The 119060-nt window shown below is 49.8% G+C and overlaps 5 protein-coding genes across 8 annotated transcripts; 3 read left to right on the plus strand and 2 right to left on the minus strand.

Annotated features, from left to right (window-relative positions):
• The first annotated feature begins 2081 nt into the window (after positions 1–2081).
• klhl24a (kelch-like family member 24a) lies at positions 2082–19217 on the plus strand. Of its 3 annotated transcripts, none has more exons than XM_084707289.1 (8): positions 2082–2298; positions 3794–3902; positions 4103–4947; positions 6628–6812; positions 11004–11122; positions 15865–16053; positions 17023–17211; positions 17379–19217. In XM_084707289.1, exons 2-8 carry the CDS (start codon positions 3828–3830, stop codon positions 17577–17579), a joined length of 1803 nt encoding a protein of 600 aa, XP_084563415.1. In that variant the 5' UTR covers positions 2082–2298; positions 3794–3827; the 3' UTR covers positions 17580–19217. The 3 variants fall into 3 exon arrangements, with proteins under 3 accessions (XP_084563415.1, XP_084563416.1, XP_084563417.1); XM_084707290.1 differs by lacking the exon at positions 2082–2298 and adding an exon at positions 2552–2625; XM_084707291.1 differs by lacking the exon at positions 2082–2298 and adding an exon at positions 2675–2797.
• Positions 19218–21806: 2589 nt separating this feature from the next.
• yeats2 (YEATS domain containing 2) lies at positions 21807–46703 on the plus strand. Its single transcript, XM_084707292.1, is given in 32 exon segments — positions 21807–22076; positions 22745–22850; positions 23197–23294; positions 23436–23528; positions 23739–23972; positions 24080–24198; positions 24916–25077; positions 27207–27318; positions 27436–27480; positions 27556–27748; positions 28246–28287; positions 28290–28490; positions 29042–29206; positions 30862–30953; positions 33548–33745; positions 33875–34112; positions 34232–34393; positions 34645–34763; positions 35624–35773; positions 38847–39032; positions 39129–39501; positions 39658–39792; positions 40631–40777; positions 40952–41111; positions 41307–41380; positions 41714–41793; positions 42466–42541; positions 42544–42672; positions 43597–43832; positions 44293–44367; positions 44492–44565; positions 44748–46703. Coding segments are annotated over 31 exon segments (4389 nt in total). The 5' UTR covers positions 21807–22076; positions 22745–22750; the 3' UTR covers positions 44869–46703.
• Positions 46704–47034: 331 nt separating this feature from the next.
• Positions 47035–53464, minus strand: map6d1 (MAP6 domain containing 1). 2 transcript variants are annotated; one of them, XM_084707295.1, is made up of 3 exons: positions 52780–53464; positions 51396–51726; positions 47035–47781 (listed from the first exon to the last, which is right to left on the minus strand). In XM_084707295.1, the coding sequence occupies exons 1-3, from the start codon at positions 53319–53321 to the stop codon at positions 47704–47706; spliced, it is 951 nt and encodes a 316-aa protein (XP_084563421.1). In that variant the 5' UTR covers positions 53322–53464; the 3' UTR covers positions 47035–47703. The 2 variants fall into 2 exon arrangements, with proteins under 2 accessions (XP_084563421.1, XP_084563420.1); XM_084707294.1 differs by having other exon boundaries at positions 51378–51726.
• Positions 53465–54547: 1083 nt separating this feature from the next.
• acsm3 (acyl-CoA synthetase medium chain family member 3) lies at positions 54548–59611 on the minus strand. Its single transcript, XM_084708288.1, has 15 exons — positions 59473–59611; positions 59324–59366; positions 58948–59154; positions 58650–58860; positions 58203–58410; positions 57915–58058; positions 57154–57310; positions 56814–56893; positions 56592–56715; positions 55993–56073; positions 55807–55908; positions 55490–55617; positions 55179–55278; positions 54976–55095; positions 54548–54864 (listed from the first exon to the last, which is right to left on the minus strand). The coding sequence occupies exons 3-15, from the start codon at positions 59152–59154 to the stop codon at positions 54778–54780; spliced, it is 1749 nt and encodes a 582-aa protein (XP_084564414.1). The 5' UTR covers positions 59324–59366; positions 59473–59611; the 3' UTR covers positions 54548–54777.
• ece2a (endothelin converting enzyme 2a) lies at positions 59541–114779 on the plus strand. The gene is made up of 4 exons (XM_084708289.1): positions 59541–59669; positions 60142–60320; positions 84264–84547; positions 114268–114779. The coding sequence occupies exons 2-4, from the start codon at positions 60161–60163 to the stop codon at positions 114553–114555; spliced, it is 732 nt and encodes a 243-aa protein (XP_084564415.1). The 5' UTR covers positions 59541–59669; positions 60142–60160; the 3' UTR covers positions 114556–114779.
• Positions 114780–119060: the final 4281 nt, after the last annotated feature.

Consider the following 119060-nt stretch of genomic DNA (forward strand, 5'->3'; position numbering starts at 1 on the left):
ACAAACGGCTCTGGCTCTTCCTCTTCCAGCTCCTCAGCTCTCTCAATACCTTGATATGTTTCTCTCACTTTTTTATTTACTGGGGCGGGCAAAAAAGGCTGCAATGTCCCTTCCTCATTTCAAGATGACTACTAGAAGAAGAAAAACAAAGTGTAAAAAAAAATATATATATTCAGTCAGCTCAGGGGGGCCACATGGAGGACCAGTGACATTTTTACAGGGGCACTGTCCCCTGTAGACCCCCGTGTAGAACCGCCCCTGCCAGCCGGCCAATCAGCCTGTCACCTCATCGGCCAAATAAATTGATCGGTCGATCAGGAAAACCAGTGATTTACAACCCTGTTTCTGGAGAGCTGGCCTCCTGCAGAGTTTTTGCTCCAACCCCCAACTGATTCTTATCAAACAGCTAATTAGAGAGCTTGATTAGAGTTGGAGCGAAACCAAGGAAGGACGGCTGTCCAGAAACGGGTTGGGAGGGTTCTGAAAATGCAAGGCAAGATAATTATTGCCATAATTCCAACGGCAGGTGCATGTTATTAACAAGAGCTCATTCAGATCCAAGGTGTTGTCTGATTCTTCGACTTGTGTGTGTACTTTGTAACAATCTTCACCCGACACTTACCTATTTATATTACAGCACTTTGGTTAACATTGTAAACACTTGAAACGTGATTCATACTCAAAGGTGATCACTGGATTGTTATATTCCTCACTCCTGTGGTCTGGTCATGTGACCAGGCCTCCATGCTCCTGACAGTGACCATCATCTTGCTGATCCTGTTCCTGGCCTTCTCTGGATACCTGGCCCTCTACTGCCGCACGCACATGTCTGGGGTCTGGAAGGGGGAGCGCTCCAGCCGGGCCAAGGGCACCTTCCTCATCCACTACCTCCACCTCTTCCTCTCCTTCTGCCCGATGCTGGTGCTGGTCATCGAGCTGCTCATCTACTCCTTCCACAGCCCCCTGGACCTGCAGGCTGATCTCTGGGTGTCCCTGGTGGTGTGTAACGTGCTGCTGGTTCTGCCCAAAGCCCTGGCGCCGTACCTGTATGGCCTGCGCTACAGAGACCTGCGGGCCCCGCTGCACGCTTTCTATAGCCTGAGGAGGCCCACCAGCATCACCCCCGTCCTGTGAGCGGGAAGGACATGGAACCACACCATCAAGGACCTATCATTTTATAAAGAACTTAACTGTGGATCGTCATCATGGAAAGGACAGTAGTGTGTATGTCTGTGTGTGTGTATGTGTGGTTCAAGTGTACATAATTGAATTGCTTGGGTGTACTAATGTTTCCACTAGAGGGTACTGTTGATTAAAGCAGGCCTAAGCTTATATTATGTTTTGAAACTTGGCTCCACTAACTTGGAAATTCACAACAAACAGTGGAAAAGGGTCAAAGAGGATGTGGCAAGGCAGTTCATAGAATTAAGGAAGTTGGTTACCCGTAAATTGTGACGTCGTTGTACCTCCTCCCTCACCTGAAAGAGGACCGTGTGCAGAATGTTATATTTCCACCCACGTGCTCCATATCAAATTACGTTCCCTTTGTTTACCACTTTTAAAGCGGAATATTACATTTTTATTATTATTGGAGTATTGCGCTGCCAAGTGTCTCGATAAACAATATTCACTGACCGATGGGTGATAGAAGGAACGATTGTGCTATGAAGTTGTTTAACGATGTTTTGTAAATAATGTAACTTTTCCATCATTAATTGGACATGTGGACCATGGCAAAGTTAAAAAAATATATATTTAAACTATACACTCACACTCACTCAAAAATACGTTGCCCTATTAGGCAACATTTTACTTTACGGCAAATATCCAGATTATTACACAATCTGACTTGGCAGCTTAATGGTTGACCGTTTTTTGTCCTAAAAGCTGTTTTGTTTGCAAACAAAGAATAGCCACGTGGAGGACAGGCGTATCTTGGGACGTGCTGTTTTTCCCCATCCAGAAATAAGGACTTCCCTCTCACACGAAATACACTACCCATGATCCCCCTACGTCTCCAGCTGACTTGGAACAGTATGTTTTTTAAGGATGTGACATATAGCCCAACTCTGTTCTATGTTTACAGCTCAGTACTGTTTCTTTGTCTCCATCATAACAAGTCACAATGTCTGGTGCATGATTTATATAATTTAGTTCCCTTCGTTAAGAAATTTAACTTGTAGCCTACAGGATAGTCGTTATTCTCAGGAAAAACTTTTCTTTTCTTTTTTTTGTGTGCTTTTTCTCCTATACAAACTAGCCTACTTGGATTGTTTTGTTCGGGAACTTCTGTATAAGGTATGATTCTGTTAATATTTTTTAACTGTCTATAGACTCTGGAGAAATGTATTAGACGTTCACATGCAAGTTCATTTCAATTAAATATTGATTACTTCTCAAATGTATTTATATACATTTTATATCTACATTATTTGCATAAATCTGCAAGTCGTTGTCTGCATGCTATTACTGCTGCAGCGTTGCTACCTCATATTAAAATAAACACAAATAGAAACGAACGTTTACTCCAAAAATTGCCATGGGAACATCTGTTTATTATCGTGCGCTTGGTTAAAATCTCTTCTAACTGTGAGCTACCCGATTACAAGATTGCATCAAATAATGGTATTATAGAGGCAGTAAAATGCATAAAGTAATATAAATTTAAATGTAGGATATGATGGGGTAAATTGCGTGTCAGGGAGCACTGGCAAAACCTGTCCTCATTATTTCTGCTTGAGTCCACCGACGCACTGACACAAAAACACAAATAGGTGTGTTTTGTTTGCGATAATGGGTACGTTTTTCCGAGGTGCACGCTATTAATAACTCGACTGAATATGACTTCACGTCATCTTTTTAGCACTGCAGACTGGTGCAAGTAGGATTCTGTTCCGTGACCATTGTCCACAAGAAGCCAGGCTACTTCCATGTGTATGATACGCGCGCAAACAGTTATTCACGTAACGCTAGTCATGTTTTATAAACACGTCGCAAATTGTCAGACTGATACTTAAAAAAACTAAAGGTGATATTGTGTTGTTTTAGTGTCTTTGCCTGTAATTTTATTCTCTCTCAAATTTCTCTCAAGTCATAAAACAATAGGCCTAAATGTATCATATAAAAATAGTCTCTATTTTATGGAGAGTAACAAAATAACTTGAGAAAGAGGGACCCTGCTGTAATGTGAATCAATCTGTTTGGCAGTCAAACGCAATCATTGTTGTTCAGTCTTCAAACATCACGGTTGAAAACATTATTATTGCTCATTCTTTACAGTCCTAACTTGGCTTTCCCAAAACAAACCTGATTGACATGTGGGTTGTCCTTGCCAATGTTGCCTAACCCTCCCCTCTGGTTTTTGTGAAATGAATATGTAGGCCTACCATGTCACCTACAGAACTTGAAGGAAAACTGTTACATAGCCCCAGGAGGTCTTCCGAAGTATTTCTTCTAGCTTAAAATTCAATACTCAAAACTACCAGTCTCTCGTAGCAGTGATGCAAAACACTGTAACTTTATCCTAGGGCTCAGGGCTCTGGAATTGTTTGTGTTACGTCTTTTTTTTGTGTCTTGTTCTGTTTCACATACTTCCCTTGTGACTTATTTGCCTCTGTAGCCTGCAGTTCCTCTATTGCTCCATCTAACCACCCCACCCCCACCCTCAACAACACATGATGTTATTAAGTGAAACATTTGTCACACACTTATTTTGCGATATTAAATAATTAATGTACAGTACACAATGCATTTAAACACTCTGTCTCTTTGTCCCTCTCCATTTCCCCCTCAGGACTAGAGCAGATCTCTACGGTGAGGCAGCAGCCATGGTGTTGATCTTGGGCAGAAGGCTAAACAGAGAGGACTCGGGGACCCGGGACTCCCCTGCCGTCAAACGCAAGGTGAGTTTCTACAAACACCGCCAGACAAGTCGTTTTCTATGCTCGTGGCACAATTGTCAGTTTTTGTAATGGTGAAGATACATGTCTGTGCGTTTGAAGTATCTTGACTGACCAACCGGGACAGTCAACTGCGACATGATCCGTTTCCAGACCCTCAACTTTGAAACGCAACAACGTTGTCGTTTGCTATAACTCCCAAGGTGTTCGAGGTGGACTCCAAGAATCTGACGAGTCAGGACATCTTGGACTTCTCCTCCGGCTCGTCCCACTCCGAGACCATCCTCCAGGTTTTCAACGAGTTCCGCGACAGCCGCCTGTTCACCGACGTGGTCATCAGCGTGCAGGGCCGCGAGTTCCCCTGCCACCGAGCCGTGCTCTCCGCTTGCTCCTCCTACTTCCGGGCCATGTTCTGCAACGACCACCGCGAGAGCCGCGAAATGCTGGTGGAGATCAACGGCATCCTGGCCGAGGCCATGGACTCCTTCCTCAGCTACGTGTACACGGGCCGGGCCAAGATCACCACCGACAACGTCCAGTTCCTGTTCGAGACCTCCAGCCTCTTCCAGATCTCCACGCTGCGTGACGCCTGCGCCAAGTTTCTAGAGGACCAGCTGGACCCCTGCAACTGCCTGGGTATCCAGCGCTTCGCCGACGCCCACGCCCTCAAGCAGCTGGCCAGCCGCTGCCGCAGCTACGCCCTGGCCAACTTCCCCGACGTGGCCCAGCACGAGGAGTTCCTGGACCTGAGGATGGACGAGCTGGAGGAGTACATCGGGAGCGACGAGCTGGCCATCGGGAAAGAGGAGATGGTGTTTGAGGCGGTGATGCGCTGGGTGTACCACACGGTGGAGAACAGGAGGCCCCTGCTGAAGGAGCTGCTCCACCACGTGCGCCTGCCCCTGCTGCACCCAAACTACTTTGTGCAGACAGTGGAGGGAGACCAGCTGATTCAGAATGCTCCGGAGTGTTACCAGCTGCTGCATGAGGCCCGGCGCTACCACGTGCTGGGGAACGAGATGATGTCACCCAGGACACGGCCACGCAGGTAACCATGAATAGGAAGTGTTGTCATTTACGACGACACAAGCTCACAGGCATGCTCAGCTCTTTTTACTGTGAGTTGGTGTGTTGGTATTTTCTACTAAGACCTGCTGTTTAAATGTGCTTTGCATAAGGAGCGTTCAAATTCCAACCACCTTCGTCTTTGGTTAAAAGACAGGTGACAGACGTGATGAGAGGGAGAGAAAGAGGAAGAGAGAGACATACAGAGATGGATAGACATTCCACTGTGTTTTCCTATATGGTTGGGGTTTCAACATACTCACGCACTCAATTACCCTTTGAGGTTGTATGTGTGTTTGCGTGTGTGGATACTCATTCTCTCTCTCTATACACAGTTTGTTGTGCTTAGCTAAGCACACAGAGCCTTCATTGAGTGAGAATAGATTCATAAGCCCAATTTCTAATATAAATGTGTCATGACAAGGCATAACTTGTCCATACGCATTCGACTTCTCCTGAAAACAAGGGGAATGTTGCAAGGAGCTGCTATCACTGAAGGAACATACATTGTTTCATCTTGTCATACGAGAATGGAAGTAGAGTCACTGATAAAGGCAAACATGCATGTATTTGGAGGCGTTAAGCTAGCCTTTTATGACCAGATAGGGTTAACTCTTTGTACCCCATTTACCCAATCTTTTGTGATCCAATTTTCGTTACACGTTTAGGCGGACTGTACCCGTTGAAAGTTTGGTTGCAACTGTTGTAGAAATACAACCTTGACTGGAGCCAGACTTCCCTAAGTTGTTGATCGTGATGACAGATCAACTCTTTGTGCTGCCCTACCACTTGCTGCTTATCTTCTAAGGGTTAATCCGTATATGTATCTACTGGTTCAGTGGCAGTTAGCAAAGGTGTTTGAGTTCAATCGTGTCAGTATCCAGGCAGATAAAACAAGATCAGCCAGGTAGCTGCTCTCGTGTGGGTGTCTGTTTGTGTCTGTCTGACTGAGTTTGCATAGCCCTGGGGCCCTCCAAACCTGAGATATAGAGAAAGACCTGTGGCTGTCGACAGATTCATGAGTTCTCCTCTCCTCCTACTCCGCCCACCTTACCAACACCCCAGATCTACAGGGACACCCCCAGGGCCTCGCGGTCCTCCGTTAGCTCTCCTCAGAACTGTCTGTGCTTTGTTACTGGGTAGCACACACGTGAGAACTGCCTCCCCCCCCACTTCCACACACCTCGAAACGGCCAACATGAAGGAAGACATTAGAATGTGGGGGAAAGTGCACAGACATCCTGCTGGTGCTGAGAGGGTAATGGTGAGGATTCGAGCAGCATGCTGATTCTGATGGTGGGATGTCTATGATAGGGTACACAGACGGTATTTCCAAACTGTTGCCTGAGGGCCAGCAGTGGATCACCGTTGCTAGTCTAAAGGAAATGAAATGTATTCAGCGTGTGAGTTTCGCTTATGGCAAGGAAATCAGATAGTCAGTTTCGCCCCTAGTGTGATATTTTATTCTCTTCTTTTTGTCTCAAAAAATAATTGGATGCCACATACAAGCCAACAGAAACAATATCCCCATTCCATTCTCCACCTGTCCCGGCATATGAAATCATCCTCTCTCTGAGGTCCACCATCATCATATTAATGCTGCTGTTCCTGTCTAAGGTCCGGCCTTCTCTAACCCCCTCTCGTTCTCTCCCTGTCTCCACAGGTCGACAGGCTTCTCTGAGGTGATCGTGGTGGTGGGAGGCTGTGAGAGAGTGGGAGGCTTCAACCTGCCCTACACCGAGTGTTACGACCCGGTGACGGGCGAGTGGAAGTCCCTGGCCAAGCTTCCTGAGTTCACAAAGTCAGAGTATGCCGTCTGTGCCCTGCGCAACGACATCCTGGTGTCAGGTAAGAGCCGCCACGCTGATGTTGCATGGAGCCGTTAGACTTGATTGATTTTGGACAACAAGGTTTAACCTGGTTTACACGGGGGCGCCGTATAGGGGGGAAAAGTTAGGACAATTCCAAGGGCCCCTGACTGAGGGGGGCCCCCAAAAAATAGAACAACTATTAATTTTTTATGGGGCCCAAAATTCCTGGCGGCGCCCCTGCGTTTACACAAGATGTAGTTTGCTTATACCCTACATCCTACCTGGCTATGTCTGAATCCTATTTCAAATATCTGTAACCAATGTGCCTGTCTCATGTTGCTGGTCCTCAGTGAGCCCAGTTTCAGTATTAAGGACTGGCACAGTGGACAAGGAAGACAAGCTGGGAGGCGGTGGCTGTTAGCCTTGGGTGTTTTATTTAGCCACAGGCCGTTTGAGTCAGAGGAAAATGTGAGAACAACATCTGGGCTCACACTCCAGGCTCACTGCACAGGGAGGCCCTCTTTGGACAGCTTCCTCTTCACTTTCTTTCCCCAATTGGCCCGTGCTTAGGGTCACACAACTTGTTGTTGATGTCTTTCAAGGAACTCTGTAGGGGACTGATCACAGGTCAGTTGTGTAGCTGGTGAGAAGTTGCTGAACAGGATTGCAGGCTGATTGTAGATCAGTCTTTTCATGGCCGCTGTGACTTGTAGCCTTCTGACCTGCCTGATGCATGCTGGGAAGAGAGTACCAGCCAAGTATGGTGCAACCCTCTCTTTTACTAACCTCAGCAGGGCCTTGATTTAACAGGGCAGAAGCCTCACGTCATACACTGTTCCTAATGAAAGCAACATGAGCTTTATTAACTGCATTTCATTCTTTTTTACTCGTATGCACTACGAAGCCTTTGTCTGAAGCTATTGCTTATCAGTGGTTTTGTTGATTAACTGTTCACCGGTTAAGGTATAATAGGAAGGATTTGTAAAACTGCAATGTGTTTTTTTACATCAACTACATCAGTGTTTGTATGAAAACATGGATGCTTGATTTACTCCAAGATTCTATTTATGACCTAAAAAGATAGTGAGAGATAGACAGAGCTCTGGTAGAGAGCTTTAGGAGAGAGTCATGTTTATATTCCTTGCTGCCTTTTTGCCAAGTCCTCACGTGCCTGCTCTCAATCATCCCAGAAGCAGTGCCTGGAAAAGTAAACATCTATCTCTCTCTCTCTCTCTCTCTCTATCTCTATCTCTATCTCTTTATCTCTCTCTCTCTTTGTTTCTCCCTATCTCGTCCTTGCTCTCTATCTCACTTCCCCAGTCCTCCCCCACCTCACTGTACTGGCTTCTTTTTTAAATGTTTTCCCCAAAACAGAGACTTCTGTCTCAGTTCAGATCTTCCACGTTTTTCCTTTGAACCCCCTTTACTCCTGGTCTGTTCCTCTCTATCCCCCCCCCCCTCCCTTCTCTTCCTCTGGGACACATACTTTGGAGGGCCTCCAGTCTCCGGCACAGCTGCAGTAAGCTGTGGTCTGAAATAGACTAGGCAGCATCAAAAGGGCACCGGGGGCCTCTGTCTTGTCTGGACCTGACTGGAGCCGGTCTTTTACCACAGACCCCTTGTTCTCACAACACTGTACTGTCAACCACCAGAACACTTGACCTAGAAGTATTGTTGAAGAATGGTGGGCTGGAATCCTAAGTGTTGGGGGTTTATGAAAATACAGAACTGTGACGACAGCCAATGGCTAGAGAGTCAGATTTGCATGCCTGGTGGAGAGGTCTACAGGGAATGTAAGCATGTGACCCAATGATTGGAATTTCTCAAATAATTACCATAATGACAGGTACCGTACGCAAATAGATGTTTGCAAATGTACAGTATTTCTGCCACCAAAATCATCCATGAGCTCTTTCCCACTCAAGAGAACTTAAGAAAGAATTCTGTTCAACAGGTCAGTCCATAGATGTAGTCCATAAGTTTCTCTCCTCTTTGTTAACTGATTTAGCTGAAGCAGCCAGAATAAGCCTGGTTCCTCTGCCACCCAGCTATGTCAGTTCAGTCAAGACACTCACGTGATTGATTTCACCATTTATTCATACACATGACAAATGGTTTTACATTGGCGGAATAGTTGTCCATAGGGAAGCGCTCCCTGCCTTCACTGCAGCATGCCTGACATGAGGCAGGGAGCAACAAGTTAAATCCCCCGCGGGGAGCACAGACAGAAAACATGGGGGAGAAGGGGACGGTGGTGGGCGGCAGCAACGCAGACAGCAGGTTCGACAATGCGTCTGTGTGCATGAGCGACTTGGTAGCTCCGCCTATCGAGATAAGCCTATGGTCTGAGCGCACGGCGATGGGTGATCTGACCTTACGCTGCCCGAGTGCCATGCCTGAACCTGCTTCGCTCATACTAGAGGCCAGGGAGAAAGGACAAAGTTCATATGGACTGGATCACATCACAAGCCTGTTTCTTTCCCCAGTGAACACAAGTCTGTTAATGACCATGGCTGACAATGTGAAGAAAGAAGCCAATGCTCATATGAATGTAACCAATGAGCCAAACCATTTGTTTTGTTTGCTGTGGTAGATAAAAGGGATATATTATTTGTTGCCTACTACCAAACAGGATATCACCACCCTCTTCACTAAAGAAAACCACTCTTCCGAGACAGACAAAATTGCACCACAGTGGTTGTAGACCATACTGGATTATAATGATGTGTCATTATGGAGGGTTGAGCCCATGAGTTATTGTACCAGGTATGGAGACCCATTGTTCAGTTGGAAGCTCCTGCCCTGAGAAAAACACAGGGCTAAGCAATGGAGGCGTTAAGCAGAGTCTTGTTGTCATCCAAAACAACGAGCACAATTGATATGTTTACTATGGGATTCTCATTCAGGGGGTGGCAAACAACACAGTTGTTGTTTGTGTACGTTAGTGCAGAAATGTCCGATTGCCCTCTCAGCACCTTTAACCAAGCTCCATGCTGTCTCACGACAAGTCCTGTTTGAAGCCCCTCCTGTGTGCATGATCACAGGGTAGTTAGGCCCTAGCCTTCTGCTGGACCTTTATCAAGTACTCTTTGATTTTCATAGCTCACAGCCTCAGCCTCATCGTTAATCAGCCTTTTGTCTGCTCTGCTTCCGCCTCATGCCAGAGGGACGATGTTGCTCTTGTGTGGTTTTGACCTATATTCTACTCTTAGTCTATATCAAGTTCTGTTGGTTCAGTGCTTCTCATGTGTTGTCGCAGGGATCAACTAGGCCTTTTGATTCAGACTGTGGAGAATCAACACGCAGGTGTGGAAAATGTGAGAAAAAGTATGAGAGAGAAAGAGAGAGAGAGAGAGAGAGATAGGGATAAAGGCAAAGAGAGAGGGAGGGAGGTAGAGATTGGTGTTGCGTTGTGACTTGTTCTACACGTGTCTGGGACACGCAGTGTTGAATGTTGTTTTTCTTGCCTGTGGAGGAAGAGAAAGGAAAAAAACGATTCCTTTGAGTACGGGTTTGCCCAGAGACAGAGGAAGAAACCAATCAACTGCTGCTCTGTCATTTACAAAGGATCCACACTGTGTGTGTGTGTATGCACATACATGCACGTGTGTTTATACATGTGTGTGTGTGTGTACAAATATGTGTGCAAATGTGTGTATGTTTAAAAGCTCATTAAAAATCGTTGATGTTTGAACTCTAAATACAAAGACATGTTGGAGTCAAAGCTGTGTAAAGAGGTGGCAGGTGTGTGAAAGTGTTGACTGTGTTTGGTTAGTGAGGGCCTGGACTTTGATTACTGGGTTTACACATGGAGCCTGCTCTTGATGAGATAAGCCATCAGCTGTGCCCTCGTGAACAATGGCCTTGACATTTTAGTCCCAAAAAATAATATTTTTATGGATTATCTGTGGGGTTTTTTTCTGATTGTGAAGACAGCTTTATTTTTAGAGTCGTCGTTTCTATCAGACCCGATAAGTTTACAGTTGAGTCTATGGCTATTCTTAGAAATGCATCAGTAGCCGATAGATTAGATCATATTTTTGTATTTTCTTCTATTGTTTGTGCACATTGGCATACTGTCAATACTGTGTTTCACATCGATCGTATTAAAATGCTTGATGTAGACATGGAGACAATACACGCGTGTATTCTACACGTGTGCACTGTTGAAAAGCATCTGCTAAAATGAATACAATCTCAAAACGTGCTTGTGTTTGTGTTATTCAAGGGGGTCGCATCAACAGCCGTGACGTGTGGATGTACAACTCCCAGCTCAACTTGTGGATCCGAGTGGCCTCCCTCAACAAGGGCCGCTGGAGGCACAAGATGGCCGTCCTCCTGGGCAAGGTGAGCGCCCCTTCGGCTCCAGCCCTGTACACCTAGCTCACACTGCCCCAACAGACGCCAACAAACACCAGATGACATTGTCACATTGCCCCAACAAACGCCAACAGGCATATCACCTCAAACCAACCAAACTGTTGTTGGTGTTTGATGTCATTTGTTTGGGCAGTGTGAACAGATCACGACGTGCCTACAGGAAGGTCTGTAGAGACAAAAATCTAGACGTCATGACGACACACAGGCGTCAATGGAGGAAATGCATCAGCATTGTAATGTAAAGCTGAGAAACTGCCGGCAGTTCTGGTCAGGTGAGCTAACAGGAAGTGCTTGGCAACGGGTGTCTGATGTGTCGTCGAAAGAAATAGGAAAAGCGCCCTTAACAGATCACTTCAACTAGCAGAGCATAACCTGAGCGTCTGTTTGATTTGCTTGACAAATGGAGATATGAGGAAAAGTGCTTGACGGACGTCATTTTAAAAGAATGCAACCTACAGGGAACTTTAAAGTGACTGATAAAAGATAAAAGACTGCTCACCGTGTATCATTGCACACAAATTCTTGTAATGGCCAGAGAACTGACAGGTAGTTCAGTACCATAGGACACGTCTTCAATTTACATTTTATTCATTTAGCAGATGCTTTTATCCAAAGCGACGTACAAATTGAACATGCAGTAAGTACAGCATGTAATCAGAGACCAGCAGTATTACTATGTTCTCTGGGCAGGCCTCACAAATCTACTGTCCTCCTCGCAGATCATCTTTGCAACATGGCTGAATCACCCAGGCACGTTTTTCCATCTTCACTCTTTTAGAGAATGACAGGAGAGGTATGGCAGGCAGCCCCAAGGCTTATAAACCGTCAGCTCAACTCAGGCCCACGCGGAGGCAGCAGGCGGGTAGCCCCCTGTTATTAAACAAGTGCATCAACTTTCACAGTTGGTGGAACCGTTGGCTCAGGATCTGGTATCTGATCTGAAAACACGTGACATAGCATTGTTCAAAGCTGCTCAATGGAACGTTTTGTTTCAGATCAACCTGTATTCTTCCCCTTTTTTCTCAGTCATGTTCTCTGGTCAGTGTATTTCTTCATTTTCACCCCCTAAATGTGAAGTTTATGTTTTAAACATGTTCATCATCATCATCATCACAGCCATTCTTGCCAAGCATTAGAGACCTCACTAGCTTCCTCTAATGTGCTATAACTGAATGAAGAGGGCCTTGCTGTATTTCAACCTGGGTGGATGTGAGCTGTTTCACCACATGTCCAGTGTGTTTTCTAGCTGTGTCGTGCCAGGGTATCTTGTGACCTCACTGTGCTATGGCACACAGGTCCCCTGGGCGCTTTGTAAAAGAGCCAGCCAGACCCACGCAGTCTGGCCAGGGAGAGGCCTGCCAGAGCCAGATGGTTTGCGCAATCGCTGCAGATCACAACAAACCACTGAGGCATTACTGAATTAAAGCATGTAATCATGTGGGACTGTATTTGAGTGTGTGTCTGCATGCTTGCACCTGTGTGTGTAGGCCTGTGTGTGTGTGTGTGCATTGACTAATGTGTGAAGTTCACAGTCCACTAATTATTGAGTAAGGCAGTAAGTACTTACAACGGTGTGTACATAATGTCAATTACAGGCTCTCACGTAAAGAGCTATGTAAGACAATGTGCAATACAAGCACCTAGACCGGTGGTCAACTACAGTATTGTTTTGGTTATAAGGAAGAATGTGTGTGATTTAGACAGCATAGACCTGTTGAGCTAGTTTAAGAACAATACAGGAAAAGCAGAGGAAGGTTCGTACAGAACATTGCATGTGCTTCTGGCGTCCCTGTCTGCATGTTTACAGTACAGCATGTGCAAACATAGTTCAGAGGTTAAAGCACATGACTGCAGGTCAAAGTTCAAATCCCACCCCCTGTACTATACGCTGCTTTGGATACAAGTGTCTGCTAAATGGGGGGAGGGAAGAAGACATCGTGTACAGGGTTATCCGAGAGCTGCTGTACACTGACCCTACGGAGACACTTTCCAAGAAGAGCAGGGACATTCCGTAGTTTACATTTACTACTATGTATTTTAGCAGAGGCTCTTATACAGAGTGACTTACAGTAAGTACAGGGACATTCCCCCCCGAGGCAAGTAGGACACAACGTCATTTGGCACAGCCGGGAATCGAACTAGCGACCTTCTGATTACTAGCCCAATTCCCTAACCGCTCAGCCAACTACATTAGTTCACAAACCTAGTCATTATATATTATGTCTGTAACATTGCCTTAGGGCCTGAGAGACATAGCACATTTCCAATGTCACTACAGAGGCAATCTGAAAGGCACAGGCATACAGCCGATAGGGAACCGATAAGACTTTTAGTGTTGGGAAGTCTAGGAAAAACTGCTATAAATCCTTGCAGAGATTATTTTGCCCGACCACTTCCTGTGTGTCTGCACCACACTTTCTTTATTGTGTCTTTTCTTTCATCTGCTTTCTTTTCACCCTTTTCTCAGTTCTCTAAAAAGCGTTGTTTTGATCCCCGAGTGATGATGTTGGACTCTGCCTTCTTCTTACACTCTCATCTCACAGACCTCTCTCCTCTTTGGAGATAAGGTTTGATTCAATCTGAGATTAACAAAAGTCTGTCAACCCTGTTTTTAAATCTCGTTATCCCCTTATCTCCTCTCCCCTCTGTAACTGTTGCTGTTTTTCCATATGTTAGGGACTGTAGGGTTTTGGCATGCAGAAGATTATTGTTTATAAATACATTGACTTCCTCTCTAGAGTAGGTCATTTCCTCTCCAGGTCACTGCTGCTGATTCTTGGAGAGCTGAAGCCAGAACTTCTTCCCATGTTTTCATGTGTTAGATGGACACTCACATTTCCTAATTTCACATCTCATATACCCTCCACTCCCCCGACGAAACACTTCTCACCACAAACACACACAGTAACTCACACACACACACACACACACACTCCTTTAGGCTGTCCGTGATACTTACTTCCTCTGATGTCCATCTGGTATGGCTCTCTGTCAGAGAAAGCAGAGTAATCTAGGTCACCGCTGTTTTCCTCTCCAAAAGTAGCTCTCCTGTTCGGTCACGTGGCGGAGCGCGCGCGTGTGAGTGGGGTTCTAAAGTCTTTGGATCAAATAAGTTTGGAATGTTGCATGTGTGGGTACCTATGTCTGTCTCGCTGGAGATGCATTTGATATAACCGTGCTTGGACAAGTGCCGTTATTTACAACTCAATAACATTTCGCAAGTGTGTGCAGAGTATCTATTGTCCTTATCAAGCCTATGAGGAATGCGCTTATATAGAGTGTTTGTGGAGAGTGTGTTCAGGGCCTGGAGGCTGAGAGCAACAGCCATTAGACCCTTTCCTTCCTTCCACTCCCCTGTGGGTCAATGTGTCCACATGAGAAGGAGCGTCTGTCCTTACAGAGAGTGGCGGGGGGGGGGGAGTGAGCGGTGGTTCTGCCCCTTTGTGACCTGTGGTTGCTCTCACTTACACGCTATACACACACACTTACACAGACGCACGCATTCATCCACACGCGTGTTCATACCCACACACTTACACACACTGTCTTTGTCCCTCTGTGAACTGGTGGCTTGTTATCGACATGTGGGTGTCTTCTGACTCTTGTGGAAAAGCTTGACAATGCTCTTGGTTTTCTATCTCTTGCTCTCTCTCAATTTCATGTCTCTCCCTCTCTCTCTCTGTACTCTGTGTTGTGGTTGGGTTAGTGCCAGCTGTGGGAGACTGCATGAGTAGTTGGAGGGAGTGTCAATTGGTTGGTCTGTTTTGCAGTTTGAAAAGTCGGTAGAGCTGACACCGTTGCTATACAGATATGTCCTGTGGGTTTCCCTCTATTTCTTTACATGTTCCTATATTTTCCATCTCCATTCTCCTGTCTTTCTCTATGTTAATCTTTTTCTGTGTTCACCCCCCATCTCTATTCTCCCCTTTTCTCTGTTTCTCTCTCCCCCCCCCCTCTCTGTCTGTTTCCTCCCCCTCTCTGTCTCCCTCTCCCACTTCTTCCTTGCTCTCGTGTTTATGGCAAGTTTTCTGTATATAAGACAGGAACAGCAGGCACTAAGTTACACAAGAACGTCTTTTGTTTGCCTAACCTGTCAGACTGTCTGATCTCTGTCTCCATCACAGAATGCAAACATACACACACACACACACACGCACACACGCATACATCGCTAGCAAACATGGTAAATGTCCTCACATCAGAAAAGACTGTCATGCGTAAACACCTGCAACCACCCCCTGTTTTGCCTCCACACCGTGATCTCAAATGACCGAAACAAAAAGCTGGACACAGGCGGTTACATTTAGTCATTTTTAGTCATTTTTAGTCAGGTTAATCTGGTTAATCAGTCAGGTAATACATCAGGTTAATCTGTGACGTCCCTCTGAACAATGTGGCGATAAGAGACAGTTGTGTGTGCGTGTCATACCTGGCCAAACCGGGCTACAGCATGAGTTCGGAGAACACAGAGGAGCTGGACTCCTGCCAGTCATGAGGCATCACCTCACTTTTACCGTTTACCTGATTCACCGGTTCTTTCTCTGTCGTCCGGGTGAGGGGAACACACGTGGCTCTGGCCTCAATAAGCACCGCCGTCTCAAAGCCAATAACAATACGTGGATAAACAGTTCGGGTTACTCTACTCTAATCCGAATGTTGAATAATGTTAACTAACCTGTTTGTGTGTGTGTGTGTTGTGTTGTTCTCAGGTCTATGCCGTGGGCGGTTACGACGGTCAGAGTCGCCTGAGCAGTGTGGAGTGTTACGACTCCTTCTCCAACCGCTGGACTGAGGTGGCCCCCATGAAGGAGGCGGTGAGCTCCCCCGCTGTGGCCAGCTGTGCCAGCAAGCTCTTCGTCATTGGAGGAGGGCCCGATGACAACACCTGCTCAGACAAGGTGGGCAGAGAACACCGCCCATGAGGGCGTCTTCCCATCATGCACTTGCGGAGGGGGGGGGGGGGGGTGAATAGTCAGAGACTGTCCGAAACGTCACAGTCGTTTTGCTCCCCAGTGGATCCACATTCGAAAGCTGACGGCGTCATCTTGAACTGTTAAATATAGACGGTTATGAGTGAATCATAGCTCACGCTAAAATTAATCAGGACATTTATTGTCCCTATTGTTCACTTTTTATTGTGTTGCACACAAGTAATTGAACCTTGTCATATCAGCTGGTGAACACCCAAAGGCCCTCAGGTTGTCATAGAGTCACTATCAGGCTGGGAGGACTGATATGGCTGCATTGGAACAAACAGTCTGTTCAAGTCTAGAATGATAAGACAGGAGAAGGAAGTCCGCCAATTCTAAAAGGCTTCCCTTTTCCTGAAGATTGATCAGGGACACAGCTTGTATCACCTGAGTATGATTTATTGACTGATTCTAGGCTGATACTGTATACTGGGACTAACTGGGGTAAAGCTTTCCAAGCTAGCATAACCTATCATAACTTGACTCTCGGAAGACCTCTCAGATAGCTGTGACTCCCCTCCAAAACCCCCTTGGGTCATTTGGAACTGGCCTGAAGGGAGACAGTGGGCTGTGGTCCATACTGGTTCCCCTGCTTTATCTCGTGCCGTTGAGGTAGATCAAAGAGAAGGAGAATGGGCATGTCTGGGACCCAGCGAGAGGGAGGTGGAAGACAAAAGAGAGGGCTTGGCGTCGGGGGCCAGATGTACGTCACCTACCTGACACACAAAGAGAATTCCTTCTGGTAGACAGATGCTTCTCTACTGAGCACGGAAGAAGGCAGGTCATCGAGGGTCGCCATCTTAATGGTGTCTCTAGTGAGTGCAGTGTGTTGTGTATAAGCTGTTATTTGGATCTATTCAGCCAAAAGAATGAACGATCAACCATCCCTCCTCGCAGGTCCAGTGCTATGACCCAGAGACCGATTCCTGGTTGCTAAGGGCCAACATTCCCATTGCTAAGCGCTGTATCACGGCGGTGTCCCTCAACAACCTGATCTACGTGTCTGGAGGTCTCACCAAGTCCATCTTCTGCTATGACCCAATAGAGGACTATTGGATGCATGTGGTCAGCACCTTCAGCAAGCAGGTAAAGAACCACAACACAACAATGACAACACAACCACACAGCCACACCAAACAATGTCAGTATCAACCCTAATCTCTCTGTCCATCTCTCCCCCCTCCCTCTCCACTCTCCTAATTTCATTTCCATCTCTATAAATCTCTCCCCCTCCTCATCTCTCCCCTCTGTAGGAGAGCTGTGGTATGTCGGTGTGTAACGGGAAGATCTTCGTCCTGGGCGGGAGGGGGGAGACAGGCGAGGCGTCAGATAACATCCTGTGTTATGACCCAGCCACGGGAATCATCACGGGGGTGGCCGCGATGCCAAGGCCCATCTCCTACCATGGTTGTGTCACCATCCACCGATACAACGAAAAGTTCCACAAGCCATGACAGCAGACACACAAAGACACTCTCACACACACACACACACACACACGCACACACACACGTAAACACGTTACACACTAACTAACACAAACTGTCTGTCCGTTGAATTATTTTCAGTGACACAAACACGCAGGGGATTTGCAAACTTTGGGAACACGCATATCTGTGCAAGCGCACATCCTTGCACACGTCTTGAAGTCTCTTTTGTTGACCCCAGCATGACTTTGGCTCATTAATCTCCTCATTGTCTCATGCAGCAGTAATCTCGCTTGACAAGTTTGTATTCCAGCTATCCACCCTCTGTGTTTCTGTGGAAAAACGTTGTTGTTTGATGAAAGGCAGCAGATACTGTGACATCCCAGTATCTGACGTGATCTCCAAGAACCAAACATTCGACGAGTAAAACGAAAGCTACAACGACAAGACCGAAACCAAGCGTTGATGCACGGACAGATACACGTAGAGGTAGTACCATAGAACAAGGCACTGATCTGATTTGGATCAAACCTGGGGGGCTCCGGTCTCCTCCGCCTGTGTCCCGACGTGTTTACCGTCCTTCAAGATCACCTGGGCTCACTGATCCTGACCAGGACGGAGAGGAGACAGGGAAGGAGGCGTGATCAGAGCGTGCCACCGCTGACCACCTGACTATGGCTGCAGATACCCTGCTGCTGTTATCTCTGGTCTCCCATGCTGAGGTTGGAAAACTGTAGCACTCCACTTTCTGCATGATCTCACTTCCCTTTCCTGTTCAGGCTTCCTACTTTTTTTTTTTTTATCTGCTACTTCCTCTTATATCATATTCATCATCAATGATTTATGCCTTGTGGTTTTATAAGTTACAGTCGTGTCTCCCTTTAAATGTTTCTTGTTTTATTTGTACTGCGTTACCTACATTTGACATGTTTTTACTTTTAAATTATACTTGTGTGCTTGTTTTTTTTACTGTTGGAAGTTTGTTGAAATTAACGTAACTAGCTGTACCACTGCACTTGTTTGCAATGTATACATAGATTATTTGGTTTGGATGGTGGGTGTTTGGGTGATTTTTAGATGACAGGATTTTGTAGACCTCAAAGACTGTTCTAAGTTTGTGGGTTATACTTTGTGGTGTGGACACATCATATAGGTAGTTACCCACCAGTAGTTGGTTGAAGCTTGTTCTGTAATGTGCAACTTCATCAGTTTACTTGGCCTGCAATAGGCAAACCTGATTTAGACTCAATAGGACCATCACCGGCACTCACATAAACAATGTAGCTGGGGGTAACCATTAATACCTCCTGGTGTGTGTGTGTGTGTGTGTGTACACTGTTTAGGAAAGATCATGTATTTTCTCCTGTACGCTTCATGCAGGAAAATATATGATGTTGGGAATTTGAACAGTCTGCATTGTGGTCAGTAAAAGTCTCCTATTACTTTTGGTGTTGTTAGAATAGAGATATGTTGCTGTGAATAAGGTAACTTTTTATTTTTTATTTAAATGTATCTCTTTTGTATTTTGCAAAGTGTTTGAGTTTTTTGTAACAAAGAGCCCCAAATGTGCACTTTTACAGTATGATGTGGAGTAATATGACATGTGTATATGATTGTGATCTTTTTTTTTTTTTTTACTGTATCAGTAAATGTTCTTTGCTTTCATGTGACGTATGTGAGTGAGAGAAAGACGGCATGTCAGCGACCTCAAACTGGTCTGTACCTGCCTCTGCTTTGAATCGCCACATCCCCACCATGAGTACCAAAAGAGTGACACAGGGAGAGAAATGAGAGGGGGTCTGACAGAGTCTGAGGGGGAAAGGCCGCACGACATCCTTGAGGGGGATATTGGGATCAGTTGTTAGCGATTCGTTTCCATGATCAACATATCAGGAAGTCAATGTATCACCTGATATTCACCCTGACGGACAGCTTCAGAAGCCATGTTGGCTGTGTGTTTTCAGTAGTGCCACATGCAGGAATGTTGTGGCTGGACGTTGGAAGGATTTAGAATCTCTCTGGCCCACCCACAGTCTGTCTTTGAATTTATTGCTCAGGGTTTTAAATTGGGGGTGCTGACCAGAGTAGACTGATATGCGAGAGCGAGAGCGAGAGCGAGAGCGAGAGCGAGAGCGAGAGCGAGAGCGAGAGCGAGAGCGAGAGCGAGAGAGAGAGAGAGAGAGAGAGAGAGAGAGAGAGACAGAGACAGAGACAGACAGAGACAGACAGAGACAGACAGACAGAGACAGACAGAGACAGACAGACAGACAGAGAGACAGAGAGACAGAGACAGAGACAGACAGAGACAGACAGAGACAGACAGAGACAGACAGAGACAGACAGAGACAGAGAGACAGAGAGACAGAGAGACAGAGAGACACTTAATGACTGTGTGTGTGCGTCTGTGATTTCACTGAGGATTTACTCATACAGGACACAAACATTGTAACACATGGATTGATTGAATTTCATTAGTAGTGTAGAGGTTTTCATACAATGTTTTGCCTGGGTGAGATTATCCGTTGTTTTTCAGTTTCTAACTTTCTTTCTCTTCCTTGTGAATGGGATTATGTGTGATGCTTGTGTTACGTTCTTCTGCCACGTACAATTGGTCTGCAAATGTTTTGGACGACTCTCAAGGGCTAAACAGGGAAACCAATTGATGGATTTTAACTCAGGCTTCCAGTTGCTCCGATCAGACCCCTGGGAGTAACAGTTGATCCTGCATTCATGGAAAAATATGTCTGTATAAGTGTCCAAGATTGGGGCCTTCAGATGCTTTGTTTGGAAATAACAGTCATATGTGCCTTCATGGAATGAACCAATACATTGAAATATGTCATTTTGATAAAAAAAAGAAATTATAACCTACAGTATAGTATGTATGATGTGCTATTTTAACCTCTCCTTTTGTCTCAGTGGCTCTTTATCAGGCTGAGAAATATATCTGACTGTCTATGCAACAATTTGTTGGACTGTAATTTCTGACTTGTGTATTGAAGCATCAATAAAGTCCCTATGGATATTGAACCGTGTGGCTTGTTATCATTTTGATAGCTTTCCGAAAGGAAACTAAATAATCAGTTTCCCTGTCTTCCATCCCGTCTTCCATCCCTGAAGAAATATAGAACATTCCATTGAAATTATGGAATCTTGACGTGTGTACTTTTCCTAGGTTGTCAGTGAGGTGTTGATGTGAAGGAGGAATCTAGTAGAGACAGTATACTTGGCGGAACTGTCATGGAACTTCCATGGAAGTTATCATTTCTGCAATTACATAAGGGGGTTATACACCAAATGATATAACAAAGAAAAATGCATCGGGGCAAAGCAGAACCAGATGTGTTCACATAACGGAAGAGACATAGAGCGGGTCAGAGGGTGTGAGGGCCGTGGTGGCATGTTAATGTCGGGTTTCGAAAAGCGGGGGGGGGGGGGGGGGGGGGGCGTGTCTCACGCTCATGTTGTTGTGAAGCAAAGGGATAGTTTATAGGCTGTGTAATTACAGACTGGTGAGCGACAAGGCTCACAGCTGCATGCCCTCCACAGGCTTCTAACCAACATCAACTCTAAACAACAAATTAGGGATCGAGACTATGTTTTCTTCCCTGAGCCATTTTGAAGTTATGTGTAGCTTAATTAATACAAGTCATATATCATATTTATGGCGCCTTTTATGTTGTAATTATGGCTTGGTTTTGTCAAACCGCAGGTATTCTATCTATGTAACATGGCGCCACACCAACCCTTTATTTTTTAATGTTGATGAATAGAAAGTGGCACAGCAAAAAAAGGTTATCGGGTTCATTGTCTCTTGGCACTTGCATGTCTCAGATAAATAGCTGTAGGCTGGAGTATGTAGGCCTATTAGATATTCAATTTGGCACTAGCTGTTGTATTACTATACCTACCTTTTCAACTTTTTATAAATAAAATTCGTAGCCTATATGTTCATCGTATTCACGTTCCTGCTGCAGTAAATTCCTTGTTTGTGTGAATTTACATTGAGAATAAAGCCAATTTCTGATTCTGATTCTCACCCACAGAAATTCCATGGAAAACTACAAATACGTGTTATGGCACGTATGTTGCCCTCTCTTTTGGTAAACATTCTCAGTCCGTTCCTATCAAATACTGCTTATCAAAGTGCCTCTATCTTTCAACTGAATTCATCTGTAACGATGCATTACAACATTGCAGTACTTTTCAGTGCAAGATTGAGCTGTTCTAGCACCCTCTATTGGTAGTCTTCAGAACTACAAGGCCCATCTCCTCAAAGCCCACGCGAGGCTCTAATCAAAACATTAACATCTAAGCTAGCTAACTATTCTAGCTAGCTAAGTTAGCTAGCTAGCTTCAAATCAAAATACAATTGATACAGTAACGTATCTTTACTGGGCTTTAAATGGCAGTAGAATAATTAAACTGTCTTGTTTGTGTTTCAAGAAACAGTAAATTTGATAGCTGGTAAGCTAACATTAGCAGGACATCTGTTTCGCCTCCCGGGTCCTGCACAATCGTGAGGTAGGGTTGATTATCGAACTGTTTTGCGATGCTCATGCCAGCGTGCTTTATGAATTTGAGACACCCAAATCACTTTTTCATTAAGATATTAGATATAAAGAGAGCTGCAAATGTAGTTCATTTTAGGAACGTGCACATTGAAATATACAATTGCAAGAAACAACGCTTGTACAGTAGGCCTGTTTCTGGACAACGGTGTAGAGTAGGGTAAGGGATCCGTCAATGTATTACCAACGTGCTAGCTACTAGTAGCTAGTTTATATTAGCAGTGAGCTAGTTAGCGTCCTACTTTTAATGCGAGGTTTCTGCATAGACCATTCGGCATGGTAGATACACAGTTTAATATAACTAATGCTAACGCCACAGCGATTTAAGTGCATATGTTGCTAGCTATAAAAAAAAGTATACCCGTGAAGTTAAAACGAAGGTAACGTTACTGAAAACGTGCAGAAGTTACCTAGCTAGCTAGTCATGTAACACTAGTATGTATGAAGTTAGTGTTAATGTTAATAGTATTAGTAATACTTTTTACACGCTCATGGAACTTCGAAGTAATACTATCTATTTATTGGTGTTATTTCAGCTGCACATGGTTGTATGAACAAATTACACGAGTGATTTCAGGTTAATTCAACTAATTCATCTTAAACTATCTTGACTTTTCTCAGGCAGTCATGTCAGGCATCAAGAGGAAAATAGAAGATAATGATCCTGATTATGAGGACATCTCATTGGTCCAGGAGAGCAAGCGAAACAAAGTTGTGGAACACAATGGTAAAATACAGCTGCTTGCAGAATTAGGATTTGTCCTGCATGTAAGACCTCTGTGGATAGTTTGGTACTGCGGTGCTTGAGGTCTGGTTTTATCACTACTAACAGTGTCATGTCTATGATCATTGACAAGTTGTTAGGTAAAGTATTCAGCATTATAATAAATTTTCTTTCTAAATTGTATTTTTATATTATATACATGTAGATAAGGCTTAGATAGGCTGCCAGGAAACAAGAGAAGGACCAAAGAATGTCAATGTAGGCTGCTTGCACCTGTACATTATACAAATGGCAAAAACAACTTGAACTTGAGTTACACAATGGCAAGTCCATCTGAACCATTTTCTAGCTCGTGAAGCAACAGTACAGAAGATTGAGGCTATCATCAAAGAACAATTCTCCTTGGAAATGAAGAATAAAGAGCATGAGATTGAAGTGATCGGACAGGTATTTGACCACGTTTGGATTGTCACTTCTTCACTATCGCTTGAAAGAGACACGGCAACAGCACTACTCTTTTAAATGACTTTTCAAAATGAATCTTCTTAAGAGTTGGATTGGATGAATGGTCTGTATCTCTTCTGACAGCGTCTGAATGAAGCTAGGAGGATGATGGACAAGCTTAGAGCCTGCATAGTGGCCAACTACTATGCCAACGCTGGCCTGCCAAAGCTCTCTGAGGTAAGGCTCTGCTGAGCACAGTATGTGTATCAGTAGAGAAAGACTTCAAAGTCTAATGTGTTGAAGTACATCAGAAATGGGTGGGGAGTGGGGGGGGCTGAAGTATCTCTAACGTTGGACAATGAGGGAAAACAGTAGCGTCTTCCTCCTGTCCCCGGGACCTCGAACCAAACCTTCTCCATTTTCCTTCTCTTCCTGTCTCTTCTCCAGCAGGCCTCCAAGAGTGACCCTGCCGTGCTGAACCACCCAGCCATCAGGCGCTTCCTGGACCCCCCCTCGCGCTCCTCCTCGCCCCTCAACCACGGCTCGGACGCCACCTCCCAGGGGCCCTCGGAGTCCGAGTCGCTGTCCCAGCACGGAGAGGGCCCCGAGAGGGACGGAGACGGGTCCTGGAGGGGCGACAGGGACCGTCCGGAGGCCAGGCCTGGGCGCAACACCGGGAAAGTGAGTGCGGAAGGAGGGGAAGAACTGGACGGATGTTCCCTCTTCGATTTACCATGTGATGGGAACCAGCTCTGGGATTCCCGAGTGAATGTTTGGTGTGTTTTCAGGACACGTTTGGCGTGCCAGCGTCAGGATCAGGAGAGCACAGGGTGACCTACCTCACCACAGGAGACGAGGCCTCCAGACTATACGTGAAGAAGACCATTGTAGTTGGGAATGTCTCCAAGTAAGTTTCTCTCCTGCCTTTTTATCTTGGCAACTTCCAGGCCACCAAACACTCACACATGAACCTGTCCATCGATGCCAAGAGAAACCAGGCCAAGTGTAAAGGGCGCAACATGTTCTATTTGTTCTTAGTGTACAAAGGGATTAAAACTGCTTTCTTGACTGCTGCTGAACTTACTTAACCCTGACTTCCCCCCGTGAAATGTGTAAGTGTCTTAACCCTTGTGCTGCCTTCGGGTCACATGACCCAAAGGTTGGGTAAGATGTGGTGCTTGTACAAGCCCAGTCTTGATCCATAGGCTGACTTCCTTCATCATTGTTCTCAGACCCAGCATCGTAACTGACAGCTACTGAACTCAGCCTACCTATCTTTTCCACAAACACAACTCCCTCCCTCCCTCCCTCCCTCCCTCCCTCCCTCCCTCCCTCCCTCCCTCCCTCCCTCCCTCCCTCCCTCCCTCCCTCCCTCCCTCCCTCCCTCCCTCCCTCCCTCCCTCCCTCCCTCCCTCCCTCCCTCCCTCCCTCCCTCCCTCCCTCTCCGTCCCCTGTAGCCTGCATTTTTGAATTTCTATCCTCAATATTAATCTTTATCTTATGTCTTTTTTTTCCACACCCATTCCCTCTCTCTTCCTTTCTCCCCACCCCATCACTTGACTCTGTCAACCTCCTCCCCTCAATTCCTCCCCTGTTCTCCTGTCGCTCTGTCCCTCCCTCCCAGGTACATCCCTCCTGACAAGCGAGAAGAGAATGACCAGTCCACCCATAAGTGGATGGTGTATGTACGAGGGTCCAGGAGAGAGCCCAGCATCGACCACTTTGTCAAGAAAGTCTGGTTCTTTCTGCACCCCAGCTACAAGCCCAACGACCTGGTAGAAGTCTGGTGTGTGTTTGACTTGTCTATGCTAATGACCTGAAGGGCAGGGCTTGTTGTTGAGTCGAAGGCTGAGTGATGATTCCACCTACAGGCCTCAGGCAAGGGTAGAAGGTTCCAGAGACGGAGAACAACATGTTTTTGATCCGGTGTGTAGCATGCTCCTGTGCTGCACGAGGGTTGGCCTGAAACGTCAGAGTTGTTGACGGGTCACGAGCAAGAGCAGCGCTCCCTCACACAAACACACGTCACATGTTCCACAAACTAAACACTCGAGCAAAAAGAAGTTCAGTCAAGACAATCACGTATTAGATTTGAGCATTTTTTGTCACATGACATGGACATGTAGATTTACTTTGGCAGAGTGGATGATCTAAGGGAAGCACTCCCTGCCTCCTCGATGCAACACATACATACATGACATATGAGGCAGGGAGCAATAGAGATATAATCCCCCTGTTGGATAGACATACAGACAGCATGGGGGAGAAGGGGATGGTGGAGGGTGGCAGCAGCACTGATCATACAACGACCGGGGTGAGTGTGTGCATATCCGCGCGTCTTTTAAAGACGCCTTATCAGACGTGGCCCAACGGATATGCGCTGCTAACATGGGTGTGGTAGTGGGTGGAGTAAGGAAGGTGGAGTAAGACGCCTTACGTCCCCGATGACTGTCTGACGCGCGCTGCCCGATTGCCCTGCCAGAACTAGCTGCGCTTATGCCTCGTTAGTTGACTTAATTAGCCTGTTGCTGAAACGCCATCTGGTTGAATTGAACAAAAACAAAACGTGAATGAAACCAGCAGTACGTGGCTGGAGAAAGTGTCTGACACACCAAGCTTAAACAGGCAGCGGTCAGAGTCCTCACTGCTACTGTTCCCTCTGAAGGATTCATCACAACACAAGACCTCAAGTCTGAGACAGGCAGGAGACAGAGCAGCCCTTAGACACAACTCTAGAATTGGTGTTGGGCTTTTCTCTGAACTGGGCCATGACTATGTCATCTATTGAGGCATGCGAGGGGGTTCTGCATCGAATAGGCCTCATCTCACTGCTGTAATCTATATACCGTGTTTAAATTGTGTTTAAAGAGAGAGCACAAGATTGTAGCTTTATGCTGGTTATTTGTCCTTTTATATCATGTCTGGTACTTTCACATTGTTCTGATTCCAGAGCTGGGCTTTTATTGTGCTGAGGTTCTTCCACCAGCTCCTCACCTTCCATCTTCCACCAGTTCCAGGCTCCAGGCCTTTCATCCATAGCTCAGGTGCCCAGACTGACCCGAGGCGTGTGACATTAGTCCGAAGACAAACCTGCGTCAGGACAGGTGTCAACAACCTGTGACTCATGTTGCTGGCACACCCCGCCATTCCCTACAGTCAGGCTAATTCAAGCTCATATACCTTAACGTGCTTCTCTCAGCTCAGGGCACTGACGTGTTAAGACCAGCACACCTCTCACATACGTTCAGGAGAGGGAGAGGCAGAAGGAGCTAAATGTCAAAAGTGAAATGGGTCTGTGCCATGAAGAACTTGCATAACATAAGTGTTTCTTAGAAATAACATCTTTGTATTTCAAATGCTGAGAATAAATCGGCGCTCCCTGCTACGGATCTCAGCAAATCAGAGAGACTTTCTGAAGCTTCCAGGAAGGCTGTTTTAGCTGACGTGCAGATCCCTCGCCGGCCCAGATAAGCCCTTGCTGACTGGAGGAGTCCCTCTGACTCCCTGATCCAGACACATCCAGACACATCCAGGCAGGGAGCTCTTTGCTGATCTGACACATCTACCCAAGTCCCTCAGTATGAAAATAGTAATGAACACACAGTGAGACAGGCAGTGGGTTCACCTCGTGGGCCACAGGGATCACAACCCCAGGTCTGAGAGAGAGATGACAGAGCAGCCTTCAAGCCAGTCATTTCCAAGATATTTAGTTTAAGTTTGGTTCTGAGGGAGGAGAGGAATGTTTTTTGTTTCACTCATATGTCTGCTCAGTTGAGCCAGATAAGCACATTATTATCATGTTGGCTTACTCTGTGGGTGTGGGTATCTGTGCCTGCAGGTGTGTGTTTGTCTGGATCTGCGTGTGTGTGTGTGACTAACTTCTGTGTGTGTGTGTGTGTGTGTGTGTGTTCTCAGTGAGTCTCAGTTCCACCTGACTCGTCGTGGCTGGGGGGAGTTTCCCGTCCGGATCCAGATTCACTTTAAAGATCCCCGCAACAAACGCATCGACATCATCCACCACCTGAAGGTCAGCCCGCACCCAGCTGGATTTAGAGTGTGAACCTTTCACACCATCAGACACTAATCAGTGGGGTGTTGGGTTTCATCTTCTCTTTACTGTCCCATTTTTTGTCTCTGTCTACAGTTGGACAGAACCTACACAGGCCTGCAGACCCTCGGGGCAGAAACGGTAAAGAAAAAAAACGCACGCACACACACACACACACACACTCACACCAGACCTTAAGTAGTGTGTCTGTTCCAGGTGGTGGACGTGGAGCTTCACAGGAACTCTCTAGGGGAGGACTATCTCCCTGTTCCCTCGTCATCCTCCAGGGCTCCGCGGGCCCCCAGCCCCTCTTCCCCCTGCTCCCTGGCCCAGACCCCAGGCCCTGTGTCTGGACGCGCCGTCTCCCCAGAGCCCCTCTCACAGGACCCCCACCCTTCCACAGAGAAAGGTGGGGCCTCAGGAAATGCCTCTTTAAGCTCTCTACTACAAACACATGTGTCTGCGGTGAATAAATTAAAACAGCAGTGTCTCTCTCTCTCTCTCTCTCTCTCTCTCTCTCATCACATTATGGAATGGGACCGCAGAAGCATCATTGTTTACTTGTAATTCATTTTCAACCCCATCATCATTTTATTAATACCCTCTTGCCTCAAATGGCACATTAGTTCATTTTATTCATCCCTCGCCTCTTTTTGTGATCCTCTCAACCGCGAGCTTCCACAAAATTATTTATGAAGCAGGGCGTTAAAGCTCTCTCTCTCTCTCTCTCTCTCTCTCTCTATGTCTCTCTCTCCATGTCTCTTTCATGCTTCTCTCCCTCTCTCAAACTCTCTCTCTCACACACACTTTCAAACTCTTGAGCTGTTGTGGTACAGCTAATTATCTCTCCATGAGCCCTGGAGTGAGTGTTAATGATCCCCATCCTTCTTACCACTTCCTTCCCAGGTCTGGCCATCAAAGCAGAGGCTCCTAGACCTACAGTAGGGCACGCAGCGCCCCCGCCCCCGGCGAACGCACCCCAACCAGGCCCAGAGGAACTGAAATGATCACCCTGGGTTCCCATGGCAACTCGGCCTTCCAGCCAATCACAGCGAGCTGTAAGATCGTTCCTCAGGGACAGGCGCCCAGCCCGGCCGAGTCCCCTGGGAAATCATTCCAACCAATCACCATGAGCTGCAAGATTGTGTCAGGTAACTATCTCCAACTGGAGCGTACAGTTGTTGGACTGGAGAGGGAGAGAGAGAGAGGGCTGGACTGTTTAGGAGTGTTGTTTTGTTATTTGGTCACTGTGCTCTGTGCTCAGTCAGATTCCAACACTCTCTCGTCAGTGCGGAGTTGGACACTTCTTCAAATGAAATGAAATGGAAACAATCTCACAGTCAATCTGATCTGAAAATGTCAAATCTTAGATATGAGCCAAACCACAGACTCCAGGGAGATTACAAGGGAGTTACTTTAGACATGCCTCAGAAAATAGATCTAAAACTGAAGCTTTTCTGTCAATTCCTTTGTTGGACATATACAAAAAATCTGATTTAGATTCTCATTTAACTCTTCTTTCCCTCTGTAGCAATTGTTTTTTTTGGGGGGAGGGGGGGTGGTCAAAACAACTAAAAAAACTAAATCCTGAGTGGGATAACATCTGTTTTCTATAACAATAGTTGTGTTTTTCCCCTTCCTCAATGCTAGCCGTAAGCAGGAACAAATAAACAGCAGAATCGTCTGTGTGTTCCTCCTCCAGGTTCTCCCATCTCCACCCCCAGCCACTCTCCCTTGCCCCGCCTCCCCACCTCTTCCACCCCTCTCCACGCCAAGCAGGGCTCCTCCATGCTCAACAACCCCTACATCATCGTCGACAAGCCCGGTCAGGTCATTGGCATGGCAACCACTTCTGCCTCCTCCACAGGTACGTGTTCTGCCTCATCATTGTCTCCCACACTACCAAGACTGCTCGAGATGTCTCTCCTTTCACCAGACTAAACCTTCAGAAGACTTGACTTCGAGAGATCATTTTTTGTAGCTTGAAGGAACTATGACTAAGGTACAAACCCACTAGTTTCCCGTAGACATTGGGCCCATCCGGCCCTGAACCAGATCACAGATGGAGGGGAGAGAGGAGCCTCTCTCATCCCTAAGAGCTGTTCCCAGCAGAGCTGTGTGCCTCCCACATAGAATACCATGTAGCTGTGTTAAAGCTGTGTTAAAGCTCCCCTGGGCTGGATGTGTGCATGATCAACGGCTCTCCTGCCACCCACACACAACCTTGAGACTCAGGCTGGATGATCACTCATCACCCCACTCCTCTAACCTCCTCTCCTCCTCTCCTCTCTCCTCCTCTCCTCTCTCCTCCCCTCCTCTCCTCTCCACTCCTCTCCCCTCCTCTCCTCTCCCCTTTCCTATCCCCTCCTCTCCTGGTAGTCGTTCTTCTTCCCCCTCTCACCCTCAATCCCTCTCTCCCTCCATCTTTCTCTCTCCCTCTCTCCCGCCCCAGCTTTGAATTTCACAACATTCTCCGTCTGTTTTCTTTACTTGGGTTTGCTCTTGACCCTTTCTCTGTCCGACTGGCCCTCTCTTAACCCTAACCCTAACCCTCTTTGTGCCTGCATCACTTTTCTCTGCCTCCGTTTCTCTCGCTCACAAATCGTGATGTGTGCCGAGGCAGGTTTGAGAGAGGTTTCCATGGCGACTGGGCTGCTGTGTTCCATTAGAGTGAGAGATTAGAAGAGGGGATGGGGTGGTTAGAGAGGTATACACTGGCCCGCTCAGCCGTGTATGTTTGTGTGTACACTTCTTGTTTGCGTGACGCTGGAACAACCAACGCTCTGTTCACTGTGTTTCACTGGGGATTCCAACACCACCTCCAACCATGTGCTCCATGTAGCAGTCACAAGCAGAGCTCCGTGAAATTCAAACGCCTTGATTTTTATCAATAGAACTTCTCTTGAATTTCCTTGGGGATTAATTAAGCTAATTGTCAATTGAAAAGAAGTGACTGGAGCTCACGGCTCCCCCTAGTGGCGCATCTCTGTTTCGTCTGGCAGCTCTGGTTTTTGGTTCCCGTCAGGAGCACTCTGCTCTGATGCCCACTCAGCCTCCACTCAGCCTCCACTCAGCCTCCACTCAGCCTCCACTCAGCCTCCACTCAGCCTCCTGCATGTGCCAGCCCCCACCTGCTCAGGCTGGATCAATACATGTTATTCATTTAGCAGAGGCTTTTATCCAGAGCGACGTGCAAACAGGACCCAGTGTAAGAACAGCACACAGGGAGGGGCCTGAAGTGCCTGCTTCTAACAGCATGTCAGTAGTTAATGACCGTGTGTGTGCTGCCTGGGAGCACATGTTACTGATAGCAGCACCCAGTCAAGGTTGTTCTCAGTAAGTAGAGGAGACAGACTTCTTTCCTACCAGCACAGTGCTTGAAAGGGTTTGACCTCAGCACAGCCTCAGAGGTCTGCTGTCAGAGGAAGGGCAGCTTTTATTCCAAGTTTGAAGTGTAGGAAGTGATTTATTTCTGGGGTTGTCAAAGGAAAGACTGACTGTGTGTGTGTGTTTTTCCTACAGGAAGCCCCTCAGCCAAGCTGCCAGGATCCCATGGAACTCGCTCGCCCGCTCCTAAACTACACACGAGCAGCTTCCTGCCCTCAGGGGTCAAGGTGATGGCGGTGTGTGTGTGTGTGTTTGGACTCTGGAACAACATCTAAAGTTACGCTTAGAGCTAGACTTCACTCCTAGGAGGGACACGGCAGGGGGAGGAGAAATCACCCCGACCAGATGTACAGGACTGTACACAAGTCTGGGGCACAAGTAAAAACATATATATATGTATATGTATATATGTGTGTGTGTGTGTGTGTGTGTGTGTGTGTGTGTGTGTGTGTGTGTGTGTGTGTGTGTGTGTGTGTGTGTGTGTGTGTGTGTGTGTGTGTGTGTGTGTGTGTGTGTGTGTGTGTGTGTGTGTGTGTGTGTTTCACAACATAGCAATTTGTATACTGCTGCACAAATACAGAAGACAAAAAAAAAAAAAATCATATTTGAGACGGTATTCATGTTAAAACATATTGGGTGCCTAAGACCTTTGCCCAATAGTGTCGCTAACCCAGATGTAGTCATAGGACTTCTGGAGTGGAGATGTGAAAGTCCTCACAGATGTCTATCCGTTGCAATCTCTCTTTGTCTCCTCAAGAGACTGCGATGCTCTTGCCTTGCGACACAGTGTGTGTGTGTGTGTGTGTGTGTGGACTTCCTCTCACCTTCAGGGTGTATTAATAGTCTGCCACGACGCTGTCTTCAGCACATGTGAGGCAGCGCCTCGGCAAGCTATTTTAAATGGGACAGCCCTTGCAGATGGGGAGGGATGTGTGTATCTGTGGAGGGGGAGGAGGAGGAGGGGGAGGGGGGGGGTACTGGCAATGCAAAGACAATCACAAGGTTCTGAATCACCTTCAAACAGACAAGCACACGCATATTCTATCTGACACAAACAAACAAGCCTTTTTTCATCTCTCTCTTACACTCACACACACACACGCCTAGCCTTTCCGTAAACTCTAAAAGCCTGCAGTGAAATCCACTCACTCCCACTTCTCCCGTTCACAAAGAATAAAGCCCACTTCAGTGGAGAAGAGTTCCTCCTCTTTTTACTGCCGAGCTGTTATGTGTTCTCCTGTCCCTCATCCCACTGCCCATGGCCCAGCCAGCCTGGTCTGCTCCACCTCACTGTCCCTCATCACACTGTCTCCACCTCACTGTCCCTCATCACACTGTCTCCATCACACTGTCTCCATCACACTGTCCCTCATCACACTGTCTCCATCACACTGTCTCCATCACACTGTCTCCATCACACTGTCTCCATCACACTGTCTCCATCACACTGTCTCCACCTCACTGTCCCTCATCACACTGTCTCCACCTCACTGTCCCTCATCACACTGTCTCCATCACACTGTCTCCATCACACTGTCCCTCATCACACTGTCTCCATCACACTGTCTCCATCACACTGTCTCCATCACACTGTCCCTCATCACACTGTCTCCATCACACTGTCTCCATCACACTGTCCCTCATCACACTGTCTCCATCACACTGTCTCCATCACACTGCCTCCATCACACTGTCTCCATCACACTGTCCCTCATCACACTGTCCCCATCACACTGCCTCCATCACACTGCCTCCATCACACTGCCTCCATCACACTGTCTCCATCACACTGTCTCCATCACACTGTCTCCATCACACTGTCTCCATCACACTGTCTCCATCACACTGTCTCCATCACACTGTCTCCATCACACTGTCCCTCATCACACTGTCTCCATCACACTGTCTCCATCACACTGTCCCTCATCACACTGTCTCCATCACACTGTCTCCATCACACTGCCTCCATCACACTGTCTCCATCACACTGTCCCTCATCACACTGTCCCCATCACACTGCCTCCATCACACTGCCTCCATCACACTGCCTCCATCACACTGCCTCCATCACACTGTCTCCATCACACTGTCTCCATCACACTGTCTCCATCACACTGTCTCCATCACACTGTCTCCATCACACTGTCTCCATCACACTGTCTCCATCACACTGTCTCCATCACACTGTCTCCATCACACTGTCTCCATCACACTGTCTCCATCACACTGTCTCCATCACACTGTCTCCATCACACTGTCTCCATCACACTGTCTCCATCACACTGTCTCCATCACACTGTCCCCATCACACTGTATCCATCACACTGTCTCCATCACACTGTCTCCATCACACTGTCTCTCATCACACTGTCTCCATCACACTGTCTCCATCACACTGTCTCCATCACACTGTCTCCATCACACTGTCTCCATCACACTGTCTCCATCACACTGTCTCCATCACACTGCCCAGGGCCCAGCCAGCCTGGTCTGCTCCTCCTCCTCTGCTCCACCTGACTGTCCCCTGATGGGGAACACAAACTCCTGCTGCATGGAGAGGAAACCAAAAAATGATGATATTAAACACTCCTGTGTCGGAGTGATGAGGCGTCTGTCTGTCTGTTTGTCTGTCTGTCTGTCTGTCTGTCTGTCTGACTGCAGTGGACAGGATGGAGGCTAGGGGGAACAGCTAGCACCAGCTAGCAGGCTAACAGACTCGGCCTGTTTGCTTGGTCATGATGATGATGATTATTGGGATCATGACTGTGTGTTTTCCATCCCCCCCCCCCCCCCCCCCCCCCCCCCCCTGGTCCGCCTGCAGGTCATTATCAAGCAGGAGCCGGGGGAGGTTCCCACGCAGCAGCAGCAAATGGTTTCCACGGTAACGGCCCAGCAGCAGCAGCAGCCCACCGCCACGGCAACGCAGCAGTTTGTCGCATTGAAAGGAGGTCACGTGATCTCCATGTCGCCCCAGAAACAGGCGGGAGGGGCGTCGGGAGCAGGGGCCACGTCCAGCAAGGTCTGGGGCGTTTACACACACACACACACACAGTCCCCTACAGTACACATATATCAGAAAAATACACAAGCCACCTTGCCAATGTTAAACGGTAGTGTAAAGGTGGGTCTTCTGTGATCTGGTCTCCAGGTGCTGGGTGTCCCTGTGAGCTCGGCCCTCCAGTCTGCTGTCAAGCAAGTGGCCATCAGCAGCGGACAGATCCTGGTCGCCAAGGGCAACCCCTCCGTCTCCAAGGTGATGGCCGGCAAGCAGGTGGTCGCCCAAGGCGTGGCCAAGGCCATCGTCAGCGGAGCGGCCAGCAGCCTCGTGGGGCAGCAGGTGGTTGCCAAGGCGACGGCATCCGCGGGAGGAAGTGGAAAGAGTGGAGGTCAGATATGCAGACTAGAGAACCCCCCCCCCCCCCCATGTCTCCAATGATGTCAAAACACACTTGTGACGCCCAGAAACACCTGGGCCAGACTAACCTGTGGCCCTGCCTGTCCTCAGTGATGGCTACCCTCCAGCTGCCTGCCAACAACCTGGCCAACCTGGCCAACCTGCCCCCGGGCACCAAGCTGTACCTGACCACCAACAGCAAGAACCCCTCAGGGAAGGGCAAGCTGCTGCTCATCCCCCAGGGAGCCATCCTGAGGGCCTCCAGCTCAGCAGGTAACACACACACACACACACACGCTAAACACTGAGACACACTAAACACGCACGTCCAGGATTTTCTTGACATTTTCCTTCCAAACATTCCCTCTCTTTGTCCCCTTTAAGTCCTCTTTAAATCCCCGTTTGGTGAATAACGGTTGTTTCGGTTTTGAAATACAGAGTTTGAGCTTCTTTGTTTATAGCCTAGCGGATTATATTTCTGTTGACACCTCTAAACGCTGCGTGTGTGTGTGTGTGTCCTGCAGGTCAGCAGTCCCAAGGCAGCTCCTCCACAGGTTCTGGGAGCTCCCACACCTCCTCCTCCTCCAGCAGTCTGCCCTCCAACCTCTCCTACACTTCCTACATTCTCAAACAGACCCCACAGGTACACACACACACACACGTCTTTCTTTGTTTTTCTATCTCCCAGACGCCCCTGTGCAGAGTAAAGGAAAGCCTGTCTTCAAAGCCTGTCAGAGGCTTTAAACACATCCACATGATCACTCTAATACTCCTGACAGTTTCTCATTCAAACCTGTCTTTAGACACTATCCTCTTGAAATATGACGGACTTAGATCCACAGGCTTGCTGCACCCCAACACGCACACACACATACATATTGAAATGTTAAAAGGCGAGGTTTTCATCCTTAATGAACCCTGTGCGTCTTTTGTATTCTGGTGGAGTAGTTGAGTGCTGTGCAACTGTAATGAGATTCTCTCATTACTGGACCATTGATCCTGTAGTCAGCATTAGAACAATGCTGTGTGGGCATTTCCCCTGCCACTTCTAATGAAGTCAGGACCCCCACAGGCCCGCCCCGTGTCCATCTGAGCCCACATGAAGACCTCATGTTGGAGCGCTGTCCACTCTCCCTGCCCACGGACGCTGCTCGTCTCTGGGCATGTGTGTCTCCCTCGCTCATCCAATGTGTGTGGTGATGGGAGAGACACACTCTAGGGCACAGTCACAATCAGTCTACTCTTTCCACTGGTCGGTAACAAATTAACGCAGTCTGTTCCTGTGTGTGTGTGTGTGTGTCGGACTGGGGTATTGACCTGGCTGTTCCTGTGTGTGTGTGTGTGTGTGTGTGTCAGACTGGGGTATTGACCTGGCTGTTCGTGTGTGTGTGTGTGTGTGTGTGTCAGACTGGGGTATTGACCTGGCTGTTCGTGTGTGTGTGTGTGTGTGTGTGTGTCAGACTGGGGTATTGACCTGGCTGTGCTCTCTCTGGTCCTCCGCAGGGCACCTTCCTGGTTGGCCAGCCGGCCTCGCAGGGCTCAGGAAAGCAGAGCACATCCAGCTCTGCGGGTCACACTGTGTCGTCCCCGGCAACCGGCACCCAGCAGGCTATCCGGGTCACGGCAGGACAGAAGGCGGCCATCTTGGCTCAGGTTAGTGCTTTGTATGTCTGCAGGTTTCTACAGGTACACTTGCACTTATAGCAATTCATGTTGTTTGATTGTAACTTGTTTAACTACATGCTCTTATGGTTCTTCCCTTTGGCACTTATTTTGGTTGTTCACAATGTGTGCTTCATGTTTTGGCTACCCGCAATGTTTTTGGGGCTATCTTGTTATTATCAGTGACTGATGCACTTTTGTAAAGCTCTCTCTTGGAAGTTGCTTTGGATAAAAGTGTCTGCTAAATGAATACATGTAAATGTCTGGTCACAGGATAACAGTGCTGTCTGGCTCAGGTTACGGACCTACCTTGCTGTACATCTTCTATTTGACTATATATTGTAAATAATAAATTGTCTCCAGCAATGTAGTTTTGCAAAGCAGTGATTTTCTTTGGTTTTCTTTATTTTTTAGGATTACCAAAATGGTCTTTAGTCACAGCCCTGGTGTTCACATCAGTGTGTGTGTGTGTGTGTACGTGTCTGCAAGAGTTCTTGATGGGTGTGTGTTGTTCCATATGATGAGATCAGAGTTAATGGCTGTGCCTTTGGCAGGGGTCCGTGCTGTCATTTGGACTAATTTCCTCAACACTGCCAAAAGGCTCTCTCTTTCTCTCTTTCTCCCTTTGCCAGTTAGTTTTCTCAGTGCTCACCAGTTTGCCTCTTCAGCAGGGCATCCCAAACTCCTCACGTCCACTAACGAGGGGAAAGTGACGGTTTGGTTTGAAGGCAGCCCTGTGTCTGTCTGAGGTGCGAGAGGGAGGGAGGGAGGGAGAGAGAGGTGGAGGGAGGGAGAGGGAGGGAGAGAGAGAGAGGGAGGGAGAGAGAGAGAGAGGGAGGGAGAGAGAGAGAGAGAGAGAGAGAGAGAGAGAGAGAGAGAGAGAGAGAGAGAGAGAGGGAGGGAGGGAGGGAGGGAGGGAGGGAGGGAGGGAGGGAGGGAGGGAGGGAGGGAGGGAGGGAGGGGGGGGGGGGGGGGGGGGAGGGAGGGGAGGGAGGGAGGGAGGGAGGGAGGGAGAGGAGAGAGAGAGAGAGAGAGAGAGAGAGAGAGAGAGAGAGAGAGAGAGAGAGAGAGAGAGAGAGAGAGAGAGAGAGAGAGAGAGAGAGAGAGAGAGAGAGAGAGAGAGAGAGAGAGAGAGAGAGAGAGAGAGAGAGAGAGAGAGAGAGAGAGAGAGAGAGAGAGAGAGAGAGAGAGAGAGAGAGAGAGAGAGAGAGAGAGAGAGAGAGAGAGAGAGAGAGAGAGAGAGAGAGAGAGAGAGAGAGAGAGAGAGAGAGAGAGAGAGAGAGAGAGAGAGAGAGAGAGAGAGAGAGAGAGAGAGAGAGAGAGAGAGAGAGAGAGAGAGAGAGAGAGAGAGAGAGAGAGAGAGAGAGAGGGGGAGAGAGGGAGAGAGAGGGGAGAGAGAGGGGGAGAGAGAGGGAGAGAGAGGGAGAGAGAGGGAGAGAGAGGGAGAGAGAGGGAGAGAGAGGGAGAGAGAGGGAGAGAGAGGGAGAGAGAGGGAGAGAGAGGGAGAGAGAGGGAGAGAGAGGGAGAGAGAGGGAGAGGGAGGGAGAGGGAGGGAGAGGGAGGGAGAGAGAGGGAGAGAGAGGGAGAGAGAGGGAGAGAGAGGGAGAGGGAGGGAGAGAGAGGGAGAGGAAGGGAGAGGGAGGGAGAGAGAGGGAGGGAGAGGGAGAGGGAGGGAGAGGGAGGGAGAGGGAGGGAGAGGGAGGGAGAGGGAGGGAGAGAGAGGGAGAGGGAGGGAGAGGGAGGGAGAGGGAGGGAGAGAGAGGGAGAGGAAGGGAGAGGAAGGGAGAGGAAGGGAGAGGAAGGGAGAGAGAGGGAGAGGAAGGGAGAGAGAGGGAGAGAGAGGGAGAGAGAGAGATAAAGGGAGAGAGGGAGAGAGAGAGAGGGAGAGAGAGAGATAAAGGGAGAGAGGGAGGGAGAGAGAGGGAGAGAGAGAGATAAAGGGAGAGAGAGGGAGAGAGAGAGATATAGGGAGAGAGGGAGGTAGAGAGAGGGAGAGAGAGGGGGAGAGAGGGAGAGGGAGCAGGTACAGTCTGAGGGCGTCTGAGGGGAGGGCTTGCCAAGGGACCAGCTGGTTGAGCTGCCCTGTGTGCAGGGCTGGACTCAGCAGGATGCTTTGTTCTGCCTTGGCTTACGTAACTCCTCACCCCCTTTGTCTATCGAGACGTCGTTCGGCCTGTCTCCCCGTTCTGTCTCCCCTCCTAAATCTTCTTTTCACCGCCCATCTCTTTCTCTCTCTCTCCCTCCTCTCTCACCCTGTACTCTGTGTCTCTCACCTTCCTCTCTTACCCTGTACTCTGTGTCTCTCTCCCTCCTCTCTCTCACCATGTACTCTGTGTCTCTCTCCCTCCTCTCTCACCCTGTACTCTGTGTCTCTCACCCTCCTCTCTTACCCTGTACTCTGTGTCTCTCTCCCTCCTCTCTCTCACCCTGTACTCTGTCTCTCTCCCAACCTCTCACCATGTACTCTGTGTCTCTCTCCCTCCTCTCTCACCCTGTACTCTGTGTCTCTCACCCTCCTCTCTCACCATGTACTCTGTGTCTCTCTCCCTCCTTTCTCACCCTGTACTCTGTGTCTCTCACCCTCATCTCTCTTACCCTGTAGTCTGTGTCTCTCTCCCTCCTCTCTCTATGTGAGCTGTGGTTGTTGCACATCAGGCTGCTGCTGTGTTCACGTACAGGGTTGGAGCAGCTCTAGTGGAGGCTCTCTGGTGGATCCACTAAAAGGATTTCAAATGTTCAATGTTGTTGTTGTTCTAAGTACAGGGTGTTCGAGGACAGCTGTGTCTCATGTAGGTCAGTCTGGCTCTTCTGGCCACACAGACTGAGGCTGATGGATCTGGTGTGAATGGGTCAGCAGGGCCTCTGTTGAACCTGTCACTCCACTGGGTAAATCCTGAGCATCGACAGCACCTGCTAGTGCTGCTCGTCAGCCAGCTAAGTTGAAGTGAAATGTTATGTTTCAGAAAGCCCCGGTCGACAATGTGACACATTAGCTCAGAGGTGAAGGAAGTCTTTGACGTGTTGCATCAGTGTGTTCAACATGTTGACGTGTGTTGATTAACAGGTCGTGGGCGGGTCCCAGGCATCCCAGGTGAAGCTGTCCGATGGCTCGGTGAAGGCGGTTACCTCGGCAACGGCGGCTCACCTCTCCAAGCCGGGCACGACCACGCTGAGGATGACGGGCGGCGTGATCACAGCCACCAGCTCCATCCCAGCTGCCTCTGGCGCCGTGGCAACCGCCACTCAACAGGTGGGAGTCTCTCTCTGCGTCTGGCTATTGGTCGAGGTCGTCCCTGTGCGCTTTTGCGTGATTGGCTGACGGACATGTGGTTTTGGTCTGCTCTAGGCTGCTGATGGGGTCAAGCCCGTATCCCAGCAACACCCTGTTCTCGTGGCAGCCAATCAGGCGGCAGTGATCAATGCCGCCAAGAACGCCGCGGCCGCCAGCTCCATGGCGAAGAGCGTCGCGGCGACCGTCTCCCTGGTGAAGGGCTCCGGCGGCGCCGGTGCGGTAACCATGACGAAGAGCTCCTCGGCAGCATCCGGCGCTGTCGTCACGGTCGCCAAGAGCGTCGCCAGCATGCCCGTCATCAGCCTGTCCAAAGGGGCCGGGTCGGTGGTGGGTGTGTCCAGGAACTCCAGCACGTCATTGGTCACCGCGGCATCGCTGGTCAGTGGGATGGCGGCAGCAGGAGGGAAGACTGGCGCGACTCTCTCAGGTAGGAAGTGATGTCACAGACAGCCGTCTGTTTCCCGTTTGGTGGGTCTATAGATTGGACTCGTCCTCATTCAGGTGCGTTCTCCAGCGGTCTGTGCTGCAGTCTTGTCCTGACGTGTCTCACCAGTGCGTGTGTGTTGTGGCCCTGTGCGTCTAGGGATGTTGAAGATCCACCCTGCAGGGCCCAGCACCCAGCCCACGGTGCTCACCATCCCAGCCAACCAGCTCAAGCAGCTGGGCGTGGGCTCCGGCCCCGCGGCCCCCCAGACCATCCTCATGCCTGTCAGCAAAGGTAGCACATCCACACCACGCACTCTGCCTACCTAGACACCCCCACACAGTCATTTGATCTATCAGGGAACTAGGTTATCTGGATCCGGCGGAGAGATGAGAGTATGGATGAGCTTTGGGGGAGGGAGAGGGGAGAGATTAAAATGGATATTGGAGAGAGGGGGGTAGGGAGAGAGAGACAGAGAGAGGCATGAGAGGGGGGTAGGGAGAGAGACAGAGAGAGAGACCGAGGGTTGGGGAGAAGGGAGATTGACGGAGAGGATGAGAGACTGGAAGAGGCAGGAGGAGGCCGTGAGAGTGAGCTGTGGGATGGGGGATGTTCCCCAGACTCTGCAGTGATGGAGTCCAGGATGAGGAGAGGTGAGGCCCAGAGGACTGCAGACGAGCTGGAACAGAGCAATATGAAGCTGCTCTCTTTCTCTCTCACACTCACACTCACACACACACACACACACACACACGCTCTCAGGTTTCAGATGTGCTCCCACGTCAGCCTCCCCACCCAAACACAGACAGAGACACCGCACCTGGGTTTAGAAGCAAGCTGTCTAACGCTGACTGGAGTGCTGGATGTTGGTTGGCAGCACACCTGGGTACCCAGCAGCTGTCTGGCTAAGCAGCTGAGCCCTGCTGTCTTCAGGAACAGCGCATCATCCTGCTTCTCAGGACCTTTATTTTGAAAAACCATTCAGTTTGTCTTCAGGGACAGGGGAAGGAAAGGATAGCATGTAAATAAAGGGGATTAAAAGCCGTGAAATATTTGTCCTTAACTCATAAACGTCCTCCATCCATGATGTCGTTTCGTGTGTGTGTGTGTGTGTGTGTTCCGCTGTGTGCAGTTGTCCAGTCCAGCTCTGTGTCTAAAGGCCCAGGCTCCGGTCCCCTCCCCCCCTCCACCACCACCGCAGGAGCAGCAGGAGTCTCCCCAGGCAGTGCTGCTCCTGCCCAGGCCTCCCCCCTCTCCCTCTCCCTGCCTCTGGCCCAAGGTGAGAGGAGACACCCTGGCCTCCACCTCCTCCTCCTCTCCTCTGTCACCCAGCACTCTTCCCCCATCTCATCCCTCCATCCCTGACCACCCACCTGTTTGTCCTCATAACACCCTCACTTTGCTCCATGACTCTGTATCTGTTCGACCCCCCCTCTCCTCTCCGTGTCCACAGTGAAGACCGAGCCAGGCGGCAGCACTCCGGTCAGCGCGGTCCCGTCTCCCACCGTCCCGGCCCCCGGTCCCCCCTCCTCCTCCACCCCCGCTTCTGCCCCCGCCACCACCGCCATCGTCAAGATGGAGCAGGGGGCCGAGACCACCACGCACGAGATCAAGTAAGGGGACCACGCTTCCTACTGGGTTCACTTCCCCCACGCTTTTATCCAAAGCAACACACGGGGGGATTTGAACCTGCAACCTCTTGACCTGCAGTCACATGCTCCACTCAATACACATCCCTGGTAATCCAGTGATACTGATAGTGCCGTGTGTGTGTGTGTGTGTGTGTGTGTGTGTGTGTCTCTCTTCAGCACGGAGCACATAGAGAACATGATGCAGCTGCTCACTGCCGTCATGAAGAAACTACCTCTCATCTTAGAGAAGAGTGAGTGCCTCCCTCCCTTCCCCGTCTCTCTCATCCTGTCCTCCAGTGTGGATTGGCGCTCGTCAGCCTTCCCCAATACATATCTAAACCCAAAGGTTGAGTACAATCAGGTGGGATTAACTCACAGTATCTTGAAAAGGAGTCATAGTCATCTAAATGCTGTGATTAGTCATCCAGAGGGGAATGATTTGAACAAGAAGCCCCCCTGACTGAGTGGTAGTAATGTGGGGTGTCGTGCTGGTCTGGTGGGTGGTGTAACGTGTGTGTGTGTGTGTGTGTGTGTGTGTGTGTGTGTGTAACATGTGTGTATCGTGTGTGTTCTGGTGTGTCCAGCTGAAGACTCCCCTGCGTTCTGCGCCTCCTCTGTTGAGCAGTACTACTCCTGGAACATCGGGAAGAGGCGGGCCTCCGAGGTACAGCAGCGTGATGTCATGCTCTGCTTAGCTGTAATGCTATGGAGACGTTGTCGGTTCATGCTCTGCTTGGCTGTAATGTTATGGAGACGTTGTCAGGGTTCATGCTTTGCTGAGCTGCAATGTTATGGAGACGTTGTCAGGGTTCATACTCTGCTTGGCTGTAATGTTATGGAGACGTTGTCAGGGTTAATGCTCTGCTGAGCTGCAATGTTATGGAGACTTTGTCAGGGTTCATGCTCTGCTGAGCTGCAATGTTATGGAGACGTTGTCAGGGTTCATGCTCTGCTGAGCTGCAATGTTATGGAGACGTTGTCAGGGTTCATGCTCTGCTGAGCTGCAATGTTATGGAGACGTTGTCAGGGTTCTCACGAGTCCTGGAAATCCTTGAAAGTTGGTGAATGTAACGGGGAAACAACCAAGGCCTTGGGACGTTTCTGAAAATAGACTTAAATAGATATGGGCCTTAGAAAGTGCTTTTTATATGTTCCACAAGAAATATAAACTATGCCATGCTGGGTCCTTGAATTTGAGGGAATTGTACCCTGAAAAGTCCTTGAATTTGATGTTTTAGAAAGTGTGGGAACCTGTGTTGTTTTTAGATTAGAAAACACAATGTAGACTGTAGATTATAAACCTGCTCATGCTGCTGTGTGTGTGTGTGTGTCCTAGCTTCAGAGGGCAGTGGCGGTGAAGCGTGTTGTCCAGGACGTGCTGGACCGCGCCCCTCGCCTGCAGGCCCTCACCCCCCCAAGACCAGAGAGGTGGTGCAGTGGTGCCGCCAGAGGGGCTACACCCCCCCCGACCCTGAGCCCCAGCGCAAGAACGACCAAGAAGAGTCTATAGAGGACATCCTCACCCAGATAGACAACGAGCCTGGTGTGTGTGCCAGTGTGTGTGTGTGATAGTGTGTGTGTGTGTGTGTGTGTGTGATAGTGTGTGTGTGTGCCAGTGTGTGTGCGTGTGTGATTGTGTGTGTGTGTGTGATAGTGTGTGTGTGATAGTGTGTGTGTGTGGGTGCCAGTGTGTGTGTGTGTGTGATTGTGTGTGTGTGTGCCAGTGTGTGTGATAGTGTGTGTGTGATAGTGTCTGTGTGTGCCAGTGTGTGTGATAGTGTGTGTGTGATAGTGTCTGTGTGTGCCAGTGTGTGTGATAGTGTGTGATAGTGTGTGTGTGTGTGTGGTCCATTGTTCTTCTTTTTCTCCCGCTTCTTTCTCACAGCTCCAATCCTCCATCTCAATAGACGACAGAGATTCACAACATTCCTTCTCTCCCTCCTGTTTTGTGTCTGGTGTGAAGTCCACGGCATGTAGCCTGCCAGTGAAGCAGCCTGTCCGCGGGACTGCCAGCGTGCCAGTGTGCTGCCTGCTGTGTGCTTGAGCCTAATGAACTGTCCCCATGGTTAATGAGAGGACAGACAGGAGGCTAGTGGGTCTCACACAGGCCTGAGAGCAACAACACTGCTCTGTTGTGCCCCCTCCCATCCCCCTCCCTCTATACATCCCTCTGCCTTCATCTCTTTCCCCTGCGGGTCTGAGGACCTGGTTATTCAGGGTCACGCCGGCTTTTACGAGGCGCGGTCGATGCAATGGAAGCCAAGCACACAGAAGACCTAATGGCCCTCTGGTTACCACAGCTACTGCCTGGTAGATGACTGGTGATGAATGTCTGATGTAGCTGGTCTGGAGGTAGTCCGAGGATTTGAACTCTGTAGCATCTAAGTGACTCCTCTGTCACAGGCAGTGAAACGGCCCACAGTAATTTAAGCCTGTGTGTGTGTTGTGTGTGTGTGTGTGTGTGCAGAGTGCCCATCCACGCTGGGCACCTGTGAGGAGGTGGTGCAGAAGCTGGAGCAGATGCAGATCCTGCTGAAGACGGAGCCCGAGGACGGCCACGACGAGCTGGTGGACATCATCAGCGTCAGCCCGCCCACCCGGAGGCCCAAGGTCAAGGAGGAGGAGCAGGAAGCCGACCCCGAGCCCAAGTACTTCCTGCCCCCCTGCCCCTCCACCCAGTTCATCAGCGAGACGGCACAGCAGGTCTGGACCATGTGGGAAGCCCCACCGCGCTTCCTCATTACTTTTCTAGTCATTCCTTTTTTCTTTTTTTTTTGGTGACTGATGTCATTTGTTTAATTTGACGATCCGTCCTCTGCTTTGGTGAGCAAATTGCTCTCTGTATAATCCCCCACTCTCCTACAAATTGGTGATGATTTGATCCAGGTTATTAGATTTTCGTTGGAAACGCCTCAATCCTTTCCCCCGGCGTCTGCTGGACATTTTCTTTGTAGCTAACAGGCTGGAGTTGATTGGCCTTGGAATGGCTGGAAGCCAGGAGACTGTGTCCTGAGATACACGAGGAGGAAAACTCATTCACCGCTTCAGCGCCTTCTTCTCCTGACACAGCTCTCCTTTCTTATCTCCCATCTTCTCCTCCTCCTCTCGCTCTCCCTCCCTGCCTCCCTGCCTGTCTCCCTCCTTCCTTTGTTCCTCCTCTCAGATCGGAGTGGCCTTTCAGCCGGTGGAGGTGGAGAAGAGTGTGTTTGCTCCAGTGATTGAGGCCATGATTCTGAAGGTGAGGATCTCCCTTGAGAACCCGGGAGGATGAGATGACAGTTATTGTGGAGTCTCTAGTCCTGGATGTGGCTGCCTCCACCTGCGAGCTTGTGGTTTGACTCTGAGTTTGTGCTGTTTGGTAGGCGACGGAGCAGTTTGCTAGTGACATCCTGAGAGAATCTCTAGCTGGGGCCTTTGTCAGATCTGGACAGAACAGGTGAGACACCCACAAATCCACATACAATTCTGGTAGAAAAAAAGAAAGAAAAAAAAAAAGTCCTGAAAAACGGATATATTTTCCTCTCTTCCAAATACATATCAACTCTGTCTCTGTGTGTCTATCTCTCTCTGTCTCTTTCCCATCTTCCTCCTCCTCCCTCTATCCCTCCCCCTTCCCAGGGTGCCTAGGGAGATCACAGCCATGAATGTCCACCAGGCGCTGAGCAGCATCCCGTCATGTGACTTCCTGACCAACACTCACATGGGCTACCTGAGCCTGGACGGTGGTCACGGCAACTGAGCCCCCCCGTCTGTCTCAAACTCCATCTTATGATTGGGACACCACCATGAAGGAGGAACTGAGGGGGGCCACGGAATTCCTAACTACCCCACCATCATCATCGTTCTAACTGGGCCTTCTCCTCTAACGGGAGTTCATTTTGACAGTCTTGCGCTGTTTTCGTTGACTGTTTTCGCTGACTGTTTTCACTGACTGTTTTTCCTCCCAGAAGTGCCCTGCATGGTCCTGTAACGCCATTGAAGGTTGAAGAGGGGGGACCTGTGTCGTTTAATCCGAGATATCCTCTCTCACCCGGTTAACAAGGTCAATGTGGGGAAGGGTTTCCTGACTGCTACAAGGGAGGTGGAGGTGGTTTCCAGAAATCTGCCATTCCAGACTGTCCACTCCCCCACCTCCAGACGAGTCTTAATCCTGTAGATTTAGTTTTCAGTTCTGGACACTATCCCTCTCATGCAGCCAATGCAGATACATTAAAATAGATTAGATTTTTGAACTGGAAATGGCTTTCACCGGGGTTTTTATTTTATTTTTAATTTTGAATAAATTAGTGATGTCCTCAAGATCAGACAGAGGATGACCTTAGCCTCCAAATCAATGCAGTGCTGCATGCGTGACGTGAAAACAGCCCTGACCTGCAGTCCTGTGTGTTGATAGTGGCGGCACTGACACGTCCACCACATGAACATGTCTGTCAGTGCTGCTCTCACCCAACAACAAAATACAGGAAGAATTGATGCCCATTGTAGTGAGTCTGGGATCATATGTTATCTTCCCATTGGACCTGCTTTGACTCCCTTGTCAAATGCAAGTGCATTTTGTGATCCATATATTGGCAGTATGTATGCTGTGATAACCCAAATGTATGACCAAGTTGAGTACTGTATGAACGTCTCATAATTCTGTTTTTGTTTAATTGTAAATCAATCCCCTAACCAGCAAAGTCATAACAGTGGTGTATGGTCTGTATGAATGGATGAGTTTGTGATAGTAAATGTACAGTATTACGGATGAAAATGGCTGTGTGCTGAGTTGAAGTGTTGTGTATGCAGTTGTGTGATACTGGAAGTTGACCTGTTGGGTGTTATGTATGAATTGTGTAAGTGTGTAAGTGTGTGTGTGTGTGTCCTCTGGCCTGACTGGTCGTATTGCCTGTTTGACCAAATGTAATGTATTGTAGAATTTATCTGACTGTTGTATTTCCTTTTTTTTAGTGCTCACCAAAAATACGATCAATATTCTTATAATAGAACAGAACCTGTTTACAAACCTGTCTTTCATTTCTACACGAGGTTTTTCTACCTCAGCTGTTACCAGGGCAGAGCACCAACATGCAACATGCAACCCAAGCACCAACATGGCCAAAAGAGGACAAATGAACAAGTGTGGAGATCACAGGACAGAGACGGTAGATGACGGTACAGACGCTAGATTGCGGGACAGAGATGCCAGATTAAGAGGCAGTGATGCTAGATTACGGGACAGAGACTAACCCACAGGGCAGAGGTGGGGATTGGAGACCAGCTTGCGTGACCAGCCAGTGAGAGCCCTTTGCTCGAGGGGGTCACTATCCACTATTGAGTAGCTGACATGGTCCCACGTAACCTGGCTGAGAGGCACCATCTCCATCCCTGCTGCCTGCCTGGACCAGGCCTGCCCAGCTACCCCGTCCTGGTCCCAGACTCCTGGAGTCCCAGACTCCTGGAGCCCTACACTCCGGCAGAGGAATTCATGCATTTACCAGCTGTCTTGATGAACATGGAGTACCTTTTGGAGCACGCTTCACAGTGTTCCTGGAGGATATGAATCATTCTGATTAAATGGCTTTTTTCATACAAGACGGCCTGTTCTCACTGTCTTTCATGCTTGAACACACAGAGAAAGAGGGCTCCTGCTGTGCTAGATGATCTGTGCGTCTTACATGACAGGAGAGAAAGACCGTTGACATAATCAGCATCACAGTCAGTAACAAGCTGCTGCTTTACATCGTTGGATCCAGCACTGGTACACTAGACTGACATGCAAAAGGTCTTCGTCTATCTCCTGTGTTCACTTCACATAAGTGCACCTTGGTGCTTCTAGAGACACAACACAGCACATGTAGGCACCATATTCATGAGAGACCCATGATGAGGATGATTAGTATGGACGAATGACTCTGGAAATCCATTTTTATAAGAACCTAATATTCTTTTATTGTAATAGCATTTACATCATATACTTCATCTTTGTTTTCTTTAAACAACAATTTTTTACAAAATGAAACTAGAACAAATTTACTCTTGCAAAATTGTAAACTAGTTGAATATAAAGGAAATAAATAATTCAAAGTTTGTTGTAATTTAATAAAAGGCTAGCAGAGATCAAAGAAACCACTATGTACTTTTAGGGCAAAGTGCTGTGAGCTTACACTGAACATCAAGCAACCCCACTCTCATACACAGGCCAGAGTGGACACACAGGATACGACCAAATCATTCCAAAGGAACAGGTGTACACATACTGTACAAACAGCAACATACATACTGTACAAACAGGCCGACACACAATATAACAAGCAGCCAGTTTCTCTTTTGAGTGTCTAATACTCCAAAAGCTTGTTTTCAAACTATTTTCTTACATGCATATTCAATTCCATAGCAACAGGGATAGGATTGTAAAAGTATTCTATTGTTTGTGACATCTGGTTTGTTATTCTCTTTCAACAATTACATAATTGAAGACATTCTACAGACAATGCCTTACTTGTCTAGAACATTCCGTTGCATAGATTGCTCGTGGCGTGTGGAACAGACAGATTGGGACTCTGGGCCCAGTGGAATGGTTGGTTTTGGAGCATCAGATGTTGAAGATCCTCGGTCCACTTTGAAACACGGCAGAGGGATTTGGAGAGAGCTTGGTCTTCACCAACTGCACCTGAGGAACAAACACACACACACACATCCATAATGACCATCTATAAAAGGAAAGGTTCCTCTGGGATGTGATAAGGGATGAGCTGGGTGGCAGTCACCATGCATCAGGGCTGCTGTCAGAAGTCTGCCAGACAGAATACATCACTGCTATCACAAGCTGCTGATGGCAGCTTTTCTCAGAGGACACACAAACACACACATACACACACAAACACACACACACACTCTGCAACTGAGGAATTACATTCCTGCCAGCAGTCTGTGAATATGAATTTCTATGCTACAAGTGAAGAATTGGCATTGATTGTCTGATTATCAAAACATCTCTATGAGTAGGAGGTTTAGTGCCATATGTCACAATAATCCTTTCTACAGTGAAATGATAAATAGAATATGCTGTTGGTTGGAGCAGGAGCTGTCTGTACATATTATGATATCTGTCAAACTATGTCTTCAAACAAAGTAGATGAAGACTGCGTGTGTGTGTGTGTGTGTTCACCCCCTCCCTCCCTCCACTCTCTTTTACACTGTGTGCAACAGCCAGGTCTGCCTCTCTCCTAAATTAGATTCTCGCTAAAAAGACTGCAACCCACTGCAACACATCACGCTTTAACAGGATGGCAAATAATCCATCATGTGGCTCACTCTCTCTCTCTTCCTCTCTCCTCTCAGTATTTCACACTTCCCTCTCTGTCTTTTCCTCTCTTCCTCTACTCTTTCTCTGCCCCCCTCTCTCTCTCTCTCTCTCTCTCTCTCTCTCTCTCTCTCTCTCTCTCTCCTATGTCTCTCACACCTCCCTCCCTGTCTCTTCCTCTCCTCTCTTTGTATCTCTGCTACCCTTCTCTCTCTCACACACACACACACACTTTCCTCTCTGTCTCCCCTTCTCTTTTACTGCTGCACCCCACCCCCTTCTCTGTCTGTTTTTGCTCTCCATCTCTCCCTCTGTCCCTGAACAGAACCCTGCCGATTTGGCACAAGAGACTTCTATAGTCGGAGGCAGCGTGGGAAAAGGGAAACAGTCCAAGTGTGAGGAGGAGGGGCTGGGTGGGGGGGGGGGGTGGGAGGTGAGAGGAGGGGCGGGAGTAGGCTGGGGAAGGAGGAGGTGAGAGGAGGGGCAGAGACAATGGCGGAAAGAAACAAAATACAGGGGGAAGGAGAGGAGAGAGGGGAGAGTGGGTTCCAGCTAGAGGGGCTAGGGGAGTTATGGAGAGTTGGGGAGACAGGAAGGGAATGAGAGAGTGTGTGGGGGGAGGAGGGTACATGGAGGGTACATCATGCCAGTGCTGATTTGTAGGATGCTATATCTCTGCAGCCTGTTTTATCCCCTTTTCATGCAGTTGAAAGCCAGTGTGAACACTATTCCCCAGTCCTCTTCTGTTCATCCACGTGAGTGTCATTCAAAGCCCTAACACTGCCGATCTGTCCTTGTCAACAGTTTATGGAACACCCCTATGGATTCAAACGATATTTCCCCAATGAACTTTTACAGTTTAATCGTTTGAAATTAATGTTTAGTTGTTGTTTTTTATCGCTGTGGTGGCTTGAGTACTGTGAAATAAGTTATGTTATCTACACTGCAGAATCCGTTTGCCATGCATCTGTCCTCATTCAACAGTCCTTTGGTGTTCCTCCAGATGAGGTCTGCCTGGTCTGTTGAGATGCCAGATCCCAGGTTGCACAGTTACACTACAGCCGTATTGAAAACAGCTACTTCCCCTTTCATTTCACACTTCAGGATCAGCCTGACGAATCACCTGTTCCAGGTCTGGAACACGTTCCTCTGCTGTGTCTGAAAACTAAAATGAGTCTCAGATCTGGAACACGTTCCTCTGCTGTGTCTGAAAACTAGAATGAGTCTCAGGTCTGGAACACGTTCCTCTGCTGTGTCTGAAAACTAGAATGAGTCTCAGGTCTGGAACACGTTCCTCTGCTGTGTCTGAAAACTAGAATGAGTCTCAGATCTGGAACTGTGAAACAAACGTCCTGGAGAATCCTCAGTTGTCCGTCTCCTAGGCGACAGGGCAGCCACTGATGTGAGGAACAATGTGCTTTTAATCACTCTCTCATCAACGTCACTGAGTGCATCGATTTTGAGCTTCAGCCGCATAATCAGGACTTATGTTTTAATTCTCATAATGGCTGCGTTGAAACACAAACCGATGAAAATCTAAAAGTGTAACCATGTAATGACTCAGCTGGTGTTTAGGGTTGAAGTCCTCTGAACACATTAGGTTTTCTTCCAAAATGATCACCCGCTGATACTGAATTGAGCAGGTGACCGTTCATTGGTGTGTGTTTGAGAAGGGAAATGTGTGTTTATTGCTTGGTCAGACACTTCAGGGGGGGGGGGGGGGGGGGGGGGGGGGGGTTGGCAGAGCGTGGGCAGACAGTGACTGTGGTGGATTAGGGGATATCGACTCTATGTGTTCATGTGCTGTTTCCTGCTGCTGGCAGGCTGGGCAGAGGCTGTGCTGGGTCTCTGGCTGTGTGTGTGGGGGGGGAGCTGCGGGCGTTAGGTGGGCGGGCGTTTTGAGACAGAAGTCCAAATACAGTTGAACTGGTGGGTAGCTACTTAGGATAAATGTCTACTTTGAATTCATGTGCAACGCAACCAACTTTCTTATTTGGACCCATTCACCCCTGCACCTCCTATCTCACTATCGGGCGAGTTTCATCCTCACACACCCCGAACACACATTTAACTCATACTCCAACTGGGACACAGTTATTATTAGAGTCTCTGACCTGCCAATGACTCCTCTCTACATCGTCTTCTAGAACTGTAGAGCAGAAGAGTATTCCGGAACATTAGCATTCTAGAACATTCCCTAAAGGTGATTGGACTGTAAAACTTTCACTGACAAAACATTCTGTAACCCTTTTCCTTGACAAATGTCAATTTTTATCCAAATCAAAAGTGAAACTTGCAATGGGGCAGCTTTGAGAATGAGGAGACACTGAGTGACAGCGTGGCGGGCAGATTTGCTTGTCCTTTCCTCATGACTGGGTCATTCCTGCCCAGCACCAGCCCTCCGCAGGCAGATGGCAGAGTGCTGGGGTGGGGGGAGGGGGGGAGGGTAGAGGTGACACCAAACCTCTGGAGATTTGGAAGAAGAAAAAAAAGTTGAACTTCTGTCATGCAATGTTTGACCCTGGCTCCACTGGCCAGGGAGAGGATGGGGCAGTTTAAATGACATTTTATAATCTCTGAATATCTACTTACTTTTCTTGCCCATCATGCCTGCTCTATCCAGGTCAAAGTCATGAGCCCGGTGATTTTGGGCCGTTACGTAACGCGTGTCCTGTTTAAACAGCTGGGTCACTGTTAGCTGCTGGAGGACAGTGTGTTGGATGACGCAGTGGTCACCTGGGGGGTCTCCAGACACGACTTTAAGCACCAGGTATTCTGACGCTAAAACTGAACTGCCATTGACACAACCAGCCGCAATCAAGCACAAAAACAGTCCTGTCCGTCACACGTGCCCCTCAGGTGTTAACATGACATGGCAAAACACAGAAGTATAAGCTGAGGGGGGCCTGTGCCCTGAAGCACCAGCGTGACACACATGGCAGAGCCAGGCCCCCGGGTCTCACCTCTCCCCTGGTGCTTACACTGAGGTCGGGCCTCTCCGACAGGCTGCTCTGCTGCAGGCTGGAGGGCATGGGGCTGGGCTGCAGGGGGGCAGAGATGGGCTGGAGGGTGGGGTTGGGGGTGGCTGCGTTGGTGGTGTGCTCCCCCTGGTGCTGCAGCTCTGGGTGCCTGTGGGCCTCTCCACCGCTGAAGGCGGCCTGGTAGCTGGTCTCTGGGGGCAGGTGGGGCGCCCCAGCCCCAGGGCTGCTGTAGGGGTGGGTGACCCCCTGGCCGGGGCTGGCGTACAGCGCTGGAGGGGGCTTCCTGGTGCTCTTGGCTGGTTTGGCCCCCGTCCACGCCCTGTACTCCTGCCTGTGGAGAGGAATCACAGGGGAAGAAAACAAGAATACATGCGCTGTTAAATCCTCATCATCTTCATACAACCTGCATGGCTCTCATCCTCCACTGGATAAAACGATACACAACATGGGGGAGTAAATCATGTTACTGTGTATATTAAGCTAAACTAATCATGCGCCGGCCGGCCTGACAGCAGCCTAAGTGTTTGTGTTTGAGAGGCTGGGGAAATTGGATGTGAGAGGCATGAGCGAACAAGCCAATCGAGTGAAGAGCGAAGCCCTAATGATGAGGCCCCAATGGGGCGTGAGGGGAGTGACGCCCGTTAGGGGGCGAGAGCAGGGGGGCCTCGGATGGGTGAGACTCACCGGAATGAGATTACAGCTCAATGCTGGGGGGGGGGGGGGGGGGGGGGGACTGCCATGCTGTAGCCTACATCAAAAGGTTGACTGCAACAGACTGACAGAACATCTGTCATCGAAAATGCGTCTGCAGTTTCTCTGCAACGACATGTGTGATATAGACAGTGTCTGGACACTTCCCTGCTGGAACGGTTGTCTGTGGGAATGCATTGAAATGTCAATCAGTGCCAACTGTCATCTTCTGTGCATGAAATGCATCTGTAGATTCCCTACCGATGGGCTTCTTAGTGAATAATAAATTGGATAGTGAGTTAAGCCTTTACATAATTAATAGCATAATTAATAGCATTTCTATATGTTAGAATATTGACTAGGCTGTGTAAACATCGTGTTGTGTGCCTATAAGCACTGCCTACTTTTACTGTCAGGGATGCCTCAAGGGAATAATGTTTCAACAACTGAATGTTGTCAGCCCAATTTGTCAGTGTATGAGGTATACGAAATAAGTTGTCTTAAATATGACTACGTTTTTATTTTCCTATCTGAGAACCAGCACTGCATTCCAAACGCTGACAGGTTAGATAAGTCGGCTATGCAGATACGGTGCGTGAAGCAACACTGGAGACAGTAGACAAAGCCAGTGCTGCCAAAAGAAGGTTTTCTAAAAAGACAACATCGTCTGATTTATAAACATACTACAACCTACCTGTAAGAGCTGGTTTTAGCTATTCCAGTCCCATGCTCTTCTCCCCACTTGGGCGCCCTGCTCCGCTCATCTCTCTCCACCTTTTCCTCCTTCGTATGTGGGTGTGCATTAGGGTGACTGTTTATGGGGCTATCCGAAATGCTGTCACCCGATTTCCCGCCATTGCTAATCCAAGGGAAATTCTCCTTTTTAGGAATGGGCCAGGGTTTGAAATCCTGTTTATACTGGGTTACACTCTGGAAAGGCACGCCTGACGGCTGGTAATCCTCTCTGGGTTTGAAGCTGGGCTCTTTCCGTCCCCTAAGAGATCTCCGGTTCCCTGTGGCTTCCCCCGCTGCCGGCGGGGAGCCACGATGGTCCGGGGTGGAATAGTTGTTTCTCGGAACCAGATCCGTTGGCACCTGCTTGGTCACGGACCGAACCTCTTGCTCGGAGATGTCCGAGTAGTTCTGAATAGTCAGAGGTACAGAAAGATCCGATTTATCTAACTGGTTCCAGAACCGAGCCAGGCAGCACACTCTACTGATGCACGGCCAAGCCATGGCGATTTGGTTGTTTTGAAAAAATGGAAATACGCAAAGAAAAACAAAAGAAAGAAATGAAAAGAAAAAACAAAGGTTACATTCAGAAACAGCGCCGTGTGCGTGTGCCCATTCCTGGAAAACTAAGCGTGAGCGCAACCTTGTTCATGTCACCGGCTCTGAAATACTAAAGTGTAGCGGATGAAGAGAGCGCAGTCGCTCGCGCGCTGTACGGGGGACGCTGTTATTGCATTCCTCTCACGTGATCTTTAGGTTTTGACTAGATGCGGTGGAATCGTGGCAGTGAAAGTTACTTCTTTGAAGTGTGCAGGCGTCTGCATATTGGACGTTATCATTTGAAATTCATATCTCACTTCTCATCTGTTTAGAAAGCAACATGTTGTTTCTTGCACCAAGCCAATGAAATAATTCCTATTTGTCAACAGGCATTTAGAAAATAAAAATTCTCAATAGCAGGCTATAGTGATAATACTTGGGCTCCAACCATCACAAACCACCTTGCTAACAACTGCCCATGATGAGTCAAAGAGCTTTCAAACCCAGAACACAACCGGAATAAATGGCCCCTTGATCACCAGCCATGGTTTTAGAAGGGCAGGCTTACCTACTCTTGTTACCGGTGATGGATGTGTCACGATATCATGCTTTTTTTCCAGAGACAGACTCGCAACCCGAAAGGCGGAATGCATGTTATGCATACCAGGCTGTAGTGTGGTCATGCAGTCTAAATATGTCTTGCCTCGAGGCATTCTGGCGGTGGGAGGATGAGTTCATAGAGAAACTGAACTAAAGCGATGAATAGGTCTGAAACGCTGATGGAAGCAGGGACAGGGTGGGAGACTGCCTGGGGGAGAGTGATGTATCAGTGTCATCCTGCTCTATCCCTGCTGGGTCATCTCTGACGGAACGCCACAAGAGTGAGCCTAAAACATTTGTCAGAAGAATACATAAACACGGCCTGTTACTTTGTGGATAGGATGGATTGTACGCTGTGTCTGTGCATCAAACATCAAAAGGTATTGATGCCGTTTCTCTTTGAAAAGAGGCTCATACATGCAAGACTAAAGGAGTCCCCGCCAAATAACAAAAGAAGTCACCTAACATACAGTGTATTTGTAAGCCTGTTTGAGTAAGTGTGTGGTACTTTGGGGTGGGGTGACAATACACCCTGTCACTGCAAACAATAACTGTGATTTAAACAGAAGAGGACCAGGATGAACTGCTTTAAAAGGATCATTTACTCGAAGACACATACACAGTACAATCGACAACAAGCTACATAATGAATAAAGTGGCGTCAGTAAAATGTGATTTTTGCGTAGATTGCAGATTTTTGGATTCTGTTTACCTGACTTAAATGGCCCCTTACGGTAGCAGCGAGCAGTCATTAGATCGTGTAGAGCTTTCGAGAAGACTATCCCCATTTTTAAAAACACCGGTGTGTGTATTGACGATCTCAGGATCGTCCCCATTCGCTGTTGCGTAGCTCCACCCGTCTGATCTTACCACTCACAGTCTTCGGCAACTGCTCCACAAACTCAACCTATGGAGATGTTTGAAAGTGGGAAACAAACACACAAGTTCACTGTGAAATGGCACAGGTGACCAAACGGCTGACTCAACGTTCACACGGCGGCTGGGTGGGGACTGTCACCTTGCGAGGGTACTTGTATGGAGCGGTCACTTTCTTCACGTGTGCCTGCAACTCTGTCACCAGCTGGTCCGGGTCGTGAGACTTATACTCTTCTGTCAGCACAACAAACGCCTTCACTACCTGCCAGAGTTCAACAAAACAGCTTTTAGTCTCCTTATCCTAGTCCCCCCTAGCTATGGTGACTTCCTGGAGCCATACTGTACCTCTCCTCTGATTGGGTGTGGACTGCTGACTACGGCAGACTCCGCGACAGCCTTGTGCTCTATCAGAGCGTTCTCCACTTCAAACGGACCAATCCTGTACCTGCAGACACAGCAGGATAGCCAATCAGAGCACCCCTATTCTCAGTCATTCCATGATCTACAGCACTATTATCCTACGTCTCATAAAAGAGTTTAACGGACCAGTGAGCGTCTTATTTTATGTGCGATAGTTGGACAGTGGGGTCTAACAAAGTGTGTTTAATGGAGATCTTAGTGACCTGAAGACATTACTGTGTGGTTATATATATTACCCAGCTGATAGGATGACATCATCGGCCCGGCCCACAAACCACAGGTAGCCGTCCTCGTCCATGAACCCCCTGTCCCCTGTCAGGTAGAAGTCCCCTCTGTAGCACTCAGCTGTACGCTCAGGGTCCCCCTGCCAGAGAGTGTGTATATGTAAGTGTGTATGTGTGTTTTTGTGTGTGTGCGATACAGAGAGAGAGCTTGAGAGTGATACTTTATATCGAGAAAGACGCATACATTTCGAAGACATCACCATATCACCATCGCGTCGTATGATAAGATTCTTGACAATATGACTAGTACAGTGAGGAGAAAAGAGTACCGTGTATTCAGTGAATAGAGAGAAGGGCTTGTGTGGTTTCACTCTGATGCCCAGGTTCCCCTCCTCTCCTCTGGGCAGGACTTCACCAGCTTCATCCACCACCTGAAACCACACCACAGCGCTGTACACCTCCACGTGACCTTCTCTCATCTGGATTTAGAATACCTTCTGCCCTCTGGTGTTTACCTGCACATCATAAGCTGGAGACGCCTTTCCGAAGGAGCCGGGCTTGATCTTCATCCCCTTAAAGGTACCAGCTATCAGAACCTGGGTGGGGATTCCAACATGACTGATTCTATGAAAGATTCTAGATTGTACAGTCGTGGCCATACGTTTTGGCAATGACAAATGTTGTGTTTTGCAAAGTTTGCTGGTTCAGTATTTGAGGAAAATGTTTTCACATGTTTCTATAGAATACTGGAATACAATAAGAACACATTTCATATTTTTTAAAGCTTTTTAGTATATATATATATATATATATATATATATATATATATATATATATATATATATGCAAATAGTCCCCTCTTTTACAGCAGTCAATTTGCTCTTAAAATCCAATCAGAATGAGTGATTTCACCTGGCTAGAACTAGTTCACACTTTCCCCTGTTATGATGATATAACTTACTGAAATTATGTTAGCAGTCATTTTATGCCAAGGCCTAGCAGGCTTTGCAAACACAAAATGTATGTTGCTCCCAAAACATATGGCCACGCCTGTATAAACCTCACAGCCCTTTGTTAAACCTTTAGAAACCTGCTGAATTGGAACCAAGCTCACTGTTTCAGTTTGTCCATATCCTTCATAAATGTCCAATCCTGTGGCCTCCCTCCACTTCACCATCACCTCTGGGTTGATTGGCTCTCCTGCACACAGACAATGCTGCAAGGCCTGGAAGCTGTATCTGGTATTGCGACACAAGAAACCTTTATAAGTACAGATTTTTCTACGGACTACATTTTCAAATGGAGCAACTGATTAACTGGATTTTTAAATGAATACCTGGATATGTCATGTTGTACAAGCATCCGGTATGCAGTGGGAGCAGTACAGAATGTAGATATTGGATAGTTGGACAGTGTCTGAAAAAGGAAGAATGGCAATACAATAACAATAGTAACAGAAAGCAACTAGGGAAGTAAATTTAAACACAATAATATCAAATTGACTTTAACATGAAATTCAATTGACTTTAGCTAGGATTTGTGGGATCAATGTGACAATATGTTTGAAGAATGTAACAGGTTTTTTTTTTCCATTGAAGCAGTTTGTGCAATGAACATGGTGCTACAACACACTCTAGTGTTCAGACTGGGTGCTACAGCAGCAGACGTGACCACACCTGCAGGACGGTGGAGCTGTCGAAGCGGGGCATGTGATGTACGAACACACAGGAGCCCTGAGTCCAGGGGGCGTACACACTGCTCCACGCTGACTTGGCCCAGCCCGTATCAGACGTGTTCCACAAGATGTCCTTCTCTGTCAGGTCCAACCAGTACCTAGAGAGAGAGACAGAGAGGGATGGAGAGTGGAGGAGGGGTATATAGAGAGAGAGAGAGATAGAGAGAGATGGGGGGTGGAGGAGGGGTAGAGAGATAGAGAGATGGGGGGTGGAGGAGGGGTAGAGAGAGATTGGGGGTGAAGGAGGGGTAGAGAGATATGGGGGGTGAAGGAGGGGTAGAGAGAGATGGGGGGTGGAGGAGGGGTAGAGAGAGATGGGGGTGGAGGAGGGGTAGAGAGAGAGAGATGGGGGGTGGAGGAGGGGTAGAGAGAGAGAGATGGGGGGTGGAGGAGGGGTAGAGAGAGATGGGGGTGGAGGAGGGGTAGAGAGAGAGAGATGGGGGGTGGAGGAGGGGTAGAGAGAGATGGGGGTGGAGGAGGGGTAGAGAGAGAGAGATGGGGGGTGGAGGAGGGGTAGAGAGAGAGAGATGGAACGAATGGAACGAGGAGAAAGGCCAAAAAGAGAAAACACATCAAAAGGTCTGAATCGATACTTTTTGTGCAATTAGTCAATGCCAGAGGTCTCCATTTCTTCCTGGTCCAATCTGAAAGGTCTCAGTGATATTTATGAATACAAAGAAACACACACAGCTGCTGCCGTACCTTCCGTTGACCGTGAGGCCTAGGCCATAGCTGGAGTGACTGTGCTGGGTCATCTTAGGGGAGCCTGTCGTCCCACTGGTGAAGAAGATGGTCATCGGGTCCTCACTGCCAGTCTCCACACACACATGGTCACTGGAGACATTACTAAGGACGGCACCGTGAAGAGAAAAAAAAAAAAGATTCAAATGTTTCCTCATCACGACGTTAAACACGCCGTGACCTGTATCTGTGTAGAACAGAATCAGTCTCCGTGACAACTCCTCGTTCTGTTGCAGTGTGACATCACACCTCAACAGATCTCCAAAGTTCATCCAGCCCTCTCTCCTCCTGTGGGACACCAGTATCCTGGCCTGCAGGGAGGGGCACTGTGGGGCCACAGAGTCCAGGAGAGGTGCCAGAGACTCGTCTGTGACCACACACCGGGCCCCGGAGCTCTGCAGCCTGTGGAGGATGTCCCTGGATGTCAGCTGAGCGGTGCCTGGTAGCAGGACTGTACCTGAGGGTGAACAACACAGGGACGACCACATGACCAGGTGTATGGCTACGTGTAGGCCTAACCATAAAGTATACAAAAACAAAAAAAACTTTCAGAATCCACCCTGCATATGTAGAACCATATTTTAGCCCACGGAATGTATCTTTAGATCCCACCGTCATCATTCAGCTTTGACAAGCAGCATGACTCAGCAGAGTTCTCCAGTGTTCTGGCATGAGGTTCTGGATGGTTCTACTCACCCGTCCGGAGACAGGCGACGTTGACCAGCCACCACTCTGGAACCCTCGGGAGGATGAGGAACACCCGGTCCTCCTTGGTGAGGTTGCAGAGGCCCGACAGAACGTTAGCCAGTCTTCTGGAATGGAACCCTAACTCCTCAAAACTCCATCGGATCTCTTCCCTCCTGTCATTCAGCCACCACAGAGCGGGGTTGGGTGTTTTCTCTCCACTCTGAAAGTCAGAATCATGTTAAGACCAGTTCATATGACAGTCAAAGAAGACCACAGGAGATTACTCGATATTTTGTAAATGCTGCACCTTCTCTCTCTCTGCCCACATGTCAAGAACATCCTTTGCAAAGTTGAAATACTTAGGAATCTGGGGGTTGTAGTTCTGTTTGATGCTCTCATAGTCTGTGAAGTTCTGAGGAAGAGTGGCCTTATGTCTGTAGAACTGGCATGTAGCTAGCCTTGAAAAACTGAGCATGGTTTGACATTTGGATGGCAAGATACCAAGTGTCCCCATCTACAAAAAGAAATGATATGATTATTACACATAGTATGTGCACCGTAATATACTATACATATTATGATTCCTTGGAGTGTGAGGAATTAAGTTAGTTGCAATGGTCATTAATTGTCATTAATGACAATTCAGCACAACAACAACAAAAATCTAATTTTTCATTTCTTACCTTCAAAACGTTTTAAATGTTCTCAAGCCAGGTTGATCTCACGCTGTGAAGCAAAGGATTAATATGGCGGTAAAGCAGAATGGAGAGTAGGATTTTAACAAGTTAGAGTTATCCATTCCTGGAGTTCATAACAATGCAAGCTTGCGAACCTCTAGATGTAGACGTCACAATAGGGTGGCACTTCAGCAACCAAATATTTGCATTGTGAGCGTGTTTCACTTCGCGGTTTTTCAGTTCCAAAACGATTGTCAACCACGCCAAAGTTTACAGTTGTTACTGCAGCTGTTTTCTACGCTATTCCACCGTACGTGAATATGATTTACGCAAACAACGTACGTAAGCGGAGGTAACTGAGGCCGATCCGAAACACTACCTTGTTTAATATTACAGCAATCTGTACATTGATTAAGTGACCGGTAGCCAATACATATTTCAATCAGGCGCAACAATGAATTTGTCTCAAATCCCAGTTGATTTTATCTACTGTGCTAAAGTGCAAGCGTGCGCGCTCCCGTGAATCGCGGGTTCTTACGCTTTGCTTTCACCAGTTCTTTTTTCACACACGGTTAATGTAATGTCAGTGTTTAGTCTTCAGATATACTATTATACAAGGCGTTATAGCCTATTAGTGTCACTACAACGATACACCTTTTAAACTGGTAGCTGTAGCATTCACACTTTTAGCACCAACAACTTTTCATTTCCTAGTATTTCTTATTAACGCCGACGCTCACAGAGTATGACAATAAAATAGTGTACTATATTCTATAAAATAATCTGAATTCATAGTTATTTGTCGTTGACTTTGTGCATAGTAGCTCTCATCGGTAGAAGAGGATGGAACACCTCCCTGACGACAATTCCAGATACAAAGATGTTGACTACTGGGACGAGCGATACTTGACGGAGAAGTCGTTTGAATGGTTCGGGGACTTTTCTAAATTCCAGCATATTTTTGAAAACCTCGTAAGGAAGAAGGATGCCATCCTGGTGCTTGGTATGTCAACCACATCCATTGTGTTTTCCTTTACAATTTTGTCTCATTTCTCAATGGTGCATACAAACTTTTTGCAAAAGCTAGCGTTGCAATACTTACTGTTCTTTAGACAATTTTTCTATTTTTCTTGTTTGTTTTTTAATACTTTTGTTAAATCATGCTTGCGCTGGATTGACGTCCACAGAACTGCTGTATCTCATAATGTCCGCTAGGTGTCCCTATAGGAGAGAGAATAAACTTTTCCCAGAGTGATTCTCCTGTTCTGAGTAGGTTAATCCTTATCTGAAACACCTTTTATTCAAAATGATTAAGTGCGTGTAAACTTATTATGTCCCCTTTTAAGCATTAAATACAGACTTACACCATAACAAACACAAACTAATGTCCACAAATCAACAACCTACAGTACTGTGCATCCATTATTTTAAACTGTATGTTGTGTGATAGCCGTCTACAGATTCTGTGAATAGATTGTGTGTTGACCAGAAGCCAAGCCATGAAGTACAATGCTATAGCCCACAAGAGGCCAAGAGAGCAGTGTTGTTACAGCGGTCCATAGCGAGCTCATTTGGGTGTTGTTTATGTTCGGTGGCTCTCCAGGTTGGGAGGTGTGTGTGTGTGGATGGGGGATTTTAATGGGGTTTTAAGGGTGTTTTTTGGGGGGGAAGGTAAGCATAATGCGTCACGTGCACATGCACCGCTTTTGATCTTTTTGAAGTTATGGTCTTGACTCACATTAACTTGACATGGAGATTTTCGAGGTATAATACAAGAGGCTAGCCCAGTGGGACGAGAGGAGGGCGAGAGATGGGGAGAGGAAGGGAGATGGTAGGATAGAGCGGGGGGGGGGGGGGGGGGTGAGGAGTGAAGAAGGGAAAGAAGACAGGAGAGGAGATGGAGGGGGTAGAGAAGATGGGTGGTGAGATAGTGGGGCGAGAGAGACGAAGGAAGAGGAGCCAGCAGGGAGGGGAGAGGAAAGAAGATGGAGAGGAGGGAGAGGTAGTCTGGCAGAGGATGGGATTAGAGGCAAAAAGAGAGGGTGCAGGAAGATGGGAGTCAGGACACTGGACTGAGGAGGAGAAGGACTGGCTCTGTGTTGGAAAGCAGAGCAGGAGTGAAGGAGGGAGGTAAATAACTCATCAGGTTTGAGCCACTCTGCTCCCTCAGACGGAGGTCATATCCATCAGAGCCTAATCTACACAGTGCAGAGAGGAGGAGTGCTTTGCCGCATGCTGATCACAGACACTCCTTCACCGCATCTCTTCTCATAGACTGTCTCTAAAGCATCTGTCTATAAGTCTCTGGGGTCTTTTTCCATGTCCTGCCTACAGACTCTGTACCGTTGTCTCTCTCTAGTCTGTCCCAAACTATTTGTATGCTGCTGTGTTTAGTTCAAATGGGACGTGTTTATGGTTTCTCTGTGTCGTCTCTGTTGTCTCTCCATAGTCTGCATATTTCTTCTTCTCATTCCCCTATGTGCTTCGTCCTCTCATGGTCTACATGTCCTCCCCGTCCGATATGCAAAGTGCCCTCTCTGCTGTCCGTGTACGTTCTCTCCTATCCTTTGTGTCCCCCTGTTCCCGACCTCAGTCTCCCTCTAGTCGTTTGGTAGTCTGTCACTCTCCGATCTTCCCTCTGTTTCTCTCTCTTCCCGCCCCCACCCTGCTGACCCATCCTACACCAAGCCTCTCTCCTCGCTCTCTGCTGCCTCCTGCCTCCTCCACCTCCTCCCCCACGCAGGCACTTCCTGTTCCGCATGCCCTCTTCCTCTCCTCTCTCACCCACTCAGCCGCCTCGTTTTCACAGTCTCTCCTTTTTTCTCTGTCTGTCTTTCTCTGTGTACTTTATGTCCTCTTTCACTCTCTCTCTCTCTCTCTCTCTCTCTCTCTCTCTCTCTCTCTCTCTCTCTCTCTCTCTCTCTCTCTCTCTCTCCTTGCCACAGTCTCTCTCTCTCTCTCTCTCTCTCTCTCCTTGCCACAGTCTCTCTCTCTCTCTCTCTCTCCTTGCCACAGTCTCTCTCTCCCCAGTATGGATCTTCTGAACAGACAGAAGCCCACACACAGCAGCACTGTGTGGTTCACTGTCTTGAGTGTGGGCTCTCTGACGGGGTTCATTCACTCAGCCATAACCCAGACAGAACCCAGCCAGGCCCCAGACAGAACCCAGCCAGAACCCAGCCAGGCCCCAGAGAGAACCCAGCCAGGTCCCAGCCACCCTGGGTTCGGTGCGCTCTGTTCTGCTGTGGTTTTGCATTGCCTATGTGTGTATACTTTGTAGAACCCTGCACATAACACACACCCATCATTACTCTGTGGGGGATGAGTATAGCTCTGTGGCAGGGCCTTTGACTGCAGATCAGGAGGTAGTGATTTTCTATATCCCCCCAAACGTCACCTTGGATAAAAGTGTTAAAAAACACTTTGTATTAACGTCTTCTGCCATTTGCATATAAATGCTGCAGTATATGACTACTTCACTCACTGGACAATGTGGACATAAAAGATAAGTTTACTGTTATGTTTTGCATTACAGTTCCTATAATTTATGAGCGTGTTTGGTGATGAAATATCTGTAACAGTATTTGTTATTGGAAGTCTGGTGCCTTAATTGTTGGGTGTCTCATGCCTTGGGTAGATTACTGTTGTCCCTGTGCTCTGAATGACATGATTTCATGATGTCATATCGGCAAAAAACACTCACCCACTGCGTCACCACCTTAAGCTAACCGCCATTATCCTTGCCGCAAACCACTAACCACACGCTGCCCTAAAGATGCAGCAATAGCCCAGACTTTTATCACCTGCCTGGGGCACTTTCTGATGATGTAATAGCCACCCACTCACAGGGGTCAGGGCTTCTTGCGTATTTCCCTTGGCACCTGGTGATGATGTAATGACCCTGATTGGCTCTTTCCCGTGTGAGTAACTGTCAGCCAGGGCTACACAATGTTCTCTCTCCATGTTCTCAGTCCAAAGCACACTCCCAGCCGCCGTCACACCCAGGGGCATGTCATGAGCCTCATTGGTGAGCATCGTGTGTGTGTGTGTGTGTGTGTGTGTGTGTGGGGGGGTCGCCTCATCTGTGCGCGTGCGGTTGTAAGTGCCCTAAACTCTCTGTCAACCCTAGTCTCTGTTATGTCTACCACTCCTGTCCATTGATCTTTTTTCTCATTTCTTTTCTTGTTCTCATATAGTGAGAAGGCACTTGCCTTGCCCTTGGTGACCTTAAAGGCCTGCAGCTGGCTGGAGTCGGTCGGCGTAGTTGTAAGCGGTAGCCATGGTGACTACCAAGCTCGTTTGGTAACGATCCACCTGCTCCTGGCGTTACATGAGGGCATGATGGAGTTCATGACACCACACTGCTGTCTGACCTCTGTGCCTCCCCCCCTCATCTCCTTATGCTTTGAGCCCCCCCCCCCCCCCCACTACCCCCTTAGCTTCCACCTGCTTTTCACCTCCCCTTTGTCTTCCCTTACTTCACCTCTCTCACCTCCCCTCCTCCCCCATCCTTTCACTCGAGGTCAGTATCAGGTATCAAAGGCTTCCACTTGTGTCCATTTCTTTAGCCATCCTGGGCGAATAGGCGGGCAGTTCTATATATAGCTCTGGAGCTGAGGTGTTTATGATGCATTTTCCACTGGCCTCCAAACCCGGCCTCCAAACCAGGCCTCCAAACCAGGCCTCCAAACCAGGCCTCCAAACCAGGCCTCCAAACCAGGCCTCCAAACCCGGCCTCCAAACCCGGCCTCCAAACCAGGCCTCCAAACCAGGCCTCCAAACCAGGCCTCCAAACCAGGCCTCCAAACCTGGCCTGTCACTGCTGTTTAGTAGTGTTTCACTGCATGGACCAACCGTCGATCGGTGTGTGTGTTTACGTGAGTGAGTGTGTGTGTGTGTGTCCTGGTGTGTACTGTGGCAGGCAGACGTGCTGGAGGGTATCAGTGTTAATGGGGAGGTCCTGATGAAGGTCCTCTCCACACATCCCTGTTTCTGCTGTGTCAGAAGATCCCAACACACACACACTGATATGGACACTTTCTGGACTTAATGCTGACAGGGTGGAAACTTAGTGACTACAGAGGGAGGGGGAGGGTGAGAGAGAGGGAGGGTGAGAGGGAGGGTGAGAGAGGGAGGGTGAGAGGGAGGGTGAGAGAGGAAGGGTGAGAGAGGGAGGGTGAGAGGGAGGGAGGGAGGGAGGGAGGGTGGGAGGGAGGGAGGGAGGGAGGGAGGGAGGGAGGGAGGGAGGGAGGGAGGGAGGGAGGGAGGGAGGGAGGGAGGGAGGGAGGGAGGGAGGGAGGGAGGGAGGGAGGGAGGGAGGGAGGGGGGGGGTGAAGTCAGGAATAATTTCTTAGCAGCTGTCAGGGGACCCAGCTGGTATTAGATCCTACTTTACAAATGCCCACAGCAACATCAAAGACACGCATGCGCACACCCACGTACAGCACACACACACACACACACACACACAAAGACAAAGACAAAGACAGACACACACTCGTTCCCTCGTCTCTCTCTGAACTTTCTCTGTCTTTCTCTCAATTATGTTCCTTCACTTCATCTATTGCCTCCCTCCATAACCACCAAGCTACTTCTATTACAGTTTTTCCTCCCCTCTTCCACCACATCTCCTCTCATCCCTTTCTTTCTCATCCTGTTTCTTTGTGTAGGGAAAACCAGGGTATCACCTTTCCTCTCTCCCCCTCCCCCTCTCTCCCCCTCTCCCCTCCTCCTCTCTCCCCCTCTCCCCTCCTCCTCTCTCCCCCTCTCCCCTTTTTCCCTCTCTCCCCCCTCCCCCTCTCCCCTCCTCTCCCCCTCCTCCTCACTCCCCCCTCTCTCCTCCTCCCCCTCTCTCCCCCTCTCCCCTCCTCCTCCCCCCCCCCCCTTTTCCCCTCTCTCCCCCCTCCCCCTCTCTCCCCTCCTCTCCCCCTCCTCCTCACTCCCCCCTCTCTCCTCCTCCCCCTCTCTCTCCCCTCCGCCTCTCTCCCTGGAGCAGCAGATCAAAAGGAGAGGGTGCCGAGGTGTGCTTGGCGAAAGGAGCGAGGGAGCGGGAGAAGGAAGGAAGATGGGGGGGGGGGGGCAGGAATGATGTGACTGAATATCATGAGTGAAAGACGATGCCCCTGTCTTGAGTGATGACCCAGCCAGAGTGTCTCCTCTGGAGCCTGCAGGGAGATGGGCTCCAGATGCTCGTCTGATGCAGTGTGGTGCACAAGGCTGGAGGAGTAGAGGCTGATCTCCCTGCAGTGTCCTCCAAACCAGAGGACACACACACACTCACCCTCCACACACACAGTCACACACACACACACACACACACACTCACACATGCACTCACACGCGCACCCCCCACTCACACACACACGCACTAACTCACTCAGTCACACACGCACTAACTAACTCCCACACACACACAAAAGCTGTATATATGTGAGCGTTTGTCTTCAGTAACATCAGCAACAACCCAACTAAAGGAATGGTGTGAATGAAGGAGAGGAGCGGATGAATGGGTGACGGAATGAATCAGTGAATGAATGAAAGAAGGAGGGGGGTCGGGGCGGAGGAGGGAGGATGAGGGATGGGAGCATTTACACTGCTGTTTCTCTGCTCAGACCCCTCCCTCTCTCTCAGCATTTTGATTGGCTGGTTCCAGGAACCCCTAACTATACAGTACAGTGTTCCAGCCAGTAGGCCCCCCCCCCCCCGTCTCCCCATGCCTCCATCTTTCTGCTGCTGTTAGGACTGTAGGACTGGTGCTGCTTGTGAATGAGCCACGAGCCGCAGAATGTGAATGAGAATCAGGGAGGAGGGGAGCAGGCTGAATGAAAGCTAAGAGACGGGGAGTGAGGGGTGGAGGGGTGAGGAGTGAGGGAGATGGGCGAGGGGAAATGAGGAGGGGAAGGAGAGGAGGGGGAGGGAGGAGGTAGAGAAAGAGGGAATTGAGCAGATAGCTTTGCTATATTGGTGCCTCCACTTCCAGCCGCAGTGCCCCTCCCACCTCATTCCTGTGTGTGTGTGTGTGTGTGTATGTGTGAATGTGTACCTGTGTGTGTGTACCTGTGTGTATGTGTGTGTGCGCGTGTGTGTGTACCTGTGTGTGTGTGTGTGCATCCCTGTCCTTCATATGTACGCTGGTCAGAGAGGATGCACAGAATGAGAATGCCCTGGCTGGCGGAGGTGGCTTGCCTGTGAGCCAATGGGAACCTCCTTTCCCTAACTACCACACACACACACACACACTCGCTCCTCACCACATCACACACACACACACTTCTGCTCCCTGTGCAAGCACCAGCACCGTGCCCAGAATAATAACCGGGTTACCCGGGCAACCAGGCTGGGATGATGGCTGCCTCATCCTAGCACGGAGTATGTGTGTGTCTTAGACCATGTCAGTGTGTGTGTGTGTGTGTCTTAGACCATGTCAGTGTGTGTGTGTGTGTGTGTTAGACCATGTCAGTGTGTGTGTGTGTGTGTGTGTCAGGGTGTTTCTGTGTCACAATGTGTGTGTGCGGCAAGGTTTGTATGAACATGTTGTGTCACTGGATTTGTGTCGGTTTCTATCTGTTCCCCTGCTGTTAATGTCCATCTGTGTGTGTGTGTGTGTGTGTTTGTATGTGTGTGTTCTGAATGAGACTGAAAGCCCAATGTCCACAAGAACAGAGCTTGGCAGGAAACACGACACTTAATCACTCTCTGATACTGATCATAACAAAATGCACTTGTTGACAGCAGTCAGTTATCAGTACACCATGCGTGTTCAGGCTCAACGCTGTTACCGGCGGTTACAGAGATGGGGGGGGGGGGGTCCTTCTGGGAACAGGATGTGTGCCCATATGTGGTCGCTGCTCAGCCTCCCTGCATGCCTGTTGGATGACATGATCTGTGCTCCCTAGGAAATGAAGCTCCAGTCACTTCCTGTTCATCTTCAAGGTGGTAGAGTGTGGGGGGCCGCCCGTGAGTGTGTGTGTGTGAAAGTGTGAAAGTGTGTGTGTGTGAGCACGTGCAGCGGTGTAGCCTGCGGTCTCATTACCTGATGGAAATGAGTGCAGTGGGACAGAGCAGAGAGGGTTTTTCCTGGAGAGAATGTACTGCAGTGAGCGGAGCGGGGAGGGGAGGGGAGGGTGGAAGGAGACAGGCAGCGAGGAGCACATAGGGGAGGGGGGGGGGTCAACAAAGGACAGCAAAGGAAGAAGGGCGGAGGGTGAGGGATGTTTGCGTTGTCACAAAAAGTTTTCCTGCAACTCTTAGTTTACTCACGTTCAAGAACTATTTTGATGACGTTCCTGCAGCCATAATGTTCAGGATGATGAAGAAATGGAGAATGTGTGTGAGAACGGGTACGCAGATGTTCTGACTGATTCTCTCTGTTGCTGTGTCTTTCTATCTTTCACACACGCACACACACAGGCATACATTAAGCTTACTCTGCCAGCAGACGGGGAATCAGCAGACCCCCACGATCTCAGGACAAATTGTGTGTGTGTGTGTGTGTGTGTGTGTGTGCACAGTAGGAACAGAGTGCTCCGGCTCTCTGGTCTCCCTGTCCCTCAGTCCTGGTGATGCGATGTGTTCAGAGATGTGATGCACTCTGAGGTGAGTGTGTGACCTCCTCCAGAAGGACCAGGCAGGGGGAAGGACACGTCCAGCTGTGAGGCTGGGACCTGGTGAGCGTCCGAGGGGGCTTAGAGACGGTCGCCATCTGGCCGGGGAGATGGAGGGGTGTTGGGGATGATGGGCCTGGGGCATTATCAGAGTCATGGAAGGCTGTTTGTCGGCTTTTGCCAGTTGAGCATCCCTGGGGTTAATGACTCGCTGTAATCCATCTGAAGTTGTCCCTCATTGTAGAGTGAGAGGGGTGCATGTGTGTGTGTGTGTGTGTGTGTGTGAGTGTGAGAGAGTGTGTGTGACAGTGAGACAGACAGACAGACAGACAGATCATCATTGGGAGGAACAAGAGTATTTTCATTGGAAAGTCAGTAGCGCAGTGTGTGTACCCGAGTCTGTGTGTGTTACTGTGTGTGTGTTGTGTGTTACTGCGTATGTGTGTGTGTGTGTTACTGCAAATGTGTGTGTGTGTGTTACTGCGTATGTGTGTGAGTGAGGCAGCGCGAGCACACACCGTACGTGTGTCAGCTCTCTATCACGTCCTCACGCCTTAATCAGCCATGCTCCTGAAGGGGAATGCCCCCTCATCCAGGTAATGGGAGTGTGTGCGTCACCACTGCCCTCTACGTGGCTCGGTACCATGACGTACTGTAGCCACGGTGATGTACTGTAGCCACGGTGATGTACTGTAGCTACGGTGATGTACTGTAGCCTTGGTGACGTACTGTAGCCTTGGTGACGTACTGTAGCCACGGTGACGTACTGTAGCCACGGTGACGTACTGCGTGGCCGACAAAGTGTGTGCGTGCGTATAGGAAGCATGAGGAAAGGGCTAAACGAGAGGGGAGCAGCAGGGTTAAGTGCAGCTTGTTTTCAGCATGCTGTTATTTCCGTAGGTGAATATCCTTCAGGCCGTGCTGGGTGCAGACCCACTGCAGGCTCATCCCGCACACACACACACACACACACACACTATGTTCACACAGACCATAACCTTTCTTTCTCTCTGATCATGACCTTCCTCCTCTCTCTCTCTCTCTCTGTCTGTCTGTCTGTCTGTCTGTCTCTGTCTCTCTCTCTCTCTCTCGCTCTCTCTCGCTCTCTCTCGCTCTCTCTCGCTCTCTCTCGCTCTCTCTCGCTCTCTCTCGCTCTCTCTCGCTCTCTCTCGCTCTCTCTCGCTCTCTCTCGCTCTCTCTCTCTCTCTCTCTCTCTCATATGTTCCCTCTCTGTCTCCTTATCACTGCTTCTCCATCTTTCTCTCTCCCTTCTTCCAGTAGAGTGAATCCTGCATTACCAAATCTCTGACACTTGTTTTCTTCAAATCCCTTCTTTGTCGTCTCCTCTAAGACCATTACTGCAGCTAAGTCATCCAATGCAGCAGTTGTCTCTGTGTGACCAATCAGATTTGGAGAAGAGCGCAGGCTTCGCTGCTATCCCCAGCAGCCTTACGTAACACAGAGCCAGTAATGCGAACAAACATCACCCTTTGCTTGTCTGGGTTTGTCTGTTCCTGCTGGTCTGTCTGTCTCTGTCTGTCCATTTGTCTGTTAGTTGTCTACCTGTGTCTGTCTGTCTGTCTGTCTGTCTGTCTGTCTGAGTCATTGAAATAGAAGACATGATTCTCCAGACTTAAGTATTCTCTTTGCCTGCCTGGGTCTCTCTTTCTCGCTCAATCTCTCGCTGCCGGTGGTGTGATCACCATGGCAACAGGAGAGACAGGTCCCGCACCAGGACCGGGGTGTGACCCCTGAAGCATCCGCCCCTCAACCCCATCTCCATGACAACAGGCCCGTCGGGACCTTTTGAACTGACACCTGGCGTTCTGTTCTCTGCCTGTGATGCAGCTTGCAGCGTGCGCCTGTCTCATCTACCCTGCTATACTCGACTCTACCTTACCTTCCTCGCTCTGCTAGGCTCTCCTCAGCTGTATGCCGTTTCAGACCTAAACACAACGATGTTCTAGCGTAGCCAAAGGAGATGTGGGAGGAGGAGGGGGAGGAGGAGGAGGAGAGAGGAGGAGGAGAAGAAAAAGACTGAGGATGAGGAGGAGAGGTGGGGGGAGGATAAGGGAGTGTTCTAGAACCTCACATTAGGGGATTATCTCTTCATGCTACTGTCGCTTTTGTCCTGGTCAGGATTATCCAGCGCTGGAGCTAGATCAGGACACACACACACACAGAAACACAGACACACACACAGACACACACACACACAGACACACACACACACACAGACACACACACACACAGACACACACACAGACACACACACACACACACAGACACACACACAGACACACACACAGACACAGACACACACACACACAGACACACACTTTTTTTGACGTACCGAGTTCCTATTAGCTGCTCCAGAGGATCAGTGAGCAGATGGTCAATGATGTGCTCATGATCTGAGGAATGTCGGACCTCCTTGAAACAATCTCTCTTGTCACACCCACCCACCCCTCACACACACACACACACCCCTCACACACACACACGCCTCACACACACACACCCCTCACACACACACACCCCTCACACACACCCACCCACCCCTCACACACACACACACCCCTCACACACACACACACACACCCCTCACACCCACCCACCCCTCACACACACACACACACCCCTCACACACACACACACACCCCTCACACACACCCACCCCTCACACACACACACACACACACCCCTCACACACACACACCCCTCACACACACACACACACACCCCTCACACACACACACCCCTCACACACACACACACACACCCCTCACACACACACACCCCTCACACACACACACACACCCCTCACACACCCACCCACCCCTCACACACACACACACCCCTCACACACACACACTCCCTGTGCAAGCACCAGCAGCGTGCCACACTCACTCCGTCATGTCGCATTTGAAACGCAGCGCTGTGTCTTGATTACATGTTACACAATCTTATGAGATATAATGAAGCAGATTGGGCAAAATAAGTGTGTTTTGTGTGTGAGAGAGAGCGTTGAGATTCGTGACTCAAAACACCGGCCGATGGTTCCTCAGTTGGTTACCATGGCTACAGACTGCAACTTTTCAGCGCTTTCGACCACATTCTCCTTTTTTGTGAAGTCATGCTGTACTGCGGCTAACAGGGCCTGGGTCCTACAGCGTCTGCTCTGAGGGAGATGGATGCATGAACTGACGTTAACGCGGTGTGCTGTGCCTCTCTGGTCCAGGTGATACTACACACACTGTCACCAGCTCCCAAATCATGTTGTGTCGTCATAGAGTTGCTTGGATCATGGAGGACTGAGCTCGCAAGCACAGAGACAGAACCAGGGGAGGTGAGGGGAGATGAGGGGAGGTGAGGGGAGGTGAGGGGAGATGAGGGGAGGTGAGGGGAGGGGAGGGGAGGGGAGGTGAGGGGAGATGAGGGGAGGTGAGGGGAGATGAGGTGAGGGGAGGGGAGGGGAGGGGAGGGGAGGGGAGGTGAGGGGAGATGAGGGGAGGTGAGGGGAGGGGAGGGGAGGGGAGGGGAGGGGAGGGGAGGTGAGGGGAGATGAGGTGAGGTGAGGGGAGGGGAGGGGAGGGGAGGGGAGGGGAGGGGAGGGGAGGGGAGGGGAGGGGAGGTGAGGTGAGGTGAGGTGAGGTGAGGTGAGGGGAGGTGAGGGGAGGGGAGGGGAGGGGAGGGGAGGGGAGGTGAGGTGAGGTGAGGTGAGGTGAGGTGAGGTGAGGGGAGGGGAGGGGAGGGGAGGGGAGGGGAGGGGAGGGGAGGGGAGGTGAGGTGAGGTGAGGTGAGGTGAGGTGAGGTGAGGTGAGGTGAGGTGAGGGGAGGGGAGGGGAGGGGAGGGGAGGGGAGGGGAGGGGAGGGGAGGGGAGGGGAGGGGAGGTGAGGTGAGGTGAGGTGAGGTGAGGTGAGGTGAGGTGAGGTGAGGTGAGGTGAGGTGAGGTGAGGGGAGGGGAGGGGAGGGGAGGGGAGGGGAGGTGAGGGGAGGTGAGGGGAGGGGAGGGTAGGGGAGGGGAGGGGAGGGGAGGGGAGGGGAGGGGAGGGGAGGGGAGGGGAGGGGAGGGGAGGGGAGGGGAGGGGAGGGGAGGGGAGGGGAGGGGAGGGGAGGTGAGGGGAGGGGAGGTGAAGTGAGGGGAGGTAAGGTGAGGGGAGGTGAGGTGAGGGGAGGGGAGGTGAGGTGATGGGAAGTGGCCTCCTGTACTTTGTTCTGCGGGTCTTCTAGGAAGAGCCAGGCTGGAGGTCCTGCGGAGCGGCTGCTGTGGTGTCAGATCACCTGAGGTCTGGGAGCTCACGCCCCATCATCACCAGGCCTCTGCTGCCCCTGTCACTCTCCACTCCTCCAGTTACTGCACATATGATGTCATCCCACCACTGACCCCAAAGCTTAGTCTGCATTCTCTGAGAGAGAGAGAGAGGAGAGAGAGAGAGAGGGAGAGAGGGAGAGAGGGAGAGGGAGAGACATATAATACAGTATGAATGGATGAGTCACATGTAGACAGTAAGAATGAAAGGGTGAGAGGGAGTGTGCTGTAGAGGGTAGAGGCGGTGGGATTGAAAGCGAGCGCTGGAAGGAGAGAAAACAATATAAAACCGGACTTTCATAAATCCCTCTACTGGGAAAGATGCCATGTCCCATGCAGATTAAACGCACACACACATACACAGTCTTTCATCCATCCCAGAAATACACACACTATCCACCCCCTCCCCCCACACACACACACGCAGACTCTCCAATCTCCCCGCTCCTTCAAAACACAAACTGCACATGATGTCATGTCATTTGCGAGTCATGCTGTATCTGTGGCTTGTGCTTACTCCTCATCAGACCAGGCCTACCCGGGGGCCGACCGTCCCCCTCCCAGAGACAAGAAACAGCTTTTAGCCGTGAACAAACAAGCCTCCGCGTGCTAGCCTGCCTTAGCTCGGTGCCATTAGGATGTGCTAAGTCAAGCAAAGTGGACCTATTGTAGGCTAAGTGCTGTAATGTGGCAGCCTGTTGACTGGTGACAGGGGCGTTGGGGAGCTGGGTGCTGATGTTGGAGGGAGAGGGATAGGTTGTATCCTCCACTCTCCTCTCAGTGTGCTTTCATGTTTTTCTCCACTGCTGATGTCGTACCCTCCAGTGCCTCAGGCCTGCCCCACACTGTACAGCTTTGATGCGTACGGCTTCCGGCTCCTCTCCTCTCTTTCGATCTCTCTCTTCCCTCCTCCTCTCCTGCGTTCGCTCTGTTCAGTGCTCATCACGACTTCTGGCAACACTTGCCCCGTCTCACTTTCTTGTTGTTTTTCTTTCGCTATGGCACTTTTGCGCTCTCTCTCTCCTCTCTCTCTCTCTCTCTCTCTCTCTCTCTCTCTCTCTCTCTCTGTCGCTCTCTCTCTCTCTCTTCTCTCTCTGTCGCTCTCTCTCTCTCTCTTCTCTCGCTTTATCAATCTCCCTGTTTCTGGCTTCTTGAGCCTGCAGCTCAATGAAGACAGGTTATGTAATGTCATACATTAGAGAGGGAGGAAGAGAGAGCAAGGTAGAGGGCAGGATGGAGGGAGAGAGAGGGGGAAGGAGGACGAGAGTGGTAGAGGACTAGAGGAATGGTGAAGGGAGAGGGAGGAAGGAGGAGAGGAGGGAGGGAGGGAGGGGTAGAGGACGAGAGGAATGGTGGAGGAAGAGGGAGACGGAGGAAGGAGGAGAGGTGGTTGAGGGGAGGGAGGAGGAGAGGTGAGGGAGGGAGGTGTAGGAAGAGAGAATATGCTGGAAAAAAACGGATGTTCTCACCCATCCAAACAATGTTCGAGCTGATACAATCTGTCCTTTATTTGGGATCAAATCACACAAGCACCTCAACGTTCTATTCACAGGTACTTGCTGTCCTCTTGAAAGCGTGGGGTAGTGTGTGTGTTCCAAAATCTGATTAAGGTAAAACGACTGACATGGGGCTTTGAGGATGCACTGCATGAGTTCATCCGTAATAAATGACAGATTGAGTTATAAAAACGTTTTACAGCATTTCACGCAGGTAGTTCCAAATCCATTTTACGTCCACCCAGAACAAATCCAAACAGTCCTGGCTGTTCTGCCTGAACAATCTTCCAGGTTGTGCGTTTGTTTCTGGTTATTTCAGGTTGTTTTTTTGCAGTTCTCCTTTCCATTTAATCTCAGTCGCTAGCATCTGCCCCTCTCCTCCCATCCTCCCTGTCAGGACTCCAGATCTCTACCCAGACATGGGGTGATGTAACCTCTTTTTGGCCACGGAGTTCCCCGTCGTTTCCCGTTGATTCTCCATCTTTCTGAGAACTGCCCTCCCTCCCTGTTTTAAGGTCTTAATCGTGTCCCTAATGCCTTCCTCTGCTGGCTCAGCAGAGCAAGAGAGAGACCGAGAAAGCGATAGAAAGACAAAGGTGTAGAACAAGAGACGAGGGGAGGTCCGAGGAACGTTCCATACACCATACGCCACGTGACATACCTATATACTTACTGTTGCATCTTTCCATATGCTAGCGCCTGGGTCTTTCTGTCTCATCCTGCGCGGTCACATGGAACAGAACTCCTGCCTCAGAGAGCCCGTTCCCGGGTCAGGGGTCAGGAGAGCCCTCTCTGACGCGCTCGCCTGCCCCCTGGGGGTGTTCCTTGAGTACAGCAGCTCTGAAGAGAGACACGTTCACCTTCTCGCGCGGCACTGCGGCCCGGGCAGGAAGCTGGTCTCTCCCCTGCCATGTGGTGACCGAGGACGTAAGGTCACTGTCGTGTCAGGACAGGCCTCAACCTCCGCTCATGGACATGGAGGATGACATCATGGTCATACAGCAGATGCTCCTTGGGAGTGGGCTTATCTACACACACACACACACACACACAGTTGTGTCTGAAAAATGATAATCTGCATGACCTCTAACCCCCTCTGAAATACACCATGGACTTGTCTGACCGACTGATCTAGAGTGTGTGTGTGTGTGTGTGTGTCCACACCCTTATTGGTGTGTTTCCTAATTTGCATGTTTACGCAAATAATGATTGTATAGATGGTGTGATTCTTTCTGCATGTCCGTCCTCTGCATGTCCGTCCAATTCTTATTGAAGGTGTGTGCTGCTTGTGTATCTGCATTCATGTCCACACGGTCTGGTGTGTAGCTGTGTGTGTGTGTGTGTGTGTTCCCTGCCGCCTGGCTAGCCCAGAGCAGGACAGATTGTTATAACTAAGCTCTTTAATCTTCAAACTCCCAATCTTTATTCCTCCTTAGCGTGAGAACACCCAAACATTCATCCTTCTGCCTCTGGCTAACACACACACACACACATTGTGGTAGCATATGATGTGTTGTGTGTTTGTGAGCCTAAGTAATGCCAGGTAGGCGAGTTCACCTAGCACCCAGTTCCACAGGGATCTCTCCACACTGACTCTGTCACTCTCTGATCATGTGCGTCCCGGGGCTGGATGTGTGCCCCCTGTGCAGAAGGAGAAACAACAGCATTTGTTTGAGTTCTTACATTTCCCCTTTGTTGTCTCCCTCACGTGTGTGTGTGTGTGTGTGTGTCATGATGACTCAGTGCAGTGCAACTAGGTGAGGGAGCGATGCCAGACTCAGCACTTTGGCTGGCACTGCCTTTTCAAGCAGGTGTGTGTGCGTGTGTGTATGATGGACTCAGCATTCTGCTGGCTCTCTCTCATCAGGTATGCAGTCCGAGTTGATGCTGCGGGGGAGATGTCTGATAAGGAAAGAGAGCGAGAGAGAGGAACAGAGGGAGAAAGATTGAGAGAGAAGAAAGGAAGGTTAGAAAGACGTCATGTCACCTGTGCCAGCTCTCCTCCTCCTTACTCCTCTCCTCATTCCAGTCCCTCTATTCAGACCCACATCTCTCCCCTTCTGAAGCCGGGCCTAGTCATTCTTCCAGTCAATCAAATCAGAATCAATTCATATTCAGGAGTGATGCGTGTTCTCCCGCATTCATTCACTGACTCACTCTCTTAGTCTCTTTCGCGACCCTCTCTCCCAGCAGCATCCTGCAGCAGTAATTCAGCCCTCAGTGACCAGGGATGCAGGCAGGACTAACTCCACTCTAACTCCTCGCTAACTCCTCACTAACTCCTCACTAACTCCGCACTAGCTCCGCACTAGCTCCTCACTAACTCCTCACTAACTCTTCACTAACTCCTCACTAGCTCCTCACTAACTCCTCACTAGCTCCTCACTAACTCCTCACTAGCTCCTCACTAGCTCCTCACTAACTCCCCACTAACTCCCCACTAACTCCCCACTAACTCCTCACTAACTCCTCACTAACTCCTCACAAACTCTTCACTAACTCTTCACTAACTCTTCACTAACTCCCCACTAACTCCCCACTAACTCCCCACTAACTCCCCACTAACTCCCCACTAACTCCCCACTAACTCCCCACTAACTCCCCACTAACTCCCCACTAACTCCCCACTAACTCCTCACTAACTCTTCACTAACTCCTCACTAACTCCTCACTAACTCCTCACTAACTCTTCACTAACTCTTCACTAACTCTTCACTAACTCCCCACTAACTCCCCACTAACTCCCCACTAACTCCCCACTAACTCTTCACTAACTCTTCACTAACTCCCCACTAACTCCCCACTAACTCCCCACTAACTCCCCACTAACTCTTCATTAACTCCTCACTAACTCTTCACTAACTCTTCACTAGCTCTGCACTAGCTCCACACTAACTCCTCACTAACTCCTCACTAACTCCTCACTTCCCTCTGAACCTCCTACAAATAGACCTGTATTTACGAGGGGAAGTGTGTGTGTTTGTGTGTGTGTGTCGAGTTGTGTCGCACCAGAAAAAGGTCAAGCGTCAGTCTAACAGCTGTGAGAGAGGCAGAGGAGAACTGTAGACACAATCCCCTCCCCCCGACACACACACACTCTCCATCCTCAGGTCTCCCTCACCTCCTCCTGCTGTCTCCCTCCTCCTCCCACTGTCTCCCTCCTCCTCCCACTTCCTCCACAACACCACGGTTCATCTCAAACAGGAAGTGAGGATGACTCAGCAAGAACGTTGAGAGTAAGGAAAGGTCAGACAGTGCGTACGGCCAGACAGGCCGCAGTGATGGATGGAAGGAGAGAGAGGGAGGGAGAGAGGGAGAGGGAGAGAGGGGGAGCAGCAAGCTGTCTGTGTGTGGAGGACAGTTTGTTTGTGTGAGCAGGGCTGACTGGACGTGTGGAGCCACAGAGTCCTGATAAGGACAAGTTCCTCCCCTGTCTGTCTGTATTTTTTTTTAACATATAATCTTATCTAAGCAGGCCGAAATAGAAGGCACCAGGACGTGAAGACGACACGTCGGGACAGAACACCCGGACTCAGGAAGCCCGTGACCATATTTGGCGTGGTTGTGTGTAGTGGTGTTGATGTTGACACTGCGCAGTCCCTGATCACATCCTGCTTCCCCATGGAGATCAATGGGATTGATCACTGATAGGGTCGCACCGCGGCAGGAAGGACTCATCCATCAGCTGCTGCCTGATCCATACAGTATAATCAGGGCAAGGTTACCACAGGATCAGCACTGAGACACCGGCCCTGTGGGACCACCTTTGGTGCAGCTGAAGTGGAAAATTAAACAGTTGAGATTCAGTTAGAATTCTGTGTGTGTCCAGGTCCACCATGTTGGTTGGTCACAGACGTCATCCTGGCAGGAGGCTAATTGAAAATACCTTCACTGCTGCTGCCCTTTTACCCTACACTACTCACTGTGTGTGAGTGTTTGTGTGTGTGTGCGTGTGTGTGTGTGTAAGCACAGTGTGCTCTGCCCATGTCTGCACTTAATTATCTTAGCATACAATTATAATGTCACACCAATGATAATAACTGTTACTTGGTGTCAGTAAGCTACTACTGGTGCTCATGGCCAGCTCCTCCTGGCTGAGGGGGAGAGAGACCCTGAGCCTCATCACAATGTGGAGGATCTTCCATGCCTGCCTGTCTATCTACAGTATCTGTCTGTTTGTTTGTGCAGCCTGCCTGCCTGCTGTCAGTCTGTCGGGCAATCGTACCTCAGTGTTGACTTGTGTGTGCTGTGTGCTAGGGGTGTGTGTACCATATCTCAGTGTTCCTGTGTGTGTGTGTTCTGTGTTCCAGTGGTGTGTGTGTTCCAGTGGTGTGTGTGTTCCAGTGGTGTGTGTGTGTGTTCCAGTGGTGTGTGTGTTCCAGTGGTGTGTGTGTTCCAGTGGTGTGTGTGTTCCAGTGGTGTGTGTGTTCCAGTGGTGTGTGTGTTCCAGTGGTGTGTGTGTGTGTTCCAGTGGTGTGTGTGTTCCAGTGGTGTGTGTGTGTGTTCCAGTGGTGTGTGTGTTCCAGTGGTGTGTGTGTGTGTTCCAGTGGTGTGTGTGTTCCAGTGGTGTGTGTGTGTTCTGTGTTCCAGTGGTGTGTGTGTTCCAGTGGTGTGTGTGTTCCAGTGGTGTGTGTGTTCCAGTGGTTTGTGTGTGTTCCAGTGGTGTGTGTGTTCCAGTGGTGTGTGTGTGTTCTGTGTTCCAGTGGTGTGTGTGTTCCAGTGGTGTGTGTGTGTTCTGTGTTCCAGTGGTGTGTGTGTGTTCTGTGTTCCAGTGGTGTGTGTGTTCCAGTGGTTTGTGTGTTCCAACCGCTTCCCTTTACGCAGGGCAGGTGACCTAGCTAGTCCAGATTAATCACAGATTAGAGCCAAGCACAAGTGAGGGGATTCCAATCCCAACTCCACTGATCCATCACCACACTCCACTACTGCTGAATCACGAGGCTGCTTCCTGAGCCACGGCTCTGTAGGGTGCTATAGGCTGGCTACAACCTGACCACGTGATGATGATGGGGCTCCATGGTAATCCGTCTGTAGAGGACACTGTGAACAATCAGCGAGCGATGGCACAATTAGGCACCAAGTCTGGGAGGATGGGATGGGAGGATAGGATAAGAGGATGGGAGGATAGGATAAGAGGATGGAAGGATAGGATGAGAGGATGGGATGGGAGGATGAGAGGATGGGATGGAAGGGTGAGAGGATGGGATGGGAGGGTGAGAGGATGGGATGGGAGGATGAGAGGATGGGATGGAAGGGTGAGAGGATGGGATGGGAGGATGAGAGGATGGGATGGGAGGGTGAGAGGATGGGATGGGAGGGTGAGAGGATGGGATGGGAGGGTGAGAGGATGGGATGGGAGGGTGAGAGGATGGGATGGGAGGGTGAGAGGATGGGATGGGAGGATGAGAGGATGGGATGGAAGGGTGAGAGGATGGGATGGGAGGTGAGAGGATGGGAGGGTGAGAGGATGGGAAGGGAGGGTGAGAGGATGGGATGGGAGGTGAGAGGATGGGAGGGTGAGAATGGAAGGATGGTGTGAGACAGACAGACAGATGGGGACACAGAGGGATGCTCAGGACAGGTCAACACACCTGGTCTGCTAGTTGGTGCACTGTGTGGGTTGGTGTGCCAAATGGTGTGTGTGTGTGTGTGTGTGTTTGTGCACAGTTGTGTGGTGAGTTCAATGTAAGAAAGGGGAAAAGAAAGGAAAGGAGAGATCCTTATGAAGAGAGGGAGGGAGAGAGAGATCAGAAGAGTCCAGAGAGAGAGGGAAATATCGGGATGAGTACAGAGAGAGGCAGAGAAAGAGAGATTACACGTTCAGAGGGAGAGGGATCAGGAGGAGAGAGAGGTGGAGAAGGAAAGAGTGTGTGATTGAAGAGCAATGAGGGAGTCATAGCAGAGCATAGTATATTTCAGTGTGTTGCCTCCATGGGCACATATGTGTGTGTGGGTGTGTGGGGTGCGAACAGACAATGCAGCTATCATATCTCTCTCTGCCAGCCTTTACCTTAGTTTACACATCTCAGTCTTTAAAGAAGCACAGTGTGAACACACAGCAACAGGGGAGTAACAACCAAGGAAAAACTAATAATCATTACAAATGAACAAAAACAAGCTGTTCTTTTTCCCAGTGTTCTTGTCATCTGAGAGCCTCCCTTGTTCATATTGGAAGAGAGAGAGAGAGGTGCGCTCTGCTCTTCAGAGAAACTGGCTTCAGAAGATGGCGTCCTTCCAAACTCCTCCGTCGCTCCCTCACCCACAAACACACACACACACTCACACACACACACTCTCGCAGTCACACTCGCACTCAATCACACAGTCACACTGTCACTGGGACACTTTTAATTATTCATCCACTAATTAGTGTGTCCGATTACATAACTGCGGTTTCTCCCTTGGTGCTAAAACAGACTTGTAAAGAGCGCTCGCCGGAAGAGTAGAGTTTTTTTTCAGAGAATCTATAATTGATCCCTTTTAACGTTGATGCAACTTCTGTGGAACCTTACAAACTGCCTTAAGGTGAGACTAAGATTCAGACAGAGGTATGGGTTCAGAATGCCACCACGTTATATTGTTGACAATCTAATAAACCTCTGTGAGACCGTAGTGACGGTTTATATCAACCACTAGTTGCTTTGCACTCCTCATAAGGTGTTAGTGCTTGTCTGGTGGGGTGGGGAGTGTGATGAGCGAGAGACAAAGAGACACTGCACGGTGAGAGGGAGAGAGATATGAGGTGAGGGCGAGAGAGAGAGTTGGTCTCCATGGAGACAAGCCCAAGTAGCTCACCCTGTCAGCAGCAGTACAGTAAGTGTGCTCCAAACTTTGTTCATCACCGCCTCTCTCTCTCTTTTGCTCTCGCTCTTTCTTGCTCTATTTGGCTCTCTCACTCTGTCTTTTTCTCACTCTCTCTTTTTTTAACTCTCTCTCTCTCCTTTTGTCCGTATCTTCCCTACGTCGTATCATTCGGTATCTTTCAGGAGTGTCTCTCTCTTACTGACAGTCTCTCAGTGTCTCAGTCTCAAGAGGGCGTGGCCTGAGGAGCTCCAGGACCTATGCCGGGTGGTCGACTCCAGGAGAGAGGACACGAGGCCCTGCCCTCCTCTCAGTCACACAGGACGTGGTGACTCTCTGTCCTCTGGCCCTGTTCCTGTCCTGTCTCACTTGGCGTCCCCCGAACCCTGCCTGTTACCTGTGCGCCCCCCCCCCCCACCCATCTAGTTGTGTGATAAAGTAGCTTTTATGAACCAATGAATGGCTCTGACTTAAAATCCGTCTCTCAGAAGAGCTTGTTTTGCACTTGAATCATCAAGCACCGAGGTCATCAATTCCTCGAGATTACTCTCTGTGGTTGCACTGGGGCTTTTATGATAAGCAAGAGAAATAAGTCTCTCTCACACACACACACACACAGAGAAGGAGAGAGGTCTGCAACCTTGGGGAGTTTTGCCGGTTGGCAGGTGAGTGTCAGCAGTGGTTAGGGGTGGTGTGGTCACGGGTCCAAGCCTAGCCCTGGACTGCGTGCTCCACATGGCCCTGACACCTGACCTGTGTTTCCACTGGTGCTGGTGGCTTCTCAGGAGCCCAGCCAGCACTGATATTCCACCCCTGTCATCATCATGAGGGTTCCCACTGCTCCCTGGCTTCAGCTCCCAGAAAGCACTCTCCTGTCGGAAGGTTTGACATGGTGGATGTGTCTGGAGTATCGGATTCAAAACTTCTAAGTTCCTATGAAGTACTTTCGATGAGGTGTACTAGTTCTACGAGGAAGAAGTTGTATCTGACTGATGGTTTTTCATTCAATTCCTTTATGGATCGTGAAGGAAAATCCAGGGTTTGGTAGAGAGGTGTTCAAGCGGTGGAGTAATTGTGATGTAGCCTACCACCTCTACTACCTTGTCACCATGTCAGTGATCACATGTTTGCACCATCTGCAAGCCCTCATCGGCACACCAGACACCCAACATAAATACAAGGAGCGACGACAGTCATGGAAGTTCTCGGAATTTAAATGAGCTTGTTTTCATGGAAAGAGTCACAGGGCTTTCCCCTGACTAGTAAGACTAGAACTAGTGCAGCCTGGTCTATTTCGAACCGTCTCTTGCCATCAATAATCCATCTGAAAGGCTTTGACCATACAAGGTACTGATGTTTGATGGTTGGGAGTGCAGGTTGACACAGGGAGTGCACCTGTGTGTCTGGAGGACCTCAGAGCTATGTGTCACCGGTCACAGGGCAGGGCTCTCCCAGATATCAGCAGCTAGTTCACACGTATTTCCATGAGCAGATGCCAGTCTGGGGCCAAGCTGATCTGGTCTGGACACGACCAGGGGGAAACCCCCCCGTGTTTGGGCCAAGTGGCCTGCCAGCATGTCCACAAACACATGCACACACACACACACCCACACACACACTACTGACGCTGGCCTCTTTGTGTTTGTTGACGGTCTTGTGATTCCCTCAAGACCAGACCTCCATCACACACACACGCACACACATAGATAACACACAGCTGGCAGCAGAAGCCAATGTGACACGTCTAACTTTAGTCCAGTGCTCTGGTTCCCTGGTTAATCCAGTTAGGATGCCATGGGGGTATCAGTAGATTGTGACAGCCTTGTCCCAGCTAGAGGAAAATCAATTAAACTGGCTCCATCTGGACTGGCCTGGACAGTTAGGGTGACCCCCTCACACACACAAACACACACCAGGATCCCCCCTCACATGCTTTAGTCGTGACACACACACACACACGCACCCCCTGCCAACTCCACAACTCGTGTGTCCCGGGTGCAGGAAACGTGCAGCCGTCGCCATGGCAGCAGTGCGTGTGGGCGGGTTGAAGGTCATTGGTGGTGGTGAGCGCCAGCTGATGTCACACAGACGGAACGGGAGCGCTGCCCTTGACGACAGCCCCGCGACTATTACTGTCGTGTCAACCCCCAGGAATGAGCCGTCATGTGACACCCCATCTTTCTTGTCCATGGAAACATGCACGCACGTATCACAGACACACACACACACACACACTCACACACAGCTGCTGCAGTGGGGGAAACCCTTTGGAAACAATGTGTGGTATCTGGGGGAGCTTTGGGATGTAAGAAGAGTTTACAAGCTCTCCAAACCAGTAGATCACCAAACCTGGGCATGCAGAGAGAGAGAGAGGGGGGGGGGGGGGGCGGAAAGTGATTTCTGGGACACTGCATCGGCCACAAAAACAAGCCTTTGATCACGGTACACACACAACACACACAGATCGACGCTGCACAGGAAAAATGCCAACGATTGGGTTCCCTTATAGTCGATGACCATTACATAACTGGAACTTTCTGCCTCGTTTGGCATCACTGACACACAGACGGCTTTCACTGTCAACAGACTCAGGGAGAGGGTCGGGTGTGTGCGCGCGCAATATGCTCTCTTATGAACACACGTTAGAGATGGTAGGCTACTACCATGCATTACCAGGGTGAGAACAGAGCCTTGCCCGTCTTGATGCTCTCTCTCACACTTACACACACACCTAGCCACGGTATGCATGCCACCACACACACACCCACACACACACCAGTGTGGGTGTAAGGAGGTGCCAGTGTGTAGGTAGAGGGGGGAGGTGATAACAAGCTCCAGTCACACATCTGGTGAGGTGTCAATGACAGCATGTAGCCGGAAGCCAGTGACAACCGCTCCTCTCACACTGTCGTGTCCCACCTCACACACACACACACACACACACACACACTCGTGAGCACACACATCTACACAGGTGAAACTCAGGAGCTTTCCTCCTCCTCCTGCTTTTCCTTCCCCTCATCCACCTTCTGCTCCCCCTCCTCCTCCTCATGGATGAGTCACACAGGTGAGATGTTGAACTCCCTCAGTGTTCAGTTAGGTTTCAGCCTGTGGAGGTATAGTATAGGTTCCTACAGTTCTATAGGTTCACCAGTACGCAGTGTGGAGAGCTTGTTGACAGCCCACATGTCTTGTTCCACGCACCCTGTCTTGTTGTTACCACTCAGATCTACAGTAGCTGTCTCTAGACACACCCTACTATCCCCCCCCCCAAACCGCCCCAGCATGATTTATGGGCCATTCCCACCCTCTCTCTCCCTCCTAATCAATCTGTTTACAATCCATCATAGAACCCAGTGTGTGTGTGTGTTTGTGGTGTGTGACCTGTACGTTCATGGCACGTCAAGGCTGGGTAACATCACAGATTTTTAACTGGAAGTGTGTGTCTGTGGTGTGTGTGTGTTGTGTGTGCGCACTGACCTGTGATGCATGCTTTCTGATGTCCTTGACTCACACTCAAATTACTTCCTTTACACACACATACACACACACACCTTCTCTAAATTGACCTCCTTGCTTCAAGGTTATTCCGTCAATCAACGAATTCATCGATTATCTGTCCTCAGCCTCACTCTTCCTCAGCCTCTCTTCCGTGTGTTCCGGTCGTTCGGCTGTATTGATTATGATTGATTTACAATCAGGAAACAGATGGTTTGCCCTCTCCTCTCCCTAGGTTGTGGTAACAGTGCCATGAGCGTTGACATGCACACAGCTGGCTACCACTCCATCTGCAACATAGACTACTCCTCAGTGTGCATCCACACCATGAGCACCAGGCACGCAGACTGCCCGGGCATGAGCTGGCTTCACATGGACGCGCGGCAGCTGTCCTTCCCTGACGGCTCCTTCGACGTGGTCCTGGAGAAGGGCACCCTGGACGCCATGCTGGTCGAGGAGAAGGACCCCTGGGAGGTGTCCTCGGACGCTGCCTGTCTCATTCACCGAGTCCTGTCTGAGGTGAGTTCTAGTTGGGGTTACCTCGGAGCGTGTCGAAGCGACGGGTGCGCTCCTCATGGTCTCTGGGTCTGTTACACTGACCAGGAAGTGATGCGGTCATCTGGGTCCTATGCTGTAGCGAGGCAGTATTAGCCCTAGAACGTTAGCTGTAGCCACAAGGACTATTGTTCGGCTGTTTTCAGACAGCCAACTGTCACCAAAGCACTTCACCCTAACCAGCCAACGTCAAGCACCATTCAGCTCCCACTTAGCACCCCGACACTAACAACTCTCTCAATGTTGTGACAATCGCAGCACTTGACCTTGACAAGCCAGGCTAGCTCTCAGCGGGTGATAAAACCCTCCTGAAATGGAGAAGGTTAATAACTCCTCTCATTTTCCTGTCGGGAAGCGTGCAGGCTAGGTGTGCGAGGAAGGCTCTTTTCATTTCCCCGTCATTTACGTCAGTGGGCCGGAACCACCCCACCTCACCCTGCAGACACGCTGTCACTCTGAAACGGAAGCCTTTTCTAGAGACTTCTACACACACACTCACACACACATGTGCTGTATATAGAGTAGTCGACTAGTCCAACAGCAGGAGTATTAAGAGAGGCTAAAGTTAAGGGATGGATGACAGATGGGAGGATTCGTGTTCTCTTTTTTAATTCATCTTTGTTCCTCTCCTCGTTCCTGTCACCCTTCGGCTGTTCTGGCTCCTGGTCTTAAACTCCTCTTCTGTTCTGGCTATCCTTCTTTGGGATTGGTCGACTGTAGTCAGAGCTGCATTGAGAGGAGGAGATGCGGTTTGTTTTTGTTGTGTGGATCTCCTGTCCTCTCCCTACGTACAGGGTACTGCAGCACATGTTTCACGAATCAAAGCAGTGTGTGTCTGGCTCTGTGTGTGCGTGTATCTGGCTATGTGTGAGTGAGTGTGTGTGTGTGTGTGTGTGTGTGACTGAACGTGTATCTGGCTGTGGGAGTGTGTGTGGGTGGGTATGAAATCTGTTTTGATCATGGAGGAGCACAAACACTTCTCACAAAAGAAAGAGGGGGGGCGGTGGGAGGGGAGGGGGAGAGGGGGCAGGAAAGGAAGAGAAGGATAGACAGAGAGATGTAGACTAACAGAGCTGTAGACTAGCAGAGAGGTGGACGAGCAGATATGTGGACTAGCAGAGATGTGGACTAGCAGACAGAGAGATGTGGACTAGCAGAGATGTGGACTAGCAGAGATGTAGACTAGCAGATAGATTCAGACTAGCAGAGAGACAACTGAGACTGAGTACCGGTGATGAGAGAACTGTAGACAGAGCTCAGGAAGATGTAAGGGGAGAAAAGCGAAATGGTGAAACTGTGACCGGAGAGGTGCCGCACAGAGAGAGAGAGGGCGAGGAAGGAGGGAGGGAGGGAGAGTAGGAGACAGAAACCAAGGCTGACAGAAAGCTAATGAGCAGTGCGCCAGCGAGAGAGAAACTATGGATGGAAAGCGACTAGGTGGGTTTGATGCGAAGGAGAGAAAAAGGGAAGAGAGAGAGAGAGAGCACTTTTATCTAGTCTGCTTTGAGAATGTTTCATCAGCATAGCGAAAAGAATCTTAAAGCCCAAGTGATGTGCTTTTGTGGGCTGGTGATATTCACATGGCGTCCAGGAGAGAAAGGATAGATCACATTGAACCTAACGGAGGATGAGCTCTGCCAGGGCTCTGTTGACTCTCCAAACCTGCCTCACCTCCGTGACCTGCAGCTCTGGGACTGTGGGGACTGTGGGGACTGGGGGGACTGGGGGGACTGTGGGGGCTGTGGGGACTGGGGGGGCTGTGGGGACTGTGAGGACTGTGGGGACTGTGGGGACTGTGGGGACTGTGAGGACTGTGGGGACTGTGGGGACTGTGGGGACTGTGAGGACTGTGGGGACTGTGGGGACTGTGGGGACTGTGAAGACTGTGGGGACTGGGACTGGGGGGACTGTGGGGACTGGGGGGACTGTGAGGACTGTGGGGACTGTGGGGACTGTGGGGACTGGGGGGACTGTGGGGACTGTGGGGACTGTGAAGACTGTGGGGACTGGGACTGGGGGGACTGTGGGGACTGGGGGGACTGTGGGGACTGTGGGGACTGTGAGGACTGTGGGGACTGTGGGGACTGTGGGGACTGTGGGGACTGGGGGGACTGTGGGGACTGTGGGGACTGTGGGGACTGTGAAGACTGTGGGGACTGGGACTGGGGGGACTGTGGGGACTGGGGGGACTGTGGGGACTGGGGGGACTGTGGGGACTGTGGGGACTGGGGGGACTGTGGGGACTGTGGGGACTGTGGGGACTGTGAGGACTGTGGGGACTGTGGGGACTGGGGGGACTGTGGGGACTGTGGGGACTGTGAGGACTGTGGGGACTGGGGGGACTGTGGGGACTGGGGGGACTGTGGGGACTGGGTAGTCACTGTGGGGACTGTGGGGACTGTGGGGACTGTGGGGACTGTGAGGACTGTGGGGACTGTGGGGACTGTGGGGACTGTGAGGACTGTGGGGACTGTGGGGACTGTGGGGACTGTGGGGACTGTGAGGACTGTGGGGACTGGGGGGACTGTGGGGACTGGGGGGACTGTGGGGACTGGGTAGTCACTGTGGGGACTGTGGGGACTGTGGGGACTGTGGGGACTGTGAGGACTGTGGGGACTGTGAGGACTGTGGGGACTGTGGGGACTGGGTAGTCACTGTGGGGACTGTGGGGACTGTGGGGACTGTGGGGACTGTGGGGACTGTGAGGACTGTGGGGACTGGGTAGTCACTGTGGGGACTGTGGGGACTGTGGGGACTGTGGGGACTGTGGGGACTGTGAGGACTGTGGGGACTGTGGGGACTGTGGGGACTGTGGGGACTGTGAGGACTGTGAGGACTGGGTAGTCACTGTGGGGACTGTGGGGACTGTGGGGACTGTGGGGACTGTGGGGACTGTGAGGACTGTGGGGACTGGGTAGTCACTGTGGGGACTGTGGGGACTGTGGGGACTGTGGGGACTGTGAGGACTGTGGGGACTGTGAGGACTGGGTAGTCACTGTGGGGACTGTGGGGACTGTGGGGACTGTGGGGACTGTGGGGACTGTGAGGACTGTGGGGACTGGGTAGTCACTGTGGGGACTGTGAGGACTGTGGGGACTGTGGGGACTGTGGGGACTGTGAGGACTGTGGGGACTGGGTAGTCACTGTGGGGACTGTGGGGACTGTGGGGACTGTGGGGACTGTGGGGACTGTGGGGACTGTGGGGACTGTGGGGACTGTGGGGACTGTGGGGACTGTGAGGACTGCGGGGACTGGGTAGTCACTGTGCTGGACTCCTGGCCTACAGCATGAGTACGTGCTTGTGGTGTGGTCTCTACTCTCTGCTGTCTGTCTCTGAGTTTGTGTGTCCCCTCCTTCCTCTCTCTCTCACACGCACACGCACACGCACACACACACACACACGCATGCACACACACAAACACGCACGCACACAAACACGCACACACACACACACAAACACGCACACACACACACAAACATGCACACACACACAACAACAGAGCACACGGCACATGTAGAGACAGACTTGACTGTTCCCTATTGCGCGCATAAACTCGGACATTCAAAGGTACACACACACACAGACGACACACACACACACAGACGACACACACACACACACAGACGACACACACACACACACACAGACGACACACACACACACATACACAGCAGAGGCCGCAGCTCACTGAGGTGTGAAATGTATTTCACAGTCCGACACGCTCCATGAATCGCTCTCGCCGTTGCTATAGCAACTCTTTGGTGTGATATTGTCTCCAACTAACACTTTAAAGGCTAACCTTTAGACCTGTTTAATAGTGCCAGGTAAGAAGCTTTCCTTCTGGCTATAGTGTCAAGGCACACACAGTTGAGGTACAGTTTGGGTCTGAATGAGTTTGCGGTTTTAAATTTTGAGGCTGTCAACTGTCTCTAGTCATGTGAAACATTCATCACTTTATATAAAGTAGGCTCCCTGAATAAGAAGCTGAGAGATAGACAGAGAGACAGAGAGAGAGAGAAAATTAGAGACCGTTAGAGACAAAACGAGAGAGAGAGAGACAAAGAGAGACACAGAGAGAGAGACACGAGGGGAGAGAGAGACATGGAGTGACTGAGAAGGAGAGAGAGGATTGAGAGAGAGAGAGGATTGAGAGAAGATTGAGAGAGAGAGGATTGAGAGAGAGAGGATTGAGAGAGAGAGGATTGAGAGAGAGAGGATTGAGAGTGACTTGCAGTGTCTCTGTGGGATAGGTTCATACCACCAGATGTTGGGACAACGATGGAGAGATCTGATGCATGTGTGTGGATTCCCATGGCTGCTTTCATAACTGTCTCTAATCAACACGGCCATCTTTATCACATCAACTGCTGCAAACACCTCCCCGTCAACTCTCTTTGTCTCTCTCTCTTTCTCCCTCTCTCTTTCTCTGAGATGGAGGGAGCACTTTAGAGAGGTACCAAATGATCTCATCTACACCTCTCTTTTATAGCCGATGGGATCTTAGCATTAAATAAAACAGTAGCACTCCAATCACACACACACACACGCACGTGCGCATTCCCTGAGGGAAGTCTAGTGTGTTGATGTCAAATTGAAGCAGATCATTAGAGAGGGAGAGAGAGAGAGAGAGGGTGATCCATGAGAGATTGATGATGTCCCTGAGTGCTTCTTCGTACTAAGCATGGTTCTCCCTGCTCCGCTACCCAGAACACACTCACTCATGTAGTTGTAAATAAGCATCAGGTAGGCCCCTCTGGGGCCTTGGAGATGAACAGTGACAACACAAACCATGGAATGACACACAAACCAATGAAATGGAAACATTCCAACGTTGCAGGCATGTGTGACAGCTTATATGTGTGTGTGTGTGTGTGTGTGTGTGTGTGTGTGTGTGTGTGTGTGTGTGTGTGTGTGTGTGTGTGTGTGTGTGTGTGTGTGTGTGCGTGCGTGTGTGTGTGTGTACAAAAAAACCTAAGTGAACCACTTAGTCACCTTCTGGCTCTCATAGATTTCCAGGAACAAAGGGAACATGTGTGATCATAAGTTCTTCACAGCTGGAGAAAGATGGAGAGAATGAAGAGAAGGGCATCAGTTATTGTTATACTGAAGAACAGCTGTAAAATATGGGACACAAGTTTTGAATTCTTCTGAATCCTCTGAGTAGTCGTCTGCTAGGCTGGTCAGGAATACTGGGCCATATCTGCCTGGATCCTACATTTTCCATTATTGACGTTCCTGGCCTGGAGGTTGCCAGAGCAACAGGCATCGCTAGATGCACAGGATTGCTACCCGAGCATCCCAAGGTCAAGTGAGCTGGCTGGACCTTGTGGTCACAGCACACACACACACACACACACAGTATTGATTAATGTGAACTGTCACTGGCTATGTGTGTCTTTCCTCTGGCCAAGTAGTACAAGTTCAGGACTGGTGTGTTCTTCTTGAGGGAGGGTAGATGTGTGTGTGTGTGTGTTGAGCCCACTCCTCCTCAGATACAGGGACAGGGAAGTGGAGCAGTGGAGCACACGTGAGAGAGTGTGAGCGTGGGTGATTGCAGTTCCTGGTGTGTGTGTGTGTGTGTGTGTATAACGATCAAAGATGAGTGTCTGTATAAAAGTATGGCTTTGTGTGCTTGCGTGTCTGTCTGTCGGTGTGCGCGTGCGTGCGTGCGTGTGTGTCTGAAGGAGAGCTTGTCTGATGTTCTACACAGACAAGATTCCAGGCACGTGCCCGTTAATCAACACTTTCTCACACTGACAGATGGTCTCATGCCTCTCTCTCTTTCTCTCTCTTTCTCTCTCTGTCTCTTTCTCTCTTTCTCTCTCTTTCTGTCTATGTCTCTCAGTCATTCACACACACACACACACACATATATATATACTCATAGACAGGCAGGCAGATAGATGGATATGCAAATATACATGTTCATAATAGTCAAAAAGGGATGGTTTCACCTACATTCTCCCTCCCTCCCTTCCCCTCTTTCTCTATATATTTTCTTCTCATTCTGTCTTTACCTCTTCCCCCCCCTCTTTCTCTTGCTCACCATCCCCTCTATCTCTATAACAGTTTGCATCTCTCTTTCACTCTACCCAACTCTCTCTCTCTCTCTCTCCCTCCCCTCTTTCTCTATATATTTTCATCTCTCTTTCTCTCCCCCCCTCCCCCCCTTGTGGTGTTGCAGTTGGTAATCCAGCATCAGGGTTAGTGTAGCATCAGGGTTAGTCCAGGCCAGAGTGAATAGAGAAGCCCCAGGGCCAACACAATCCTTCTGTTCCCCATCTCACACACACACACACTGCACAAATGTACCCGCACGCTCAAATGGACACATCTCAGTCATGCCTGCATTTTTTCTCTCTCTATGCCTTTCTGTTTCTCACTCACACACACACACACACACACACATAGATACAGACCTAGCTGTCCTCACACACACACACAGAGACACACACACATAGATACAGACCTAGCTGTCCTCACACACACACACACACACACACACACATAGATACAGACCTAGCTGTCCTCACACACACACACACAGAGACACACACACACACATAGATACAGACCTAGCTGTCCTCACACACACACACACAGAGACACACACACACACATAGATACAGACCTAGCTGTCCTCACACACACACACACACACACACACACACACACACACATACAGAACTAATTCCCTAGCTGTCTAGTGCACCTGCTTATAGATTGTGGCAGAAGCCCTGAAATTACAAACTCAGATTCTCCTCTTCATCTCAGGGTACAAACAGTCCAATCTGGACCTGAGATTTGTATTATAATCCACCGAAGCAAGTCTACAGTTGTGTGTGTATTATCTCACTGCCACAAATGTGTGTTTCAGACATCATTGGATGAAAACAGAGAGAATATTCAATATGCTTACCCAGAATGAACTGACTGTGTCATCTGGTGAGCCCAGCCCTATCATTGGCTACTGTCGTTGGAGCCACAGAACCACGAAAAGCAGCAAGATGTTGCTGATTACATGTTCTTACAAACAGTCATCAAGTTGTCCATTGATTTGTTGCCATTCGAAGTCAATGGACAAATACATGCAAGAAACACATTGAGGATTGTTCTAGTAAATAGGGCAAATACCGTTCATTCTGTTTGTAATAGCAAAGACAAATCTGTTACTTTACAGCTTAGTTTCATAATGGTTGACAGTGTGTGTGTCTGTGTCTCAACGCACACTTAAAACTCACACAAAAACAAGTTGCTGTGACCAGTGCCACTGAGTGGGGCAAGCCCATATCAGACAAACAGACACACACACAACATCCAGCCTGGCTCGCTGTTGCCTAGACAACCAACATCCAGTCTCCACTGCAGAGTGCTGTTTCTATGGAAACAGCGGATGCCAAAGGGGAGAGGATCATTAATTGGAATGGGAGAGAGATGGAGGGAGGAGAGGATACACTAGAATAGAGCGATCGGGAGCGCAGAGATTCAAACGAGGAGATAAACATGGAGGGAGAGACAAAGGATGGATGGAGGGCGGAGTTGTAAACTAGAAAAAACAAACAGACAAAGCGATCCACGATGTGCTGTACGAGGTGGTGCAGATGGACGGATGAATGCAATGAGAAACAACTCCGTCTTGGGTGTGTCGAGGGGTGGCCATGACAACATCTCTACGTGTTTGTTTATGTGGGGAAAGCCAGGGTATACTTTTTGTGTGTGTGCCTGTGTGTGTCTGTGCCTGTGTGTGTGTGTGCCTGTGTGTGTGTGTGCCTGTGTGTGTGTGTGCCTGTGTGTGTGTGTGCCTGTGTGTGTGTGTGCCTGTGTGTGTCTGTGCCTGTGTGTGTGTGTGCCTGTGTGTGTGTGTGCCTGTGTGTGTGTGTGCCTGTGTGTGTCTGTGCCTGTGTGTGTCTGTGCCTGTGTGTGTGTGTGCCTGTGTGTGTCTGTGCCTGTGTGTGTGTGCCTGTGTGTGTGTGTGCCTGTGTGTGTCCTGGAACAGTAACTCCTCATCTCTCTGGTGACTAAAAGGAGGGAGTCCCAGATTCATAGGAGTTCCTCAGCCAAACAAATGTAGGCCAGACGTAGAGACACACCCTTCTAGGAAGGTTACTGGAGCACCCAGCCTCCTCTGGGCTCTGTGTCTGTGTGTGTGTGTGTGTGTGTGTGTGTGTGTCTGTGTGTGCTCCCTCCAGTAGCTGCTCCTCCAGAGTGTGTTATTACAGTCTCATGGAGAAACTCACAACTGGCCCCAGATGCACAAGGTAATCACTGTTCAGCTCTTCCCTGCGTCATTTAAGCCTCCCAGATGGCTAGTGTCAAACCTGAGCCCACCTATCACACTGAGATGAGACAACAATGGTGTGTGTGTGTATGTTTCAGGGTGGTGGTTACTAGCTGCGCTGTGGAGCAGAGAATCTTAGTCAAGGTCAGTGAGTAGTGTAGAGAAAATATCACAGACAGTCAGGGCCAAACCAAACATTCTTAGCTTCAGACTAGCTAGTTTGCCTATAAGCATTCCCACGGACGCACGCACACACACCCACACTGCTAGGTTCCAACTCCTGCATTTGTACTCCCCAGACAGCCACCTTGAGTCAGCTGGTGGAGGAAGGAAGCCTCTTTAGTCAGTCTGCTCTCTCTGTTCCCCCTCTCTCCCCACCTCGCTCTCTTTCTTCCTGCTTTGTTCTGCGATCACAGACCGCCAGAATGCAGACAGATCAATAGAGACACTTCTCTCTCATTAAGGCCCTTCACTGTCAGAGCAGAGGGAAGGGAAGGGAAGGGGGGGGGGGAAAGAGGGGGAGGGAGGGAGTCCAGTGAATGAACTCTCAATTATTTCTTCATTCTTTCTCCCTCTCTTTGTCTCTCCCCCTGTCCCTCTCCTGGTCTGGTGGGGCTGCAGACAATCCATGATCTCCGGTCCAGCGTTGTCTGTTTATCAGATCACGTGACAAAGCCATGAACTGCTCCCGATCGATAGCAACATATAGTTAGTCAGAGCGCGTCATTCTCCTGGCAGTGTTAGCTGAGCTCATGTGGTCTTCTGAGAAGAGCTGGATCTCCTAGCTGGACCCAGCATGGCTCCTCTCCGCTCATATCATCTAACAGAGGAATCGAATGATCTGCTCTGTGACCAGGATCATGTCTGGACTGGTTCTGATGCGGTCCTGAGATTGTATGTAGTTCTGAGGTTGAATGTGTGTTTTATCTAAAAGGCGTAATAATAATGTATTGATTTGACAGATGCTTTTATCCAAAGTGACGTCCAGTCCAGGGGGATTTGAACCAGAGGCCTCTTGATCTGCTATTCAATTCTCTCCCCTTCAGTTCTCACCTCCTGTCTTATACATCATATGAAGGTTATTTTCCAGTCAAATGGGTGGTCAGTGGTCAGCTGTTTCAGTCGTAAGAGGAAAAAAATATGGCTTGACATAGCAGGGTCAATGCACATTGGTGTGTGTGTGTGTGTGTGTGTGTGTGTCCTTGCGCTTATACAGAGGTTGGTGGAAGGTGAAAGTAAGTGATAGGGGGCACTAAATCACTGGATGTAAAGGGCAACCAAGAAGGATAAAGAAGTGTGTGGGTGTGTGTGTGCGTGTGCGTGGGTGGGGGGGTGTGTGTGTGTGCGTGGGTGGGGGTGTGTGTGTGTGTGTGTGGGTGTGTGTGTGTGTGTGGGTGCGGGTGTGTGTGTGTGTGCTAAACCTAAGTGTGAAAAGCACTGACAGGGTTTCTGTGAAGCCAGCGTCTGTGTCTTGTAACCGGTCCGGTCCAGAGATCCTGTGTGCTCCTGTTCCTCTCCTGGCCAGCCGTTCCTCCGACTCAGCTTTCACTGGCAGCATCTCAGCTGGGCTCTTCTTCTCACCTTGGAAGCCATCGATTATTGATCCAGCTATGTCTGGATCTACCATTACACCACGACACCACTTCTGCTCTTATGTATTATCATCTTACTGTGCGAAAGAGATGAGGCCTCTTGATGCATCCCGGTGTCCCAAATAGCTGCTTTTGCCACAGGAAAAGTGCCTCACCAAACATATTGATTGTTGACTGTGTTACATTATACCCTGTCTCAGGCTGTGAGGAGGGAGAGAAAGGGTAGAGAGAGAGAGAGAGGGTAGAGAGAGAGAGAGAGGGTAGAGACAGAGAGAGAGAGAGAGAGAGAGAGAGAGAGAGGGAGAGAGGGAAAGAAGGAGAGAGGGGGTGAGAGAGAGGCAGAAGGAGAAGGAGGGGCAGAGGCTTCTGAGAAAGGTTCGATCAGGTCCGGTCAAAGTGTGTTAGCTGACACGTGGGGACCAGACCGGTCTCTCTCGTGCCACACTGAGACACAACACCTTTCCTTCTCTGTTACCTTTTATTTCAGCTGTCCTTCCTATTAGTCCCCCTACACACACACACACACACACACCTCCTCCCACCCCTGCTCTCCAGACCAGCATGGGGAATGACCTTTCGTCCAGGTCAGAACAGTCTGGACAGATGTTCAGAGATCCAACCCTGAACAGCTGGCCACCGCTTGTACACACACACACGCACACAAACAAACACACACACTGACAGATGCATGCATGTAATGTAGTGGTTAATACCCCCCTCCCCCTTCCCCCCCCCCCCACCATCATAGCACCGTGGATCATCCTCAGCCCTGCCCCCAGGCTGGCTCCACCCCCCCCCCCCGCCCTCCCTCTCCCGATCCCCGCTGTCTGGACAGAGAGAGCACCGCGGCGAGGGGCGGAGCTCCTCTCCACTGAGACATGGAGGAGCAGGAGGGTGAGGGGTCCCTGCCTCCGCCCAGAAGGCCTGTCACAGGGGCCTGGGCCGCAGTCACACGCTGCCTCAGCACCCTGGACAGCAGAGAGAGCGGGATGTCTTCCGTGTCCTCTCCCAGGCTGGCAGCCACTGAGACGCTGACATGGGGACTTAGCGTCCTGCTAACATGTGCTGCCTGTGGCTGTCAGGATGCTGCTGGTCACACACACACACACACACGCTCACACGCTCACTCAATCTGCAGGATTAAATAGGTGTGAAGTTAAACTAATCTGCCAGTGTTAGGGCTTGGCAGTGATAACTTATTGTTTAGATGAAGGCTTCCTACAGACAGATCAGTGTTCTATTTCAGACTGGAATACTGTCCTGCAGTAAGACTATACTGTCCTATACTGTACTGCACTATTACTTTACTCTCCCTCTAGTACTAAACTGTACTTCTCTGCACGATACTGCCCATACTTCTGTTAAAGCTCATCTGAATGAATACGCAGTATTCAGCCAACATAAAAAGTTTAATTTCACAATGTTCACTTTCTGTTTGATTCGTCGTTGAAATGACTCAGTAGATTCAATGTTGTAGCTGGGAGATATCTTTGTCTGTCATTTAGTCTGAGGTTCTCTCTCAGCCCCGGCGCTCCCCGCTCAGCCTGGGTTATGTCATGCCAAGTCTGTCATTAGATAGCTTGTGGAGTCGTACAACTCTACTAATCAGTTAATTGGATCCCCAGCTCCCCCCCCCCCCCCCGCAGACGTCATATAGACCAGTCAGTACAAGTTACAGAGCCGTCCCCCACACCCCCACACCACAGGAACACCCTGAGACTCTCCTTGTCTTGTCTTCCCTCGTCTCTCCTCTCGAACCATTGTCTCCCCCCTCCTCCTCTCCTCACCTCTCATGGTCTTTTATTTACATTTAGCAGATGCTCTTATCCAAAGCAACTTACAGTAAGTACAGGGATATTCCCCCGAGGCAAGTAGGGTGAAGTGCCTTGCCCAACGACACAACGTCATTTGACACGGCTGGAAATCGATCCGGCAACCTTCTGATTACCAGCCCGATTCCCTAACCGCTGTAATTCCCTGTACCCCCCCCCCCCCCACACACACACACACACACAGTCCACCAGATACCAGCCCATACAAGCTTGGCAGGGAGGGGACAGGCAATACTAGCAGCAAGCATTCACTAGAATAGGAGACGAGGAGGGGGAGGGGGGGGATGGAGGAGGGGGAAAAGATGGAGGAAGGGGCGAGATGGTGTAAAGATAGAGGAGGGTGGAGAGATGGAGTAAAGATAGAGGAGGGTGGAGAGATGGAGTAAAGATAGAGGAGGGTGGAGAGATGGAGTAAAGATAGAGGATGGTGGAGAGATGGAGTAAAGATAGAGGAGGGTGGAGAGATGGAGTAAAGATAGAGGAGGGTGGAGAGATGGAGTGAGACCGTTTACCAGACATCATCAAAAACATCTCAATACTTAATTAATCAGGGAGTTGTTGAGTTTAACGTTCTCTTCTGAGAGGATGCAGGGGGTAGAATCCTCTCTTCATGTCTCTCCCTGTCCCTCTCTCTCACACACACACACACACACCTGTATTTCTCTTCTGTCTGTCTGTGAGGTGTGAGTCACCGTGGTGAAAAGGATTGTTGATTTGTGAGTTTACAGAACCTCCTGCTGTGAGGGGAGCTCCTTCTGACTACACACACACACACACACACACGCGTACGACAAGCACACACTCAAAGTTTGTCCCAGTGTAACAGCACAATCAGTCGTTGGCATACAGACTTCATAATCACCAACCGAACCCATGCTCTTTTTCATTGTGCATTCAGAACACAAACACACACACACACACAATTCCCTAGCCTGTCAGTCCAGATATTGTTATTACTGGTTATGTAATGTTAGCGGTACACAGCCAGGCAGTGGAGAGAACTGTGGTGTCCTCTCTTCTCCTCTCTTCTCCTCTGGTCTCCTCTGGTCTCCTGCAGGATCCCTGTCATGGTGGTCACAGGGACCCCACACAGACACAGGTGGACCCTGAAGGTCATTGGCTAAAACGCTGTTCTTCTAAATCACTAATGTACGCATCGTGTCTGCAGAAACATCTAACATGCACTGTGGTGTAACGTGCGCTGTGGTCTCACATGCACTGTGGTGTAACGTGCGCTGTAGTCTCACATGCACTGTGGTGTAACGTGCGCTGTGGTCTCACATGCACTGTGGTGTAACGTGCGCTGTAGTCTCACATGCACTGTAGTGTAACGTGCGCTGTGGTCTCACATGCACTGTGGTGTAACGTGCGCTGTGGTCTCACATGCACTGTGGTGTAACGTGCGCTGTGGTCTCACATGCACTGTGGTGTAACGTGCGCTGTGGTCTCACATGCACTGTGGTGTAACGTGCTCTGTGGTCTCACATGCACTGCAGTCCACAAGCTCATTCAGTCTGCTCTGCTGACTCTCTCAGCACCTCAAAGGGAATTCTTAATCTCTGCTTCCAAGCAATGCAGAGTTCTCCTCTGGTCTCTTCTCTGGCTTGTCTCTCTCTTGCTCATTTTCCTGTCTCTCTCTCTCTCTGTCTCTCTCTCTCTCTGTCTCTCTCTGTCTCTCTCTCTCTCTCTCTCTCTCTCTCTCTCTCTCTCTCTCTCTCTCTGTCTTTTTCTGTCTCTCTCTGTCTCTCTCTCTCTCCCCCTCTCCCTCTAACTCTCCTGTCTCTCTCTGTTCCCTCAGACCCCCCCTGTCCTCCGCCGTCGCCCTCCTCTTCTCGCCTTCTCTCCAGTCTTGGACTTCTCTCCAGTCCGTCCAAGGGCCTGTTTCCATAGCAACAGGTTTCCATGGAAACTGTGACAGCGCATGCTTCTGGGTTGGGGGATGGGGGTGGGGGGCGGGGGGCGGTGGGCAGTGACTCATTCTCTCTGCTCTCTCTCTCTCCCCCTTCTCCCTCTCTTTTTGTCCACTGCACCCACAATTTCCCAAAGGAAGAGTGAAAAAGAAAAAGTTAGTTGTTCACCCTTTTGTTTTCGATGGCCTAAAGCAGACAATTGAGGCGGCTGAATGCTATGACCCATGCGGCTACGATGACGACGCTGCAGAAGGTCACAAGGGGGCGGGGGGAAGGGGTGGGGGGAAGGGGTGGCGGCGGTGGAGGGGGAAAGACTCTGAACCAAGACGAGCTGTGTAGCGGGGATGACAGGGCACCAGAGACAGCAGCCCCAGTGAGCCACAAGGCTACCCAGCCAGATCTGTGGGATCACAGCACCCAGCACTAGCCCCTCAGACCCTGTCAACACCTGACCCTGGCATGGTTCATGTCCTGTCATATGTTGCTACGGTCATGTCTGTTTGGGCTCATGCTTCCGACCGGTGCAGAGGGTACAGCTTAGCTCCTGAGTCTTCAGAGCGGCGTCAGAGGGTACAGCTTAGCTCCTGGGTCTTCAGAGCGGCGTCAGAGGGTACAGCTTAGCTCCTGGGTCTTCGTCCTGTCTGATAAGTGCTCAGTATCCCAGCTTCTTTTCATGTCAGTCCTTCAAGAGTCTAATCAATCCAACTGGATTTGAACCGCAATGTTTAGTGCAGAAACGGCATGTTTTGCTGCATGGAGTATGTGTGCACAGACTTGTAATCGGCCTTCTGTCATCTTTGTGTGCGGGGCACACGTGTGTGTGTGTGGGGGGGGGGGGGGGGGCTGGCAGGCACTAGTGTGAAGGACTGTGTCTGTGTTCCTGGTCTGCTCTGGCCACCAGGTTGTCTCTCCAGTCCCTCGTTATGATAAACATCATCCAGGGTGCTCCTCTCTGACCTGACACTCCCTCAGGTCATCTTCACTTTGGCCCGGGAGGGAGGGGGGAGAGAAGGGAGGGAGGGAGGGAGGGGGGGGAGGGAGTACGAGGGCCCAGGAGAAGAAGATCCAGAGATGATTCTGACGTTTTATAAGGGAAAGTGATATCAATAGTGATTCACAGCCACTATTTCAGTGCTGTCTTAGAATCAACTCTGTTGATCATGCTCGTTTCATGAGCTAGGCTCTAGCTTGACTCGAAGTGAGGAGAGAGAGAGGTGGTTTGAACATGCAGCGTGTGTAACAGGCACGTGAGAGAGGTTGGGATGAGGGGGTTGGGGGTGGTTGTGCACACCTCCCCCAGGATAGAGCACAGTAAAAATAGCTCAGGAATATGGTACCGATTCACCAGTACTCAGCACCAGTGAGGACGTTTGCGAGTGTCTTGTCAGATTGGAAGTGACGTTTTCAGGTTAGCTGAGCTCAGGGCATCCGAGTGGTTCACTCTTCACAGAGAGGGAGAGAGAGAGGGAGAGGGAGAGGGAGAGAGAGGCAGGGAGAGGGAGATAAGAGGATGTGGACCACCAGCGATGGAGCTGTTCTCAGCTCAGTCTTTGCCCAAACTTTTCAACCTAGTCTGACAGAGAGAGAGACAGAGAGACAGAGTGTTCATGCATGCGCATGTTATTGTGAGCGTGTATTTGGGGGACAGAACATACTTTTGTCCGCTAGGTGCGTCGCTGCCCGTAGACCAGTCCGATGCCAGTGAAAGGCATATTGATTTTTCTACACTTTTGGACGCAAGCACCAAGTGCTCCTTGAACATTACATCTGTAGCTGCATCATTACACCTCAGCCTCAGCAGTCAGATATATGGGCTGCTCCCAGCAAATGCAATCAGCCTTCATGACCTCTGTTATGATTAGGATTAGCCTGCTGATTAGCATATCCATCTCCTCAAATGAATAGGACGGCGTTCAACGCTGAAATGGCTAGCTTGCGTATTTAGTGTCCTATAAGAGGCAATACATCTCAGTCCTGTTTGGTTAAGAGTGAGGAGATGGAGATAGAAGGGTTATGTAACTTAGTGAAATGGAACTGGAATACAAATGTCTCGTTCAGTTGTAGCGCTGGAGAGAGAGAGAGAGAGAGAGAGAGAGAGAGAGAGAGAGAGAGAGAGAGAGAGAGAGAGAGAGAGAGAGAGAGAGAGAGAGAGAGAGAGAGAGAGAGAGAGAGAGAGAGAGAGAGAGAGAGAGAGAGAGAGAGAGAGAGAGAGAGAGAGAGAGAGAGAGAGAGAGAGAGAGAGAGAGAGAGAGAGAGAGAGAGAGAGAGAGAGAGAGAGAGAGAGAGAGAGAAGGAGGAGAGGATAGAGAAGGATAAGTGGTTGTTTAGAGTGACTCACGTTGATAAAGAAACACAGGGACAGGCCGTCTGCTATGTCAAAGGAGCCGTACACAGTGTGTGTGTGTGCGTGTTTGTGCATGTGTGTGTGTGCGCGTGTGTGTGTGAGTATGTTTTCCTTGCTTATCCTCACTACTTTTCCGCACGTCCCTTCCTGTGCTTCAGCACCCCGTTAACAGGAGCATTATACACACCAACAGGGAGTCACAAACACAGTTACCCAAGTCCCTCCCCCACTTTCATCACCCCCCACCCCGCCACCAGGCATCAGACAGACAGCCAACCAGCCGCTGGCTCACCATGGCACCCATCGTCGCCAGCCACCAGACCAGGGGAGTAGCAGTAGGTCACTAGGCGTGGGAATCCCCCCCGCCCTTCTCCCCCCCATCACCCATCTGTCCTATTAAATGCTTGATTGTGGTTCTGTGGCCCGGTAATACGGGCATTCGCACGCGTCCGTGTCAGAAATAGCAGTTTAATCTGCTGAAGAGGGGCCTGAAATAGTAAACGAGGCTGGATTAGCACGCCTGCCAGCCAGCTTTAGCCAGGCCACTCCAGGCCGTGCTGATACCCAGGCCTGATAATGACTCTGGATCATGACACAGCACATATAGACACAGGTCTCATGGCTGGGCCTGGGGGGGGGGGATGGTCACCAGAACAGCCTGGTGAGAAAGCCGGCCCCTCAGAAGGTCTGTACCCCCTCAGTCACACGGCAGAGAGTTCCGGCAGTCTGGGAGGGCTGTTGACCAGCTAACTGTCTAGCTGGTAGAGTGACCAGGTGGAACAACATCATTAGCGTCTTGTTGTGGTCACTAAAATAGAAGTCATTAGACGGTTTCATTTTCAAGTTTCTGTGTACTGGCCACCGGGACGTGTTCTGTAGTGAGGCCACCAGTTGAACACAACAGGATTTGGTGGCAACTTCCCAATGTGGAGTACGCAGTTAAGTTTGGAAGTTTTTCTAACCAAGTATTCTTGGTCTATAACGGCGTTTCATACTTTCCCCCGTGTGTGATTGCAAGCTCAAATGGTGTGAGTGTGTGGTGGAGTGTGTCGTTAGCCTGAGTGTCTGATTTGCAGCTCACTCTGTAGCCCCCAACAGCAGCCAAACAAACTGGGAGGAAATAATTGCTCTCTGTGTGGAAAACAAACATCTCAGAGAACTCAAATTAGAGCGCCCTCCCTTTGCTGAACCCCCCAGGAGCTGAGCATGCACACACACACACACTGACACTGTCTATCTCTCTCTCACATACACACTCAAACAAACACAAACACACACACTATTTATGTCTCTCACACAAACTTTCTCTCTCCCTCTCTCTCTTTCTCACATACACACACAGATCGCCTTATATCCACTAACAGGCCAACAATGATGTTTACACTCTCTCTCTCACACACACACACACACACACACACACTCTTGTCTGACACTGTCAGGGCTCAGTGGAAAGTGAGAGGGGAGAGCAGACCTAAGCTTCCAAGCCTACTCAATTAAATCTCCCTCTCCTTCCGTCCTTCTCACTATCTCTCTGCCTGCTGCAGTCCCCATCACTCCCTCCTCCTCTCCCTCCTCCTCTCCCTCCTCCTCTCCCTCTTCCTCCTCCCCAGCACAGTCACACCCTGCTGGGCTGGGGCCCGGCCCTGGTTCCCCTGGGTGTAGAACTCAAGCCTGATTCTCTCTCCTCTCTCCTCCGGTCCTGCAACGCTGTCTCCATCAGCTTCTAATGAGAACCCCGACATCTAGACTAGCAGATCCAGTGTCAGTGTTGGCTGCATGGGCTTAACTACAGGCCAGAGATTGGACCTCATCTGCATGGACCAACTCCAGGCTCTAGATGCAGTTCTACCAACTGCAGAAATTACTCAGAAATTACCCTCCCCCAACAGGCCACATTGTTTATTCATTAGCACAGCAGTCTAGCTTTACATTAGCAACTCTGTGATTTAGCCCACTCAGTCTGCAAGGGTTAGCTTGCTTGTTTTGCCCTGTTCTCAGAGTCTGATAGAAATCCTGTAGGAACATGTGTTCACCAGTCCTTCCCCCTCCACTCCAGCACTGCGGTCATGCTTAGAGGACACCTCAGCCCTCCAGCGGTGTTTACACTCCTTACCCAGAGTGCACTGCTTCAGCTGGAGGAGGTCATTACCTGATGAGGGGTCCTGAGTGCTTTCCATAGCAGTCGTCTTCCCTGCCTGACTGATTTAACCCAGCGAGGTCAGGGCGAGGGCGAGCTCTCTCTCAATTACTCTCTCAATTTTCAGTATCTCTCTATCGCTCTCTCTCTCTCTTTTTCGCAATCTGTTATCTCCTGAACTTCCAGAACAACTTAGGAGCCGGAAAAATAAGTCTGTATGTGCCGTTGCAAGGTGTTTGTGAGGATGTTGTCGACACGACGACAGAACCACCCACGGTCTGCACACTGGGTACCCTGCAGAATGTGTGTGTGTAAACTGAGAATATGCTGCTGTCTATACAGGTGTGTGCGTTACTTTGCTTTGGAGTCTGAGTCTCTAACTAGACTCACTCTCCTTCTTCCCTTCATTCTCTCCATCTTTTGTTCCAGCTGCATGAACTTATGATCACACGTGTGCAATGTGTTCCTGGAAGTCTGAGAGCGAGAAGGTGACTGAAGATTAACTGGTTCACTCAGTCTATTTAGTGTACACACTCACACACACACACTCAGTTTTCATGTGAAACATTGGCCATTTTTCTATTCCTTTCTATTTTTCTTGTTGTTATTCCAATTCCAAGCACCCAGATGTTTCTATCCGATACGTATGTCCATCTGAATGAGTGTGTGTGTGTTCCAGTTACAAACTCGGGGAAGAAGCACTCAGGTACATGATCAATCTCTCATGGATGAGTTACCAACACATTAGACTTCCCCCAGGGGAGTGCGTGTGCATGCGTGTGTGCGTGTTTGTTTGGGTGCTGTACAGGAAACTCATATGTATAACATTGTCCTGTAACCTTCTGTGCTAAATGGACTTGCTAGTCCTCTGACAGATGAGTGCTGGGAAGCTCAGTGATTCCATAGCAGAGCAACAAACTCTTCTCAAGATACGTCCTGCAACAGATGGAGAGAGAGAGAGATGGAGACAGGAACGTATACTAAAGCCCAATTATTTTTAGCTGCTTTCAAGTGGCCCGTTCTCTGTGAAGATAAAGTGTGGATCCGCAGTGTTTAGTGAAAGGAACCGGGACGAACGAGGGAGTTTTACTTTGTTGGTGGATGAGTCATCTCTCCGTGCTCTCCAGGGGGAGAGGAGGGAAGGTGTGAGGGGGAGGGAGCTGGGTCGATGGGCTGTGAGACGGGATCTGAACAGCAGGGTCACTTGGGAGATGTAGTCCCGGCCCAGCAGCTCAAAAATCCATCTGTCCATGTCCTTTTCTCTGTGTTCTTCATCTTCTCATGTCTTGTTCTCCTCTTCCTGTCGTCTGCTTCTCCTCTTCCTGTCGTCTGCTTCTCCTCTTCCTGTCCTCTGCTTCTCCTCTTCCTGTCGTCTGCTTCTCCTCTTCCTGTCCTCTGCTTCTCCTCTTCCTGTCCTCTGCTTCTCCTCTTCCTGTCCTCTGCTTCTCCTCTTCCTGTCCTCTGCTTCTCCTCTTCCTGTCCTCTGCTTCTCCTCTTCCTGTCGTCTGCTTCTCCTCTTCTTGTCCTCTGCTTCTCCTCTTCCTGTCCTCTGCTTCTCCTCTGTTCCAAGTAAGAAATTGTGAGAAAGTGTCTGTCTGTCTCCCTGCCTGCCTGCCTGCCTGCCTGCCTGTCTGTGTCTCCCTCCCTCCCTCCCTCCCTCCCTCCCTCCCTCCCTCCCTCCCTCCCTCCCTCCCTCCCTCCCTCCCTCCCTCCCTCCCTCCCTCCCTCCCTCCCTCCCTCCCTCCCTCCCTCCCTCCCTCCCTCCCTCCCTCCCTCCCTCCCTCCCTCCCTCCCTCCCTCCCTGTCTGTCTGCCTGCCTGCCTGGATGCCTGGATGCCTGTCTGCCTGTCTGCCTGTCTGTCTGTCTCCCTGCCTGGATGCCTGGATGCCTGCCTGTCTGTCTGTCTGTCTGTCTGTCTGTCTGTCTCCCTGCCTGGATGCCTTCCTGTCTCCCTCCCTGCCTGCCTGTCTCCCTGCCTTCCTGCCTGTCTCCCTGCCTTCCTGTCTGCCTGCCTGCCTGCCTTCCTGTCTCCCTGTCTGCCTGCCTGCCTTCCTGTCTCCCTGTCTGCCTGCCTGCCTGCCTTCCTGTCTCCCTGTCTGCCTGCCTGCCTGCCTGCCTTCCTGTCTCCCTGTCTGCCTGCCTGCCTGCCTTCCTGTCTCCCTGTCTGCCTGCCTGCCTTCCTGTCTCCCTGCCTGCCTGCCTGCCTTCCTGTCTCCCTCCCTGCCTGCCTGTCTCCCTGCCTTCCTGTCTGCCTGCCTGCCTGCCTTCCTGTCTCCCTGTCTGCCTGCCTGCCTGCCTGCCTTCCTGTCTCCCTGTCTGCCTGCCTGCCTGCCTTCCTGTCTCCCTGTCTGCCTGCCTGCCTTCCTGTCTCCCTGCCTGCCTGCCTGCCTTCCTGTCTCCCTGCCTTCCTGTCTCCCTGCCTGCCTGTCTCCCTGTCTGTCTATCTCCCTGTCTCCCTGTCTGCCTATCTCCCTGCCTGCCTGCCTGCCTGCCTGCTTGGATGCCTGTCACTTTGCTGGAAGTGTGTAAATGTGCTCTTGGAGACTCCACTGGGCTGCCCCTGTTCTGTCCCACAGGAGACACAGAGCTGGCAGACACACTGGCCCACTTTACCTCCCTACCCCTCTCCCTCTATCTCCCTCTCTTCTTCCTTCTCTCTCTCCCTCTATCTCCCTCTCTTCTTCCTTCTCTATCTCACTCTATTCTTCCTTCTCTCTCTCCCTCTATCTCACTCTCTTTTTCCTTCTCTCTTCCTTCTTACCCTATCTCTCTCTCTGTCTCTCTCTGTCTCTCTCTGTCTCTCTCTGTCTCTATCTCTGTCGCCCTCCCTCCCTCCCTCTCTCTCCAAGTGCTGCCAGACTCTCCAAATGCCTTTAAAGGGCCAGAGGAGTAACTTCAGAACGGGAGACATGACATAACCGTAGACAACTGGGATTAGCATTTTATGTTAATTGCAAAAAAAATTGACAGGAAAGTTGGTCTTCCAAGTCCATAAGATAAACATTTTCCCTTTCAGCTGCTATGATGAATTTAGGCCTCTGTGCTATGAAAACACCCCTGAAAACACTGGCTGGTCTGTGTCCAAAGAATTGTCATTTATAAGGACTAAGGGCTGATAGCTAATGGTTAATAGCCAATGGTTAATTGGAATGTGCTTGCCACGGTTGTCGCTAGTAAAGTGCTAGTGTGGCTAAATGGGGGTGCATGTGCCATAATGAAGTAATTACTCAGCTCCTGCTAATGCATGTCTACCCACAATGACTTAATGGATAATTACATATTAGAACAGTAGTGAGTGCTTGTTAAGGGTGATAAGTGTTCCTGGTTCTTAAGGCTTAGCTTTAGAGAGTAACAGAGAGAGCGAGAAGAAAAGTAGTGAACCGAATTGTAAATAAATAAAGTGGCAGACAGACAGGACTCTCCATCTTTGAAGTCAGATCAGTGTTTGCGTCCGAATGAAGGACTTCCACAGCCTGTGGTGTAACTACAGAAGGTGAGATGACAAATGAAGGATCGTGACTAACACGTTCAAGTATGCGGGTGGAGGAGGGGAGTGAGGGACAGGGTCTCCAATGGTTCTTCTGTGAGGAGGACAGGGGGGTTCCACCAGAGGCTGAGGGGGACAGAGCCATCAGCCCTGGGCAAGGCAGCTACACCCAAGTCAGATACAGGCTCTCTGGAGGGCTTGAGAGGGAAGGTGTCCTTCAGAAGTGCATGGAGGAGGCAAAGACAATCTCTCTCTCTCTCTCTCTCTCTCTCTCTCTCTCTCTCTCTCTCTCTCTCTCTCTCTCTCTCTCTCTCTCTCTCTCTCTCTCTCTCTCTCTCTCTCTCTCTCTCTCTCTCTCCTCTCTCTCTCTCTCTCTCTCTCTCTCATTCTGTCTGTCTTTCTCTCTTTGTATCCCTTCCTCTGTCCGTCAGTCCCCTTTTTCTGTCTGTCTCTCATTCTGTCTGTCGCTCCCTCTGTTTTTCACGCACACAAACACCCAGAGGTGATGATGTCGTGGGTGTGGGAGGCGGAGTGTGTTAGTGGGTGGGTGTAGGTGTCTGATGTGTGTGTCTGATGTGTGTGTGTCTGATGTGTGTGTGTGTGTGTCTGATGTGTGTATGTGTGTGTGTGTGACTCAGTTTTGAACAGTAGCCCAGTAATTAAAACAAACCTCTCCCTTGGACCCCCATAGAGAAGAGGAAGGGGAGGGGAGGGGGGGAGAGGAAGAGAAAGAGACGGAGGAAAAAAGGCAGAGATAAAAGAGAGAGAGAGGTTTTTTTTGGAAAAGAAGAAAGGATGGTTAATTTTAGCTCAGTGAGCTGAGGGGAGAGTGGGGTTGCTGAATCTGAAGATACGAATCGGTTAGACAGCTATGCAAACACGCACACGGTCGCTTCTCACAGCACGTGCAACAACAGCCCGCAGCTAGAGGTCTCCACATGCCCATTGATCCATAAAAAAAAAACCTTCCTGAGGTTCCCTTAACCCCCACGCAAACCTGCACAATCATGACCCGGCTGGGCTTCAGGTTTTAGTCAGAATTGGCAACAATCCAGCGGCCCCCAGGTTCTCTATCCTAAACCATTAGCCTAGCCACCTCCAGTTAGCATGTAGGCTAGGCTGCTAACTGATAGACACATTCTTACCATTGTGCAGTCAGGGAAAGCTGGGAGATGATTCTTACTGGACGTAGCTAAGGTTAAGGTTAGCTAGCTTGGTGTTGCTGCCAAACGTTCTCATTCGGAGCTTCTGTCGTTTGCTGACGAAATGTTGTGCAAACACAACCGCTTTGTCATGGAAATGAATGTGTCCACGCCAGCGACAATGTCTTCTCTCTGGAATGATCCGGCCACTCTGCTTCTCTGCGTGGACCAGACCACAAAAAAAATTCCCACCCCCTGTTTTTGTTTTGGAGAGGTGTTGCATTGTGACCTAGATACTGTACTTTCGGTAGTTCTAAACTTTTTGTCTCCATGGTTACTCCCAATGTGGAGGAGGAGGGGCGGGAGGGAGGGGGGAGGGAGCGAGGAAGGGAGGGTGGGTGGTGATGGGGTATAGGGAGGGCTGGAAGGAGGGTGGAGGGGTGTATGTGAGTTTCCTGCTGAGCGTTGAGATGCTGCTGCACAGGTGGAGCTACAGAGGAAGTTACGGTGTTGGCTACACAGTTCTGCTGCACAGGTGGAGCTACAGAGGAAGCTACGGTGTTGGCTACACAGTTCGCTACCCGGCCCTCCAAGCTGTCTGTCTGTCTGTCTGTCTGGTTCTCTTCCACACAAAGGCCTCGCTCTTTTAGGGGCGCGCACACACACAGACACACACACTGAGAACGTTGGAATCCCCATGCGGGCATGAGTAGTAGAGAAAGGAAGAGGAAAGGATAGGGGTGTCTGTGATGTATTATTCAGCTTTTCAGTGGGTGGCCTTACAGCAGGCTGTGTGAGGAAAGACGTGTGTGTGTGTGTGTGAGAGAGTGTGTGTGTGTGAGTGTGTGTGTTCCCTCTCCCCCTCCACTGCAGAGACGCCCCACGAACAGGTCGCTACATCTGAGATGTCCTTTTCAGAAAGCCAACGTTAGCCTCACTCCTTCCTGTTTGTGTCTGTCATGGGAGGAGCCTTCCCATGTGACGTTATTGCCACGGTAACCCCCGGAGCCTGCTGGTGTCTGCAGGTCACACGTAGGTGCCACCATCTGGGAATGTCTTTGAAGCTACAGCAGGAAAAGACAATCGATATACCCTGCTGAACTCCTCTAGACTACCTGTAGATCCAGATAGGGCAGATGTCCAGGAGACTAAAGAATCTGAGTAGGACAGTTCTGCATACAGAGTTGATCTTGTTCGATCAATTCTATTTACTTACGGCCAGAACTATCTTATTTTTTGGCTGTTCAGCTGTTTAGCCGGATTAGAAACCAGTGGTCCATCTTCTAACCTGTTTCAAATTTTGTGAAATTAAGCCCTCAAATACACTCTCTCTCTTTCTCTCAAAGGTTTGTCCCAGTGTAACAGCACAATCATTCGTTGGCATACAGACTTCATAATCACCAACCGAACCCATGCTCTTTTTCATTGTGCATTCAGAACACAAACACACACACACACACAATTCCCTAGCCTGTCAGTCCAGATATTGTTATTACTGGTTATGTAATGTTAGCGGTACACAGCCAGGCAGTGGAGAGAACTGTGGTGTCCTCTCTTCTCCTCTCTTCTCCTCTGGTCTCCTCTGGTCTCCTGCAGGATCCCTGTCATGGTGGTCACAGGGACCCCACACAGACACAGGTGGAACCTGAAGGTCATTGGCTAAAACGCTGTTCTTCTAAATCACTAATGTACGCATCGTGTCTGCAGAAACATCTAACATGCACTGTGGTGTAACGTGCGCTGTGGTCTCACGTGCACTGTGGAGTAACAACACCTCAAAGAGAATTTTTAATCTCTGCTTCCAAGCAATGCAGAGTTCTCCTTTGGTCTCTTGTCTGGCTTGTCTCTCTCTCGCTCGTTCTCCTGTCTCTCTCTCTCTCCCCCCCTCTCTCTCACTCTCTCTATCTCTCTATCTCCCCCTCTTTCTCTCTCACCCCCCTCTCTCTCTCTCACTCTCTCTCTCCCTCTCTCTCTCTCTCTCTCTCTCTCTCTCTCTCTCTCTCACTCTCTCTCTCTCTCTATCTCCCCCTCTTTCTCTCTCACCTCTCTCTCTCACTCTCTCTCTCTCTCTCCCCCCTCTCTCTCTCTCTCTCTCTCACTCTCTCTCTCTCTCTCTCTACAGGGCAGATGGTGACTTAGCTTTGCACACTGGGTCCTTGAAGCAGGGAGCTGGGAGATGGGGGGAGGGGGGGGGATAAGACAAGGATGGAGGGATGAAGGAAAAAGCAAAGCAGGCTGTTACCCGTGCCCCTGGAGGCAAGAGGAGATCTGCCTCGTTAGGAGGCTGGCATTAAGACCTCTCTCTCTCTCCCTCTCTGTCTCTCTCTCTCTCTATCCTGTCTCTCTCCTTCGCTGCCTCTACTCCTCTCCCGCCCCTCTTTATCTCTCTCCCTCGCTGGCGTTCCTCCTGTCTGGTCTCTCCAGTCTCTCTCTGTCTCTTTCTCTCTGTCTCTCTCTTTCTCTCTCTGTCTCTCTCTCTCTTTCTGGTCTCTCTCTGGGAGAGGGTGACACGTTTCTGCCGTCCACATGCCTCGCTGCAGGCTACGGGTGAGGTGACGTGGAAAAGAAGCCGTTGATTTGAAATGCACGTTGTTTTTCCCACGGAGGGATGGAGGGAGGGCGAGATGGAGGGAGGGCGAGATGGAGGGAGGAGGTCTGCAGCACTGCTGGGAAGGAAGACGACAAGGAGGGAAGCACCAAAGAAAGAGAGAGACGAGAGGAAAAGAGAAACGATGACCTAAATCAAATCTGCTCCCCTCCACCATTCTGTTCCTGTGTGTGTGTGCTTTCGGATTTTTGTGTGTGTGTGTGTGTGTATGACGCCTCCCTCAAGCAGACAGCAAGCTGCGGTCCATCCAGGTCTGCGCTCCAGAGATAGCACTCTGCTGTTGTTCCAACCCACTGATCGGCTCTCTCTCCCAGACAGGAGCTAGATACATGACACACACACACTCCATCGTCATGTGAAGCCCACTCACACTTAGCCTGAAATACACAGACAGGTTCACACTGATTTTGGGGTGCGTCTCAATCCTCCAAGGTTGCCTACTCTCCTTCCCCCCTCCCCCCACAGCATTGATGGAGCAGGACAGCCGAGGTGATGTCTAAACCATGTTCGATGTCCTCCCCACTGGCTCTGAGAGGCTGCAGCCAGAGCAGCAGACCTGGGGGGGTCTTCCTGAAAGCAGGTCATGTGACATACCCGGGTAAGTTAACTCCCCAGCTGACACCCAGCGTTGTAGCAACATTGCCACTAGGTTCCTGCAACATTGTCAATCAGCCTGGGGGTGAACTTACCCGGTTATGTTGCATAACCTGCTTTTTGGAATACCCCCCTGGTGCAGGTCTTGCGGGGTTAGGAGTGTGTGTGTGTGAGTGTGTGTGTGTGGTGGGAGCGAGAGAGAGGGGGGTTCTCTGAAGAAATTAGCAGGTGTTCCCACAGTTTGTCCCCGTCCCCCTCCAATAGAAGCACACCCTCTCATCCTCACTTGACCCAGACAGACTAACACAGGATATGCATGTTTTTGTGTCCTTAGAAGGCCAGGGTAGATTCACTCCCTCATCCTCGAGCCAGTGTGAACAAAAGGAAAAGAGAGACCATGGGGATCTCTTTCGGGAGGAGAGATCTACCTGGAGGAGACTGGAACATGAAGGACGTCCTTCTCTCTTTCTCTGACCAGATGGCTCAGCCCATTCTCACCGTGCCTGTTGAAACTCTTTCGTTCTTTCCCTAGAAGAGCCTGAGTCAGTCAGACAGCCAGCTCACACGCAGTGACACCAGACAGGCACTGAAACACACTTTCGAAATGCCTTACCTTTAAACCTTTAGTTAGTCATTACTTTATACATTATACCAATACATTTAAATACATACATTTCATTTAAGAGGGACCAAAGGTTTTCTATATATCAATCACATACGCGAGACGGGTGGATGTTAGGTGTGGTGTGTCGTCAGTGTGGATCACTGTGTGCAGGTGTGTTTGAGATGGTTCTGCTGAGGCAGGACTGTCACAGTACCTTCGAAATGGGTCGCTAGGACACCAAGTCTCCGCTGATCTCAATTATTCAGTGATACAGGAGCTATGACATCACCTGTGTGTGTGTGTATCGGGTAAACATTGACATCATTTGTGTGTGTGTGTGTGTGTGTGTGTTAGAAAGCAATGACATCATTTATGTGTGTGTACGTTGAAAAAGCAGTGTTTGTGTGTGTGTGTGAGAAACCTTAGTAGAGGACTCGAGCAGTTTCCTGGTTAACTCTGTTCTGAGCGGAGAGAGGTGCTCCAGAACACATCTAGATCCTCTTACCCCCCCACCCACCCACCCACCCACACACACACACACACACACATGACTCTCCTGGCCTCTGATGAACCCTCTCGAGCTACTGTTCATCAGCACACCAAAGCTTCTCCAGTAAGACAGATACCGGTCAGTCAGTCCCTGAGTCGGAGGAGCTGTGACTGGTCTGGTGTTGTGAGATTCTCTCATCTCAGGTCCTCCCCCTGATTGCCATGGAGGTCACTATTCCACATCCACGTGGGCACTTCACTGTTTATTGTTGCTGTAATCATATGCACTTCAGGTACACTCCAGTGATGTTTACATATCCATTAAATGTGTGTGTGTGTGATTGAGTGAGTGTGTGTGTGTGGATGGTGGTAGTGAGTGACTCACCTCACTCAAACCCGCCTCCGCACAGCGCTTGTTCATGTGTGCTGGGCACGTCTCGGAGCGCTCCCTGACGTGCAGATGTGGGTCAGCCCCGGCGCCCCCTCAGGGCTTGCACGCCTCTGGAGCGGGCGCGCAGGGGCACGCGCCCCCCTGTCCTATTAGATTGTGGCTTGTACTGAGCAAACAAACCATCAAAAGCCCCTTTTTTCACAGCCTGTTCAAGGCCGGAATGTTCCGTCTTTATGCTGCCTTGCAGTTCTCTATAAAAGGTACAACCATGGAACAGGAGGGGGGGGGGGGGGGTTATTATTGTACCGGCATTCGGCTGGCAGCAGAGGAAGTCACAGAGCCAAATTGACGTCAGTTTAAAAGGGAGAGCCGGCATGGTGAAACTATGCACGCTTGCAAGGACGCTGAATTCATGCCTCTGACCACAGAGCGTTATCCTGCCGTCCACAATCACACACGGCGCGGCGTTTTGCCGCCTTTTGTTTGGCTCAGTGTAAACAAACAAAGCCGCCATCAGGAGGGGTCTTCTTAACGGCAATATTGTGGGATGTCCGCTTGGAAAAAGGCTGACGCGCCGATCTCATGTCGCTATTCACATCTACACGCACACTGCTCCTATTGTATTGCATGTAGGTGAGTCACTGTTCTTTCTAGTGTAGTGCTGTCATCTCTCTGCTGGTGTGCTCTCTCTCTCTCTCTCTCTCTCTCTCTCTCTCTCTCTCTCCCTGTCTCCCCTCCCCTCTGGTCCCCTGTCATAACAGACAGTGAATAATTCACCGTGGAGCTGCTCGCTGGTGGCCGTGGATCATGTGAGGGGCCCTGGTCCAGGTTCTGGAGTCCCTCAGTGACTCCTTTCCACAGGGCGTGCAGCTCAGCACCAGCTACGCCTCCCCTCCTGATCCAGCCGCACGTGAGCCCCTCTGCGGAGGGCTGTTCTCTCCCCTCCTCCTCCTGCCCATCAAAGGGAATCTTAATGAACAGCGGCACGTCTATGAAGATGTCTGGTCCACTGTGGAATCTATCTTTCTCTCTCGCTCTCTCTTTCTCTCTCTCTGTCTGTTTTCTCGGAGTCAAAGCCACGTTTCTGGTTATATACAGCCTCTGTAGTGTCTTACTGCGGCTCTAGGAGAGGTGTGTTGTGCTGTCGCAGCTGACTAAGGCCAGGTGCGTGTTTCCGTGGGTGTGTTTCCATGTGGGTGGGTGTGTTTCCATGTAGGTGGGTGTGTTTCCATGTAGGTGGGTGTGTTTCCATGTGGGTGGGTGTGTTTCCATGTGGGTGGGTGTGTTTCCATGTGGGTGGGTGTGTTTCCATGTGGGTGGGTGTGTTTCCATGTAGGTGGGTGTGTTTCCATGTAGGTGGGTGTGTTTCCATGTGGGTGGGTGTGTTTCCATGTGGGTGGGTGTGTTTCCATGTGGGTGGGTGTGTTTCCATGTGGGTGGGTGTGTTTCCATGTGGGTGGGTGTGTTTCCATGTGGGTGGGTGTGTTTCCATGTGGGTTGCCCCTGTGTGTGTTTGCTCGTTCCTGAGGGTGTTTTGTCTACATGTGAGAGTTCTATCCAGCTCCATGGCTTCTCATCTGTAAAGCATCCCTGTGCACACGTGCATCGCACACACACACCCACACAGGCCTAACAAGCTGGAATGTTGTGAAGGCAGAAATGATTCATACGGGAGAGTGCCGATGCTAAATGCACTGTCACGACAGCCCGATGGGAGGAGAGACACAGATACTACTAGGTCCTTCTACAACCTGCTAAACCCGGCCAGACCGTGATAGAACCTTCTAGAAACATGCTAGAACCTTTTAGACCATACTAGGATGTGCTAGAACCTTCTAGGCCATACTAGGATATGCTACAGCCACACCATTCTACAACGTGGCAACTCTAGACCCTTCCCCTAGGCAATGCTAGAGCCACTAGACTTGGCTTGATTAGCTATTTATTATCAGGACAGTGAAGCAGTAAATATGATGATAGTGTCAGTGAAGAACGCTCTCAAATGGTGTCTATACTGGAGTCTTTGTACGGACCAGGCTGGCCACCATCTTACATTTACATTTAGCTCTTATCCAGAGCGACTTACAGTAAGTACAGGGACATTCCCCCCAAGGCAAGTAGGGTGAAGTGCCTTGCCCAAGGACACAATGTAATTTGGCACGGCGGGGAATCAATCCGGTAACCTTCTGATTTTTAGCCCGACTCCCTCACCGCTCAGCCATCTGACTCCCATCTTGTTTGATTGTTCTCTCTGCCCTCTCTCTCCCCCCTCAGGTCAGTCGGGTGCTGAAGCCAGGAGGACGTTTCCTCTCCATCACCTTCGCCCAGCCCCACTTCAGGAAGCGCCTGTACGCCCGCCGCTGCTTCGGCTGGTCTGTGCATCACCACACTTACGGAGATGGCTTCCACTACTTCCTGTATGTGCTGACCAAAGGGGAGGAGCTTAGCCCTGAGGATGCAGGTCTGGAGACGAGGTTATTAGAGGAAGCCGAAGCCACGCCCACTCAGGTCACAACCCAGGAAGAAGATACCGAGAACTTCCTGGAAAATATCATTCTTTAGGAGGACGGGACTGAGGAAATGCCTTTTACAATACCAAACTGATACATAACCATGTCTTATCCACACCAACAGGAGCTTGTGCCAACCCGTTTTAACTTGATATTTTATCTTTTTAGCCAGGTTTAGTTTTTTTTTTATTCTATGATGCTGTGATTTCATGATTTATAATATTATCCTTTGGGATGGTCAATAAAAAGGACTTTAATTATCCTTAATAATCATAATTTACAAGTACGTCACCAGTTTGTTTTTATTCCCTGTGAATACAAAAGTACTGACTGCTGAGGTGCATTAAATGTGATGGAAACACATCTAGTCTACTCCTGTCTCTTCCAGTCTGATACCTCCATAACCACTCAGGGTGTGGGTATTAGTTTACGCCTCTGGCAGCAGCGTAGCGGTTGGGTAGAATCCCACACCTCCGCAGCTGGGACCAGACATGTGTAGCTAGCTTAGCCCGGCAGTGTTATAGTGTATTAATATGTTAACCAACAAGTACACTCCCCTCTCTCCCTGTGGTGCTGTCTGCGTCTGCCTCAGACTGGAGACAAAAGCAGGGGTCTACGCCTGGATGTGCTCGCTTTGATTCACCTGTCAGACAATGTATCCACTGACACACAGAGAGAGAGAGTGAGGGAGACAATGTGTTGGGTGACCCTGTCAGCTGGCCTCTCCTTTCTCAAAGCCCAAACGACTGTGTGTTTGTTGAGGGAAAATCAGTTGAAGCATGGAGGGGGCCGGGGCTGCAGCTTAAATATAGAACTACAGAGAAATACAGAGGCAGCCAGGAAGTCGGAGGGGACCGCATTAATAAGGCAGAAATCATTTATTTTTAATTCTCCGCCGAAATGTAATTATCATCTATTTTTAAGACCTGAAAAAAGGTGCCTGATTTCTCAAACTCCGCGCACTGCCTTGTCTCTCTCTACATGTAATCTCTCTATTTCCCTGTCCATCCCCCTCTCTCCATCCGTCTTTCTGTTTGCACAATCTCTGTCTATCTCTCTCTAATGATCATCTTTCTGTCTACTCTGTATACTATCTCGCTCTTCCTCTCTCACACATGCACCTCACTATGTCTTTAACTCCTCGTACAATTACATTTAGTCATTTAGCAGACGCTCTTATCCAGAGCGACTTACAGTAAGTACAGGGACGTTCCCCCCGAGGCAAGTAGGATGGAGTGCCTTGCCCAGGGACACAACATCATTTAGCACGGCCGGGAATCGAATTGGCAACCTTCTGATTGGTAGCCCAATTCCCTAACCGCTCAGCCATCTGACTCCCTTGTTGGTGATCAAATCGACATGGACGCACACGCGTGCCCTAGCCCGTGAGGAAAGCGTTGAACCTGCGGACTCTAGACGGCCGATCAGATGCTCTGCCACTGAACAACGCCCCATCCCTCTCATCGTCTATTTCCACGACCGTGCCGTGGACCTAGTCAGTGGTAGTTATAGTCGCGGTCAGGTTTCCACGGTGTTAAATGAGTGTCTCCCTTTGGGCCACTAAGCAGGGCAGCGTTGGTTAGCCTGGCAACGAAGAGCGTGGCTGGCGAGGTGCAGAGCAGGCTGTTACCTAACTCTTTAAGTTGCAGCGAGGCCGGATATTGATAATGGATGCTTTAAACTGGGCGAAGGGCCAGCTTGTTCACATGGCAGAACTGGGAGAGGACACTTCTGATGGGGTCGTGTGTGTGTGTGTGTGTGTCCGACCTGGGAAATGTGACACCCCAGAGTAAGGTGATACGACGTCGAAGTGGATCGTTGAGGAGACATCTTATACGGAGGATCTTAACAAGCAACCTAATTGATGCTCTATGCAACTTGAGATCCTGTTCCTCATCCACCTCTTTTGTTCATCCATCCTCTCTATTGTATGTTGAGGTTTCATGTTTGTTAGTTTAATTTCAATCAGTCTTCCAAGATGGGAGTAGAGCAGCCCGTGGTTGAGTTTGAACTGGCTTCCAGAACGGATGGATGTGAGATGACATTGACCCCTGCAGAGGGACTGGACTGAACTGGTTTGGTCTGGTCTGGTCTGGTCTGGACTGGAGTGGACCGCAGTTACACACTCACAGTTGGTGCAAGATTCCGATGTAGACTGATGCTGTTCTTCCTCTCTTTCCTTCCTCTCCTTTGATTCTATTGCTTTTTCCGTCTCTCTCACTCTCATTTTTCATCTCTCGCTTTCCATCCCTCTTTCTCTCTTCTGTCTCGCCGTCCTTATCTCGCCCTTTCAAACCTCTCCTGACATTTAGGTGTCTCTGCACCCGATTTTGTCCAGAATAGTAAAAAAAAAAGGTGTGTGTTTGCACTGAAGGGGCACCAGCCTGCTCACTGCTGTGCCTGACTGTCCTCCATGCTTTGATGCCCAAGGGCACCAGTATAAGACGGCTGCTGCATACCCAATACACACACTCATCTCTTTAATCCTTTTTTTTATCTCCTTTTTTTTTACTTTCCTCTCTTCTCTCTCTTTTTATGCTCTTCTTGCTTTGTCCCTCCTCTTTGTATCCATCCCTTTCTCTATACAATTGTATTGATTCGTCTTTGAGTGCTGTGTATTGGACTGTGTGTCTCTGTGGGTGTGTGTTTGTTTGTGTGTATGTAGGGGGGAGGTTAGCACTGGGGGTGAGTAGATAGGCGTACATGGGGTCATGTAAGCCCACAGAATGCTCTAAGTTTCCCATCAGTGTTGCGTGTGTTTCAGGGTAGGCACAGCAAATGTGTGTTGTTGACTATTGACTTCTAAAGTGATTGACTGCACATTGTAATGTCCATACCTCCTAAGTGCCTTTCCCTATTTCTAACTATAGCGGGCCGACAGCTAACTAGATCTCATTGACCTGGCGACCATGAAGCGGTTCTGGAGCTGCTTTCTTGGGCTGCTACAGGAAGTATGAAAACTAGAAGCAGGAAACTGATGAGCCTTCCTTGTCAGTGTGTGCGTGTGTTTGCATCTCAGTTAGCCACTGTGTGTGCAGGCAGGGGATGCTGCCCCAGTGCAGTTCATACTAGAGTGCCTTGGGCTAATGCCATTAGATACGGTATGTTCAAGTTATGTAACTGGCAAGGGGATGGTAATGGCTGTTCAGTCTAGGAGGCTGGATCATCTGTGTATTTGTAGTGGTCTCTTCCACCACTGTTGTTTGTGTGTGTGTGTGTGTGTGTGTGTGAGAGAGAGAGAGAGAGAGAGAGAGAGAGAGAGAGAGAGAGAGAGAGAGAGGCTTTCTGTGATGTGTGTGTGTGTGTGTGTGTGTGTGTGTGTGTGTGTGTGTGTGTGTGTGTGTATGTGTGTGTGTGAGAGAGAGAGAGAGAGAGAGAGAGAGAGAGAGAGAGAGAGAGAGAGAGAGAGAGAGGCTTTCTGTGATGTGTGTGTGTCTGTGTGTGTGTGTTCTATGCCTGGCAGTGACAGCCCAGCGCTGAGACACCCATGTTTGTATTGACCACTGCTTGCTCTGCCATCCTGGCCCATCTGTTGAGTTTACACAGGGGAGACTTGAGCAGCCCTGCCCTCACACACATTCCACTTCCAGGCACATGGACCCTTTGATCTCTCATTTTGTCAGGGCCAAAACAGGACCAGCCTCTCGGGGTGAGAGCTTTTGGACGGACGGGGTGACGCGGTGCAAGGCTGTAAATAAACAGAGCTTCTTTCTGGGAGACGTCAGAGTTGACACCAGAGAGGCGATGCTGGTTCGTGGCCCTGATTCGTCTTTCCAGCTGAAGTGCTGGAAATCAGCGTGACCGTTTAAGTGGCTACAGTGACACATGTTCACACACACAGATGCACTGTAACAGAGAACAATAGAGAGATGGGTCGATGACATGGCGTGAGCCATGATAGGGAGGCTGTCAGGACAGGGGATTGCCTTTGTGGTGGGAATGCCTAGGAAGGGGGAGGGTTAGTGTTGTTGTTTGCACTGCATCTCGTTTTGTTTTCCGTTCCAGATTCGATACAATAGCCGTGTATGTGTGAATAGTAGAACTGAGTGCTGGAGTTTGTGTTATTAATGAGAATGGCATGACTAGGCTCAGTTAGGTAGATGGTGAGTTTCACGTAATTGTCTCAAGTCGCAGTTTTATCTTGGAAACACTATAAAGGGGTGATTTTAGATTGTCTGTCTGCTCTCAGACCTTGGGGTGAAGGAACCAGCCCCTGAGAATGACCCCCAAACCTAGCCCCTGAGAGGTTTGTAAGATTCACACCATTCCTTGGCACTAACCTCTGAAATACCGTTAGAGCCATGTCCTTCTAGACATGGATTCTCAAGGGTCCATTATGCAAGGGAAGCACTAATAAGTAGACCATGGGAGAGTTGTTTATTGATTGGGCAGATGGACTGCTGCCCCTGTCACACTCTTTAATCAAGGTTACAAGTTACAATTCTGAATTCTGAAGTTTGTACAATACAGACGGCTGGAATCCCATGGATGTGAACGGAAGTAGATGTCTTGGTGGTGAGAATATACCATGACTATCTTGTAGAGGTTGCAGTCCAG

This window comes from Hypomesus nipponensis, chromosome 10 (assembly GCF_054491055.1).
Source record: "Hypomesus nipponensis isolate SF chromosome 10, ASM5449105v1, whole genome shotgun sequence".
NCBI lineage: Eukaryota > Metazoa > Chordata > Actinopteri > Osmeriformes > Osmeridae > Hypomesus > Hypomesus nipponensis.

Excerpts from the sequence above, each read along its gene's own strand:
- klhl24a (XM_084707289.1), top strand. The coding sequence starts at position 3,828 with ATGGTGTTGATCTTGGGCAGAAGGCTAAACAGAGAGGACTCGGGGACC. Across the intron at positions 3,903-4,102 it reads CCCCTGCCGTCAAACGCAAG|GTGTTCGAGGTGGACTCCAA; the intron begins GTGAGTTTCTAC and ends ATAACTCCCAAG. Across the intron at positions 6,813-11,003 it reads CAACGACATCCTGGTGTCAG|GGGGTCGCATCAACAGCCGT; the intron begins GTAAGAGCCGCC and ends GTGTTATTCAAG.
- map6d1 (XM_084707294.1), bottom strand. The coding sequence starts at position 53,321 with ATGGCTTGGCCGTGCATCAGTAGAGTGTGCTGCCTGGCTCGGTTCTGG. Across the intron at positions 51,727-52,779 it reads GCTAAAACCAGCTCTTACAG|GCAGGAGTACAGGGCGTGGA; the intron begins GTAGGTTGTAGT and ends TCCTCTCCACAG. Across the intron at positions 47,782-51,377 it reads GTGTAAGCACCAGGGGAGAG|GTGCAGTTGGTGAAGACCAA; the intron begins GTGAGACCCGGG and ends TTTGTTCCTCAG.
- acsm3 (XM_084708288.1), bottom strand. The coding sequence starts at position 59,154 with ATGGGGACACTTGGTATCTTGCCATCCAAATGTCAAACCATGCTCAGT. Across the intron at positions 56,894-57,153 it reads ACAGCTCCACCGTCCTGCAG|ACACTGTCCAACTATCCAAT; the intron begins GTGTGGTCACGT and ends TTCCTTTTTCAG. Across the intron at positions 56,716-56,813 it reads GTACAACATGACATATCCAG|ATACAGCTTCCAGGCCTTGC; the intron begins GTATTCATTTAA and ends TCGCAATACCAG.
- ece2a (XM_084708289.1), top strand. The coding sequence starts at position 60,161 with ATGGAACACCTCCCTGACGACAATTCCAGATACAAAGATGTTGACTAC. Across the intron at positions 60,321-84,263 it reads GGATGCCATCCTGGTGCTTG|GTTGTGGTAACAGTGCCATG; the intron begins GTATGTCAACCA and ends TCCTCTCCCTAG. Across the intron at positions 84,548-114,267 it reads TTCACCGAGTCCTGTCTGAG|GTCAGTCGGGTGCTGAAGCC; the intron begins GTGAGTTCTAGT and ends CTCCCCCCTCAG.